At 33.8% G+C, this 144,179-nt stretch overlaps 4 protein-coding genes and 1 long non-coding RNA gene across 5 annotated transcripts; 3 read left to right on the top strand and 2 right to left on the bottom strand.

Moving 5' to 3' along the window:
- Positions 1-10,610: 10,610 nt before the first annotated feature.
- On the top strand, positions 10,611-17,631 carry LOC145557962 (uncharacterized). The gene is made up of 3 exons (XM_081619130.1): positions 10,611-10,788; positions 15,943-16,148; positions 17,099-17,631. The coding sequence occupies exons 1-3, from the start codon at positions 10,687-10,689 to the stop codon at positions 17,367-17,369; spliced, it is 579 nt and encodes a 192-aa protein (XP_081475256.1). The 5' UTR covers positions 10,611-10,686; the 3' UTR covers positions 17,370-17,631.
- Positions 17,632-24,715: 7,084 nt separating this feature from the next.
- Positions 24,716-25,309, top strand: LOC145635802 (uncharacterized). Its single transcript, XM_081687164.1, has one exon. It carries the CDS (start codon positions 24,716-24,718, stop codon positions 25,307-25,309), a length of 594 nt encoding a protein of 197 aa, XP_081543290.1.
- Positions 25,310-54,227: 28,918 nt separating this feature from the next.
- On the bottom strand, positions 54,228-57,058 carry LOC145557952 (uncharacterized). Its single transcript, XM_081619126.1, has 4 exons — positions 56,902-57,058; positions 56,280-56,602; positions 56,077-56,137; positions 54,228-55,076 (listed from the first exon to the last, which is right to left on the bottom strand). Exons 2-4 carry the CDS (start codon positions 56,465-56,467, stop codon positions 54,753-54,755), a joined length of 573 nt encoding a protein of 190 aa, XP_081475252.1. The 5' UTR covers positions 56,468-56,602; positions 56,902-57,058; the 3' UTR covers positions 54,228-54,752.
- A 37,763-nt stretch (positions 57,059-94,821) lies between these two features.
- Positions 94,822-95,697, bottom strand: LOC145635768 (uncharacterized). The gene has a single exon (XM_081687123.1). It carries the CDS (start codon positions 95,695-95,697, stop codon positions 94,822-94,824), a length of 876 nt encoding a protein of 291 aa, XP_081543249.1.
- A 19,703-nt stretch (positions 95,698-115,400) lies between these two features.
- Positions 115,401-118,334, top strand: LOC145604135 (uncharacterized). Its single transcript, XR_014104927.1, has 4 exons — positions 115,401-115,540; positions 115,871-115,991; positions 116,260-116,338; positions 118,087-118,334. It is a non-coding gene; the product is annotated as an uncharacterized LOC145604135 (long non-coding RNA).
- The last annotated feature ends 25,845 nt before the right edge of the window (positions 118,335-144,179 follow it).

Here is a 144,179-nt window from a genome sequence, read left to right as displayed (position 1 = left end):
ATAGAAAAAGCACCTCAGGTATGGTACAGTTTTTAGGTCCTTGTTTGGTTTCTTGGGGTTCCAAGAAGCAAAACACAGTTACATTATCCATAGCGGAAGCTGAATATGTGGCAGCAGCAGCATGTTGTTTACAAATCCTATGGATAAAGCAACAGGTTAGAGATTTTGGTATTATTTTTGAATGTGTTCCTATTTACTGTGATAATACAAGTGCTATTTGTATTTCTAAGGATCCAGCTCAACACTCAAAGGTAAAACACATCCACATTAGGCATCACTTTCTAAAATATAATGTGGAGCAAGGGAATATTAAGTTGGAATTTTGTTATACTGAAAATCAAATTGCAGAGACCAAACCCTTGAGCAAAGAAAGATTTGAGAAATTGAGACTGGAACTTGGGATGATCAAGTTGAATTGATTGCTTCTGAAGTTCCAAGATTTGGAAAAATAAAAAATTATGTAAATAGAGCAAAAGGAGCATTTAGCACAATTTTGGTGTGCTAAACATAGCTGAAGTGTCACCGTTGTTGATCACTGAAGGTAAGTTCTCTACACACTTAATTTTGTAAGCAATTAATAATGTACATTGCATACGTATAGAAAGCGTGTTCCAATTACGTGTTTATTTTCATAATTCTTTTTGGAAATTAAATGAATTTGGAAAGAAAAGAGATTTGGTAAAAATATATCCTACTTAATTGAATTTGGAAAATTAATTGAATTTGTTCAATTAATGACTGAACAGTGAAAACTCCTTAAATCCCACACACCGTATCATTTATTATAAAAAGCATCTCCACCCACCTTACATCATCACTGTCAAATCAAAATTACTTACTGTGAAAAATTTCTACAACCTTCCTCAAACCCTCAAGAAATCACCATGGTCATCATCACTTCCACTAGCTCTTCCAAAAGCTCTCAAAACACCCATAACTCTGAACAGAAAGAGATTTCTTCACTTCCAATTGTATCCTTCAAAGAAACACAAGCCGAACACCCTTCATCCTCTACCTCTCAAAACCCTAAGTCCGCTGAAACAGAGGACATAACATTTGAATCAATTCTTCAAAAATTGAAAAAGTGGATAAAGATGAAAGAGAAGAGAAAGATTGTTGAAGAACACATCAAGGAGATTGAGGATTTTGCTGAAAAAATGGAGGACTCTTAGAGAGAGAATTCTGAGAAGGAGTGAAGAAATCGTTGATCAAGCAAAGCTTGAGTCACAAGCGGGAAGGTATGTTGTTGGTCATCGCATTGATTTATCTTGGTGTAGAAAAGATAGGTTCCTAGAATTTCTTGATTTAATTAAGTTCCAAGGATGGGAATATCTGTTGTCTATAGCTTTTAATAATTACATGTATCCAATTGCCATGACTGAGTTTTGTCAAAATTTTTAAGCAAAATTGGGAGTTATTTCTAGTGAAATTGATGGGGTAAAAGTTGAGTTTAATGTTAAAACCCTAGGTAGAATTTTGAAAACTCCGATTGAAGGGTATGAGACTTACATTTAAGGGAAGTCAAGTGTGAAGGTTGGAAATTACTTGAGTGGTGACATTGTTGAAGCCCTAGGAGGTAAAAGGGGGAAGAACATAATGAGCCACAATTATCTAAGTCCATTGAACAAGCTGTTGTTCAACCTTGTCAAGAAAACTATTCTGCCTAGAACATCAAAGAAAGGTGAAGCATGTCTGATGGACATGGCTGTGATTTTCTGTCTGTCTAAGAAGATGAAGGTCAATTTTCCTTCACTTATGTATCAGCATTTAGCGCATTGTGTCCCTGGTAAAACTAAGGTGGGGTATGGAGTTATCCTGTCTACAGTTTTTGAGAGCCTTGGAGTGGTTTTGAAAGGGAAATATGGTGGTTTAGATGAGAAGCCAAAGAATGTGATAAATGAAGAAACTCTTAGTGGTCTTAGTTTGGAGGTGGTTAAAGGGAAAATTCAGAAAATGGAGAAGGGAGAGGAAAAGAAAGAAAAGGGAACAGGAAAAAGAAAAGAAAAGGAAGAGGCTGAGCAGCCTATAAGAAAGAGTAGGAGGCTATCAGCAAGCTCCATCCCTCAAACCAATATCGAGCAACCTCTTAAGTTGGATACTGATGAACACTACACTACAAGAAAAATCACTTTTCGTAGCGATTGTACATTCGCTACAATATGCAAGTATGTTTGTGAAATAACTAAGGATGTCGTATCATTTTTACAATCGCCATGGTTTTCCCATATAAAATCGATACGGAAAACATAATATTACATATCCACACTATTTTTACACATTTATATAATTTTGAGAAATCGTATCATTTACTATCGCCACTAAATCCTAAAAATCGATACGAAAAGCCTTTTCAACACTAGATATATAAATATTATTTTGACAAAGTGTACATAAAATATGTCATAGCTTATTGGTGAAACATTTAATATAAGAGTTTGAGGTTGCATGTTCGAATAATGTAAAGATCATACGCATGTTTTTTTTTGAAGAAAATGAGTTAAACATTTATAGCGATTGTAATCGCTACAATAATCACCACGATTGGATGTAGTTTTTCGTATCGATTATTGAGGCCAACCCCAGCGATATTGAAAACCACTACTATTTTTTTTTTTTTTGACAATAGCAAAACATACATCTAGGTTACATATAGTTCGAAAGGGAGGTACGACATTTCCTAGCGATCTCATCCGCCCTTTGTATTTGATCCCTTTGGACTTTTAGAATTGTGCACCGTTGAAACAATGCGCCCACTTCTCTAATTTCTTTGGTTATCCAAGAGATCAATATATCCTTACCTGATTGGTCCTGGAGATTTTTAATAAGCATAATGGAGTCTGAAAGGATAAGAATCCCTTGCCTACCTTTCGCTTTAGCCCATTTCATTGCTTCTAAACATGCCCAAGCTTCACAATGTAAAGCCGAGGTCGCCACCCCATATTTACCCCCCTCACTAACCTCGTTTTCATCACTTCCTCCCATTGCCACCCAACCGATACCAGCTCTTGTCGTCCTCTTCTCCCATGAGCCATCCACTCCCACAATGAAGTCGTCAAAACCACTTCGATCTTTTCCCAACTGCGCAGCATTGAACCCCGGGGGGGGGGGGGAGGGGAAAGAGAGTATTCCCTCGAATTGTCCCTATTATCCATACTCTCCCCCCTATTTTGGCAAAAGGTATCCTGCTCTCTTATTGCCAACTTAACAAATTCCAAGGCAAGGCCAATTCCCCCATTGGCTCCATTGAAGCTTCTCGCATTTCTCATTTTCCAAAGGCCCCATAAGGTAGCTATAAACTCAGTGCTACGGGTACCATGCTTACCATCCTCGCTATAAAACAGCAGGATATAGTACTGGATCCACTCCCTTAAAGAGTCGAACCCTGTAGAGTCAGAGCAAATTGCCAGGGAGCCATTCTCCCAAACCTCCTTTGCTAGATTACATAGCCTAAACAAGTGTTGAAAACCACTACTAAAGGCTAAGGAAACGGGGGATATTGTATCGAATGACCATTCGTTGGGAAAGCTTTTTGTTGCAATTACAATCGATACTAAATGTTAAAATAATCGCTACGAAAAGGTTATTTTCTTGTAGTGACTACTAGAAAACAGGCAAATTCCGACGGACTGGTTCCGACGGACATGTAATTCCGTCGGAAAATTTGAAATTTTCGACGGATTTTTTCCGTCGTATATTTCCGACGAGTTTAAGTAATCCGTCGCAAAGTTCCGACGGAATATAAATCCGTCGGAATATTTGTACTTTCCGACGGAATATTTCGTCGAAAATGGTCATTTTCGACGGATAAATATTCCGTCGGAAATTTCCGACGGATTTTCCGTCGGAATATAAATAAAAAAAATAAAATTATTTAAACCCTAACCCTAACCCCCTTTTCTCTTCCGCCCCATTTTTCTTTCCCTCTCTTCTTTCCAGTTTTTCTCTCTCCTCCTGGTCCGCCTTTTCTTCTCCTTCCTCTCTTCTCTTTCTCTCTCCTCTTCTTTCCCCTCTTTCCTCTGTTCTCTCTGTCCGCCTCTTTCTTCTCTCCTCTTCTTTCCCCTCTTTCTTCTATCCTTGACCAACAACAACCAACACCACCGTACCGCCACCACCAACAACCAACAACAACGGAGACCACAACACCACAATCACCGTGCAACAACAACGACGACCACAACAACATCGGCTACGCGCAACAACGTCAATTGCGAGAATCGTCAATCGCACAATTGCACAAGTATTGTAGATCTTGTTTAATTCAGAATAGGTTGTAGATCTAGTTTTATTTTTTGATTAATTTCTGATTGTGTTAAAATTTTGAAGTAATTGTAATATTAGGTTATAAATTTTATGGATAATTTTATATTTATTTACTTAATTTACTGTAATTCGTTTTCCCCTGTTTCGATTTTTTTTTACTTAATTTCGGAATTAGATCTACTGGTTTCGATTTGGTTTGGTGCTAATTTCGTATTATTTGTGGTATATGTCGATTTATTTTTTGTGGACGGAGGTTAGGGGCTGGTGTGAAGTGAGGCCGTGGGGCTGGTGGAGGTTGGGGCTGGTGTGAGGTGAGGCCGTGGGGCTGGTGGAGGTTGGGGCTGGTGTGAGGTTGGGGCTGGTGTGAGGTGAGTCCGTGGGGCTTATGCTGGTGTGGGCTGGTGGTACGGGGTAGGGGGCTAGTGGTGTGAGCTGATGCTGGTGTGGGCTGGTGGTACGGGTTAGGGGGCTAGTTGTGTGGGCTGGTGGTGGGGGTGGTGGGAGGCATTTTTTTTTTTAAAACCATTTTCCGACGGAATTTCCGTCGAAGGTTTCCGGCGGAATACAGTCCATCGGAAATTTCCGACGGACTTCCCGAACCAGGAATTCTCTTCCGGCGGACAGAATTCCGTCGGAAACGTGCAACATGTATTTCGACAACCAGTTCCAACGGAATTCCGTCATAAACCGGTTTTTCGACGGAAAACAAGGTGTTTCTGACGGAAATTTTCCGTCGTAATTCGCCTGTTTTCTAGTAGTGGAAAGGGAACTTGATGGGCAAGTTGCAGAGCTCGCTGTGAGGTTGGAGTTGGCTGAAAAGCAGTTAAAGGAAACTGATGGGAAGATTCAGAAGTTAGAGAAGTCTGTGCAGGGGCAAGACAAACTTTTGAAGGACCAAAAGATGGAGTTTCAGCAGAAGATCAAGAGTCTTGAGGAAAGACTGGATACTTTTGCTGCACAACAGATAGAAGACAGCAAACAGATTCTGGTGTTCCTGAAGAGTTGATTCAGCAACCTTGTTTTACCAGCCTTCCTCATTAGCCTAGCCCTTTCTTATTTTCAGTCATGAACAATTTCAGTTTAAGTTTTTAGTGTTTTTTATCAATATTTTGGTCTGCAACAATTTTAAACTAGCAGGATATTACTCTTTTGGTTTTTTGAATGAATATTTGGAACTTTTCCTATATATGTGTGTATTTGTATATTATGAAAGCTTATGCAGGCAAAATGAACTTACTTAGGGAAGTTAGCAGCGCTGCCTTCACTTTCCCACACTCGATGAATTGCTTGTGGGGCTGTGGCTAGATGCTTAATAGCTTGAAAAAGCAAGACTTTTTTATGATGCCAAAAGGGGGAAAAGAAGAAGCAAACTTGGAGGCTAAAGTTCTGGGTTCCAATTGATAAAGTATCAGAAATTTCTTCTGATAAGATGCTATTTCTGTTTTGTTTATTTTTGTTTTCTTGTTTGTTCTTACTTTCAGTTGTGTGTTTACTTTTTGTCAATAAATAAAAATACAAAAATACGCCCTTCTTTTTTCTTTAACTTTTCATAACTATAAGAGTTTGCTTAAGTTTGTCATTATCAAAAGGGGGAAATTGTTGAAGCTTAAAGGTTTTGATGATGGACTTAAACTAAAGCAAACTCAACTAATAAAGGTTGATAAGTGTTTGATTAGTATAGGTGAAATAGATCTTGGTGATAGAAGAGTTACTCAAACTAAGAAGACATGAAGAAGCCTTTAAAGAAAAGTTAAGCAAAGAAGAAGAAGAGTTCTCTAACAAGAACTAAGTTCCCTAACAGGAACATTCCCTAACAGGAACTTGGAGACAGCAAGCTGAGGTGTCAGTTTGGTCTGCGATTGAAGACAGAAAGTTCTTGAAAGAATTTAGCCTGCGTGAAGCCCAAGTAATCTATCGATACAGAAGAACGGTCTAGGTGGCTTATACTTTGTATTGGTTGGGTTATTTGGGTGTTTGTGTATTTTTATTATTGCATACAGTTGTGTAAGCTTCTTGTGTGAAGCTGTGAGTAGTACTTTGGAAGTACGAGAGAATCTAAGTGTGGGACTTAGATTGGGTTGAATAGGGTCCTACTGTGTAGCAAGTTTGTTCTAGAACTTGTGAATAAAGGTCTGTTTATAATAGGTTGTAACTTGGTGTTTGCCGTATTATAGCTAGTGAAGTGGTTTTGGTATTTGAAATCCCTTAGATAGGGTCGAGGTTTTACTTCCAGTTGGGCCCTGGAAGGTTTCCTCGTAAAATTCTGTGTGCCTTTGCAAGTTCCTGTATGCATTGTTTTATATTCCGCAAAAGTAGTCACTAGGAACTCATATACAATTCACCCCCTCTCTTGTAGTGTTCGTCTCAACTAACAGTTTCCCTTTAAACATTGTTATTCAATCGGGTTGTAGGCATAATTAAATTTTTTTTTGTTATGGCTTAGTAAACGTTTGTTTGTATTGTTTGTTGGTATTCGTTTTCTCCTTTCAACAAATTTTATTCAATTTATTTGCTAATATTTTAATTGTCAATCTAACTAAAATATAGTTAGGTTATCTATGGAGTTGTTTTGTATTGTGATTTTATTTTTTAAAATAGAAATTAGGTCATTTCTTTCTTATTATTTTTTTTTTGTTATCAATTTTGTTGATTAACAAGGTGAATTTACAATTCTTTAATAAATGGTAAATGCAATGGAGTATCGTGGTAAGTGGCCGAGTGAATCGGCTAATAACAAGCTTATGAATTCCTTGAAACAACACATGTAAACTATCCATCCCAACAGGTCTAAGTTGCATCCTTGTGCAGAAATGTTGTTTGCATCCTTGTGCAGCCATCTTAGCTGCAACAAGCCCAAAACGTGTGTCCAACTCGGCCTAGTAATATTTTTCCCATTAAAGTGCAACCCACCCCACAAGTCATCTTTGTTCAACTACCATATTAATATTTTTTAAAAAAAAATAAAACATCACTTCACATTCAAACTTCTGAAAATTATTTCTACACTCAAATACAATTGATTCTCTCTTCTCTCTATGATTTTCTCTTACTAAAAAATATGAAAAAACCACCATGGATGTTTGAGAAGAATTGGAAAATCAAACGAGTTCTCCCAATAAAAGGTAAATTTATGTGAATATTACTTACTTTTGAATTGTTAGATATATACTTTGTTTCATTGAAATTTCTTGAAAATCCATGAATAAAATCTATCCTAAAGAAGATGAAATTATGAAAATTATTTAGGTTAGTTTAAATTTACAAGTAGTCGAATATTTAATTTTTGTGGTTCTATTCATAATTTGACGCACACATTTCACCCACCTCCCCCCCCCCCCCCGAAAAAAATACTTCAACAACTACAGGAAATCAAGATGAGATGTAAGTATAAATGATAATTGTCACATAATTGATGTTAGAATATTAAAATTTTAAATTTATTGTTACATTGTTGATCAACATTTTTGTTATGTTCATAATCTTTGAAATTCTTTTTGTTCATTCTTTTTTATCTTTAAGTTTCATTTTATTAAGTATTATAACAAGTATCACGTCCATTCATTTTTTTCTAATGCTTATTATTCTTTTTTAAAACATCCTAGGATATTGACAAGTATCAAGTCTATTCAATTTTTAATGCGTATTATTTATTATTCAACATCCTATGTTCATTTTTTTTAAATGTGTAAGTTCATTTTTAAAACATCCGTTCTATGTTCATATTTTTTTTACAAGTATAGTAACAAGTATGTTCATTTTTTAAGGCTTATATGTTCTTTTTATTAATGCATATAGATTTGTTTTCTGTATACTTGATGTGCATAATCACTTAACTTGATGTGCGTAATCACTTAACTTTATGTTCATACTTATTTAGCTTTAGGTTAGTAGATCTTTTAATTAATTACTTATAGCTCATAAAAATTATGGTATTTATTTGATGAAGCATATGAAAAAATACACTTTAGATTCTTTACAATAGTGAGTTTGTGACTTAAAAGCTAATGATGCAAGTTTTTTAAATTTTAAATATAAACGTGTGTTTATTTTTGAAACTTATATGTTCAAATAATTTATTCGCTTGTTCAATTTTTTTAGGTAGTTCAAATTTGGAAGCTAAGGATGAATTTTGTGCTAAAATTATACTAAGTAAGATAAACAAAGGACGTAAAGTAAAGATGACTACAAAAATTATACTAAGTAACGCAATCAAAGAAGGACGTAGAGTAAGATGGCTACAAGAAGAAGGAATGATTGAGATTGATTTTATATATGCTATAATTGAAACATTAATTATGTTGCAAAACAAGTGTGGATTATTTTTAAAAAAATATATATATAAATTTGGAATTGAAGTAGGACAAGTGTGGTTTTTATCTTTATATAAACAAGTGTGGTTTGCAAGCGGCTACCTTAATATATTTGGGGAGTTTGTTCATTTATATCTTACTAGTTGTTCATTCTTTCTCGTCTATTATGTTCATATATTAGTATATTACTTGTTCATTTTCATAGTTTATGCTAAAATCTAAATAATGTAAATAAAAACATAAATATTAAAAATTTAAATGAATTATAATGTGGATATCTTGTATACTTTTACAATTTTTTGCCAAATGAAAATTTATAATCAATTAAAAAATGTAAATTAATGTCTTGTCGGACATCATTGCAGTAGTAGAAAAAAACAATTGTCACGTGGTTCAAAACCCCTAATGGGAAGCGGGTTTGAACTGCTGGGGCTAAGGGGGTCGACTATTGCCCCCTTGTAATGGGTAGCGGTTTTGGAAGGAAATGGGCAGCGGTTCACACTCGAAACCTCTTCCCATTTGTTGTTTATAGGTGGATGGTAAGGCGTAATGGACAGTTGTTCAGTGGGCCAAGGTGTTGCACTTTAGTACAAAAAAAAACAAAACAAAAGAAAAAAAAAATTACTTGTCTTGTCAGACATCATTGCACTAATAGAATACTACTCCAAAATTATGGAATTGGAGATATTGTGCACTAGCAAAATTGTGGGTGATGAATGTGCATCACAAAATGTTGTTAAATTTTACAAGAAACATGTCAAATGATTGGAAGAAAGAATTATATATTATAATTACAATAAAAGTAATTTCCATTGATATTAAACGTGAAGATTAGATAGTCATTGTGACTCAATTTGAATCAAGGGGATGTGTTGAAATATTTGCTTCAAATTGTTATTAGTGGCTAATTAACTCCTAAGGAATATACCTCGGAAGAGTTTAGTGGGTCGTAATAGTAATAGATTGAGTCAAGCATGATCTAATAATCATGGGATCATATTCTTTACTTTTAGCTTAATTTTACACTACATATATGCTGCAATGTAATTTGTATTTTAATGGATCAAATACATTGCATTAAAAGTTCATCTTTCCTCTAAAGATGGCTTTGGGTAAGGCTATGGGCTAAACCTATGAGCTTTAGAATTGCACAGGCCCAATCCATCACCAATGCTAGAGTGGGTGGCCTACTACAAATTTTTGCCTACACCCCTATGTAGGTAGCATTACATGCACTCCCTTTTCATCATAATGACATCATCTTATAATTTTTCGATTTTCGAATCATATGTAAAATGTTCATTTTGGTATATATAAATGTTCATTTTTGTAGATATAAATGTCCAGTTTTATATCTAAGAGTGATTGATTTTTTTTTTTTTTTTTTTTTTTTTTTTTTTTTTTTTTTTTTTTTGTTTGTAAGACAAATTTGGGAGATGTTGATAGCTTAGAAGTGAGAAAATGAAGAGAGAAAGAGATAAAATTATGAGGAGAGAGAAATTTAAAATATTGGTAAAATTATAGGAAAATTGATTTATAAGAGGAGAGAGAAAAGGTGAAAATACCTACACTAGGATGTAGGTTTAGGTTATATAGTGTATGTGTGGAGGGGGGTGTAGGTACTAATACCTACACTAGAATGTAGGTATTAATAACTACTCAAATTCAATTAGCATTTTTTTTTTTTTTTTTTTTTGCTTTTGTTTTTTTGGATAACTTTATCGTTTCTTAGCCCCCATACATTTTTATTCCTGGCTTCACCCTTGCCTACAATGAGTGTAGGCATTAACTATTAATGGACCGGTGTAGGCTTACTATGTGCCCGAGCTGGGCTAGGTAGCATACCGGCCCAACCCAAAGCCATTTTCACTTCCCTTTACGGAGTATAATTTCAACACAAACTAGCACGGGAGCTTACTTAGTTTATGATTATTACTAGAGCTACTCCTACTCTAGTGCTCTGCTCTCTAAGTATTTGTTCACACTTCACTTCACTTGACACCAAAAAGCACATGCATTAAAGCACCTTTACTCTCCACTTTCACACTCCTTAATCTCACTCTCTCTCTCTTTACAAATTCGAATTTCTCAAAAAAAAAAAAAAAAAAAAATCAAAATGAGAGAAGGAAGAGGTTCGAGCTTGGTGTATCTACTTGTGGTTGTTCTCTGTTTAGTTGCCTTTACTTTCGCCATCGCCGCCGAACGCCGCCGTAGCCGTGTACTTTCTCTCTCCTCTTTTTCTTTTCTATTCTTTTTTATTTTCTATTTTTATTTTTAATTTTTTTTTATTCAATTCATTATTATATTGTGCTTGTTTATTTGTATTTATTGAAGCATTGTTTGTGCAATTATTATTGATGTGAATTTGTAATATTCAATATTTTGATTGCGGTTAATTGCTTAATTGTTTTCAGTTTTGATTGAATTTCAGGGTTTAAGGTGAATTATTAATGGATCAGTATCAAATGTTTGTTTTAACTGTAGTAATTTTCTGATTTTAGGTGATTTAATTGTTAATAAGGGAAATTAATGTAGTGTTGATTAGGTTGAAGATAGAGGGTACAATTATGTAGGGTTGGAAATTTGGGATAATTATAGGCAATTTACTGAGTAAGTTCAATGGATTAGTAAATGAACCATTTGCACGAATCGAGGGTGAAAACTGTGAAGATATTCAACCCTCCTTGCCTTCTTGGCCCGTCGGGCTGTTAGTTACTTGGAAATAATTCAGAGAAAAATAAGATTATAAGTTTAAGTCATTCGCAACCACGGATGATGGATAAAGTTAAGATTAGTACTCTTTTTTAGAAATTGAACCAATTAGGCTAGGGAGAAGGTAGTGTCCACCCGGGTGTAGTAAGTTGTGACTTGATAAGCTGCTCTACCGGATTATCAGTTTCATCTTTTGCAAACATGGCTCATTTGGTTCATCTGTGATGTTGTAATGAATATTAAATATAAGCTTCTAAGGTACTGTAATGCATCTTTATTTGCAAACATGTGGTTTTCTCTTTAGGTGGTAGATGGTAACGATAACGAGTGTGATTTGAGTTTGTGAAGAGTGTGTTTGGAAATGGATGTACGCGTTTTGGGTATCCATGTGGGACATCTTTATCAAGTTGCACACAAAAATTCATTATCATTCACTTACTTTTATCATATTTTAACTAGGTTCTTTTGGTGTGCCATTAATGATTTCATCCCTCTTCCTGTACATAGCTTGAGAGTTCGATACCAAACCTGTGCCCTGAAGAAAATATCTTTAATATTCCTCTTATTGAAGTAAAGAGCTTTGCCAGCTACCCAATTCCGTTATAGAAAATGGTTGTTGAGATAAATTGGTCAATTTGAGTATCGTAACCAAGACATTGAAATTTGAGAATTGCTGCTTTTTATTTTGTTTCCAAGACCCCCTAAAAAGCGCTAAATCTCTACCATTGCCTTAACGTTGGTGGATTAATTACAGGTTCCAATTTTTCCCACATAGAAATTGAGTGTGCATTGTACTCTCTCCATTTCCAAATGATTGCCTATGATCAAATTGTTCACTTCTCATCAGAAGACGTCGTAATTGCATTAGCAATCAAAATTAACGGCAAAATTTAAGTAGGGTTTATGCTGACATGTTATAGTGAATTGAGAACTTTAAGTGACAAATTATATGGAATATTAGAAGTTAGTAAAGTTGATGCTAATTTTAGACTGGAGTGAGTGCCACAAAGGACGTTTGCAACAATAGAATGTTTTTAATGATTTATACTCATGAAGCATTTAGTAATGTAAATTACTTTGCCATCAATGATTCTTTTGTGCATTTTTGATGAACAGCACTAATTATTTTAATGCAGATCGTTGGTGTTTTTTCTGATATTCTCAGAAATTATACTTCGCGTCTTTTTCTTATATTGATATTGAAACTAGTGTGAGTTTTGATAAAATTTACTAGGAAAAATTATTATCATTTCTCGTTTTACCTTACATGGTGAACTTTAGTCTCTGAATAAAGTATTTTAAGGCCATAATGTAGGATGTTTTGATAAATAAAAATTCCTGTGTACAGAAAGTGAATTTGATAAAGCTTCAATCAATCAATCAATCAATCAATCAAAGCCTTAATCCCAAAAGTGGGGTCGGCTAACATGAACCAAATTTGATTATTCCGTGTAGTCATCAACATAAATCTTTCTCCTCCATCCCTTACGATCCAAAACTTCATCCTCACGTAAATCCATGCACTTCATATCCTTCCTCACTCCTTCCAACCAAGTCATTTTTGGTCTCCCTCTTCCTCGTTTAATCCCTCCATGGTCCCACTCTTCCACTCTTCGCACCGGTGCACCCTCGGGTCTCCGTCTTACATGTCCAAACCAACGCAGACGATTTTCCCTTAATTTATCTACAATGCCCGCCACACCTACTTTCTTGCGAATTTGATAAAGCTTATGAGCATTAAATAAATGACAGCTGACGTAATTTTTTTTATTGCACTTTCCTTTCTGAGTATTATCAATAACTTCAGAGTCAAATGGAGTTTCTGGATATTTTAGCTTTTAAACAATGCTAACATGTAGGACCTGGGAAGGAGAGTTAAGAGAAGGGACATAAGGGTATATCTGAGGATAGGTGGAGACAAAAACGATGCATATAACTTTTTAGTTTATTCTAATTGGAAAATTTGGCGCTGTGATTATCTGGATAAGATTAAAATTTGCTTAAATAATCAAGGAGTAACTTTATCAATTTATGAGCCTGTAGACATCTGTGAAATTGGTAGCCTGTTTGAGATGTCCCCCATTCCCTTATATCCATTATACTTGCTTCTGTCATCTGATCCCTAATTTGTTGAGGTCTCTTCTATATTATGCCAAACCTTGATTGTGGAAACCGCTGCTTAAGTGTTTATTTCCAGAAGGCTGACTGCAAAATAAGTGGATCACTGTTGCACTCCGCCGACGTTTAAGTGTTTATTTCCAGAAGGCTTACTGCAAAATAAGTTAATCACTGTTGCACTCCACTTGCTTGACTTGGTTATGATGTAAATTTTTTAATTATGTTACTTTATGTTCTTTATGATATTGACTTAATGTAACGAGGCTTGAATGTTGAAGCAATATCATGGTTTCCTTTCTCTATTCTAGATTATAAAAGGTGGTCTCTCTTAACTGTCACGTCGGTTCGTTTTAGGTTTTACATTTTTTTTCCTTTTTTTTCCCTTTCTCTATTCTAGATTATAAGAGGTGGTCTCTCTTAACTGTCACGTTGGTTAGTTTTAGGTTTTACAGTTTTTTTTTGTTGGGGGGTGGCGGCTCCTATACCTGAAAAACAGGGGTAGTGACTGCAAATATAGATGGCTTAGCTGTTGAAAGATGCTATATGATCTAGACTGCTTTATAATATCTTGTCTATACTATTTTCTTGCTGTGGATTTGTGGAATGAGTCAAATTAATAGTTTCATTTAAATGTACATTATTAAAAGCACTAGTTAACTTTCAACATTTGTGAATGAGTATTGTCTAAGAACCTTGTTCCAATGCTTTTAATGAACTTTTGTTAACTGTGAAATTTTCTATGTTGAACTTTTCCCGTTAAATCTTCTTAAAAAAATTATAAAACCTTCGTTGCTCCTTTTTTTTCTTAATGTTTCATAAAGTTATGAAGTAACACTATTACTTTATTCAATTTTTGGCAAGTCCCTTTTACTACCTCTCACCCTACTATATTTACACATTTTCACTCACTTTCTCTTACTTGTCTACCTATAGCTTTTTACAGTCTCTCCTATCTTATACACTTTTTTCTTACACCTACTCACCACTTTATCATATTGTCTCTCCAGTTGCCTTATGTGCACATAGTAAATGTTAAGGACTTTTGGAGTTTTGGGAAAGGATGCAGTAGTTAAATAGATGAGAGAACATGAATATGAGGCTATGGCCTACTACTGAAGTGGAGTTAGGCAGTGAGCGTTTCCTGTCAACTATTGATTCTCAAAACATATGTTGGACTAAATAGATTTTCTCTTGCTCACAAACAAGGCTTTCTAAATTAGGATTTTCTTGTTAAACCTTATTATCTGTATGCTTGTTATTGATGCACATTCTAGATATGTGACTATCATTTTTGTATATACATTTATTTGGCTTGTTTGTATAAATATGATGGGGTAGTGTGATCTTTCAAATTATGAGAGAATACATGAGTTTTTCTAGTAGAAAAACACTTAAACTTTGCTAATGTACGCTTAAGCTTTGAACATTTTATGATGGAGGTTTAAAACTCTTGAAAGCATTGCTATACTTATGAGCAGTGTGGATATAACTACATAATAATTTAGGTCTAAGAAAACTTCACATTACATTCTTTTGCTTGCTCCACTTGGACTTTAATTCCTTTTTTACTTCTACTTATTCTGTCCTTGACATGTAGTTCCTTTGCATTGACTTTGGTTTTCCTTCAAACCTTGTCCTGATATTTTCGTTATGGTACTCCCTTCTTCCTTTTAAGATTTCACCATTGGGGTGTTGTTACTTTTTAAGGTTTTGTTGGGTGGCATTGATGAGAGATTGAGAGTGATAATTGGTGGGACCAGAAGTACTGTATGTGAGAGTGAATATGTTGTCCCTCATGGCTATTTATGATATCGGGTGAACTTAAAGGAACAAACCAAATAGGAACCTTATCTGCTCAAGCTTTCTATAAGCTCCCACCAGGTGACTTGGTTGCTTCATGACAATTTTGTGTACTGCTTCATTTGGAGAAATGGAGATTGAACCATTTTTCTGTGTGCTTCTCATGTTGAGAGAATTAAGGTGCAAGCGGAGAAGTTGTTGTTAGTTCTCCCTCCTTTTAATTGACATTTTCACTTGCAAGATGTTAGAAATTAGCATTCATTATGAGTAGCCTAACCTTGCTTCTGGAAATCCCAAACATAAATCAATTTTTGAAAAAATTGAAATTAAAGAACTCGAAGGTATGGAAAGTATATTGCAATGCCTGGAGAGACTAAATCTCTTCATCTGGAGTAGCTTTTCTTCCTATCTCTTTGCCTGCTAGTTGGTACAGAATGAACCAGAATTCTTGTTGAATTAATTATTAATGCTTTTTTAAGCCTGTGGACTGCCTAAAGCCAAATGAACAAGTGTCCAAAAATGCATAGAATCGATTAACTTAGGTACTTCAGAAGGTTTGAGAAGCACTTAACATTAATATTTTACCTGCCTGTGAAATTAAGATTTTCATGCTTTAACTGAGTGTCCTACTTGAGCATAATGATAATGATATTTGTTTGTGAGTGCAAAAAGGGCCTTGAAATCACTTGATTGACGGTAGTTTAAGGAATCTTCTCTATACTAATATGTTTTTCTGTGACAGGGTAATATAATTAAGGATGAAGTAACCAATACAACATACTGTGCTTACAGTTCTGATGTTGCTACTGGATATGGAGTTGGGGGATTCCTGTTTCTTCTTTCAAGTGAATCAGTGCTTATGGGTATGACAAGGTGCATGTGCTTTGGTAGACCCTTGGCACCTGGTAATGAACGAGCATGGACTATCATTTACTTTTTCTCGTCATGGTGAGAATCTCTCTATTCTTAAGAATATTGGTCTTGTCAACAAGAAACAGTAATGCCAGCCACCATTATTTATGCACATTATACGAATGGACGAATGGTAAATTATTGTCCATTGCGACAAATTTCTGCTAAATTTTGGAAACTAGGGAACATATTCTGCTCTTCATCAAAAACAACCCCCTATCTGCTCACCATTGGAATTTAACTGGACCCTCTTGTCATACACATCAGCTGATTTTTCCATAGAAACCTACCTTAAGATCCTTGTAAATGTAGCTTACTTGCTATTCTTGAAAACCGGACTGAACTTGTTACAGATACAAATAACTGCTTTTTACTTGTTTTAGAACCTCGGTTCTGAAACTCTTAAACTAATTCTTGCCTGACTTTTTGTAAATTTATTTTATTTTTTTTTAAATTTTTTTTATATATCAAATTTTCAAACTATTGTACTGCATATCTGTTTTTTACAAAAAAGTACATATCATTTTGTAAATGTGTACTATTTGCGAAGAATCTATCTATTTAATCATTTCCTCTGTATACTAGTATAGGTTTAAAAGAAAAAAAAAAAAAAAAAAAATCAGCTTTCACAATTACTGTCAGTTGTACTGTAATTGTGTGAAATGCATTTGATGCAAAGTGAAAGCTTTATTTCATGCATATATAGAAATGGAATGGATTTATTTTTCTTCATATTAACACTCACCTTTCATGCTCCCAAGTCCCAACTTACTAGTAAAAAAGGGCATAGCTCAACATTTTTCATTTGCCTATCAAGGATTCAATCTGAACTCCAAACCTCCTATAATTTTTCTTTGTTTATCTTGCGGCTTGCATTATTGCTCATATGTTTGATCTTTCACTTTCTTTCTGCTCTGCCTGAAAAATTCTGGCCCGATTATTTCTGTAAAGATGGCAGCTGATATTTTATTTGTGTCTATGTGCAGGCTAACATTTCTGGTTGCGGAGGCATGTCTACTTGCCGGTGCAACTAAGAATGCTTACCATACCAAGTACCGTCATGTACTCTATGCACAGAACTTCTCATGTGAGACTCTGCGCAAAGGTGTTTTTATTGCTGGAGCTGTATTTGTGATTTTCAACATGGTCTTAAATGTGTACTACTACTTATACTTTTCCAAAGCTACAAGCTCACAGACAGCATCTCACAAGACAAATCGCTCCAGCTCTACTGTCGGAATGGCCGGTTACAAGTAGTTATGCTATAGATTTGAAGCGACTAAAAGTCACTTTGAAGAGTTGTGCATTTCCTCCATTCTTGAAGTGAAAACTATATAGATCATTTCGGTGAACGATGGCATGTGTATAATATGGGGTAAGATACAAATCAGTTTTAGAACTTAGATAACAAAACTAGTAAGTTCGAACTTTTTGGCTGCTCATGTTTCTCGTGTTTTTCATGTTTTTTTGTTTTTGTGAAAAAAAGAAGTAAAGAAAAGCAGGGCGAATGGTTCGATCATTTTCTGTATTTTCTTTTTGCCGAGGCTGTAGTGGTCTTCTCTTTATGCTATTAAGTTATGCACGAAAAAGTAAAACCTTCCCAAAAAAAAAAAAATAATTTGAGTTTAATATTGAAGGGAATAAAATTGAAAACTACATATATAGATTATATATACTCCACAATCCCGTTATCCATAATTTTATTAACATTTTTTATATACACCAGGTGCACATAGAGTTAGCTACACTTACCACTTTAGGGTGGTTTTTGTTCATTTGATATTAAAGAGCAAAGATGTTCAATGAGCGGAAATAACGAAGTATAGAACTCAAAACAATATTTATCCTCGAAGTCTGACCAGAGACAAAAATAAAAGGGAAATCAAAATGTACTCCTTTCTACTTTGAACATATTTATTCTCGTTTTTTTTTTTTTTTTTTTTTAACCGATGATTTCATAAATAAGAACAAAGACTATTATGTACTTCGTATAACCTTGTTAAATTTATTTTAATACTACTATATATATTCTTATATCAATTTTTACACTAATATGAGATACAATATGTTAATGATCAAAGGTGTATAACACAAAGTGAGCTAAAAAATAAAAACAAAATTATGTAGGATAAACATTAATTCTTGGTTGTTTTAAAAAAAAAAAAAAAATAATAAATAAAAATTTAATTCTTGGTTTCAAGACTTTTAAGTTATATATAATTTTTATTTGGAAATTTGGTTATTTTCAACTTTATCCTATTTTTGAGTCCATGCTTTATGAGTGTGGTTAGTTTGTTCAGGTTAAACCATGTTCTCTTTACATTAAGAAATAGTACTTTTAATACTCAATGGATGCATTGGTTTAATTTTTTACCTTATACATTAACTTTAAATATTAATATCTTTTATTTTCTAAACATTAATATCTTTTATTTTATTAAAAGATAGAGCATGTTCATAGTTACTGAACTGAGCCGAAATGAACTGAACTGATTAGAACTGAACTAAACTGAATTAATTGAAATTGAACTGAACTGAACTGAGCTGAAATGAATATTTTGTAAGAGAAGGAAATTAGGAGCTGAACTGAACTGAAATGATTGGAGCTGAACTGTACTGAAATTAAGCTGAAGTGAACATGCCCATAGTTGTGTAAAAGTGAACTAAACATGGTCTTAGTTGATAGGAGTTTTGATTTCATTTTCTTATTACTACTTATTTGACTTTTTTAATTGAGATTTATGTAATTTCTAACTATTGTTTTTTTTTTAAATGTAATTTCTAACTAGATGTTACGAGTAGTTTTTTCTGTACTCCGTATCATTAATTAAATCTGATCATACAAAAAATAAGGGGTATGTTCTCATTGACTGAAATGAGCTGAACTAAATTGAAATGAACTTATTAAAGCTGAACTGAATATTTTATAAGAGATGGAAATTAGAAGGTGAATAGAACTGTACTGAACATATTCGTATGAGAACATGCCCTGGAGCAAGATTAGCGCAGTCTCATCTTAAGACTTTAATTCATTGCCGCAACAGCTTTTTAGATTAAATTAATTTTTTTTTTCTAATTTATAATTATGTAAGACTCCTTACGACTCAATAAAATTTATCTCTTCAATCGCTCAGACTCATTTTTTACATATAAATTAAATTATTAAAGTTTTTTAAAAATAAAAAAAATAAAATAATAATTGAGTGCTAAATTGAGTCTGAAGTTGAGTATTGAATTTTCACGACTCCATTTCAGATTTAATTAAGACTAAACTTCATAAATGCTTTAAAATAATAAAGTCTTGTCTTAAGACCACAAAATTAGAAAATGATGATATCATCTAGAATCTTAAGACCTAGGGCTAATCTTGCTAAAGGCTGTAAAAGGTTCGGAAAAAAAAAAAAAATATATTTTTAAATCTGATGAAAGGGGCTTTAAGATTGAAGAAGTGTCAAATTTCATCCGTAGCCTTAGCTTTGTAGATTTTATATTAGGGATTTTTATTTTATCCAATCTGATATAAGAAGCAAGTAATTTTTTGGTTTTGATTTTTACTCTAGGTGTAAGATGTTGTATAATCTTCCACTAAATTAATTAATTTTTTGTCACACTAGTATATATTTATTCGCTTTTACCTTCTTATTTCTTAATACTCCGTACGTAAAATCCATAAATATTATACGGAGTAAATACTAAGAAAGAATTCTTGGATACAATATAAAGAAATTGAATATAAATTATAAATTCTTCGAAAATGAAACATCATACAAATGGTATTTAATATCATCATCTCAGAGTAGTTGTTAAACAAGTAGCTAGGGATGTGGGAAGAATTGGGATGATAAACAACAAGTCAATTCCATATACACCACAACACACGCATACTGTTAGAGATAATATCGGAAGATATATGTGTGATATATTTTTCGTATTGATCTTATTAGGAGAATAATATATTTAGGATATTTATGTTAAGATATTATTTAGAGAATATATCTTTAGGGTTTATGATTATGGTAGTATATCTTTTAGGAATATTGTTTCCTATCTTATGTTCGTAGGTTTTGTATAAATACTCTACCTATTGATGAATAATAATCAAGCTGACAAGTTAAGCTATTCTCTCATAATTAATTTGTCATGGTATCAAGAGCAGGTTAAATCTTGGGACCGTTCACAAAAATTTCCCCCCTGCCGGTGGGTTAGAATGTTAAACCCACCGGTGGGATTCATATAATTTGCTTCCGCAATATTAATACTCTTTGAAATTTCTATTCTTTAATTTGAATTTTTTTTTTAATTAGTGGAGTATGTAATACATCTCCATGGAGATGAAGAAAAGCCATGTTTGGCGTACTTTTTATTTTTAAAAAAAAAAGAAAAAAAAACCATGGATTCTAGCAAAGGGGCGTGGGAGAAGATCACGGACACCAGCAAAGGGCCGTAGCAAAAGATCACGGACACCAGCAAAGGGCCGTGGCAGAAGATCACGGACACCAGCAAAGGGCCGTGGCAGAAGACTACGGACACCAGCAAAGGGCCGTGACAAAAGACTGCGGACACCAGCAAAGGGCCGTGACAGAAGATCACGGACACCAGCAAAGGGCCGTGAGAAAAGACTACGGACACCAGCAAAGGGCCGTGACAGAAAACCACGGATACCAAGAAAGAAACATGGCTGCAAAAGTTTTTTTTAAAAAAATAATAATAATAATAATAAAAATTTGAAGGCGACATCACAAGAGTGTGCATCTCGACTTCAACAATTTGAAGAATTTCCAATCGCAATGTTCGTGTTATTGCCGTTACGATTGCGGGAGGGTGTTAGAGATAATATCGGAAGATATATGTGTGATATATTTTCCGTATTGATCTTATTAGGAGAATAATATATTTAGGATATTTATGTTAAGATATTATTTAGAGAATATATCTTTAGGGTTTATGATTATGGTAGTATATCTTTTAGGAATATTGTTTCCTATCTTATGTTCGTAGGTTTTGTATAAATACTCTACCTATTGATGAATAATAATCAAGCTGACAAGTTAAGCTATTCTCTCATAATTAATTTGTCACATACCTTATACCATACTTGCCCCAACCGGCCAGAAATGAACAAACATGGTATTATGGTAAAATAATCGTAATTATTACTTTAGTTTGTACCATATACAACGCCCAAACATCTTTTCACATACTTGTAAGCGTACAGAGAGTCGCAAGGACAATACTTTTCACATGCTTGACAAGCGTAGAGAGAGTCGCAAGGACAATGATATCCCATATTTTATACTAGTATAAGTTGTCAAAGCATATAAAAACAGAGGAAATAATCCAATCCGACCTACTAGTATATATAACATAAATCAAGATCTTCTCATTGAGGAGTATGTTTGATACTTCTCAAATCCCAGAGATCATCTTCCATAACATCACTATAAAATGCATCACTATTACAATTAGCATCAACATCCCAAAATGAAAACCAAATTGAACCCCATGACATTTGTTCATCCACTAACATCCCTGGCTTCAACCACATCCTCCAATCTTCACCATCTTGTTGATCATCACAACCTATAACGTTTGCTTCTATGTTATTACAATTGTTATAATTACTAGCATCATACCTTCTCTTCTCCTCTGTCGCCGCCACCACGACCGCCTCACCTACCGTGTTCTTGTTATTGATCTCACCTTCCTTCTTCGGCTTCTTTTTCCTTGACACACTCATTTTATTATGTTCCATCATCATTTTCTTTTGGCACTCCATTTTCATAGAACAAACAAGTTTGCTCTTTTTAAGCTTTTTTTTGTTGGTATGTTAGGCATTTATTTGCAACTAACCTTATGTGCGATATTCCTTTATATATAGTACTCATTGTAACAAAAGAAAAGTATTACCCTTTTCGCCTCTATATTTATTCTTTCTAATATTCTAACTACTTATAATATAATTTCGAGACCATAAAAAGGTCAAAATAGGAAGAACAAATAGAGACGAAGAGAGTAATAAAACCCGAAAGAGATCTTATCCATGAATCAATCTGGTATATTGGAGGAATGGAGGGATAGAATTTAGGAGTTTGGACAGCGTAGGGCTGACTACTACTGCCTTATTTTTGGTTGGATCACATGGCATGACTTTACTTTGTTCTTTAATGGGTTTAAATCTCAATGTTATCCTTGAAATGGGTGATAAATGCAAGGGTAATTTAGTCATTTCAAATGGGGGTTAACGTGAGTCACAACACTAGTAGATAACGGCATATACCCACTGAGCTAACTACCATATTGACATGGTACAAGTGGCTAATTAGGGTCCAATAAAATGGGCCCTTACATGTCGGCTCATGACAGTTATGATACAACTATCAACCCAACTTGTCCTCTAACAAGGACAAGCCCAAGATGTCGGCAATTCTCCAACTTTTTAAAATTTTCGTCTAATTTAAATATTTGCTCATCTACTTGTATTGTATTCTCCGTATTTAGTAGGACAACCAAGTTTTAACTTTGTGATTGAAGAAGAAAAGTTCATTGAAGAATAAAAGGTCTAAATTGTAGATAGGAAAATTTGTATCTACATAAACAATAATAAATTCTGAGAGTGATGTAAATGTCCATTCTCAACATGTTACATAGATTGTGGGTTGTTTATATTATTTTGGCTAATTTTTAAACAATATACTCAATTAGTTAATTACCAGTGAAAGAGTCCCTCGCGTAGGGTGAAAATACTCGCTCTGCTAGGGTTCTAAGTTTTCGATCGAGTTTTAATTTTCTGCGATTTTTCTTTGCTAATTCTCCCCCAATTAATCAATAATCCTGTTTCTGTATTCCTGTGCGCAATGGATGAGCAATTAGTGAAGGCATGGGACAACTTGAAACTAACTGATGAAGAAAATTATGTTTTCGAAGGGTCGAAGGATATGGAAGACGATGATGTACCAAACCAAAAGACTGCCCTGTCTTTGGTGGGAAAATTTCTCACAAAGAAATCTTTCAATGTTGAGGCTATGAAAAGGGTGCTGAAAAACCTCTGGAGAATTGACGATAATGTTGCAATTAGGGTGGTGGACACAAACTTGTTCGTGTTCCAATTCTGTAATGTTGAAGACAGGAAGAAGGTATTGGATGGGAGGTCGTGGGCTTTTGATAACCAGACACTGTTGTTGAAAGAAATTTGCGCGGATGAACAACCTTCTGACATAATGTTCGATTCTTGCCCTTTCTGGATTCGTATCCTAGACGTTCCTTTTGGTAGATGATCCTCTTGGTTTGCTAGGGAGGTGGGTAATTGTATTAGTGAATGCTTGTAGGTGGATGAATCTGATCCTCTTGGATGGGAGGAGTATATGAGGGTTAAAGTTTTGGTGAACATAAACAAACCTTTGCGTAGGGGGATGAAAATTGACGTGGAGTCGGGGCAAACTAAGTGGGTTGGATTCAAATACGAGCGGCTTGGGGATTTTTGCTATTATTGTGGTCGAATTGGCCACAATGATAAGGACTGTGAGGAAAAGGATAAGTGTGATGTGGAATCTCCCATGGTGTTTCAATATGGCCCCTTTTTGTCTGCGTCCCCTCACCGCTCTAAGGTGTCTGCTGCTGAAAGAGAGAAAGAGAAGAAATGGGTAGAAAGTCTGTTAAGAAAGGGGAGAGTGCAGCGGTCAGATTATAACGACCCTCTGCTATTCGCCTTGGGCCACCAGGGGCTGAAGGAAGCTCTTATTCTCTTCACCACCTGTGAACTCCATAACTACCCTAAAACCTCGCTCTATCGCTTGTGTTGTGACCTGTTGCTGTACAAAGGGTGGAGGTGATGGCAGCTTGTTATATGCTGCAAGGATGGAGGGTGTGATGGAAAAGATTGATAATAGGAATGTGACCCCAGGTGGTAAGCTAAGCAATGAAATTTCAGTAGCAAAATGTGTTCAAAAGGGGTCCCAAAATGATGGTGCTAGTGTTATGGACACGTCAAAAAGTGGGGATGGTCTTAAGGTGTCGAAAAAGAGGAGTGCAGAATCTACTTTTTGACACAAATCAGAATGTTCCTGTCTCTGGTTCCGAGAAGAAGTTGAAGCTAAGTGTGAGTGGTATTTCTCCTAATTTTTCTATATCTAAAGTAGAGGGTCTTGGGGATGTCCAAGCCCTCGAAAAACCTTGAAAATATTAAGCTGGAACTGCCACAGGATTGGAAACCCGTGGACAGTTAGGGCCCTCCAAGACCATTATTGTTGGAGGGATAGGCCGAATATTGTGTTTGTTATGGAAACTATGATTGATTGCAAACGTATTAATAAAATAAAAAATAAATGTGGCTATGTTGATGATGTTTGTATTAGTAGTATTAGGAAGTCGGGGGGAATGGGTATGTGGTGGAAGGATGTTAGAGTTAATGTTGTCTCCTATTCTGTGCATCATTGCTGTCGATATTTTGGATAATAATCATTGTGCAATGTGGAGAGCTATTGGTGTGTATGGTTGGTCGGAACAAGCCAATAAACATATGTCTTGGTCCCTTCTGTCCTCTTTGAAAGCTAATTGTACCTTGCCATGTATTATGTTCGGTGACTTCAATAAAATTATGAGTATGAATGAGTAGGAAGGTGGAGTTCCGAGAAGTGATAGACTTATATATGGATGCTTTTAGAGAGGCTATGAACAACTGTGCTCTCCGTGACTTGGGTTTTAAAGGTAGCATCTATACTTGGGAACGGGGTAATATGATTCAGACTTATGTGCGGGAAAGATTAGATAGATTTGTGGTAGATGAGGAGTGGTGTACTCTATTCCCTGATTTCGAGGTCCGGAACATGTCAATATTCAAGTCCATTTCTGACCATGCTCAAATAATATTATCCACCGAGAAGAAATGGGATAGGAACAGTGGGGGTTCGGCCTTCAAATTTGAATCTCTATGGCTCTCTCGTGAAGAATGTGGGAAGGTGTTGGCTAAAAGGTGGAATGACAGTGCAGGGCTCGATATGGATAGAAGAGTGGCGTTTTGTGGGGAGAACTTGGCATCTTGGGCTGCTCTCACTTTTGGGTCTGTAAAGAAAAAAATAAAAGAAGGTAAGGAGAAATTGCGTGGCTTAAAATCTGGAACGATGGATGGCACTAAATTGGAGTTGTGTAATTCTTTGTCCTTGGAGCTAGAAGCTTTATATAGATTAGAGGAGTCATATTAGTATAGAGCTAGAGCTAATGAGCTTTGGGATGGGGATAAAAACACAAAATATTTTCATCAGAAAGCGAGTCAGAGGAAAGCACAGAACAGAATAAAGGGTCTTTTTGATGATGCCGGAGAGTGGTTTAAGAAGCGGGTGGACTTAGAAAGGTTGATTTCGGCCTACTTATCCAATCTTTTTGCTACTAGCTCTCCGACTGGATGCGTTAGGGGGGATTAAAAGGGTGGTTTCGGATGAAATGAACACAATGCTTGACTGTGAGCCGACTACAGAGGAGATCAGATATGCTCTTTTCCAGATGCACCCGAACAAAGCTCCCGACCCTGACGGTATGCATGCTCTTTTTTTCCAAAAATTCTGGCATATAGTTGGTCCTGATATTATAGCTTTTGTGAAAGGCTGGTGGAGGGGTGACGTGATTTTATCGAATGTTAGTAATACTTGTATTGTTCTTATTCCGAAGTGTGAGTCCCCATCTCATCTTTCGGAATTCCGACCCAATAGTTGCTGCAATGTGATTTATAAAATTGTGTCGAAAACGGTGGCTAATAAATTGAAGGGTACTTTGGATAAGGTGATTTCTATTAATCAGAGTGCTTTTATTCCGGGTCGGTTAATTTCTGACAATGCTCTTGTTGCATTCGAAATTTTTCATGCTATGAAACGTGGTGGTGAAGGGAAGGATGGTAGTATTTCTTTAAAGCTTGATATGAGTAAGGCTTATGACCGGGTGGAGTGGGTGTTTTTGGAAAATGTTATGTGCAAGATGGGATTTTCGACGGCTTGGATTGGAAGAATTATGAGCTGCTTACAAAGTGTTCAGTTTGCGTTTAAGATTAATGGGCAGATTTCGGGTTTAGTGTCTCCGACAAGGGGACTCTGACAAGGTGATCCAATTTCCCCGTACTTATTTTTATTATGTGCTAACGCTTTTTCGTGTCTGTTGAATAAGGCGGCTAGAGATGGTCTTATCCATGGTGCCAGGATTTGCAGAGATGCCCCTCGTGTATCCCGTTTATTCTTTACCGATGACAGTATTATTTTTGCTAGAGCTAATACTCAAGAGTGCTCTGTGATAGCTAATATAATTAGCAAGTATAAAAGAGCTTCGGGCTAGAAAATTAATTTAAACAAAACTGAAGTTGGGTTTAGCAAAAGAGTTTGCTCTATCCGTCGGAAAGAGATTGTCGATACTTTGGAGGTTTGGGAAGTAGAGAAACATGAGAAGTATCTTGGTTTACCAACGATCATAGGCAAATCAAAGCGTGCTATTTTTGCCGGGTTGAAGGAACGATTATGGAATAAGTTGCAGGGTTGGAAAAAGAAGCTTTTGTCTATGCCCGGGAAGGAAGTTTTGATTAAAGCGGTGGCTCAAGCAATTCCAACATATATGATGAGTATCCTAAGGATCCCATATGGTATTATCGATGAAATACATTCTCTCCTTGCTCGATTTTGGTGGGGTTCTACGGCATCGAGGAAAAAGCTCCATTGGCAAAAATGGGAGGATTTATGTGAACCGAAGAGTCTTGGTGGTATGGGTTTTCGTGATTTAAGATGTTTCAACCAAGCTCTTTTGGCGAAACAATGTTGGCAACTCCACCATAATCAAGGTACTCTCTTACATTCTATCTTGAAAGCAAAGTATTTTAAAAATTGTGATGTTTTGGAGGCTTGTAGGGGTTTTGACCCGAATTATACTTGGAGGAGCATGTGGGGTGCTAAGTCTTTGATTCTTGATGGTTTGAAATGGAAAGTCGGGAATGGCAGTAGTATTTCGGTATGGGACTCGGCATGGCTGCCATGGAGCTCGTTCGTTTGTGTGCCAACTCCATTGCCTCATAGTAATTTGGGGCTCCGTGTGAGTGATTTAATTTATTATGGAGCAATCGTTTGGCGGGATGATGTGATCAGGGAGAACTTTAATAATGCTGTGGAACAGTCGCTAGTCCTATCAATCCCACTATCCTTTAGAGCTACGAAGGATACAATGTATTGGTGGCCAGCAAAAGGAGGGGAATACTCGGTGAATTCTGGGTATTGGTTGGCAAAGCAGGGTCCTCCAAATGTGCAATACCAGGCACTCAATGATGTTTGGAGATTAATTTGGGGAATTAAGGGCCTTCCAAAGCTGGCTCATTTTCTATGGAGAGCTTGCAAAGGCTTCCTTGCAGTCCGGGAACGTCTACATTTTCGACATTTGGTTGAAAGCAAGTTATGTTCTGTATGTGGATGTGGAGATGAAACCGTGATCCACACTCTATTTGAGTGTACTGCTGCGAGGAGCATTTGGGCAGCCAGCAACTTTCCCTCTCTAATTTCCCAAGCCCCTGCTTCTGAATTTATTGACAGACTCCTTTGGTTAGCCTCTCAAGTCAGCAGCGATGAATTGAGAAAAATGGTCGCGCTTGCCTAGGATGCGTGGTGGTGTCGAAACATGGTGATATTTGAAAATGCAACTGTATGCCCGGTTAGTGTAGCGTCTAATTTGCTGAAATCCGTCTCTGAGTATAGTGAGTATGTAAAAAATGTATTTATGGGGCAGGGCATTCTGAGACAGCAATCCGCTAGCTCTTGGTCGAGGCCTTGTAGTGGCATGGTGAAGATAAATTATGATGCTCATGTAGGAGGCGTGACAGGCTTGGGGGTGGTAATTAGGGACGATTTGGGCAACTTATTGGTGGTTGCGGTGCGTCATGAGAAGGTTGGTTGGCTGTCTGACTGTGCTGAAGCAGCGGCATGCCGATATGGGTTACAGTTGCCTGCTAGATTGGGATATAACTCGGTTATTTTGGAGAGTGACTCAGCTATGGTCGTGGATGGAGTGAAGAAATCTGTTGCCTGTTTCACTCCTTTTTCTCTACTTGTGGATGATACTTGTGTTCTTTCTCATAATTTTGTTGCTTTTTCGATTTTACATGTAAAACGTGCGGGTAATACCTTAGCTCATAACGTAGAAATGTGGAACTCTAATGGTTGTATCGAACGTGTTTGCGGGTCCTTTCCCTCAAAGCCTCTTAACTTTGGCGAAAATTGACCTCTATTAATATTACTATCCGCAGGTGGTTTTTTTTTTTTTTTTTTTTTAAAAAGTACCAGTGAAACAATGAGATTCCTTTTTTTTTTTTTTCTAGTATCAATCTTGTCAATCTTTAATCGCCTATAATTTCACTATTCCAGGTATCGACTTACAATCAAACCCAACTTGCAAAACAAAACAGCTAAATTTATCATACTTTGAGTCTTTTTTTCTCTCCAGAAAAAGAAGTTTTTAATTGTCATTCAAAGAAACATTCACAAAATCAGTCAGATTTAATTCTCTCCCATTCTCCCTTCATATCTAGCTACTTGAGAATCTCACCTCATTGCTCAATTGGTTTAGGCCCAAAGTTTTAGCCATTATATATGTAACCCTTAACGTAATTTCCTTATTTAGTTGGCCCAACTTCCATTACCTTGAGCCAAAAGCGAGGCCACTTTCACAAGTTTTGATTTATATACGAGACTTATATGGTCAATTAGACATTGAAATAAGCTGACTGGTAACCTAATATATGCCCGTTCTAATTTTAAATGTAGACGATGGCCAAAACACTTAAACAATATTTAAACAGACACCTTTATTCACTTTTTACCGGGTTGTATAATTTATGAATTATATTGGGATGGTAATTAGACTTTCGTATCTTTCTAGCAGTGTGTTGTGCTTTTTTTCAAGTTTGGGATATATTAAAAAAAAAAAAAAAAAAAAAAAAAAAAAAAAAAAAAAAAAAATTATTAGTTGCGGACTTTAGTCCGTACATATTAAAGAAGTCGGGATTCAAATACCTAACCTTTCACTCTAAACTAATCACTAAGGCTAAACATTTAATAAGTAAAATGGGGTAATTTAAATTTCATGAGGGTAATTCTACATTGTAGCCTTTAGATTTGGATTTTCTATTTGTGGTTTTTTTTTTTTTTTTTTTTTTTACCATAGTTTCTGATGGCCCCCTATATTTGATTAACTCTATGTTGTGCACCAATTCATATTAAATTGGCTAATCAATGCTTCAATTGCTCATTACCTAACCTTAACGATCATAAAGTCTAATCTAGGTGAACAAAAAATCGGGCCAGACCTTTACATCAAATGTTATGCTCAAACTTGTAAAAAAGTACCAGGCTTGTCAAGCTAAAGTAATCTTTTCGGGCTTTTTTTGGGCCAGGTTCTAGTTTCTAACTAATAATAATGCTTTTTTACTTGCCTAAATCCGCTCTATTATCAGGCCGGGACTATGTGATCACCTCTAGTCTGACCGTTACATCAAATGTTGTGCTCACTGATGTGAGTGCTCTAAGGGATCCTTACAAGTCAGACACTTTAAGAGTAGGGGTGGAGAAATGTAAGGGATCCTTACCATCAAAGTTTGTCTAGTGAGATTTGAACCTAGCCTCAACCTTAAAGGTTGAAAGCTGTAATTTTTTCCACTAAACTAAACTTAATTTAATGTGCATTTGACAAATATGTTGTACTACCTCCGTTTCATATTTTTTTGCAACTTTGGAATATTTTATGTCTCACAAATAATACATCAAAGTTGCAAAAAACATGAAACGGAGATAGTATATAAAGTGTTCCGTAAAACTTTGAGTTAATGAAATAAACTACTCCGTATATTTTTTTTCTACAAATAGGTCATCAGCATGAGTCCTTGTGAAGTTGTGAGTTTGCAAAGTGAAGAACTCAATTGTATAATTTTTCATTTGTTATTTTTAACTCTAAGACGATGTTCAATGGAACATTAGATGAAATTCTTGGGCCCAAAAAATACCAATACACCGTAAAAATTAGCAAAGTCAAGCCCACAAAATTCAACAGTTACAGTTCTACTACTCATAAATTCTTAATTGGGATGTCTTGGATTTGATTGACTCCATTCTTGAATTACTTTTAGCCCACCAAAAAATCTTCCATACGGTAACACGGTGTGGTCACTCACATATAAGAATTTGTGTTCCACAAAATATATTGAAATTTTTTTTTTCACTGTTATATAAGTGAAGAAATAAAAATCATAATCTAAATTCACTCCTAAATCTAATTTTCGATTTTAAAACGAAAGTTCAACACAAAAAAATTTAATTCAAAATTGTGTTGCTTTCAAATGGTTTGGATCTCTTTAATTATAACTAATACTATACTTGCTCCTTACTCCAACTATAATTAAGAAACAACTATATTTAGGAAATTAGCTCAACTTGGAGCCCTTTAACCAATTTGCTTTACAAATTAGAATCCTAAAAGCCTACAAACGAAAGTATCAGCTTACTAAAACCTGCTAATACTATTATTAGTAACAAGTCCGTTCATTTGGTCCTTCATGACATGTAAAATAAACTTGTCATTAGCATTAAACCAAATTCCAAGGCATTTTTCGTTATTCAAATAAAGGTTCATATTGTTAAAGGATCAATTTAACCAAAAAATTAAGTTGATGGTTGAACTTCATGATCAATTTATGTACTGTATCACGTCCCTCCATCTTTGTGTCACGTTGGCTCTTAATTCATGTTGAAGGACCAACTCAATCAAAAGATTAAGCTGATGGTTGAAACCCAAATCGATTTATATACTCTTATCACACACTTCGTATGATATACTACTACTCTACTAGTCTAGTACATCAACCACCATAATCACATACTCTTAAACCTATGTAGTATTTGTTAAAGACTCGTCAGTTGAACGCCCTATCAAGCATTTCATCATTTCATGTACTTGAGCGAATACAAGCTTGATCAAAGAATATGCTGCACAAAAGTTGAACTTCTTTAGGGTGTTTAGGTTGCAATCTAATTATTATTTTTCAACAATTTCTCAAAAAAAAGGTTGCAATCTAATTAAATTATTACTGCACCAAACCATCATGCAAATTAATTTTTTCAACAGTTTTGGTTTGACTGATGATTTGCTTTAAGATATTACTAAAAGTTGAGCTTATGGCTAGACTTTGTATCACTTATATTTAAAACCGATTCAAATATTAGAGTTAAGATTTTTGTTTGATGCCCAAATTGTAATTATATATTTTCTAGAAAATTAAATTTTTGTCAATTGGAATAATTAGCCTTTTTGACATGATTTAGTTATATTTTTTTTTTTTAGGAGAAACATGTCAAATAAACCTAAACTTTTAAATGTGGATAAAGTAAGAGAAATGGGTAGATGAAAGTAAGAATATTGTGAAGAAAGTAAATGGTGGCTGGAAAAGTGGATATTAAGTAAATTGAATGCGGTAAGATGGTATAAGGTGTTTGTTAATAGATTTAATACTCCGTTGAAGTCGAGGGGAAAAAATCATATACTTGTAAATGAAAAGTGGGTAGAGAAAAAATAAAATAAAAAGGAGTACATGATTCTTTTTTGTAATACTCCATACAATACTATTACAGAGTACGTTTCAAACATTGCGTGGTTGCTGCATAGTGCACTCGTAATGAACATTAGACATACTACCTCCGTTAACTTTTATTTGCAACTTTTGGGTATTATTTGTGAGACAAAATATTCCAAAGTTGCAAATAAAAGTTAACGGAGGTAGTATATTAATGAAGGAAAAATTGCTCCCATTAATCTGAATTTTGCCTCGTCCGCCCAAATTAATCCGAACTTTCGATTATTATCTATCACTCCCAACTTTAGGGGGTATTAATTTCTATTGCATCCAAATGACTTGCAACCGGTAAATCAGGTAAACATTTGTGATTTTTTTTTTAACACGTGTCAATATGTAATTGGTTAAAAAAAACGAAAAATTGACAGGAATATTATGACCTTTGTTCGGTCCGCCATAAATAAAATAACCTTTTGATAATCCCTCAATAAAATGACCTTTGCATATCAAAAACCGGCAACTTGTTTAATAGGTTAATGAAGGATACGTGTCACATTACGATTGGTTAGAATTTTTCATTTTTTATACTTTGATAAAAGAATTTTTTTAATTTTAACATATTTCTTTTTAAAAAAAAAAATTTAAAAAAATCTTGTGAAAAAAAAAACCCTCCTCCCTTCCCCGTTCAGCACCACCACCGCCACCAGGGCTCCAGTCCCCCATCAGCCACCTCAGCTTGCATCGCCACCAGCCCAACGCAACAACCCCACCCACTGCAGCCCCGCATCTCCCTCTCACGCACTACTGACTCCACTCGCTGCTCCCTCACTCCCCCCCACATCACCAGCCTCACCAACGGTAACTGCCAGTCCGCATCAATCACTGCCCATCCGCAATAATCCACGCCCTCATCACCAATCACCGTTCACACCACCTACCTCCACCGGCCGCACTTGTATTGAGATATTATCGTATATTAGGAGATTTGATAGAATATTTCCTTATATTTATCTTTTATATTTTAGTTAATTCCTGATATCTTTGTAACTCTATATATTCCCAATGTTTTTCAATGAGAAGGCAAGCAATTCTATTCCAATTATTTTCTATTCTTCTCTATTTTATCATGGTATCAAGAGCAGGTTAGATCTTGGGATACTTCACAAAAATTCCCCCCTGCCGGTGGGTTAGAAAATTAAACTCACCGGCGGGATTCATAAATTTTACCTAAAAATTGCAATTTTTTTTTCTTTTTTGTGAGTTGATTCGAGCATGATTTTGCTCCTTTGGATATGAATTTGATTTACTCTGAAAAACCAATAAAAGATTTGAGTATGGTTTACTCTGATAGACCAATAAGAGATTTGAGTGTGGTTTACTCTGAAAGACCAATAAGAAATTTGAGTGTGGTTTACTCTGAAAGACCAATAAGAAATTTGAGTGTGGTTTACTCTGAAAGACCAATAAGAAATTTGAGTGTGGTTTACTCTGACAAACCAATATTTGATTGGAGCTCGGTTTTGCTCTGGAAAAACCAAAAATTGTTATATTTGCAGGTTCGAAAAGAATGACGTTCCTGTTTGATTGATGACCGATGAGTTCGAAAAGATGAACGTTCTCATCGTTGAAAAGAAGAGACAAAAATTGAAGGCGACATCACAAGAGTGTGCATCTCGGCTTCAACAAAGTGAAGAATTTCCAATCGTAACGTTCGTGTTACTGCCGTTACGATTGCGGGAGGGTGTTAGAGATATCGGAAAATATATGTGTGATATATTTTCCGTATATATTATTTAAGAGAATAATATATTTAGGATATTTATGTTAAGATATTATTTAGAGAATATATCATTAGGATATATGGTATATCTTTTAGGAATATTGTTTCTTATCTTATGAGGTTAGGTTTTGTATAAATACTCAACCTATTGATGAATAATAAACAAGCAATACAAAAACCATTCTATTTTATCAACTTGCAAGCCCAATTGCCACAAACAAAGCAGCCCCGCAACGCCACCAAGAGCAGCCCTTGCACAACAACACCGACCATCAACTCCACAACATCGTAACATCTCGCACAAGAAGCATCAATTTGGGCCTAAATATAGAACAAAAATCAGTGCAAAGCAACTAAAAATCAGGCCACCGCCCATACCAAACCACCAGGTTCAGAGAATGGGTTTTTTTTTTTTTGGTAATTTAAAATCATTTTTTTTAAAAAAAAAATAAGAAAATTGTAAAAAACAAAACAAGACAAAACAATTAAGCAATTACAAAGTGACACGTGTCATATCAACCCATTAATCAGGTTACCAACCGGTTTCGCCCCATTTATGGAATATCATATACAAAGGTCGTTTTATTGGGGGATTATCAAAAGGTGATTTTATTTATGGCGGACCGGACAAAGGTCATAATATTCATGTCAATTTTTCCTAAAAAAACATAGAGAAAATAAAAAAATAATAAAAAAAACCAACCCAGCAGCTGCCCCACCACACGAACACCACCGACGCAACCACCATCCCAGTACCCTAATACGCCGACGACGCCCCAGACCAAATCCAAACCCCATCTCTCATCGCCGCGAACCAGCCCACAACACCCAAACGCTAACGCCGGCCAAACTCTAACGCTAGCGCTGGCCAAACCAGCAAGAAACAAAGGTGTTGCGGCGGGGTTAGGGTTTAGAGTAGGGATGGGGGTTGCGACGGCCGAGGAACACCACATCCACCGTTTGTGACCGATTTGTGGCCGATTTCGTGGCTAGGATGCTGGGGAGGGGTTTTCGAGGGTGGCTGGCTGCTGGGGAGGGGTTTTCGAGGGGGAGGAGAGGTTTTCGCAGGTGGATGGGCTGCTGGGGAGGGGTTTTCGAGGGGGAGGAGGGGTTTTCGCAGGTAACTGGGCTGCTGGGGAGAGGTTTTCGGGGGTGGGGGGAAGGGAAGGGGTGGCTGGACGGCGGTTTTCGACATCGGGGGAGGGTTTTTCAGGGGTGGGGGTGGTGATGGAGTGTTTTCCGGGACAGAGGTGGGGGGCTGGGTTTGGTAGTTTTTTTTAAATTTTGTCTTTATTTTTTTTTCTTTTTTTTAAATTTTTTTTTTTGACCTATCACGTGTTTACACGTGTCTAGGTAACCTGCTATATCATGTTGGATGACCTGTTGGGTGCAATAGAAATTACTACCCCCTAAAGTTTGGAGTGATAGATAATAATCGAAATTTCGGATTAATTTGGGTGGACGAGGCAAAGTTCAGATTAATAGGAGCAATTTTTCCTTGAATATGAGCGAAAAATAGAAGATTAGACATATTTTAAGGAACATTAGGCATATTTTAAAGAACATTGGCATAAACACAAACATGTTCTTTTATTAAACATAGGGTTCTTTTCCAAACACATTCAATTACCTGAGTAACCATATAGAAATGAGCATGTTCTTTAATGTATTATCATGTTCTTTTTGTAAGGATTTTATGTTCTTTGTAATGTCATATTCTTTTATCAAACTTATGTATCTTTTTCAAACACTAGTATGTTCTTATTTTTGCTTATGTTCTTTAAAATATGCCTAATATTTTTTCGATTGCACCACACTCATAGTATACCCGGGTGCACTATACTATTTTCACTCTTCAAAATATATTGAAAATACTTTGTATTCAAATATATTAGTAATTATCAACAGCCTTTTTAAATTACTCCTTTTTGCAAAGAATTAAAAATAAACATTTCCAACCAAAAAAGAAAATTAAAAATACTCCCTCCGTGTTTTTTTAAGTGTTACATTTACCAAATCCGGCCGTGTTTGAATAAGTGTTACACTTCCTTTTTTGGCAAAAACCTACATTAAAATATTATATCTCTATCCATCCTCTCATGGTCCCCACCCAAACCCACTACTATTTTTTTATTATTATATCTCTCATCTCACATTCATTACTTTTCAATAAACTATTAACTTCACTATTTTTCTTTTACAATTTTTTAATACTCCAACTACCCCACTTACCTCTTATTTTATTTAAGTCAATTAAATTGCCTACAACTATGTGCCGGTCAAACTGTAACACTTAAAAAAACACGGAGGGAGTAACCACAAACCAAAAAATGCCAAATTGTTTCTATGTGATGCGATTTGGTTTGGTTTATTTTCTCTTAAAAGTCTAAATACATCACAGTTTGTTAGAACTCATGTACCACATAAAACCTGAATAGGCTAATACTTTCTCCATTCTATAAATATTGCAACAATTACTACTTTTAAAAATATTACAAATATTACAACATTTCCTTATTTGCACAAATTTTTTCTCTCTCTTCTCAAGTTCTCATCATATAAGTCTTTTATCTTTACAGAAATTCTTGGCCTCAAGTAGGTAGAGTCCAAGTTGGTCTCTAGTAAGGTTATTTTCGTAATTTTTTTAAAAAAGAGTACCTTATATGTAAGTACCAACGAGATATATAGTCAATATCATTCTTAGTAGTATCATATATACCATCATACAACACGTTTGTATCATCATAGAACTACGGTTGGTATCACAATTAACAAATAATATTGTTGGTATCAAATTATGTTTAGTTAGTATCTAGCTGCGTTCGATTGGTATAAGAGCCATACGGTTAAAAGCTAAACTAAGTTGTTAATTTAATTAATAATTAAGTAAAACTGGAGAATACTAGGCCTTCTTCTGAGTGTAAGAAACCTGATTTTAAGCATTATTATCATATTCCTGAAAATACTAGTAATTTTGGCCCATCCCTTAATTATATAGTAGATCAAATTGGCGAATTAAGATAAGAAGTTGATAACATACATGCTTGTTGTATAAATATCGAAAATAAGATATCAATAACCACAACCGATATTAATAAAAAAGTTAAACGAACAAGTTAAACAAGTTCAACTTGCTTTAACAAACGAAGTTAGGCATCAATTTGGAAAACAAATATCACCTAATAAAGAGAAAATCATTCCATATAAATATAAATATCCTTTTCAAAATCTAGGTAAAAATAAAAGGTTTACTGTATCACTCCCTAAAAGACCTACTAGTAACCAAGAAATGAATAAAGAAACTAAAAATGAGTCCTCATCTTTAGGTTAAAACGCTAAATGAATTACAAGTCCTATTCGATAAAGTAGAAGACCCTAATAAGCTTAACAAAATCATGAACTTAATTTCCGAAAAAGGGATTGCTTTTGATAATGAAATAGAGGAAAATAATTATGTTACTTTAGAGGAAGATTTATATCAACAAATGGGATTAATGAAGTTAGATGATCTAGACTTTCTACCCATAGAATTTGTTCAACAAAAGATTGAAAACAAAACTAGGTCAAAGAGTAATGGATAATAATGATATTGGAAAAGAAATTATTCATGAAAATATTAATGTAAACAATGTTATCCAAAGACCCAGGTACCAAGGAGAAGGAAGTTGCACACGACCAAGATAGATACCAGAGAAGACTACCCGGTTTAGTGTCAAGGTTATGCCTACTCATATACCTAAACAAGAAGAAGTGACTATTGAACCTATAAGTCAAACTGGTTATAAGCTCAAATTAGATGGTGTAAGGGATAGACAAGATGTTTTAGATCAGTGAAAAAGAGTATGAGTAGTGTCCTTAATTTAAATACTGAATGGACTTTAGAAAATTTCTTAAATTATATCGAACATAGTCTCTATGGTTGTGTAAGACTGGTACGATGGAATAGATGAAGAAGTTAAAACAGCACTAAGAGCTAGTGAATCACCTACTAGAATGTTTAGACAGTTAAGTAAGTTAAGTAATACATTGAATTAGAATTCATTGGACCTAGAGCTAATCCTAATGAGAAAGGAATGGAATATCAAAGAAAGTTAAGTAACTTGTCCATCTGTAATATGAAATATGTTGATAATTACATTATGGAATTTGAAACATATTATTATAAAATTGGTGAAAATGAAACAAATCTTGTGTTCTATGACAATTACCTAGTCCCCTTAATGAAGAAATTAGTGAAAAATATCAAGAATGGAGAGAGAGGGTTGCCCTAGGTAACAGAATTGCTTTCCTTAGAAAGTGGATTGAAAAGAAATGTGGAGATGTTGCAGGAACTCAACAAATGAAGAGACAATTTTTCACTTGTTGGGATTTCCCAAATAACTATGGATGTGAAAGAAAAAACTATAATAAAAGAAGGAATTATAAGAAAAATAAATTTGACCGATCAAGAGGAAAAACTTATAAGAATAAATATAAACATAAATATAGAAAACCAAGTATGTTTTTCAGAAAGGCAACATATTCTCTTGAGAAAAAAAAGACATGCAAGGTCTTGTGGAGAATTAGGACATTATGCTAATGAATGTAATAAAACTAATCGTAAACTAATGGAAGCCTTAGGAAGTTGGGATTACATAGATATATCAGAAGACGAGGCTTTAGAATTGGCTTTAAGTAATAATAAAGGAATAGTAGAAATCATAAAAGAGGAAAATGAGTATAATGAAGAGCATGAAGTTAGTGATGAGTTTCAAGATGAAAATTATGAAGAAATAAATAATATGGTGGAAGGAGAAGAGTTAGAAAATTCAGAGTCATTAGATAAAAGCAAGATGACAATAGGTCAACTAAAAAGAACTGAGTATTCATTTGAAGATAATGACCTAGATCAAGTAAACAAAGAAAACTGGAATTTTCCCCAGACTACTAAAGATAAAATATTTAAAACTTTTTTCTTTAAAACTAGAACTAAATATGTATGTAAAGAAATGGAAGGAAGCATAGTAATCGAAGATTGTAAATAAAAGGCAGCCGAAATTAATATCATAAACTGGAAAAGTATTAAAAAAAAGATAAAGAAAAAAGAAATCATAGCTATATTTGTATTGGTGCAGTACAAGTATACATAAATCCTTTGCAAGATTTTGGCAAGGATGTTAAATGCTGCAATTTTATTTGTGATATTAGACGTAAAGAATTTTATGATAAAATAATTAGTGGTATCACATGTAACTTAAGTCAAGGAACGGTAAGCTATATATGTGAACCTAGATATTATGTGAGCTTAGAGGATTCCTTTGCGTCAAAGTTTTTAGCTATTAAGTTATTAACAGAAGGAGTGAAAATGCATAAAGAAACACAACTCATACAATTAAGATGGAAGGTGGTTTATAAGTTGGTAAACACTATAACTCATCTTTTAAGAAATAAATAGTTGATGCTCAGAAATATGAACAAGGAGGAGGTCCTAAGAAGAAAATTACACCTATAAAAGTAAATCCTAATGAAATTAAAATTGAAAAAACTTGAGAGGAATTCTTTATGAACCTTGCAGTTAGTAATAGATCAAGTAAGATGCTAATTGATGAATCAGAATTACTTCATATTGGAATGAATACAAAACCTAAAATATAAAGAAATTCGAGTCTTAGAGCACCAAGTTTAAGTAGACAAAATTCAACAATAATAAGAATGAAAAAACAAGGTGAGGAAAAGCCAGAAGAGGATGAAGAAGAAATATTAGTCCTACTAAAGAAACTAAATGAAAAATATGAAAGTAAAAAAGCCTTAAAGCAACTGGCAAGGCATAGCATTGCTACGGGATCATATTCTAATTTAGAGTTAAATGAAGATCCAAATAATCCTATTGATAAAAAAAAGGTAATTGGATATAAAACTAAAACTGTGAGTGAACCAGTATATGAGGATGAAGTTAATATGAAAATGGAAGCTTGTAATGAAATATCCAGTACTAATCCTAATAGCATTTATATTCCAATTGATATATGCATTGAGGATTATAATAAATATAAATTATGCGCATATATCGACAGTGGTTGTTCTACATGTTTTGGAAAGAGGTCATTATTTCCAGATTTCTTGTGGAAAAAGGCTAAAAATCCTATGCTAGTAAGAATTGCTAATAATAGTGTCATGATGCATACGGAGATAATTAAAGATTTAAAAATAGAAATTGGAGGAGTTCAATGTGGTATTCCTATTTTATGGGCAACTGATCAGCCTAGTCATGATATGATAATAAATTTCAAAAGTTATGCTCTCCATGCACTCAAACTATAGATCAAATAATCTTTACTATTAATGGTCATTCTGTTCCTATACAGAAAATTACAAAGGCTTATACTCATCAGACAATGGAATTTACACGTAGCCAGCGTGGTGATAGGGTTACTCCTACACAACGAGAGGTTGCACTTAGAATTTCTGAATGTGATTCATCATTAATAAATCAGATAAATAAGCAAGAAGAAAAATTATGCAAAAAATTATATTCAACAAATCCTTTAGAACATTGGGAAAAGGATAAGGCATTTGCTAAGATAACTCTAACAAATCCTAATAAGATTATTAGAGTGAGACAAATGGTTTATACCTACCAAGATATTCAGGAGTTTGATGAACAAATAAAAGAATTGCTTAATAAAAAAACTAATTAGGAATAGCAAAAGTCTCCATAATAGTCCGGCATTCATGGTAAGAAATCATGCAGAAGAAAAAGGAGGTAAAGCTAGAATGGTCATTAATTATAAACAGCTAAATGACAATACTGTTTTTTTATGGCTATTACATTCGTAATAAAACTGTGTTATTTAAAAGAATACAAGGAACCACATGATTTTCTAAAATGGATTGTAAGAGTGGCTATTGACAAATTTAAATGTAAGAAGAAACCATTCCATTAACTGCATTTAGTGCCCCTCAAAGGCATTATGAATGGTTAGTAATGCTTTTTGGATTAAAATATGCTCCACAAATATTTCAGAGAAGAATGGATTATATTTTTAGAGAACTTAATCATTGTTGTTTAGTCTATATAGATGATATTCTAATATTCTCAAAAGATTTAGAACAACATAAGAATGATTTTAAAGCAGTAACTCAAAAACGTGCAGAGCATGGTATAATCCTTGGCAAAGATAAATGTGTTTATGCTAAACAATAAATTGAGTTTCTAGGATTAGAAATTAAAGCAGGACGAATAATACTGCAAAAACATATTCTAGAAAAGATTGAAAAATTTCCAGATAAAATTGAAGATAGAAAACAACTATAAAGGTTTCTAGCATGTTTAACCTATGCTTCTGATTTCATAGAAAATAATCTTGCTTTATTAAGAAAGTCATTACAACAAAAACTCAAGAAAGAAATAACTTGAAACTGGAAGGAAAGTGATTCCAAAATTGTTTAAAATTTAAAATCTATGTGTAAAGATCTTTCTGTACTAACACTACTTACTAGTGAAGATGATTTAATCCTTGAAACAGATGCTAGTAATGAGCACTGGAGTGCTGTGTTAAAAATAAAAGAAGGAGAAAGAATTTGCAGATATAGCAGTGAAAGTTTTAATATAATAAAGCTGAGTTAAATTATCCTACAATGCAAAAGGAAATCCTTGCAGTTATTAGAGAGATCGAGAAGTTTTTAATCTTCTTAGCCCCTAAACATTTCTTAATAAGAACAGATTGCAAAGGCATACTCAGTTTTGTTAAAAAAAATTTGTCTAATATGCAAGCGCAAGGGAGACTCCTGCGTTGGCAATTATGCCTTAACCAATTCTCTTTTACTGTTGAACATATATAGGGAACAAAGAATTCTTTGACAGACAGCTTGACCAGAGAATTAGCTAATGTCGTCCAAGAAGCTCAAGACTACACAAAAACCTCCTTCATACCAACTTCAAAAGATGGATGTAGAGAGGAAAACTCTCATTGATGAGACCGAAAAGGCAATGGAGCGTGTTTCACCCTCCAGTTAGGCCTTAATGCAAGGCTTTATCATATCAGCGAAACAACGTTCACGAGATGGTTTAATTAAGGATTGCCTTCGAGCAGTCCAAATGTTATTGATGTTTGAAGTAACAATTATGTTATTTCAGCTCATTCTTGATTTACGAAATATAATATTAAACAAAATAAGAGATAAATATTTTAGAACTGGTACGAGTTGGTGGCAACAAGGTCCAGTAAATTCTTTGATCTTCGAGATCCACGGGGAGAAAGAATAGAGTTTCCCAAAAACTCTAAAGTTGCATCATTGCGAATCTACCCATATCCTCTTAATCAAAATGCTCCATTCATTAGTATACATTATGTTGACTCGAATGAACAATACAAGAGGGGGGGTGAATTGTATTGTAGAGGAACTAGGGTAATTTTTGCGGAATTTATAAAGAAACTCGAATAAAAACTAAAAGTGCAAAGAGAGATTTTACGTGGAAAACTTCTTGGCCCTAATCAAGAAGAAAAACTACGACCACAAGGGATTTTAAACTCAATTCTTAATAATAATAGGGCAAACCACCTATTACAAATTAAGACTCTAAACTCAAGTTCCTCTATGAACTTAAGCTCCCTTCAACTGATCCCTCAATCAGTCGAACTCTCAACTCTCTCTTTTTCTCCTTGCTTCACTCAAAGCAATAAAACACTCTTAGAGTTCCCCCAAACTCTAACCCAATACAACTCAAAGATTAAACTCTAAATTGCTAGGTACAAAGACACTCAAGGACTTAAGTGGATTATGACTCTTTTTCAAAAGCTAAAAGACTGTAATGCTCAAGTGTGTTTTTTCAACAGAAAACTGATCCTATTTATAGGAGAAAAGGGAAGTTAAAGACCTTTCCGTTTGCCTCAACTTCCACTAAGCCACAACCTCCATGAAACTAGGAAGTGCAGTTCGTGGGAGCTTGGGCAGCAAGTCAATCGATTTATCAGGAAGTGTTTTACTGGCTTCCTAATTTTTCTCAACTTCCTTTGACAAATTAAACCACACTTTTGAAAGATTATTCTCCAAGTCAGATTTTCCAAATAATGAGATAGAATTAAAACAGAAAATCTTTTTAACAAAAAAAAAGATAATTTAACTCAAAAAGATATTTTTCGAAAATAACTGAGTTAAAATATGGAAAATAAAATCTTTAATAAATGAAATCAAATCCACTTAAACCCTATCAACTAGCCATGTACTTAACATATATACAAGAAGCCTAAAATAAACAGTAAAGATACATTAGACTCCTTGACCCACTGTGAAGCTTCAACTCTGGAGCTTCAGTTCCTCACTCAAGGAACTTGGCTTCTGATTGTCTTCTATGCTCATCCATAGCTCATCCTTAGACCTTGTTCCATGCTCCATTCTGACTCTAGAACTTCGTTGCATATAAAACCTGTCAATACATCAAAGATAATAGACAAAAGTTAAAGCTCCTATGGGTTTGCTTAGGTTCCTTGATTCATCATCAAAACTTAAGATCAACAATATTCCCCCTTTTTGATGAATGACAAACCTAAGCAAACTCACAAAATTAAATTAAAAGACAATCAAAAAAAGGAAAGAGAAAAAAAACTTAAAACGAAAACGAAACAAGGAACTGAAGTTCAATTTTATACCTTATATACCTTAGTTACAGATGGATGGAGAAGCTTATCAACAATTGAGTTTGCCTGTCTTTTCCCCCTTTTGGCTTTCATCAAAATTAATGCACATATATATCTAAACACAGCACCATTTTAACGGTTTGTGTCCAAAGCATAGAACAAAGCACATATAGGCAGAAATAGTATGCAAATAGTCATAAAGCAAGCAAGCAATATTCATAGAAACAAACTGATGTTCCTCCAGAACATCAAAAACAAAATAAAATACCCAGTTAAATTGTTTACAGATCAAAAGAAGCAAAGTAAACCAAGTTTAATACATACCAAAATCAAAAGATAGTTTGATAGATAAGATAGACAGAAAATAGGATTAGACTGTAGTGGCTGGGGTCTTGTGTTCTTCTCTTGTTTCCTCAGCAATTTCTTCTTCAACAACAATCTCTTCCAGCTTCTTCAACAACTCAGTCTGGCCTTGAGAAAGAGTTGAAGTGATTTCCTTCATGGCTGAGGTGAGTTCCTTAAAAGCATGCACCAGGTCTCCTACCAGCTTCTCAAGAGCCCCAATTCTCAGGAGCAGAGTTGGTTGAGCATCAGACAACATCTTTGAGTGCCTTCAGTTCCAAGGTGGAACTCACAGAACTAAAGGCAGCAAATCCTGTACCTGCACTTACTGGAGCAGAACGAGTGACAGTTTCTTCCATAAATATGCCCTGTTCCCCCTGAACAAAGGCTTTCTCCTCACTGAGATCCACAAAAGCAGCTGGAGCCTCAGCTTTCGCTTTTGGCTTAACAGCCAACCTAATGCTCTTCCTTTTCCTAGTACCAGTAGCACTACTTTTCTTGCCCTTCTTTTCAGAACTTTCTTCTTTTTATCTCTTTTCTTCCTCTCCTTCACTTTCCTCTTCTTCCAGCCATTTATCCAACTCCTCTTCCTCGGTCAGAACATTAACTCCTTCCTTAGCCTTAGGGGTTTATTTTGGAAGGAATTGGGTAACACCATCAACAACATGCAAGTTTCTGCTTTCAAGGGTTTTGGGTTGAACAAAATGATTGGTTTGTAGTTTGATATGTTCACAGTTCTCCACAGAAATACCAAAACTCTCGATGAGAGTAATGATCAGATTTGCATATCTAACTTTCAAATGGTTTGCAAGACAGTGGGTGAGGTGTTTTATCATGATGGAGGGGAAATTGATTTGTATTTTGTTTTCAAGGCAGTACATCAGCATAGCATCAAGGTGGTTAGCCTCATGCCTGTGCTGAGTTCTTGGAACAATGGCTAAATGCACAAAGATAAACAACAATTTTTGAATGGGAGAGAACAAATTATGATTAGTTTGGACTTTCGACACCTTTCCACCAATTGATTCCACAATATCTTTTATGGGCACATCTCCTACACTTTTATCAGTAGCTCCTTTAAAATATTCATCAAACCCCTCATTTGGAGTTCCAGAGATAGCACATAGATAATCAGCATCAAAACTAATTTTCTTATTTTTAACTCTTGACACACAAACACCATCATAATTCCTAAAATTTGCACAAAATTCTTTCAAAGGAGCATGAGCAAGCACGTTATTGTAACTTTCACTAAACAATTGCACCCAATTTTGAGCCTCTAAGATTTCAAGTAGTTCAGAATACTTACTTACTTCACACCATGGCAAGTTGATGCAGAAACCATGAATGAAGCGTTCAGAGCTTGCTTCGATTTTCTTTTGAGATGGAGACTTTTCCAACTGAATTTTTTCTCCTAATTCCTCCCAGCCCTGATCCTCGAGTTCCTCCAGCTTTCGTTTATTTGACTCAGCAGGCAAGTTCTTTGGTTTTTCAACAGAGGGTTTTGTTTGATTTTCTTGCTCGATATCCATGGGTGAATCTTTTTGAGGGGTAACTTGAGGTTTTGGTGAGACATCCATGGGTGAATTTGCTGAATCGGTAAAATGTAGGGTGTATTTTACGGAGTGAGGAGGTGAGGAACAGTGTGTAGGGTTTGGTGTCATTTTATAGGGGTGGAATTTCAAGGGGTAAAAGGGTCGGTGGAAGAGTGTGGAAGGTTAATTGAATAGTGAAGGTGTCGTTTGATGAAGGATAGAGAAATTACTTTTAACTTGGTCAGTTTAAAGAATTAATGTGATTAGACAAGAAGGGTCTAGGTTAATTTATCAGAAACTTTGAATTGAATGCAAAAAGTCACGGGTATTTAATCAACAATATTGAGAGATGAATTTGAATTTTAAAAGATAAGCAATGAAGGATAATTCAAAGAAAAAGATAAGATTTTAAGTAGATAAAATTAATCAACTGACTAGTTAATTAATTCACAAAAAGATAGAGCAAAATCTTATAGATTATTTCGGAGGAACTAGGAACAAATCAACATAGTTTGTTATAATACGGACATGCCTAATGCAATTTGATTTCTTCACATACAACCACAATCCCATATGCAATGCCATACATTCTAATGCTTAGGACTATGTTTTCACATATTCATATTGTGTAAGACATACATTGCATACATAGTTGACTTATACCTTTGGGGGAACTTGAGGTCTTCTTAACTCAATTGTATCATTCCAAGTTCCATGCACATCTTTTCAAATTTATCCCTGCTCAAAGGCTTAGTAAGAATGTCAGCAATTTGATTTTCAGTATCACAAAAATCTAACTTAATTAAGCCTTTTTCCACATTATCCTTAAGAAAATGATGCCTTATGTGAATATGCTTCACACGAGAATGATGAACTGGATCTTTTGAAATACATATAGCACTCGTATTATCACAATAAATAGGAATGCAATCATACTTCATACCATAGTCTCTTAACTGTTGTTTAATCCAAAGAACTTGGGAACAACAAGCTGCGGCAGCCACATACTCAGCTTCAGCAGTTGATAGGGCCACTATATTTTGTTTCTTGGAGCCCCAAGAAACTAGACATGGTCCGAGGAACTGAATCATTCCTGAAGTACTTTTCCTGTTCACTAAATCTCCTGCATAGTCAGCACCTTCAAATCCTTTTAAATCAAAAGTATCACTTCTAGGATAGAAGAGACAGAGATTGTCAGTTCCTTTGAGGTATCTTAGAATCCTTTTAACTGCTGTAAGATGAGATTCTTTAGGATTCGATTGAAACCTAGCACATAGGCCAACACTAAATGCAATGTCAGGTCTACTAGCAGTTAAATAAAGAAGGGATCCGATCATACCTCTATATCTGGTTTGATCTACACTGGTTCCTTGTAGATCTTCATCTAACCTTGTGCCTATTCCCATTGGTGTATGGTTGGTCTTTGCTTGGTCAAGGTTATATTTCTTCAGTAGTTCCTTGACATACTTTTGTTGGTGAATTGCAATACCTCTTTCCGTTTGTTTGATTTGTAGTCCAAGAAAGAAGTTGAGTTCCCCCATCATGCTCATCTCAAATTCACCACTCATTAGCTCAGCAAAGTACTTGCACAAGTTTTCGTTAGTTGCTCCAAAAATAATATCATCAACATATATTTGAACAACTAGTAAGTCAGTTCCTTCAGATTTTAAAAACAAAGTTTTATCTACTTTACCTCTTTTAAAATCATTTTGAAGGAGGAACTTAGAGAGCCTTTCATACCAAGCTCTAGGTGCTTGTTTTAGCCCATAAAGAGCTTTATCAAGCTTAAAGACATGATTAGGAAATTGGGGATTTTCAAAACCAGGAGGTTGTTCCACGAACACCTCTTCTTCAAGAAAACCATTTAAGAAAGCACACTTTACATCCATTTGATATAGTTTGAAACCCATAAAAGAGGCAAAAGCAATTAAAATTCTAATAGCTTCTAATCTAGCAACAGGAGAAAAAGTTTCTTCAAAGTCAATACCTTCTTGCTGATTGTAGCCCTTCACAACAAGTCTTGCCTTGTTTCTTACAATTGTTCCATATTCATCCAGTTTGTTCCTGAATACCCACTTGAGCCCTATAACCTTTTTGTGTTCAGGTTTCTCTTCAAGATGCCAGACCTTGTTCCTCTCGAACTCATTAAGTTCATCTTGCATGGCAATTATCTAGTCAGCATCCTTCAGTGCTTCATCATGATTTCTTGGCTCAATAATGGATAGGAAGGCTTGAAAGGCACAAAAGTTCCTCATCTGAGATCTGGTCTGAGTTCCTCTACCAATATCACTTATAATAAGGTCTGCAGGATGAGAGCCTTGATATTTGAATGGCTTTGGTTGAAACTCTCTGGCAGGAACTCCTATTTGAGGCACTTCTTCTTCAGTTTCTTCTGCATTTTACTCGTTGCCAGATTCTCCATGATCTTGTTCCTCCGGGGTTTCTTGATTAGGAACTTCCGCATTTTCTTGATGTTCTTGCTCTGGTTCCTCTCTTACTTCCTTGGTTTTCTTGGAGGTTTCTTCCTCTTCTTCCCTGTCTCTAATCATACCAATTTCATAATCATTATTGTCTAGTTCCTGCACATTCATAAACATATTAGATTCATCAAATATCACATGAATGCTTTCTTCTACACACAATGTATTTTTATTGTAAACTTTGTAAGCTTTGCTATTTGATGCATAGCCAAGGAACACAGCTTCATCACTTCTTTCATCAAATTTTCCTATATTCCTTTTTCCATTATTATGAACAAAGCATCTGCATCCAAAAGCTCGAAAGTGAGAAATATTGGGTTTCCTGCCCTTAAACAGTTCATAAGGAGTCTTATTGATGATTGGTCTCATCATAACTCTATTAATAATATAACAAGCAGTTGTAATAGCTTCAGCCCAGAAGTTCCTTGGAAGACCACTTGCTATGAGCATAGTTCTTGCCATGTCTTCTAGAGTCCTGTTCTTCCTTTCAACAACTCTGTTCTGTTGAGGAGTTCTTGGGGCTGAAAAGTTATGATCCATGCCATTCTCTTTGCAAAAGTCATCGAATCTTGAATTCTCAAACTCAGTTCCATGATCTGATCGAATGTGGATAATTTGATTTCCACTTGACTTTTGTACTCTTTTGGCAAAGGACACAAATTCATCAAAAGTTTCATCTTTGCTAGACAAAAAAATCACCCATGTAAATCTAGAAAAATCATCAATAATAACTAAAACATATTTCTTTCCACTTCTACTTTGAACACGCATGGGACCACACAAATCCATATGAATTAGCTCCAATGGCTTTGTGGTGCTAACCATGTTTTTGCTTTTAAAAGAAGACCTGACTTGCTTGCCTCTCACACATGCATCACAGATATGTTGTATGAGGAACTTGACTGAGGGAAGCCCTATAACCAAGTTCCTTGCTCTAAGCTTATCCATGAGTGAGAAGCTAGCATGTCCAAAACGTCTATGCCATAATAAAGGATCATCATTAATGGCACTTAGGCAGGTAAGGTTGTTCCTTGGAACAGAATTTAGATCCACAATGTCTGTGTTCCCTTTTCTAGTTCCTTCAAGAACAACCCTTCATGTTTTATCATTAATGATGTTGCATGAATTCGAGGTAAAACTTACAGAGTTTCCTTTATCACAAAATTGTGATATGCTCAGCAAATTGTGCATCAAACCCTCGACCAAAAGTACATTTTCTATCGAATGAGAACTGGACCTTCCTACTTTTCCTTTAGCAATTACTTCACCCTTTTTGTTGTCTCCAAAGGTCACAGTTCCTCCTGGATAGGCCTCTAGTGAGAGAAACTTTGATTTATCTCCTGTCATATGCTTTGAACAACCACTGTCGAGGTACCACGTGTTGTTCCCCCTCACTAGGACCTGCAAAAGAACTTATTGGTTAGATTCAGGAACCCAGGTTTCCTTGGGTTCCTTGGAAGTTGAAGAAATATCAGATTTCTTTACCCAAACTTGCCTAACATTCTTGCTAATAGACTGTTCCTTCTTGTTACAAGTAGCAACAAGTTGACCAGTTTTACCACAGAAAGTACATACTTTATAGCTAGGCAGGTCTACATATTTTTTCTTGCCCTTATGCTTAGAACGTATGAATCCTAGACCTTCAGTTCTTTTGGTTTGAGCATTTTCAATCCACTTAGGAATTCCAAACTGACTAATGCTTCTTTCTTTTCGAAGCTCTAGTTCCTTCTCCAATTTTGCCTTTTCAATTATTAACTCGTCAAGATCATATTTTAGTTTTTCAAAATCCTCATTAAATTTTGGCAAAGATTCAGAGGAGGAACTTGGAGACACTTCAACATTAGCAAGTTTGTATTGAGTCAGTTCTACATTAACCATGATATTTTCAAACTTGAGTTTCTCATTCATTTATTTTAAGAGAAGATTCTTGTCAAAAAGTTCAAAAAATCTACTTTGAACATCAGTTCGTTGATTTTCAATCCACGTACTGTGTTCCTTGCAGACTTTGAGAGCTCTTTGACATTCACCTAGACGAATACTAGTGTGAGTCCACTCATCTTCCATTTCAAACACTAAATCAATGAGAGTATCTTTAGTATAAGTCTTAAGCACATTAGGATCAAGGAATACCTCTTTAGCAAGCTCATCATTGTAAGCCTTTTCATCACGTTTGGCCATCAGACACAGATGAGCTGTTTCTTCTTCAGGTTGTTCCTCTTCATCCTCACTTTCCGAATCTCCCCAGGCAGCAATCATAGCCTTCCTAATGTCTGTTTTGTTGAAAGGAGTTTTGTTGTAGTTGCTCTTAACTTGTTCCTTTGCCTTCCCTTTACCTTTCTCTGTATCCCAAAGTGGACACTCACAAATGAAGTGCGCTAGAGATCCACATTTGTGACAACCAGAGTCAGTCTTTGAAGTAGAGGGTTTCTTAGTGAAGTTCCTTGACCTGTTGTTTCGGTTAAACATTCTTTTGAACCTTCTCACCAGCATAGCAGCCTCTTCTTCATCGACTTCAGAGTCTTCTTGATCTCCAGCTTTGAGAGCCAAGCCTTTTCCTCGGTTTCCTTCACTGTTGCTTGTTCCTAGGTGCAACTCATGAGTCATGAGGGAACCAGCAAGTTGCTCAATGTTGAACTTTGTGAAGTCCTTTGTTTCTTGTAAGGCTGTTACCTTAGCTCTCCATCTCTCATCTTGAGGGAGGCTTCTTAGAACTTTTCTGACCTGCTCATCAATAGGGATTTGCTTTCCAAGAGAAACAAGCTCATTAATAATGTTAGTAAATCTAGTTAACATTTCCTGAATTGATTCTTTTGGTTGCATTTCAAACCGTTCATATTTTGACATAAGCAAGTCAATTTTAGAGCGTTTCACTTCGTTAGTTCCTTCATGAGTAACTTGAAGTAAATCCCAAATTTCTTTAGCATTTTTACAACCCATAACACGGTTGTGTTCATGGGGTCCAAGACCACAATAAAGTAATTTAACAGCAAGTGCATTAATTTCCATTTTCTCAAAATCTTCCTTATCAAACTCAGACATAGGTTTAGGTACTACCTCATTTTCACCAGCAGTTTTGGTGATTTCGAAATCACCAACTTCAATCACTCTCCAAACCTGGTAGTAGTTGTCGGCTTTGATAAAAATCTCCATCCTGTTCTTCCAATAGGTGTAGAATTTCCCATTGAACATAGGAGGACGTTGCGTAGAGTAACCTTCTTCCAGTTTCTCGTGATTGTTCATCTTGATTCCAGGAACTTAACTCGTCAGGGTTTCCTGATTTCTTTGAGGAACAAGCTCTGATACCAATTGTTGACTCGAATGAACAATACAAGAGGGGGGGTGAATTGTATTGTAGAGGAACTAGGGTAATTTTTGCGGAATTTATAAAGAAACTCGAATAAAAACTAAAAGTGCAAAGAGAGATTTTACGTGGAAAACTTCTTGGCCCTAATCAAGAAGAAAAACTACGACCACAAGGGATTTTAAACTCAATTCTTAATAATAATAGGGCAAACCACCTATTACAAATTAAGACTCTAAACTCAAGTTCCTCTATGAACTTAAGCTCCCTTCAACTGATCCCTCAATCAGTCGAACTCTCAACTCTCTCTTTTTCTCCTTGCTTCACTCAAAGCAATAAAACACTCTTAGAGTTCCCCCAAACTCTAACCCAATACAACTCAAAGATTAAACTCTAAATTGCTAAGTACAAAGACGCTCAAGGACTTAAGTGGATTATGACTCTTTTTCAAAAGCTAAAAGACTGTAATGCTCAAGTGTGTTTTTTCAACAGAAAATTGATCCTATTTATAGGAGAAAAGGGAAGTTAAAAACCTTTCCGTTTGCCTCAACTTCCACTAAGCCACAACCTCCATGAAACTAGGAAGTGCAGTTCGTGGGAGCTTGGGCAGCAAGTCAATCGATTTATCAGGAAGTGTTTTACTGGCTTCCTAATTTTTCTCAACTTCCTTTGACAAATTAAACCACACTTTTGAAAGATTATTCTCCAAGTCAGATTTTCCAAATAATGAGATAGAATTAAAACAGAAAATCTTTTTAACAAAAAAAAAAGATAATTTAACTCAAAAAGATATTTTTCGAAAATAAGTGAGTTAAAATATGGAAAATAAAATCTTTAATAAATGAAATCAAATCCACTTAAACCCTATCAACTAGCCATGTACTTAACATATATACAAGAAGCCTAAAATAAACAGTAAAGATACATTAGACTCCTTGACCCACTGTGAAGCTTCAACTCTGGAGCTTCAGTTCCTCACTCAAGGAACTTGGCTTCTGATTGTCTTCTATGCTCATCCATAGCTCATCCTTAGACCTTGTTCCATGCTCCATTCTGACTCTAGAACTTCGTTGCATATAAAACCTGTCAATACATCAAAGCTAATAGACAAAAGTTAAAGCTCCTATGGGTTTGCTTAGGTTCCTTGATTCATCATCAAAACTTAAGATCAACACATTACAAGGCTTGGGATTATGGAATGGTACATGATTTCTATGAATTCCCTACTCCTAATGATTCTTTCTTTCTAAAACTTACAAAGTTCCAATAGTACGCATTCAACAAGGTTCAGAAATATTGTGAAGATAAAAAATAAGACTTTCAACTAGGAGCAAGGGTGCAATGTGCTAATATCGAAGTTAAAGAAGGAAAAGTTAGTCCACCGCATTACTTGATAATGTTTGGGAAAGTGAGGTGTTGCAAAAATCCCATACTAATTCGTCAAAAGACTGTTAGAAATCCAACTGAAGCCAGAGCACTGGGATTTTTCTACATTTCACAATATCTTAACAATTTTATAAAAAGGAAAGAAAATCCTCCTGTCATATTTCATGTTGGTAACACGACAATTGTGGTGCCTAACGAGATGAAAGAATATTTAGTAGATGGCATAAACAACACCGAGTTAATCTACAAATATTTAGAAGATATTGAAAGTGGGAAGTTTCTGTCATTTGAAGGCCATGAGTATATGTTTGAAGCATTCATGAGTTGGGATGAAGAATACGCAGCCAAATGTGTTGTAGACCTTGGCATAGAAGAAGAGAATCCTATGTATGAAGACAGAAAAGATAGTGAGGGGAGCCTATAAGAAATTATGATGGATGAAATTATGAATGCTTGAGAGCCACACCAGCAATAATTCAAGGAATCTTCACTGTAGCCACGTTTTATTAAATGTTTCTGTCTTAAAGTATCTTTGTAAGAAGCAATGGTGTAGAATTGCTTGCCGAGTCAGGATAAGGATCCTATGTAACTTTGCTTCCCTATATAAAGGGACTTAGGCCAAGAAGTGAAGGCAGAGTTGGAAGAGTTAGCTAGAGAATTACTCTGAAAGATTTAGAGTGTCCTCTAGAGAAAAATACTCACCTTAAGAGAAAGATTGGTTCTCCATCTCTCTTAAAGCAGAGAAAAATCTAGTTCAGCTTATGTCTGTTTAACCTTTCAGTTTGTTTGTTTTGTAATATATGAATGATGTAATCTTTTCAAATTAAATACAAGTTTCGTTCAAGAAGGGAATGTTATCCCCGAATGGAACGTTATCCCCTTGAACCTTATATATCAAATGAGTTATCTTTCTGTTTAAAAAGTTCCATCATAAACACAGTAAGGATTGTTTAATTAGAGATTATGGTCTAAGGTAGGAAACGAATTAGATCTGTGTTGAGCCTGATCTAAGGAAGACACGGTTGGGGTTAGCTACCTTGGTAAAGCCGGAAGCTCAGAGCGCCAGAGGTTCTATTGTCGACTAAATTCAAGTATTGGTCAAAACTCTCTAGTTAAAGAATTATTATTGCAGAGCATGGTGGGCTGTTAAACTGTTAAAATAATTTATTTTGATGTATAAGTAGTAGAGTTGTGATAACTAGTACCATTAAAAGTCATTAATCAAGAAACAAGTAAACAACAATTGATATTAATATATAAATAGGTTCATTGGTATCAAAAAGGTGTTCGATAATATCAAAAGAAATACCATCTAAGAGTTCGTTGATATCAAAGAAGAGTACCATCTAAGCTTAACTTGGTTATTGTTGGTATGTCATCAACATTAAAATCATTTTAGCACACCACCAACGAAAAAAGTGTCGGTTATAGTACAAGTGGTCCCCACTTGATAGAGACCAAAGTGGTCTCAAGTAGGTAGAGACCAAGAAAAACTCTTATCTTTATTCTTCTCAATCTCTCACTTCTGATTTTAAAATCATGTCTCATCCCCATATAGTAATACGGAGTATTAATGATTTCTTTTGAAAGAATCTAAGTATTCTAATAGTAAGAAACAAATACTCCCTTATTTACATGCCTATTTCTTTTTATTATATGAGTATAAATATTAGAAATAGACATATAAATGAAAGACGAAAAGATCGAGTACTAATTTTAAAGACAATAGATAACATTATCGTAAACTAGAGGGTTATCTAACCTAGAGGAAACACGACGCTCTATAGAATTAAAGAAAATCCACATAATTAGCCCCATCTTAAGACTAATTTGTAAGTTTATCTACCACTTAAACCCATCAACCATAAGTCCATAATACATCAAATTCGGATTTGCTAATAAATAACAAGGCAAGTTAATTTTTACACGTTAAAATATTTGCAAGAGATTTTTTCTAAAACTATGGTATCTCCTCGTGACAATTGTACGATAAAACAGTCTTTTAGCAAAACACATGTGGTTAGGCAGAAACCCACGTCGTCCATATTTCAAAAATCTAAGTACAATCAATAAAAAAATGGACCACAAAAACACTTCAAAAAAAAAAAAAAACCCTGAAAATGGGCTTCATCTTCGTATATACATTGACCTATCACTTCTACAAACCAAACGACTTTCAATAACCAAATGCAGCTTTTTTTTATACAACTTCTTCTTCCCACAGAAATTCAGCCGCATTTTATACAAAAAACAAGTACCAGAAATAATTTCCCCTCCCTCGTATTCACATTAGACTCCAACAACTAAGAAAAAAAAAAACTAGACTCTAAATTCCCACACTTTTTATTTTAGTCAAAACTAATTACATGGGATTTTTTTTTTTGGTTGTACTTACAAAAAAAGGAACCCTCAACTGCATATTTACACTGCAAAATAAACAACTCTTCCATATCTCTTTCTTTTGCTCTGAGAAATTTACCAAAATTCTTCTCATGCTGCTGCTATTGTAGTTTTTAATTTTTTTTTTATCCCTCGCTAAAATGTTATATTTGCCTTTCAGGCTTTTCTGTTTTGATGATCACTATATGTACTTGGTTTGAGTTTGGATGTCGATGGGGTTCGTTCCTAAGCCAAGGCAGGGATACTGCAGTTCCTGCGGTCCCTGTCGAGGCAATCGAACCCCTCAACTCTAACTGCCGGGTTGTTACCAAAATTCGCCCTCACACATCCCCCTTTCCTTGTGGAAGAGTTTGGTGAGGATGCAGACCCTGATGCAGTAGCCTGTATCGGCGATGATGGAACTGGTGAAAATGGAGGAATCAACTGTTTTTCCTCCCTGAATCGAGCGTCCTGAATTAATGGGTTAGAGACTCTACTTGGTGGTGAACCACAGAAAAACGGGGGCGACGATGCTGCCGGTGTGCTTGGCCTCTCGGCACCATGAGCACCCTGTCCAAACAATTCATCCCATTTAGATCCCATCCAGAATAAGCCTAAAATATTCATTATATTCCACAAGTAATTTTACACTACAGGTCAATTTACTGTTAAAATGAATCACTTCCTAGTTTAGTTTAATCAGTCAAAGACAAATCACATTAAATTAGTCGCAAATTTGGACACAAAACGAATAAAGAAAGAAAGAAAGCATTTTCATAAGTTGCGTAATCACATATCAAGAAAGGTACTATCATCTTTGTCTTATTACACTAATTTAAATTTAAAATTTGAAATTAATAACTTTAATTTATAATTTACACTGACAAAGACAAGTTGGTTGGCCATAGACAGTTTGCCCTTTGGTTCATTAAAAATTTGATTTACAACACAAGCTCAGATCAGATCTCTTTTCCCCCTTTTTTAAAATTAATTATGGGATTTTCTCTACCCACCATATATCAACCACACATTACACATCATTCAATCATGAACTTTATCCCAATTTAAGTGCCCAATTCAAGGAAACAAAATACCGCAACATTTTTTTTCATATATATATCATTAATTTCCATTTAATTCATGGAGAATAAGTGAATAATCAAGGAAAGTGTTTGAAGCAATTCTAAATTCAAGATAAATCGTTTAATCAAAACCCACTAATTTCTAAAAAACACCCAAAACAAGGAATCAAAACATATTGAAACAAATAGTATCAAATAAAAAATAAAAAAAAAAATCAAGCTAATATCTTGTAAATTTAAGTTCATTTTATATTACGAGTAATTTCATAAAATATCAAATCAAACTAATATCTTACTCCGTATAATTTAATATTAATTTATGATATTGTAAAATATACCACGTTACACAAAGGAACATACAAAAACGAAAGCTTTTCAATTAATCGTTTATCACTGAATTAAATTGACTACTGTAACCAAATTAAATCAATTAATTACAGTACTAAATTAAAAAAAAAAAAAAGAAAATATATTGTAGATATATATACCTTACTAAGAATTATGTCTAACAGCTCTGACCCGGCCCTGGAATCAGTGAGCTCTGAATGCCTGCAATAAAATCCCAAAAAATCAGATTAATAAACAAACAATATAAATTAAATTAATTTAAATTAAATTAATTTAAATTAAATCAGACCAAAAATAAAATAGAATAAAAAAAGGGAAGAAAATAGAAAATAAATAAAATTACCCAAAGTGCCAACGAAGAGGAGGTCTAGAAGGGTCGTTGACGGTGGAATTAAGGGCGCCGACACGGCGAGGTTTAGGGCAAACGACGGAGTCTTTCCGATCAGTATTCCGACCACCAGAAATCGACACAAAACTCATCATCTCTTCACGAGATGCGACGCCGTTTTGCTGGATCCCACAATAATTCATCCTTCTTCAGATCAATATCAATAGATCTTCCAATTTTCTCTTTACCTCTATTTTCTAATCTCTTGATTAATTCTATGTATTTACGCTGTATTTACACGATTTGCGAAACACTAAAATTATCAAAAATTGTAACGCCTGCAAAAAAATCATCGAAACGTTGCGTTTGTTAATTTCGTAACATGCAGATCTCTAATTCAGGAAAGTCAAAGCTTTTTTAAAGCATAAATCTCAATTATTTTCGTTAAATTCAATGATAAACCCTAATTTTGAAGGATTTCACCTAAGCATTAAAATAATTTCAGCTCAAATTCATGAAATAGGAAATCAAAATCATAAATTAGGTTTGGAAAGCAATTAATCATGTTTGAAATTCATGAAATAAATCGAATAAAGCATGAATTAAAGAAAAAAAAAAAAAAAAAAGAGAAAAATACCTGGAGATGGAAATTAGAGGGAAAGAAGAAGGTAGTTGGGAGCAAAAATAGAGAGAAGAGAAGACATGAAAATGAGGCCAAAAAGGAGTAGGCGAGAAAGAAAGAAGGGAGATAAAGTGGGGGGTAGATGAGTTATATAGAGATGGGGAAATTAAATAAAAATGGAAAAATAATTTAGGAGAGAGAAAATTATGGAAATTATATTTTATAATAATAAATTTAAAATTAATTAGCCTATGGGAATCAATAAAAGAGAGGAAAGCGAAAGAGAGAGAAAAAAAAGGGGGTGGAGCTGCAATTACCACCTGCAACTCTTTGGGAGTTGTGCTTTTTTTTTAAATTTTTTATTTCCTTTTTATCCTTGATTACGGAGGGTATTCGTATAATCCATGTATTGTATTATAAAGTTTGAGATTTTTTTTTATGCGTATGAATTTGGTATTCTTTTCGTTCCTTTTTGTTAGCTTTGTTAGACCACTCTTACTCATGGGCAAAAAAATAAAAATGCCACTTTCTCTCTACTCACTTTCTCACTCCTCTTTTTCATTTTTTCTTATGGGCATTTTTATTTAAGAACTCTTCCCACACTCATGGGCTAAACAAAAAAAAAAAAAAAAAAAAAAAAAAAAAAAAAAAACACACCACCATCTCTCCTATATTTTCTCTCACAAACACTCATGGGCCCATAGGTACTGTAGCAATTTATTTTTGTCATTCCTATGGGCATTTGATAATCTCCTCATGGACATATTTTTTTTTGCTCATGAGTGGGATAACATTTTTAGCATTTTTACCATTAAATTCTCCTCATGGGCATTTTTTTGCCCATGAATGAGAGTGCTCTTAGGGCAATGTTACTAATCCGTATGTGTATCTTTTTAATTTTTGGTTGGGGAAAAAAATGAGAAATTGATGAAAGTTTGAGAAGGGTGGGATCAAAATAAATGTGTGTATAAAGTTATACCTCGTATAATTAAAGGATATAAGAGAGGTATGATCAAAATGAATGAGTGAATAAAGTTATGATCTCGTACACTTTAAAATTATAGATTATGCGATATATTTAAACAACGGTTATATAAATGGAGAAATGAGGTAAACGTTAAAAGAACCGGATAAGTAGATTTTCTAAATTAATGCAGTGCCAATTATTTTGTCGGTTGTTGTATCAATACTAGGACCGTATCTTATTTTATCTAATAATTTAAATTTAACTTTTATATGCAACACTAGGTCTCCAATAAATTGCATACTATATCATTTATGTTGATTTTTTAAATCAATTTTGATGAATCTATTTAAGTTTGTGTGCTAACCTTTGCATATGCATTTTTTAAATAATAAATTTTCCTCCATCTTTTATTAAAAGTAAGACATGAATAACTTTCAAACACAAGGTGAATAGTACCTTAGAGATCTAGATATTTTGTATGCAACTAAAAATATCATGTGTCCGCTTATAAAAGAAAAAAATGTAACCCCTATAAACACTAACAGAATAATTCTTGCAATTTCAATTGGGTAATTCCTATATAAGACTGAATATATAAACCCTACTCCGTATAAAACAAGTCACATAACACTATTGAAATAACCTTATGATGACTACAACAACATATAAAGAATTTTTGCTTAGAGATGCATTTAGCTACAAAAATTACTCATTAATTAGTATCGTAAATGATAAATCTATGACTAAGAGGCTTATTCCGATTGACTGAAATGAGCCAAACTGAATAGAACTGAACTGGACTTATTAGAGATAAACTGAACTGAACTGAATTTCTATATTTTTTTTTCCAAAAAAGAAATTTACATTTTAAATTATTATACTAAATAGTGAAATACGTAATATTTTTTTCGTTTTTCGGATTGGTATGAAAAAATGTCTTATTAGGCCGAAACCTCTCGCAAATACTCTTGGCATAGGTATAAAATACGTAATATGCGTATCATTAATTTTTCTGAAATGGCAAAAGCTAATGAGCGCCCCCGGGGCGTTAGATAAAAGAATTAAAGTGCAAATGTTAGAATAAAATTAACATTAATTACACCGAAAGACGCGTGATTTTGTCATGAATTCCTAACTTAATACCATTTCAACCAATACAATTTATCCTTATCTAACCCGCTGGGACGTTCGTTAGCAATATCCTTCTGAAATATGAAAGAAAATAGGTTAGATATTTTATGCGGGAGTGTGAATGTATTTTAAAATGAATCACGCTGGCGGTGCCTGCCCCCTCCACACCGAATGACAGGCGGTACCCAACCGTTAGTCACTTTTACTTTGTTTTTTTTTTTTTTTTTTCCTGTTAATTGGAGATTTTTTTTCAACGTTTTCTTGATTTTTGTACAAGTGATCCCAAAAAGACTTAAAGAGTAATGACTGATGCTAATTTTTTTTATTATTATTTTATTTCACGTTGTGCGGATTTTTTTAAAGGGGAAGCTCGAGACTACGTAGGGTTGTGTACTTGTGTGTATACTTATTGGCCCGAAGCCCGTGTATTATATGTGTCGTCCATTCGTGTATAAAATGAAAACTCCATTTGTTTTTAAATACTTGCTCCATTTCTATTTTTTGCACTATTTTTTTGTCCTACTTTGATTAATGTTTATGATTTATACTTATTGGTAATTAAAGATATTAGTGATAAAAAATTAGCATCGACATACGTGTCCAAGAAAAATTGAGCAACTATTTAAAAACGAAGAGAGTAATAGGTAAACTTTTTATTCATGTACTCGTAGAATTTTTAAATTAGTATATTTGAAAATTTGCAATATTTTAAATAATTACTTTTTATCGACATTTATTAATTTATATGGAAAATTTTGTCAGGAAAAACCTTTTAAAGTGACCTTTTTGCTCAGATTAACCTTTTAAAAAAAAATTTGCCAAGGAAAACCTGTATAAATATTTTTTTTTGTTCAAGACAACCTACACCCACTTTCCGACGTTGACTGACCATTCTCCGGCGTTGACCACGTGTTTTACTACATGTGCCACGCACATGACCCCTAATTTCCTAATGACACCCCATTTTGCCAAATTTCACACCCTTTTTCCCTCCAATTAAACACACACTCTCTCTCTCCTACTCTCTGTGAATACATCGAGGCCATTAATCTTCAATCAAGAATTCAACCATTCTCCTCGACCCATATTCGCTGCATAATTGAGAAAATTTTAATAGGGGAAAAAAAACCCTAATTTTCAATCAAGAATTGAAAGACTCAAAGTTAGACAAATTAATCACTTACCTGTAGTCGAAAATTGGTGAGAAAGCCTTCTACTGCTTCGATTTTGCTGCGCTCCAACAATGGCGTGAGAATTTGAGACCACGGAGCAGAGAAGGAGATGATGTATTCGCAGAAAGTAGGAGAAGGAGAGAGAGTAGAAGAGAGAGTGTATAATTGGAGGGAAAAGGGTGTGAAATTAGGCAAAATGGGGTGTCATTATGAAATTAGGGGTCATGTGCGTGACACATGTAGTAAAACATGTGGTCAAGGTCGGAAAAGTGGGTGTAGGCTGTCTTGAACAAAAAAAAAAAAAATCAAACAGATTTTCCTTAGCAAAAAAATTTTAAAAAGGTTTTTCTGAACAAAAAGGTCACTTTAAAAGGATTTCATGACAAATTTTCCATTTATATGTTTGGTAAATTAAAGTCATGTGAAATCTCTCGTAAAAAAAAAAAAAAAAAAAAAAAAAAAAAAAAAAAAAAAAAAAAAAAAACCCGTATGAAATCTTGTGATTCGTCTTAATTACTTTTTATTTATGCACGGTTATTTTAAATATTATGTATTTCTTTTGATAAATTACCTTATAAAATAAATTTTAAAATTGTTTAAATTTAGAAATTAAAGTATTTGATAGAATAATGAAATATATATATATATATATATATATATATATATATATATATATATATATATATATATATATATATATATATATATATATAGGGCCTGTTCATATTTACTTATTTTCAGTTCAGTTCAGTTTAGTTCAGCTCCAATCAGTTCAGTTCAGTTCAGCTCTTAATTTCCCTCTCTCATAAAATATTCATTTCAGCTTAGTTCAGTTCAGTTCAATTCAGCTCCAATCAGTTCAGTTCAGTTCAGTTCAGCTCAGTTCAGTAAATATGAACAGGCCGTAGCATGAGCATTTTATTTATATACATGAAGTTTGTGGAAATGGTTCAATACAAATATATTTGGGGTAGTTAATCATATCCGACCTAGCAACTAGTGAGCTACAATTTACAAATTCGTCTAGCATGAAAAAATGCACAATTATCAAAGACTAAACTATCCTAAGGCAGAAAAAAATCATGCTCACCTTAATAAATTCCAACTCTCTATATGAGTAGTACGTCCATAAAAACTCAATTGAATGTAGAGGAATTGATTCATTACATTACTCTACGGTTTACTAAAATTGTGAGAAGAACATATTATATTGGACTAATTATTTTATTAAAAAAAAAAATTGACTTAGAAGAGTGTAATAATAATAATAAAAAAAAGTCTAGTTGATTATGTAATGAATTACAAAGTATATTTTTGATAAAATTTCTCAATTTATACAGTATAGTGATTTCTAAAAAATAAATATATATATATCGAAAATTTTGTAAATGTTTATTTACATATAATCAAAATTGCATTCTTAAAATATATTCCACCAAAATTACATCTTCTTATAAAAGACTATTTGTTTCCTTATTCTCCATAGGTAATTGAATATCAACATAAAAAGGTAAATATTATTGCTAATTTATTTTGTTGACAAAAACAAACTTCCTTTTAAATAACTTCTTTTATATGAAGCAGCTTCCGGGCAGAAAATTAACTATGATAAGTCGGAGGTGTCTTTTAGTAGAGGAGTGACAGTTTCTAAGAGGGATGAAATTTTGGGGATTCTTAACATGAGACAAGTGGACCGACACGAGAAATATCTTGGGGTTCCTACTATTGCCGGAAGATCGAAAAAGGTAGTGTTTAGGGCCCTTCTTGATAGAATGTGGAAAAAGCTTCAAGGTTGGAAGGAGAAGCTTCTTTCTCGGGCCGGGAAAGAAATTCTCCTTAAATCGGTGATCCAGGCCATCCCAACATACCTTATGGGGGTGTATAAAATTCCCGCATCCATTATCCAAAGCATTCATTCGGCTATGGCTAGATTTTGGTGGGGTCACTCCACATCGCAACGGAGGATTCACTGGAAGAATTGGGAGAGTATGTGCTCTCCAAAGTGCTTAGGAGGTATGGGTTTTAAGGACTTATCTGTTTTCAATGAAGCTTTGCTAGGCCGACAAGCATGGAGGTTGATTTCAGTCCCGGATTCTCTGTTGTGCAAAGTGCTAAAGGCCAAATACTTTCCTAACGACTCCTTTCTCGATGCAGCTCTCGGCCCAAACAGTAGCTTTTTGTGGAAAAGCATTTGGGGGTCTAAAAGTTTAGTGAAAGAAGGCATCATTTGGAGGGTTGGGAATGGAGCTTCGATTGATTTGTGGCATGACCCATGGCTTGCAGACGAACAGGGCAGGTTTGTGTTGAGTGAAGAAGTGGAGGGTATTTCAAGGGTGCAGGACATTATTGATTTCGAAAGAGGGGAGTGGAATTTTGAATTAATGGATGGCACCTTTAATGACAGGGATTTGAGGTGTATTTTGTCGATTCCCTTGAATCTTCAGGGGCAGCAGGATAAAATTACATGGGCCTTCTCCAAGGACGGCCTTTATTCTGTGAAGACAGCGTATATGATTGGTAAAGGTTGCAATCTTGATGCTTTCCACCAAGCCTTTGTTGATATATGGAAGATGAATGTCTCACCGAAGGTTCGACACTTCTTTTGGAGGGTCTGCACTGGTACACTGCCAGTGAGGGAGCTGCTGAAATACAGGCCCCTGATTGAAGACAGCAGCTACCCGTGGTATCTGGTGGAAGATGAATCGGTGTGCCATGCCTTGTTTGATTGCTGGAGAGTCCGTGATCTATGGATTGAGTGTGGATGTGCTGCAATGCTTGATTGGCAAGCTGAAGAAAATCTGTGTGATCTAATTGTGAGTTGGAAAAGTCTGGACCCGAAAATTTTACAAAAAGGAGCATTTCTTGCGTGGTGTATTTGGGGTGTGCGCAATAGGAAAGTGTTTGAGGACAAAAGAACGCCAAATGACATTCTCATTGCAAGAGTTATTCGCCTGGTTGAGGAACACGACAAATATGCTGAGAAAATATACCGAAGTTTGGCTCCCAACTCTTGCAGCAGCTCGAAGACATGGCAAGCCCCTTCTATTGGCAGCATCGAGATCAATGTTGATGCGTCTTTGACAACAGAGGGGTGGGTTGGGCTGGGTGTCGTGGCTCGAAACCATGAGGGACGCGTCCTATTTGCTGCAACGAGGAGAGTCGGAGCTCTATGGTCTGTGGAAGTTGCCGAGGCTAAGGCACTTGTTATGGCTGCTAGGTTGAGGAGACGTTATGGCCTCACCAATGTTATACTTGAGACTGACTGCCAGCTTCTCACCACCAAATTGGAGAAGGGTGCTATCTTTTTGTCGGACTTAGCCTCCATCCTTGATGAAATTCTATCTTTATGTGTTTCTTTTGATTGTGTTAGTTGGTCTCATGTTAAAAGGGAGGGCAATTTTGTAGCCCATCACCTTGCTAGGCTAGTTCCGTTCGGAGTTGAACAAGTGCGGGAGAACTTTTACCCTCACGAAATCGCTCCGTATGTACTCATGGATAATGCTTTAATCTAATACTAGCCTTGCGTTTCTTCAAAAAAAAAAAAAAAAAAACTTCTTTAAATAAAATTTACTAATTATTTATTTTTATTCAAAATTATTACTAAAGACACCTAGAAATTGACACATGTTATTGCTGGTGTATCTTAGTATATAGTGATTGATTGATTTATTGATTGCATATTTTTATTTTTCAGGGACAAAACTATGCATTGAGAAAATATAAAAGTTAAAATGTTGTAACTTAAAAATGATGGAGGAAGTGCATAGCTACATTATTTTGTACTATTTCGTATAATATAGTTTATTTATTTTAATGGATACAATTATTGTGTACTTAAAAAAAAGTGCGTGAGTAAGAAGATGAGATTGTGATCAATAAAATAAGAGATATAGTAGAAACAATGTGTTTAAGAATTGATGAAAATAACATATTTTAATGTAAAGTGTAAATAATTTGTGGTAGAGTATGACTATAAAATATAGAGTAATGCTATATGCAGCTCTTAGGGTTGCATATATACATTTAATATACTTTCTTTTTTAGTATTAAGTTGGAAATTTATCGACAATTCATGAGTAAATCGGTGTTATAAATGTTTATTTATTGCCCACTCTTTCCATTTTTAGCTTTTTATATGCAGCTCTAAGTAGGGATAAGTGGGGCGGGTTAAGTAGGAGACCTGCTCCATTCCCGCCCCAATAGGGCAAGGATGAGTTTCAATTTGGCGGGTGGTGGGGCGGGGATGGGGATAAAAACCATGCCCACCACGGGTGATGGAGCGGAGATGGATTTTAGGTTGTACTCAGCCCATCCCCACCCCTCTACATACCCGCCCCATCCCCCACCCACCCCACCTCTTAGCCATTTAATCCTCACCCGGTCACCCAATACCCACATTTGTATACTTTTAAAAGCAAAATTATACACTTTTATACAATTTTATAAAAAAATAAGTAAAATAAAATACTAGTAGTAGATTTGTAATACGCTAATATTATATATAAAGAAGTGTGTAATATTAACAATTTTTTTGTAATTTATATTAATTATGTAGTATTGTGTTGATGAAAGGCGGGGATTTGACGGGTCTTGGGTGGGGATTAGGTGCGGCGGGGATGGTTTTGAAATTATACCCGTTGGGGCGGGGATGAGGGTTGATTTTGGACCCGCCACGGGGATGAGGATGAAAATTTTAGGTGGGGATGGGAAGGTCATCATCCGCCCTGTCCCACCCCATTGACATCCCTAGCTCTAAGGGCTACATATACCTTTTTCCTTAAAATATATCGTAAATAGAATAAAGTAAAAATAAACATATAGCTACTAAAAAAAACCTTAAGATGAAAAATGGATACATAAAAATAATAAAAATGATTTTTTTATTTTTTTATTTTTATTTTTACGGTAAGGAGAAGGACCCTGACCGAACCTCAACCCTCACGGTTTTTTTGGTCCGGTATTTGCGGGTCAGGCACTTTGAAAGTAAAGGAGGAGGGTAAGGGATCTCCACCTTTAAAGTATATCTAGTGGGGATCGAACTCCCAACCTCAAGGTTGGAAGGTACACTCCTTATCAATAAATCAAACTTAACTTGACATAATAAATAAAAATTATTAGGTTGCACAAAAATTAGGGGAATTGAAAATACATGTGAGTTTGGAAAAGAGGTTTGTCTGGTACTTTGGTTTACCATAAAAAATAAAAGAGTAAATTCATAGGCGTAAAAGTTTTGGATGGGGTTTATGCTTACTTATCATTTCCTTGTATCTTTTGAATAAGAGACTAATGTTCTATTCTATTAAGCTTTTGGATACAACAGAGTATATTTTAGCATAATAGATTTTAGTAGAGTAGAGAAGCTTAAAAAAAAAAAAAAAAAAAAAAAAAAAAAAAAAAAAAAAAAAGATCTACAGATATGTAATGAGATAATATCGGAATATCGTATAATATATTTTTGGGATAATTGTTAGGAGATATTATCTTGTATTTTAGTCAATTTCTATCTTCCTAGAATATTGTTAATTCTAGGGTTAGGAAGTTTGTAAACTATATATTCCTTTGCAAGTTAATGAGAAAGTTAAGCTGTGATCATAAGAATTTTTCATGGTATCAAGAGTAGGTTAAATACTACGTATTATATATTCCTTTGCTAGTTAATGAGAAAGTTAAGCCATGATCATAAGAATTCTTTAATATGTCTCTAGTTACCACACATGCGCGCACACTTAAGGCTGGGTCATGGGTAAAGATGTCAGTAGGAGACTCGGCCCATTCCCGTCCCAATGGGGCGGAGATGGGTCCTTGTTTAGCGGGTGGTGGGGTAGGTAATGGGGATAAAAACATACCCACCATGGGGGATGAGGTGTGGGTGACTTTTAGGTTGTACCCACCCCTTCGCACTTCATACCCGCCTCACACACACACACACACACATATATATATATTATTTCAAAAAAATAAAAAAAATATTATGTAAAATAATGTACTTCCTCTGTTCTTTTTTACTTGACCTGTTTCTTTTATCACGCTTGCCAATGCAAAACTTTAACGGTCAATAACTTTAATTCTGCATAATTAAAAAATATAAAAGTTATATATTATGATAATACTTATTTAGACGAATTCAAAATGATCCAACATGAATATTTTTTCCTTACATATTATTCACAAAACACGGTCAAAGGAGGGATGGTGAATAGTGTAAAAGTCAAAGCGGGTCAAGTAAAAAAGAACAGAGGAAGTAGTAAATACAATACACTATAGGTAAATTTGTCAGAAAAAACCTTTTAAAAGCACCATTTTGCGAAAAAAAACCTTTTTAAAAACTTTTTGGTTTAAAAAAACCACCACATCCATTATTTTTGCAAGAGGAAACCTATTTACTTAATTAGCCTCTAATTTACTTAATTAATCTCTAATTTCCTCTCATTTCTTCTAACTAACCTCTAATCCACCAAATTACTTAATAATTAGATTTAATTTATATATATAAATAAATCACCACCCCAACCACCAAGCAACTAAACTTCCCCTTCCCCTTCCCCCTCCCTTGGCAGCAACCCCCGCCCCCACTGAACCCGCTGTCCGGATCCCCCCACCACTAGCGACCTACCTCCACCACTGGCCGACCCTCCCTCCCTTATCCCCGTCGACGACCAACACCTCCCTTCAAATTTTTGGCTTTAGTTTACTCAAACATGCTCATATCAAGTCCAAATCAAATACAATTTGCTTTTAAATCACCCTAGCATCACATATATACATAATCAAAGCCAAAACAAGTATCAATTGCAAGTAAGAAGCATAAAATTAAAAACCCCCAAATTGATTGTCTAGGGCTTATTTTTCAAAATAAAAAGGTGATGGTCGCCGACGGGGATAAAAGTGAAAAAGAGGGTTGGACGGCGATGGAGGTAGGTCGCCGGAGGTGGGGAATTAGGGTGGCGGGTCTGATGGGGGGAGGGGTTGCTACCAAGGGAGGAGGAAGGGGAGGAGGTGGTTAGGGATAGTGGTTTGTTTTATATTAAATTAAATATAATTATTTAGTAAGTTAGTGGGTTAGAGCTTAATTAGAAGAAATAGGAGAAAATTAAAGATTAAGTAAATTAGAGGGTAATTAAGTAAATTGGTTTCCTCTTGCAAAAAAAAAAATAAACGTGGTGGTTTTTTTCTAACCAAAAAACTTTTAAAAGGTTTTTTTTTTTCTCAAAATGGTGCTTTTAAAAGGTTTTTTCTGACAAGTTTGCCTACATTATAATATACTTATATTATTAAAAAAAATTAAAAAGTGTAATATAACTATTTTTTTGTTGTAATCTATAGTATGTAGTGTTGTTGTATTTCGAAGGTGGGGATTCAGCGGGTCTTGGGCGGGGTTTAGGTGGGGATGGATAGCCAAATGGGGGTGGGCGAGGGAAGATGATTTTAGAATTGGACCCGACAAGCGGGGATGGGATGAGTTTTGAACCCGCCGCGGGGATGGAGATGAGAAAGGGAATGGAAAAGCCAATATCCGTCTTGCCCCGCCCCGTTGACATCCCTAGTCAAGGGCATGTACGATGCTTTTGTGGGTGTGTTGTTTACATAACACTCCTCAATTTATATATTACACACAATCAGTGGAAATTTATAGTCGTTGTAGATTATATCTCATTATAACCTACGTCAAACCTTGCCATATTCAACATGACTATTCAAACTTAATCATAATATTATAAGTTGATCTTCATTTTATTACTCTAATCTGTTATAACTTCTACACACAATATGTGGGATTTTGTACTGTTAAAGATTATGCCTTGTTGTAATCTTCGTAAATCTCCCTAGTAAAAAAAGCAATTGGGAATTGGTTTAAACCTCCTAATGGGAAGCGGTTTTGAACCGCTTGGGCTTGGGGGGCTTCCCATTTCCCTTTTAAATGAAAAGCGGTTTGAATCGCTTCCCATTATGCCGGTAACAATTTAATTTTTTTTTTGTTTTTTTTTTCAATTAAATTGATACACGAACACTTAACATACATATAATCATAAATATTTTCATTAATCAATTGCTATAATATTACATTTTCTGATTTTCATAATATAAATTGTTGTCGCTCTTGTTCCACCACCATCCACTAGCCACGCGCGCCACCAACCACGCGCAATTCATCCACAAAACACCAACATTCACCCACCAAAACCAGATCTTAACCCGTATCACCACCACCAGCCCCCTTATCCCGTCGCACCACCACCAGCCCCAAAACCATTTCACCTGCCACGACCCCCACCCAAACCAGATCCGCTTGAAACCAATACAACCACACATAACCATAATATAAAATAAAAACCGCAAAAAAAAAAAAGGAACATACATTGAGATCCACCAAAACCCCGAATTTAGCTTGAAATTTGGATTTTAAAGGTCAAATTCGATCTAGAGTTTTCATGGTCGAATTTGACGTAAAAATCACTAGTTTGTTTTTTAAATTAAAAGGCAAATTTGTCAAAAAAAAACTTTTACAAACACCACTTTGCGAAAAAAACCTCTAAAAAGCTTTATCGTTAAAAAAAACCCGAAATTAATAATTTTTTGTTGATAGAAACCTAGTATCACTAATTCACTTAATTAAAATCTAATTTCGTCTAATAACTCTCTAACTCTCACTTAACTATTTAATAATTAACTTAATTTATAAGTTTTTAAAAAAAAAACCACCAGCAAGCCACCACCCTCCCTTTCCCCCTCCCCTCGCAGCACGCAGCAGCTCCCTTCCCCAGCGATCTAACTCCATCGCCGGCCGACTCCCTTCCCTTACCCCCGTTGCAACCCTCCATAAACCCCGACAACCTACTTACCCACCACCTCAGCCACAAAAACCACCTCCAAACGGCCTGGACCAAAAGTGTAGGAAATGCCTTGGTAATCGCAAAGATTGTCAATCCAACTAGTTCGACCATAGATGAGGAAGTTGGAGGGTTTGGTGTCCGATGAATCATTTTCTTGGAAACCCATTTTTAGAGAGAGAAAATGAGAGAGAGATTTTGGTAAGAAAAAAGAGAGAGAATGAAATGGGTTTGGTGTTCCAAGCTGCCAGAGTTAATGGGGAAAAAGGAGGAGGTCGCCCCGCGGTGAGTGGTTCAAATTGAAGGCTCGATTGGGGGAGGGAGTTGCTGCCCATGGAAGGGGAAATGGAGGGCGGTGGCTGGCTGGTGGGTGAGGGTGGTGGGTTTTTTTAAAAAAATTAATTTAATTATTAAATACTTAAGTGAGCATTAGAGAGTAATTAGAGATTAATCAAGTGAATTAGTGGTACTAGGTTTCTATGAACAAAAAATTATTAATTTCGGGTTTTTTTTTTTACGATAAAGCTTTTAAAAGGTTTTTTTTTTTTTTCGCAAAATGGTGTATTTAAAAAGTTTTTTTTTGACAAATTTGTCGAATTAAAACCTAGAATTTCATGATCGAATATTAAAAAAAAAAAAATCCATCCACCAAACACCAACACCCAGATGCACCACCACCTGCTAGTATTTGCTCGATTTTGCTAGTATTCGCTCAAATTGGCTCATATTTGCTCGATTTTACTGGGGGTGTTTTGGGTTCGAATAAATTGGGGTTTTTGGTTTGTTTTTTAGCTCAAAAATGAGGGGATTTTGCTCGAATTTGTTGGAGAATTTAGTTGTTGCTCGGTGTTGTTGTGGCCAGTGATAGGCTTGAGATTGAGAGAGGAGAGGAGAGAGAAAATAGAGGGAGGCTTGAGAGAGGAGAGTGAGAAATGGAGAGAAATGGAAATAGATGGCGTGATGGGATTATAGTATTTTTAGGGTTTTTTGTTAAATAATGGGGAGCGGTTCAATGTTCAAACCGCTTTCCATTCCAATTTTGCAAGCGGTTCACCCAAAATCGCTCCCTATTTGCTTGTTTCATTTTTTTTTGTTGTTTTGGAAGCGGAATTCAATAACCGCTTCTCATTTAGGGCTGCCCATTTGCTTTTTTTTTTTTTTTTTTTTTTTTACTAGTGTCTTATTATAATTAATGTTATTGTTACAAATGCAATCGGAGTACATGATCAGTTATTCTTTACTCTTTTCATTTTTAAAAATGCTACATTTGAGGTTTTGCACTATTAATAAGTTACTTTGGCTTAATTTTTTGTTACTAATACATAAATATGATTTATAATTTGTTGTTGGATTTGTTACAATGTCTTTTTTTTAATAAACTAGGGCAGCTAACGCGCGCGTTGCGCGCGGAATGGCTAGCCATTTCGAGTTAGTTTTTTTCAGCTTGTGTTTAGGAATGGCAATATCCATTTATCACATGTATACGTATTATCACAAGTGTAGCTAAAACTTGGCAGTGTTTGGGTGGAACAACGATTACTTTAGTTGTGGACGATTACTGTTTTACATTATGTGTTTAAAATAAGTGTTTTTTTAATAAAGCCTTACGAATTTAGACCATAGTTTTAAGGTTTATTGGAACAACTAAAGCATCTAACCTAACGCATAATATTCTTAAACCATAACCTTGAAAATGTTACAAACAAAAGGTTTAAAAGCAACAATTACAACCAAACATTGAGCATAATATGTTGTATGTGGTAGTGTTCTTGTATGAAGAAACACTGTGTACTTATTCATGTTGTTGCTAAGTTGTTCTAGTAGAGTCTAGGAAAAGGAAATGGCTTTGATAGCCCACTTTAGAACCCGAAGTCTAGTTAGGGATGTTGTTGATGCAATCTAAACGTACAGTAGCTTGGTTGCCAAGGTGGTAGTGATTAAATTACTTCAAATTCTTGTTAGTCGCCCTGTGAAATAATGCATTGAACAGTACTAACTTTTTTTTTTTTTTAAAGATGAAGGAGATATTAAGATGAAGGAGAAATAGGAAAGCCAAGTATATAAATTGTTTGAATTATAAAAGAACTATCAGTTTCCTAAAAAAAATAGTTACAAACTCTAGCAATTCTTGAGCTTGGTTTTAATTAGAATTTAATTAGAATTGAATTGATAATAGGAAATGAATGCACGGAATTTGAAAAGAGTTACAATTATTGTTTATGGGAATAATTATTGCAAATTATTTTTAAGTACGGAGTACTATTTTAATCTTCCTATGACAGATTGATAACGTAAAATGTTGTGCAATAAATTAAAAATATAGCCTCCATTGAGCTAATGAAAATCTTATTCACATTCATCATCTTTATTGCCGGTCAATTATTACTTTTGGGTTGTGCTTCATCTTCTTTGGGTTTTCTTCAGGGATGGTGAATAAAGATTGAGGAGATAGAAATTAAAGCGCAAAACTCATTAATGGGTAGGGATTATAAAGGGGTAAGAATGTAAATAAACATTTTGAAGGGCAAAAAGGTCCGTGCACTATTCATAAGAACAACTTCCCACTTTTTATAAGGTAGGGATTAACTAGTGAGTGACCCCGGGCATTGCCCCGTGTTGCTATTGTTGTAGACGTACAATCAGTAACTTTTTTTAAAGGCTTTTTAAAACTGCAATTGTCACTCTCAAACCATAATTGAGTTATTCTTTGAATGCAACTTTTTTTTATTATTATTTTTTTAATTAAACCTTGTGGTTTGTAGTTATATGAATTTTTTTTCCATATAAACAACATAGTTGATATTAGCTTAGATGGTTAAATAGTCATATGTGTTATTAAATGTTGAGGGTTCGAACCTCCTTATCCTTATGTTTTTATATGGAGTAATAATGTTATCTGCTTGGGTGATGTGGCATTGTTTGATTGTGCTGTGGCATCATGAGATGGTGGGAAGATGACGTGGCACAACAAAATAGAAACTAAGTGGCATGTTGACATTTTTAGGAATGCCTTTTAATATATTAGTATAGATTTTTTTAAAAAATAATTTTATACGATTGAAGATATTGATGGTTAAAGTTGTACATAGACAAATGTGCAAGCCCAAATGTAGCATTTTAAAAAACACACACACACAGAGAGAGAGAGAGAGAGAGAGAGAGAGAGAGAGAGAGAGAGAGAGAGAGAGTAGTTTTCAAAGATTGATATACTGCCTTCCATCCGTTTTGAGTCTTCGAGGCTTTCTATATAATTTGAAGTTTTTCTTCAGAAAGAAACACATAGAAAAACATATTCGTGTTCCTTTTCATTACTAAAAAGGGTCAAATTATGACAGTTTGTCTATGAAATCCAGTAAGACCGTTACAGATTTTAAAAGTAATATACATATACAACAATTTATGAAACCGTTGCAATGGGTACATGAATATAATTTTTTTAAAAGTAGATGTCAAAAATAATTGAAAAAATTGAAATAGTTACGACGGTTAATCGTGTATCATGACGTTTTACTTATTATTAGCGATGGTTACAATCGTCGTAAAATAATTTTTATTTTTTTTAAAAAGCATTAGGCCTAATATAAAAACCTAGGGTTGAATTAAGTTTAATATAACTTTCATTTGTTGTTTTACGAATTTGGTATCCTCTTTCTCTCTCTACGCTAGCTTCCACTTCTCTCTCCACTTCCAACCTTCGACCACATTCACTGTATTTTTTTTTGGTTATTTGGCGAGTTTCACCATGAAATCGACCAATGTTTCGTAATTGTTTTCAATTAATGAACACATGGAAATTCAGGCATGAATTCAACAAAGCTTAGGTTTTTTTTTTGGTCAATTCAGATTCGGAGTTTTCATGATCAAATTTAACCAAGATTTCGAATCTGTAGTTTTTTTGGTCACTTTTTTTTTTAAAGGAGTCTAAGGACTATATTTCATTAAATAAAGTCATGAAATCTACAATTGGCAATTAACGATAATGAAAAACAATATAACAAAATCAAACAAGAATTTACCAGGGAAGGGCCAATTAAGAATCCTAATATACATAAATATAACTGTTCGGCACATTCTCAATTCGTTGACTAATTCAATTTTTTGAGTAGATCCATTGTTGCTTCATAATTTAGTGAGGAAGGAAAATCTTGCGATGCTTTCGTAATCCGAATTCAATCAATAATCAATCGTAGCCCTACAACTAACACTGGAGACCATATCAAACGCAAATAACACATTGTCTTTCAAAGGAGTTAGAAAAATTCTGTCTTTAAATAGAGATGGAAAAAACCTTGTCTTTCGAAGAGGCAAACCCCTTTTTTCGAGAGAAACATTATCATAACCTAAACAAAAAACTTAAAAGAAACAAAGATTAGTGCTTTTACCAGTAAATCAGATGAAAGCCCCTTCAAAGTCAACAAAGAACGCTAGAATTTAGGAGAAAGAATAGATAGAGAGGAGGCTAGGTTTTTTATGGTTATGAAATTTTTTGTGTAGTCATGCCTTTCAAAAAGGTAGGGAAGGATTATTATGTTTATAATGATATTTTGTTATAAGTGAAACTATTATGTGTGTCCGAATGTATAGTGAGATAGATTAAGTTATTTCACATTTCATATATTTTGTGAATTTTTAAACATCTTAATTATTGTTGAAATTCATATATGAATTTTTTGACGTTTCATATTATTTTATTTTTGGGTTTTTCTATGTTGTACACTTGTGTTTTTCACTTTTCTACTTTATACCACCTCTTTTTGAAAGTTACACACGATACCCTAATAATTTAGATTTCGTATATATTATACCCTTATTGTTAACCTGGCGTTAAAATTTTCATTAATTTACTTAATACTATGAATTTTTCTATGTTGTGCCCCTTTGATCTTTGTTTTTCGAATGTACCCTCTTTTCATTTTTAAATTGAAAAATGTTTGGGTACCTTGTCTTATAATTACTAAGTTCATTTTTGCAAAATAGTACTCCATCTTTTGCTAAAAGTTTGACTCACTTTGCATTTACACGGTCTAATAAGATCTTTGCTTAAAATGAATATCTTTGACCATTAATAACTTCGGCTATGTATAAGTTAATATTTTAAAAAGTTTATATTTGAAAAATTTATCATTAAGGGAATCTAATAAGATCAAACTTATTAATTCATTTTGATTGTATAAATTATACAAATGTGGCCAAAGTTATTTTATTTTGACAATATGAATAGCAAATGAGTCAAACTTTCATGAACAGAGGTAGTATAAATTAATTTGGTTGCTTACATATTCACAACTCTTACAACTCACAAGCCAACAAACTAACAATAATATATATCTAGCAAATTACCAATTGACTGTTGGTGTAGTGGTGATTGGGGCTACACTAGGTAAGGAGGACTGCATGATCGATCCCCTGTAACAACAATTGAAAGGGGATTAGTTGTACACACACACACACACACACACACACACACACACACACACACACACACACACACACACACACACACACACACACACACACACACACACATATATACTACCTCCGCTTCGAGTTACTTGCAACAAAGTACAAGTTTGCGGAGGCCGAGGTAAAAGATTGGAGTGTGTTTAATTAAGGGGTGGGGGTAGTATTAGGAGAGATAAATTGGAGGGAAAGGAAGTGGTCCCTTATTAACTTTTTCTTAGCATGTGGGGGGAATTTTTTTAGTGGGGTTTTTCCCCCCCTTTTATGTCTGATTTCCAGAGTAGTTTCCCACTACTTTTGGGAATTTTATTTTTCCCTCCCAAATTTTGCACGAAAAATTTAAAGGTCACCCAAATTCAAATTTTTCAATTTTTTCAATCAAAAGGACCTCTTTATAAAGAGGTCACCCCTCCTAATAAACCCATCTTTTTTCACATTCATTTCAGAGGGGTTTATTTGGGAGAGGGGGGGGGGGGTGATAAATTCAGTTTGACAAAATCCACAGAAACCACAAGTAATCAAGTTCACAAAATACAGGCAGCCCTACTAAATTACATTTGAACTAACATTAGTTGTTAAAAATCCTAATTCTAAGTGCTGAGTTAGTTGATGCAACATCCATATTTACTGAATTAGGCTCCACTGAAGACCGCAAAAAAAAAACCCACAGCCACCACTTCATCACCTTCACTCGCTCTGCAAAAAAACCAAGGGGACTCATGGAATTCTTTGAATCTGATTTTTTTGGCATGCATCAAATGTATGAAGATGAACAGCAACAATGGGACTACTACAGCATGGGACTTCATGACTCAGGGCAACATGAATCAGAAATGGAACAAGAGCAACAGAATGATGAACAAGCAGATGGTGGGTATGATGCAGATGTTGATGAGACACAAATAGAGACAGAGGGGACTCCAACTGAAGAAGGTCATGCCAGAAGGCCAAACAGAGAACTCACTTTGGAAGAAAAGAGATAACTAGTTGATGAAATTTTGGTGAACATGGAAGGGGACTCATTACCTTTTGGATTTTTATCCAAAATGGCCAGAAAACACAATGTTCACAGATCAACAACAACTAGATGGTTCCAGGTAATTAAAAAACATTTAGGGGAGGGGACTGCAATTGATGTGAGGACCAAAAAATTAGGACAGACTGGGCCTAAACCCAAACAATATTTTGATGAGTGGTTAGTGTCTGTTCCTCTGTATAAGAGGACCACTGAAAGAAGCTATGCTGCTGCCCTTCATGTTTCTTCCTCAGTGATACACAGATTAAAGAAACAAGGCAGACTTAGAACACACACATCAAGCAATCACCAAGCACCGACAGACAATCACAAAATAGCAAGACTAAAGTGGGTGTTAAGCTATGTTCACCCTGTTCCAGCTGTTGGGAACCCAACTTTCAGAGATATGAAGCACACAATTCATATTGATGAAAAGTGGTTCTACTTGAACCCAGAAACAGGAACATTTTATTTGCTACCAAACGAAGACAACCCATACAGAGCTCAACAGTCTAGGAGGTTTAAATTGAAGGCTATGTTCATGGGCATGGTTGGAAAGCCCCTATATGATGAAAACAAATATCTTTTGCATGATGGCAAGTTTGGGTTGTTTCCTTTTGTCAAGTATGACATAGCAAAGAAGACAAGCAAGAACAGAGCCAAGGGAACTTTGGAAACTAAGGCTGTCCAGTCTGTAAACAAGGATGCTATAAGAGACATGCTACTCAACCATGTCATTCCAGCTATACATGAGAAATGGTCCCCCCAGCTACCAAAGGATATCCTTATACAGTGGGATAATGCTAGGCCTCACCAAGTCCCTAAGGATACAGAATTCACAGAAGCATGTCATGCAAATGGGTTCAACATTGAGTTTGTTTACCAACCAGCACAAAGTCCAGACTTAAATGTGTTGGATTTAGGTCTGTTTAGGGTAATACAGTCCATTTAGTATCAGTCTTTCCCTAAAAATCTAGATGAATTATTAGAAAAGGTGAAAGAAGCTTGGGAGGCATTTGATCCAACAGTTAACTAGTATACATGGATTACCCTTCAGTCTGTCATGCTTGAAATACTAGAAAGGAAGGGCAACAAAAACTTTGTTCCACCACACATGAAAAAGAGACATTTGGACAATCTAGGCCAATTACCAGACTTGCTACAAGTAGACAGAGAGGTTCTAAACACAGTGGTGCAGTATTTGAACACAATAGAAGTGCCATCAAAAAGCAACCAACAGCAAGATGCCAACATGGAGGTAGATGCAGACTAAGTAAGCAAGGGACAATTAATATGCTTTTGAGACTCATAGACTGCCACACATAACCAGGGAAGCCTAAACTAAATTTTTTTTGTTTTTTTGTTTAAGTATTGGTTATGTGTATTTTGGTAAATACATAGTCCTCATTTTTAGGCAGTCATGTATTAGGGGTCAAAGGATTATTGTCCTAACTTTTGTAAGCTTCACATGTTTTTGATTGAATGAAAATGCAAAAGAATTCCATCAGATAGGGTGTTTTTCACTCAAAGCAATCTTGACAGTGGGCACCTCAACAGCAACCTCAAAAGAAGTCACTAGAGCCTCCACACTGAACAATGAGCTATCAGTTGAGTCCCTTCATCATTTGGAGAACTAAGTGTCACTGATGCAATACACAATTTGGGACTCATTGCATCTAAGGGGCCTAGTGGGGGACTCATATGCCAATACACATACATATACATATTAGGCATCAACAACAACACCAACTACAATCAACAACTATAGCACAGCCAAGTACAGATTCAACCAACATAGCCAACACAAGCAAGTTAGTGAATAACAAACAGAGGCAACTACTCCAATGATCCAACACAGTTAACAACCCCCAATGAGAAAACACATCCAACTACCCTAAGATCCAACACAGGAAACAATCCAAACTAACCAACACAACCAACAATCCAAGTTAACCAACACAGCCAACAATCCAAGTTAACCAACACAGCCAACAATCCAAATTAACCAACAACCCCAACAATCCAAATTAACCAACAAAGCCAAATATCAAAATTAACCAACACAGCCAACAATCCAAATTAACCAACAACCCCAACAATCCAAATTAACTAACAAAGCCAAATATCAAAATTAACCAACACAACGAACAATCAAAATTAACCAACACAGCCAAATTAATCAATAATCCAAACCAAATATTGTATTCAAACCAAGTAAAACAGGAGTATAAACAATTGAAGTCCAACCAACTATCATATCACAAAAAAGGACTCAAACAACATACATAACCAATTATCACCCACAAATTGATGCAATTAACTAAAACAAACAAATTAACTGGCAAAAAAAATTAAACTTTAGGGTTTAAGAGATTACGCTGCCCATTTAGTTATGGGGGTTGGAGAACTGGGGATAGTAGATCTGGTGATAAACCGAGTAGACATCATCAGGCTCCAAACCAGCAGGTAGCCCAGACCGTATGCGCTTAGCACCAGAAGTAGGGGCATCTTCCACCACAGCCAGCATGGGGTGGGACTCAGGTGGGCGGAGAACCTCCTCAGCAGTCAATTCAACGGGTTCAGACTCCCCAGTCTCAGATCCGGTGTCTGGAACCCCAGCAGCAGGTACAATGGCGACGGAGACAGCATCTCCGGCGGGTTTTTCTACAGGAAGTACCACGGAGATAGGTACAGGGTCCAGATCAACAACGGTGGAACTTGGAGCGGGCCTTTTAGATCCAGAAGCAAGCTTTACTTTCTCCTCCTTGTCGCTTAAAAACTCGGCCAATTTAGCACCCCTAATTTTCCGACGCGCAATAACAGAAGCGCGGCGAAGGGGTTTCATCACACCAGATCCCCGACGGGGGATGTAGGTGGTAGCAAAAGAAGGACGAGGGTTGGATCTTTTAGTAGCAGCAGAAAGGGACTCGTAGCCCATCAGATCTGGGTTCTCTTCATCAGAGGAAGCCATTTTTACAGAGAAAAAGAGATAGAGAGTTGGGAGAGAGAGAGAGAAAGGAGATAACAGAGTAGAATTAGAGAGAGAGATAGAGAGTTGGGAGAGAGAGAGAAAGATAGAGAAAGAGAGAGATAGATGGGTATATGAAGAACTAGGGTTGGGTTTGATTTCTGGAACATCAATTCCAGAATTGAATTCATTCAACCACACCCAACTTCAATTGAATGCTGATTCATTGAAGGAAGTAGTTGGGAATTTGTAAAGTTTTAAATAAATTGGGTAAATATGGTGGGAATGGTTAAATAAATTAATCTAAGGTTAATTATAAATAAAACAGATTAGTAGTAATAAGTTGGTTTTAAAAAAATAAAGTAAGGGTAAATATGTCAATTTGTAGGGTAAAACTTACTAAAATAGGAAAGAAAAAATTTTGTTGTGAGTAATGTGAAGCATCCATTTTTGGAAAGTGTTGCAAGTAACTCGAAGCGGAGGTAGTATGTATATATATATATATATATATATATATATATATATATATATATATATATATATATATATATATATATATATATATATATATATATATATATATATATATATATATATATATATATATATATATATATATTATTTTTTATTTTTTAAGATTAGGCTTAAATTGATGTATGATTTGGGTTAAGTGGTGGGATTTAATTTATCAGGTACTTGTCCCGATTTTGACTGCCAACATTGAAATATACATTGACCAGGTACCCTAGAGGGTTCGGTTTGGAAAAATTGAGAACCTGAAACGAGACTTGTTGCAATAGGTACTTAATTTTACCAACTTAGAAGTGGAAGCTTTTGTCTAGGCCGTCTCGATTCCAGAATCTACGAAATCTTATCAAGTTCTGATTTTGGGTATCCTAATTTTTATCCTGATTTGTGTGATGGAGAACACCCTGGAATTAATGCAAATGGTGGATGGGTGAAATATGTTGTACACACCCAGGTGTAATGTGCACCCAACTAACCCAAAATTAGTTTTTTATTCTTACTACGATGATTAAATGAAAAACAATCATCAAAATGAGAACAAAATGCTCATAGATGTACGGTGCACCCGAATATATATAACAATATCTCGCGGAAGAGAGAAAAAATTAAATAATATCAGTTTTATGTCAAAATAAGAAGTGTCACATGAATTCAAAAATGAATTAAATATTTAATTTGAATCTTTTTAGTTGACATGTTTAACTTTCGCAACTATCTACATAGATTATATTAAATTACTTTTGTGATTTTTTCTTAAGAAAAAAGTAATATATAGTCTTGTTGAGTTATGTTTGAGTCATCTCAACATCTATCTCCAAATATTATCAAGAACATATTAGTATATAAAGTTAATATACTTCGTATATTAATGTGTGTCTCAATAAAAAGAAGTTATTGCGTGCGTATGGACGCACTAACTGCTTGGTGCGAGAGGCTTGGCTGATATATTTTACTCATTGGCTTGTATGTTTCATGTGTTGGCTGATATTTTTCATTTGTTGGTTAATATGGTTTTTGTGTTGGCTAATATATTCTTTTTGTTGGCTGATATATTTTATTTTTAATTTTTAATAGGTTCCTTTTGTTGGCTGATATCGTACATCATTTGGCTTATATGGTTCTTTAATTGGCTTATATATTTATTTTGTTGGCTGATGATACGTATAATTTAATTTTTGGCTTATATGTATCATTTTGTTGGCTAATATGTTTATTTTGTTGATTTACCTATTGCTTTCGTTTGCTGATTTCATCCGTTTATTGGATGATATGCAACTTTTGTTGGCTGATATATTCCTTGTGTTGGTTGGTATACTCCTCTTGTTGGCTGATATGCATATTTTGTTGGCTGATATATATATATTTTTTGTTGGCTTACATGTTGCTTTTATTTGCTGATTTTATCGTTGATATGCTTCATTTGTTGGCTGATATGTTCCATCTCTTGGCTAATATCAGACATTTATTTGCTTATATATTAATTATTTTGGCTTATATCCTTCATTTGTTTGCTGATATCATCCTTTTGTTGGATGATATGTTTCGTCTCTTGGCTGTTAAGTACATGTTATTGACTGATATATTACTCTTGTTGGCTGATATATATCTTTTGTTGGCTGATAGATTCTTTTTGTTAGATGATACACTTTTATTAATGTTTGATATATTTCTAATGTTGATTGATATCGTACATGATTGGCTGATATAGTCATTTTATTGGCCGATGTAAATCTTTTATTGGCTAATATTAAATACATACCCACAATCATTTTTTTCTCTATCCTCTTTCCTCCTCTTCCTCTCTTTAATTTCTTTCTCAAAGAAACCCACAATGGCCACACATCCACGCCACTGATCTCATCACACCCATCAACCATAAACCACCAAACACCTAACCACCGAACCCACCCACCAATCCCCACCATATCACCATTTTTTATTCTCTCTCATCGAAAATAAAACAACACACAATCACACTTTCAAAGGAGAGAGAAAGAGAGAGAAGCTTTGACCTTCAAGAAGCCCGTCAATGGCGGGCAACGCGGATGATGATGATGATGATGCTTTTCTCAAAATGTTGATGTTGGAAGTTCTTGATATAAAACAAGAGAGTTGGGAAAAACAAAGAGAGAGAGAAAAATAAATAAATGAAAGGAAAAAGTCCCACATTGGTTAGGGAAGAGTGTTTTACCTTGTTTTTATATTATAGTGCTTTAGCACTACTTAGTTGAGTGAGTGGGAGGTGGGTGTTATACCACACACACGCACGCGCGCCGAGTCGGACTGGGTCGGGTTAGGCACAGGCCTCGGGTCTTGGGTAAGGATGGAAATACCCAACGGATGATACGACCACCCGGTCCATCCGCTTTATTAAACGGTGAAAAACCCGGTTTATATGGATGAGAGGCGGGTGACAGGTGAATCGGGTGATGGATCGGGTCGGATTCGGGTGGTGGTTAATCCCATCCGTCACCCATCCATCCATCCGTTTAGTATAATAAATATTCTTATTTTTAAAAAATACATATAAATATCTTATACATATATAATATTTGCATATTAGAAGTTGTATGGTACGATTATATTTTATTTTTTATGTTAATATTTGACATATCACAATTATTTTACAATAACTATTTTAATATTAAAGGGTCAAAATAGTTTTCTCAAGTTTTTTTTTTATCAAAAAATAATTTTTATTCACCCACCCGTTTACCACCCGGCCCATCTGTTTCACCCGCGGATGATGGACGGATGGATTTCGGGTGATGTATTATGCGGGTAACGAATGGATCGGGTAAAACGGATGGATGCGGGTGGAGCTCCACCCGATCCGAACCCGATCCATTTCCATCCCTAGTCTTGGGGAATGCGATGCGCGGGCGTGGGTCCCTCTTACTATTTTGGAGCTGAGAAATTTTATTTAATTTCGTTGTTGACATAATATTCCTTTTTGACTGTTGGGATATTTTTACAGTTACAGAATTTAATCAGCCATTAATCCTTTGATTATAGCTGACTGTTTCTTGACTAACCGAGTTCATTTGGACAATTTTTTTGCTAGGTTCTTCCCTCGTTTTATGCTGGCCGTTTTCCATTTGCTGGCTATATATACTCGGTTTTTCATCAGCCAAAATACACAACAATTCCAATCTTCTCTCTTCTCTAAAAATCATCTAACCATGATTTCTGTTCTTCTGTTTTCCGGGCAAGTATTCTGAATTTCAGTCTGGTTTGTGAGTGCACATAAACTCCGGCGCTTATCATGGAGGGCGACCGCTTCTAATCTACTACACCTGGAGGTAGCGCAAAATCGTCTTTTAGGTCAGTGATTCTCCACGACACGGATACTATCAGTTTGGTTCACGCATCATGATATAAGTAATTTATGTTTTATTGCTTAATTAGAATAACACTTGCGCCATCTCCCATTCTTCCTACGACCGTGATCGACATTGAAGCTGGTCCTTCTAAACAAATGTAATGAATTAAATTTTGGATCTTTTTTTTTTCCTGATTTTTCTGAAAAGTTCACCTCCTTTGGATTAATTATAATTGTTTTTGCAATTGATGTGAATTTCTCTTTAATTTAGATCTAGAAATATGATGAGTAGAGGAGAGAGATGGAGAAGGCAAAATAGTACGGGACGCACGAAGTGTTGGGTATGAGTGTATGAGTGGACGCACCCAATATTTTACATTCAGTAAAATGTGTTAACAAATACAAAATAGAGGGAGTAAACAAATGTGCCAATTGTATTTCCTCGATCTCGCCCTTTCTCCAATAAGCTTTTCTCATTTTATTTCCACGAGTAAGAAAATTTAAGGAGCAATTAGAAGACAATTAAAAGATCATAAATGAGTAATCACCGTCTAATTAAGATGAAAAAAAAAGATGAGCATTTAGGGAGCCAAGTGGTACCCAAGTGAGGCTGCATACTTCATGAAGTGGGGCACCATTACACCATACAAATCTCTCTTCCGGATCTTTATCATATCTTTCTGTCCTTTATCATACTAGTTGTGGTGCACGCGCGCGATGCGCACGCAGCACTTTGGTTATCGGGATAAATAAATCAAATATAAATCAACAAGTCGAATAAATTGACAACATTATAGAACGATATTTTTATTTAGCATCAACAAGCTAAATGTGTAAATTTATTATTGGAATGCATTTAAGATGTAAGGGTGATAGATATATCAAACAATGACAATATGTTAATTAATAGGATTTGGTATATAAAATCATAAACAATAATCCATGTAAAATGTGGGAGGTCCAAATTCAATGTTGTTGGTTACTGAATTCACTGGAAAAACTATCGTTGAGTAAATGAATCAGATCTATTTTCTGATCCTCTAAGAAAGCCTTGATATTCAATTTATAATAAAATAAATATATTATTATATTTAATATTAATGTAACATCATTTTGATTTTATTGTCGTAGTAAATCTGCCTCGTAAGGAGGCCTTGCAAATTTTCATCACATTATTGCCATTTTTAATGCTCCGTTTGGCCAATCGGCAGGATTCCGTTTAGTGTTTAATGTAAATGCATAATTAATTTGTCGAAGCATTTGTTTTATCTATAAATACAATGGTATCGATGTTTATAGATTAGTAATGTTTTTGTTATCTATGTAGTAATACTTTATAATGTTGTATCAAATTAAGAAAATATGATTGCATGACTCAATTATAGAATGATAAGTTAAATTGGGCGTACCATAGTCTAGCTTTAAATCTATACAATGGGCTTATATTACGAAAAGGTAGCTAATAAGATATTTTTTGTCTTTTATAGGGGCAAGGTTGCAAGAGCTTGGCTTTGTGGGCTTAATTCAATAACTAAGAAATAAAACAACTTAAATAGGCCAATCAATAATGAAATGTAGGTGATGTCAATAAACCTTGGTAGAAAAAGGCTTGAAGGGTAACATTTGAGTAAAATATAAATAAGAAATGACACTTTAAAAATTAAAATTTATATTTTAATAATTTACTACATGTGAGTTTTAGTACTCATTAATTTTTTAAAATGGAACAACGCGTATTTAATTTACACTCGTCTAAGTTTTTGCTCGACACTATTTTGTTAATTGGGTATAAGCTAAAAACTATCGTTTTAATGTATGAGGTTAATTGGGTTGAAATTAAAACAATCCTTTTATAATGTAGTAAACGTTTTGTATTAAACAAAAATTCCGGGAAAAATTTATTATATGAGTGTGTAAGTTGGTTTGGTATTAAACAAATGTGAAAGAAACTTGCTTTCTATTTTTGGATACTCTTAGTAGTAGTTATATATAACAAGCTTATTGCTCCAAAAAAAATTATAGAGTATTAGTTTTAAAACTGTAGCGTTTCCTCGATCATTGTGCATTTTCTGAAACAAGGCGACCTTTCTTCTTCTGCATACTATGAAGACATTCGAAAAGACGTCAAGTGACGGCTTGGGGTGTATTAAAAAGGGAGAGTGATCAGTCACATATCTCCAAAAACCCTCTCTTTTCTTTTGATGCAAATTGAAAGAGCTTTTCGTATTCGGCATTTCTAATCTTCCATTAAACTTCGAAACTTAAGCTCTTTCATGGCAGAAAGCGATGAAGACACTCCATTTACAGAATGGTATCATAAATTCTTAGAAAGAAGGAAAGAAAACCTTTGGGGTCGATATTACGCAGCGGATGAGGCTCGTCTTGATGCAACCCAAAAATTAACAGAGCTGGCGAAGGAAATGCAAGATATCGATGAACAACTTGCAAAGTGCGCTGAGGTTGCTCGGGAAAAGGAGAAGAATAAGGGGCTTAAAATTGGCAGCAGCTCTGCTCCTTCGATCCCAGTTGCCGAGGATAAGAACAAGAATAAGGGGATTAGAATTGGTAGTAACTTTGCTTCTCCGATTCAGGTTGACAGCGATAGCGACAGCGACGAAGAACCTCGGAAAGAGGAGCTATGTGGGTTTCAAAGGGGAATCATCCAAAAGCAGGGGTCAGTGTAGCAAGGGTAATGAGGTTTTAGGTGTTGGTGTCGAGGGAGGGGAAGCGGACATGGAAATCAGTGATGAAGAGCTTGTTGTGAAACAGGTAATCTCTTCAACCGTTGTTGTTCATGCTGAAGGAGTGCAGGAGCAGTCTGCAATTGGTGAGGTAAACGTTGGTGTGGCGCAGCAAGAGCAACAACAACCACAGATTAATCAGGAGAGGGGCTCAGAGGAAGAAGAAGAAAACGAAGAGGAGGAAGATGGGTTGCAGGCAGAATATGATTCGTGGTATGATGGAGAATCTGAAGAAGACATTGGCTACCCATACCATCATAGTGTCTGGTGATGAGCTTTTGGGTTTGACTCTGATTAAGCTAAGCAAGTAGTTTATGCAGTATAGATTTTGGTTAAGTAGATAGTCATTCTAGGGCCAGCTAGCTGTCTAAATGGTTTAATGTAATTTTTTTGTTGGAAATACTGGCCTCTATATATATTATGTAGGTGTAATGACTCTGATATTCTTATTTTATATATATATTATGTTTGGAATATTTAATATTGAAGGTTTTATAAATATGTTTGTCTAAATTTTTATTTATTCAGCTATATATAATCAGAGGTATTTCGTATGAAGTGAATGTTGGTTAATTAGTTGTTGGTTTAATTGATAGTTTTTGAACTCAATTTTAGTTGGGCTAGCATTTTCTTGTTACTTCTGGTTTGGAATGCACATGGGAAGCAAAATACAGTTAATTGTCCAAAAATTAGATCCTTCATTAGTTGCCATTAAAATCATGAACTATAAGTATGTTTGGCTTACAGGACTGTTAAGACTTCATGTGAGCTAGTTAAGGTTGTTACAGATACATATCCTTCTAGCCTTCTAGGTTTTGAAAGGGAAGAAGGATCAGGACAATAGAGAGTTAAGCTGCATAGCTCATGTATTTATTTGATTAAGGAGGAAAGGTGTTTAGAAGGTGAAGATTATATGGATTGGTTGTTCAGTAGCGATTATATTCATTATATGTCTAACTTTATCGGGAGGATGTGTAGTATTAGTAGCTTTGATTTAAAGAATAACAGTGTTACCAATATATTTAGTTAGCTTAGCTTTGTGGGTTATGGTTTCTTTGACAGTGTTTTGTAATTTGACCGATTTCTGAAATGACCTTGAATGATATTGAGCATAATAGTTGGAAGAATTGGAAACGATTTTCAAAATGACCGATGTTCACAAAGATTAAGTATTGTGTTGCAAACTGAAAGATTGAATTAATGCAAGGATCACTCTTTGAGTTTCTGAAACTATGTGATATCATGAGGCTATCAGAGTCTTGTGATTTGAAAAAAGTGATCACTTCATTAGGCATGTGAAACAACATGTTAATAGCATTGAATTAAGCAAAAGTAGCAGGTATAGATATGCAGGTCAATAGTTAAGTGCATTAATTTAAGCCTGGAGCACAAGTGTTAAACTAATTACATCAAAAGCACACATAGCCATAGCAAATCAGTTCTAGCAAAAGTTACAGGAATAAGGCGCTGATTGCGACAGTAAGTCAAAGTTTTCAAAAGACAGGGAAATTAACATGTATGGCTGGCATAACTATAGTGTGCACTAAGAGCAGATCAGGCAAGGGAAATCAAATGGGCTAAGTAATCTTGCATTGTGAAAAGGTGTCGAATAGGAACACATGCAAAAGGATAAGCATAGCTTATCTTAGGGGAGTGTGTTCCTATTAGAAGCCCAATTAGCTTGATTATGTTGCAAAACTTGCAATCATTGCTCGAGTGAAATAGCCTTCATGTACCACTAAGCATTAAAAATTTTTGCAAGTACTTTTAATGATCAAACGGAGCATTAAAATTTTTTGCTTGAAATATGTTTGCTGCAATTTTGAGTTGATCTGCATGATATATGTTGGGTGAAATTTAATGTATAATGTGCAATTTAACAAAGAAATATGTTGTGTAACATTAGCTAAATAACTATACAAAATTTGGGCAATCAAGTCTGAGTGATATATTTTTGTGGAATTTGTAACACTTATATGGTCGAAATCGAAAAAGGCAAAGGGTTCTAAATGTTTCATTAACTTTTCTAAGGGAAATAAAATGCATCCTAAGGAGCACTAAATTTGTGGAGCACTAAAATGCATCCTAAGAAACAAAAATAAGGCCAATAATGTAATCAGAAAGCATCACATAAACCAACAGTACTTAAGCAAAATGTAATTAGATTTTCTATGCAAATTGATTCCTAACCTGGAAAAAAATTGATGAATTAATTTAAAACCATGGTATCATTCAGCATTTCTTGAATATCTTAATTAGAACATGGTTGAACTATTTCAAGGTCATATCAATACCAAATAAGCCATCACCAAGGAATACAGAACATAAAATAAATAAATGCTTGACTTGAGATTTGTTGGTCATCATGTTTGCATAACAAAAGTGTAGCCATAAGATATTAGTTTTGAAGCTAGGTATGATAACCATACATAAGTTGCTACTTAAGTACACAAATTATATAAAAGTTCACATGGCAGAGCATTTAAGGAGTACAGAATCATCACCAGTGACTTTTGCAAAAGGAACTTACTATTGTTTCAAAAGGTGTCCAGCAAGAACACGTTCAAAATGACAAGCTACTCTTGTTCGATATAACGTGTTCTTACAAGAAGCCTTAGTTCTTGGCATTCATGACTTCTTTTGGAGCAACTGATTTGGTTTTCTTGACTTCTTTTGGAGCAGCTGTTTTGGCAGGCATGACTTCCTTTGCGGCAGCTGATTTGGCATCTTCAGCTTCTTTTGCACCAACTGATTTGACATTCATGGGTTCTTCCATAACAACTGATTTGATAACCCACTTGAGGTAGCCAACCCTCTTGATTGCACCTGTTGGCCCAACTTCAACTTGCACTGGTTTTCCTTTAAGTGCAGCATCTAATTCGTCAAAGCCATCTTAGCCTGATATCTGCATAACAAAGGAAAAGAGTTGTTTAAGGTGTGGTCTGGTTTACTTTAAAGTGTAGACAATAAATAATTAACTTAGAGCAGCATATTGAATGCTTTTACCTTCTTTTCAATTAGTTCTGCTTCTTTCAGGCCTAGTAACTTTTCACACTGCTTCCCATATGCAGTTAACCGAATAGTTGCAGTATCATCGGCTGCATAGAAGGTGATACTGACCCTGTAAGAGGTCAGGTATAGTTAGCAGTTGAACAGGATACAACTCATGATGTTAGTGAAAGGATATTCTACCTCTTTTCTGTAGTGCAAGTATCATTGCACTTATCACAGTAAAATTTAGTCGCGTCAACATTGTCACAATGGTTACCACAAACGCTGCACCCAACATAAGCTATAATATCCTCTTTCCGTGCAGTTGATATTGTGATTTTGAGCCAGTGTCGCTCATGTGCAGTCGTTGTTAGAGGCTGCAAATGCATAAATTAACATCAGAATAATTCATTGAATGTAATATTTATACGATGTAATCTTCATGTGTATAAATAATGAAAATTTCATTACAGTTTTCTTCTTAAGTTCTATAACTGAAGTCAGGACATTTGAGCTGCTAGCTTCCTTGGACTGCAGTTGATGCGCCACATGATCAGCAAGACAATCTTCATTTTCCAGCACCCTGTCCCATACAAAGTTGCAACCATTACCCAAGCATTTTGAAAACATAAAAGTTTTAAAAATTATGCTCAAGTATCTTGAAAGCAAAATAGCTTTAAAAATTATATGAACTTACCAAGCTTTAAGTGCACTAACTTCAGGACCTGCTGGATCGAGATAAATTATTGTGGTCATAGAAGATGCCAAGGAAAATCCTATGCAATGAAAACAAAAATAAGTCATAATATAGTTAAGGTACACGATTCTAGCATTTTGAGTAGGAATTAACCTCCGTGGGTGGCTGCCTTCAAGTGTCGGAAACTGACCACCAGGAAAGATTCATACCAAGAAGCTAATTTGGCACACTCTTTAGTAGCTAACTCTCTATACACAGAAATAACAAGAGCATCAACCATCTGGCATATATATCAAATTACTATTAAAAGAAAACACATAAATAAGTTCATTTGCTTAAGTGTATCTGTTAGTGTGTAATAACCTTTGCACACTGGCATCCACAACAACGATGTCTCGTACATCAAATTCATAATCATTGCTTATTTTCTTCTTGCGTGTGTCTTCCAGATGCACAATGACTCCAAGAATATCTACACATGAGCCACATAATAAGGGTTAAAGAGTAAGCTGCAATAGAAAGAAAAATACCAAAGCACATAATATATATTACCATAGCGATCATCCTCACTGCTTGTAGGTGGGACTTCAGCAATGGGAGTGTATTTTGGCACAATAGGACTAGAATTAGGATTCAGTGATTGAATTGTTGTTGTGCCTCCAAAAGACAGGTAGTAGTCACCTTCTTTGTGACGAAACATGGGATTAGTATTTCTGATTAGTGCATCTGATATGATGTATTCTTTCTGGTGCTCCAAAACAGTCTTAAAGTTCTCAATGTCATCTTCAAACAAAGTTCCTCTCATTTCATTCCCCTAACAGCACACCATTAAAACGGATCAGAACGTGTCTAATTTCTTTAGTTAACTACACAACAAAATTCAAAGCACTATATATACCTCATCATCTTCAAATACAAGCTTTTGGAAAGCTTTCTTGCCTTCTAGATATTTAGCAGGAGACTTCTCCTTCACCTTAACCTTGATCTTGTACCTCTTGTTTTTAGGAGTTATCTTATCAAGAGGCACATATTAAGGTTTCATCTAGTTCATTTACATACAAGAAAAGGTTATTCCATATCATTTAACAATCTTATAGGTTGTATAGAATTACTTAACTTGAGATTATTGGTGAACATTGTTCCAAAATGTTGATATATTTTGTTCACAAATCAAGGTATATAAGTTATATTGTGCAATTTAACAAAGAAACATATTCTTTAACATTAGCCAAATAATTATACAAAATTTGGGTAATCAACTCTGAATGACATATTTTTGTGAAATGTGTAACACATATAAAATCAGAATTAAAAAAGCAAAGGGTTCTAGATGTATTAGTAATTTTTCTTAGGCAAGTAAAATGCATCCTAAGAAGCACTTAATTTCTGAATTAGCAGTAATAATTAAGCTTTTGTTTCACAAATAAGCCGAATAATGTAATCAGAAAGTATTACATAAACTAACAGTGAAGTTGATGTTTTTTACATAAATAAAATACACCCTAAGCAGCACTAAATTTGTTGAATGTAGCAGTAATAATTAAGTGTCATTTTTTAAAATAAGTGTAGCAATTTTATTAGTCAATATCAAATAAATTGACAGTAAAGGTGTTGGAAACACTATTAGAAAGATAGAAATGTGGTTTGTAATAAGAACCATATGAACTATGTATTAGCAAGTTAGGAATCTTAGATATAGGCTTGTAACACAACATCAAATGAAAGAAAACATGCTTAAAGCTGAAAACAGAATAAGGCTAGCAACTTAACCAAATTATGGTCAAAAAACATCTCTTGACACTAAATATAGAAGTCCTATAATAACAAGAAGTGCAGCAAAGATACTCATAAAGTAATAACAGTTACCACCATTATTGAAGGCATGCTATTTATTGAAGACATGTAAGAAGTAAATTCTGTAAAGAAATGAAAACAAGAACATTAATGCACATACCTTAACAGTCGAAAAGTATGAGCTGCCAGCTGCAGAGATACTATTTTTTAAGAGAGAAATGAGATAAGCATGTTGAAGGAAGAAGGTTCTTTTAAATAGAACAAGGACAACACATGAACTCACATTTTTTTAAAGAGGAAAAGGCTCCTGATTGGCTGAGAATTCATAATGTGTATTGTCCATTGGAAATAAACTTACCATGATGATACTTGGTTAACCAATAGATATTTCACTGCTGAAATTTTATTGGGACTTATGAATATTGCAAAACTTTTTGGATAACTTCTCTATTAATTCTTGGAAGTGTAACAATAGTTTTTTTTTTTTTTTTAAAACTGAACCTTTTTAGTTTAATATTTGTTTAATATAATTTACACAAGGCATTTTTTAAAGATGCTTTTTAGGAGATCATCAAATATATCTCTTTTAAAAATTAGTCTCCTATCATTAAATATATGTAGTCTTATATTGCACATTATATGCTAAGCAAATAATATATGTAATATGAAGATGAAAATTGATTTATAAATATCAAAATAGTCAGGCCATATATAGACTAATTACAAACAATATATTGTTGTGCATACAAAAAAGGCTACAAAATATAACAACATGTTCATAGTACATCCTGTGGTAAAGAACAGGGGAAAAAAAAAGTGCTGTTATAAAATGACTACCAAAGGAAGAAATCAAAAAAAACTTGTCTGACCAATGTGTGTTCATGCCAAAAAGAACTACTGCTATAACACATAGTCTGCAAGTGTTTTACAATGTGCCAAATGAGAAGCATGCATCACCAATGCCTAGAACAACTGCAGAACAAAGACACAAATATAAAGCTCTAATAATATGGTTATTCATAGACAAATTGCCCTAGATATATATATAAAAGATTGCATACCAGAAATTCAACCTTATTTAGAATCACTCCAGTTAGATGATATTGGCTAGCCTCAAAACCTCATTGGACACGATGTTTCAAAGAGCTGATGATGAGACAGAATCAGATTGCTGAGTTGTATACACTGTCACTTCTTTAGACTTTTTTTGCACGTGAGAGAGCAACATACAGCTGACCATGCGAGAAGCATGGCTTTGGGAGGTATACTAAAACACAACTGAGAGTCTGGCCCTGAGACTTGTTTATAGTCATAGCAAAGCTGAGCTTAAGAGGAAATTGTATCCGTTCAAACTGAAAAGGATACTTGGAAGAAGTTGAAGGCCTTAAGTTCACACGTGGAACAAAATAAAATGTTCCTTTATAATGGCCATTGTCTATTTCACAAATAATTGAATTAGGAAGAAAGTGCCTACAAATAAGGCGAGTACCATTACACATCCCCTTAGATGGTGCCAGATTACGCAACAAAATTACATGACTGTTAACCTTAAGCACAAGTTGATGCGGGCTCATCCCTCCTAGGCAAAGTGTGTTCATAAATTCTGTTGGATAGAGGCTACAATTATCATCAAGGATTGAATCGTAGCTTAGATAAACAGTAGATGTGCTAGGAAACTGTTCAATTAAGTAGTCATTTATGGAATCAACTTCCTCATTCATTGGTGTGAGGATTGCTCTTTCATTGAATATGCCACTATCAAATGTTGGATTCGAAATTTCTGGGAAAATCATTGCAGTTAGCACAGAAACTGAATCCTCATTTGCAACTATATTCTGAACTATGTGTTCAGGTAGCTGTACATTAGCACTTTCATCTGATTGTAATTGGCCATTGCCCAAGGCTAAGAGAAAAGCTGAATAGACTAAGTCTTCCTTAGCTTTGATGTTCTCTGTTAACCAAAATTTGACTAAAAGGGGCCAAATGTAAGAGTTGACAACACTAACACCAACAGCTTCTCTTTGTGAACGACGGGGCAAAATAGGCAAAACTTGTCTAAAATCTCCCCCAAAGACAATTACTTTGCCACCAAATTGCTGATCAGGATGGTAGAGATCGCGCAACAACAAATCCAATGATTATATATTCTCTTTACGAGCCATAGACGCTTCATCCCAAATTATCAGGGCATCAGCTTTGATTAGAGCAGCTAAGCTTCCCTGCTTTGGGACATCACAAGCAAGTGATACCTCTGAATCAAGTGGAATTTTAAACCTCGAGTGAGTTGTTCTGCCAGAGGGAATATTAGAAGCAGCGATGCCTGATGTCCCTGTTGGCAGCAGAATCTTACCTGCCAAACGTACTTCGGCATATAAAGCATTATAGAGAAATGTCTTGCCTGTCCCACCTGGCCCATCAACAAAAAAATAACCAGGTTTCTCTTCATTGACATAAGCCATTATGTTATTGAATGCATTTGCTTGAGCTTCGTTGAGTTTCTCTCGACAATCAATGCATTCTAGAGGAATTGGTGCTTCAAGTGCATCTTCGATATCCTTTGTGATGCGTATTTCGTTACTGTCTTATTCAATCAAATGGCCTAGGCCAAAATCCTCCAATGACTTTCCCATGGCTTCTAAGTTTTTCTCAATGTCTCTTACAGTTAGCCTCATCACGTTTTCTTGCTGGTTGGGATTTTGATATGCAAAATCTTCAGAGAGTGAAGTATAAAACTGCAACCAGAGAGCATTTGGGTTACTTGGTTGGCAAAAGATCAACAAAGTTGCAAACAGCTGCCTCAGTGCAGAAGGCATTTGTGCTTCTGATGCTTCCTGCAAACATAATGTAACTGCACTGTCTTGTTGAAATAACCCGAGCTTGATTGCAGCTTCCTGGAAGGTAGGGTAAAGCACACCATCTATAGTTCTAAGATGATCAAATGAGACAGGACTAATAACTTTACCAAGCAATAAACGTAAGAAGAAGCGTTCTCCTTCTGCTGGGCTCACAAAAGCCATTCGCCCAACATTTTTTTTTTGTAACTTCTTCTAATCCATATTTTCTTGCTAGCTTCCCACCTATAATGTGCTATTATTTCAGTGTATCGATACCCTGTGCCTCCAGGGATGCTTGCATTTAGCCTAAAGAATTCTAGCAAAGCAGTAGTACTTCTCTTTTCATCTTGCACAACAGAACCAAGCTGCTCATGAGACCTCATATAAATAGTTGGAAAATTTGTCAAAAATAAGCCAACCTTTGTCCGGTTTGCTTAAAATAAGTCAACCTTTCGATTAACTCAGAATAATCCAACCTTTATAGGGTATTAACTTTAAATGAGTCAAAACCTGTTGTAACCGGTTATTAAGGTTAATTGTGACACGTGTTAGAATATGATTCGTCATTTTACTATTAATAATTAATTAGGATATATTATATGATTAATTATAAAAAAAACTAATAATTATAAAATTTAAAAAAAAATTAAAAAAAAAGGAAAAAACCCCAACCCCCTCACCCTCCCCTGCCAGCTCACCCCCCTCCCCTACCAGGCCGCCGGTAGCCGGCAACCACAAATTCCCCGGCGCCGGCACCAACGGCCTCTCCACCCACCCACGACGCCCCCACCCTTCCCCTTCCCTTTCCTTTCCCCTTTCCCTATCCCCCTTTCCCCACCCCGTTACCCCCGTCCTTCCCCTTCCCCACCGTCAATCGACACCCCAAAACCCTTGAACCCCGATTCCGATTTTGTTAGGGTTTCGTTAGGGTGGGTTAAAGGGTTTGGGGGGTCGACAGATGGTAAGGAAGGGGAGGGAGGGGTCGACTTCTACAGGGAGACGGGGGAGGGGGGTTGTTTCCGGCAGGGGGTGAAGGGGAGGGGGTGGTGTCGTGTCGGGGTGGGGAAAGGTGAATGGGGAAGGGGAAGGAGTGGGGCTGGGTGGGAGCATCGTGGGTGGGCGGTAGAGGCCGTCGGTGTCGGCGCCGGGGAATTTTGTGGTCGTCGGCCACCGGCGGCCTGGCAGGGGAGGGTGGGTGAGCTGGGGTTGGGGTTTTTTTCTTTTCTTTTTTTTTTAAATTTATAATTATTAGATTTATTAATAATTAATTATATGATAATTCCTAATTATTGATTATAAGAAAAATGACGAACCACATGCTGACACGTGTCACAATTAACATTAATAACCGGTTAATAAACGGTTGCAGGTCACTTGACTCATTTAAAGTGGATACCCTATAAAGGTTGGATTATTCTGAGTTAATCGAAAGGTTGGCTTATTTTGAGCAAACCGGACAAAGGTTGGCTTATTCTTGACAAATTTTCCTAAATAGTTTGCATATTTGGTAGGCGCACTGGAAGGAGCTGTACAGAAGGAGTCATCTCAAAGAGATCAAATCCAAATATTCGCCAAGCCGCCTCACATGGTGAAACCCATCTACTAGCTTGGAAAGCATCAATTTCATCAACTACTTGATTTTGTTCACCAACAACATTAAAAGATACACGATCATGACCTTTGTACACATATTTGTACAGGTATTTGACTGCTTGAATAGTTGAACAGACTTCTACATTTAGATGGCAGTCAAATAGCATAGATAAATATGGATTATAAGGTATAACCCAACGGTTATAAAGATTATCACCGCGAATTCTTACATGCTCACCAGTGTTCCTTCTTCTGTACATGGGAAAACCTTCTTCATTTGTGGTAGTCTCCTCTAAATACGGCTTAGGGTAGCTATACTTACAAAGAACTTCATTGCCATGATTTTTTTTCATACATGCACATCTAGGATTTAAACTACCACATGGACCATGCATCATGTGGCCAAGAACAATTTTGCGTAACTGAGGACATTCAGTTGAAGGGATTTCTGCAGCTACAAATTTGTCATAATCAGAAGGCCCCTTTAGCTTGTATGCATCTTCCAATATAATTAAAAAGTGAGCATGAGGTAGACCTCTCTTTTGAAATTCCACAACATAGACCATAGCTGCAAATTTTCCAAAAACTATGTCTTCCATTATTTTTTTCTTCAGAGCTATTAGCTTTGCTCTGAAAATCCGAGCAACAATGTCTGGCCGATCACATGCAACTTCTCCAGGAGCTAGCTCAGCAGTGATTTTAGGCCATTTGGCATTACACGTCATCGTTACAAACAAATCAGGCTTGCCAAAGCGCTGCACAAGAGCCATTGCATTTAAGTACCTTCGCTTCATATCTCGTGGACCACCAATGAAGGTTGGAGGCAATATCACTCGACGACCAATGTTGTTGGCACTTGTTTCTCCATCTTAAACTGTATCCAAAATACCTTGGTACAAATCAGCTCTTATTGTCTGCTGATTTCGCCTAAAAAAGTCAAGCCTTGTGTTCTCAATTTTAACATACATATCCACAATGTACTGTTGAAAACATCGTCCTCCCCGAAGTAGCATGTTCCCTGGCCTTATCTGTATCTTGTAGGCATAGTATTCCCGAGGGGATATATGCCTTTTAGAGGTGCTTGAATTTTCTGCCGCACCTGTATGCAGACAACAAAATGGCAATTAATTTAGCTATTTAGACATGCAAGAGTACGAGACAACATAATTTGAAGTAGCTATAATTGAGCACGTACGTTTTGCTTCCTCTGCCAACAGGTCCTCTTCAGTATGAACAACACAGGAAGAAACAGGGTTAACATCCATCGTAGCCTTTTTCTGTGCACTGACATAATCCTTCCTAAGACCCTGTGTCCAACCACAATCGCCACTTGGAAATCAAAGAGGATACTGCAATGGATCATAACATCCATAATAGTGATATATCCGATGAGGCAGAGTGGATCTCCCTGATATAACTATGTATTGGCTGTTAGATTCACTGGAAGACGCGTTCTCTGGCCATATAGCAGCCACTTCATCAGTTGAAGGTGCATTATACACACGCTGATCTAGAACTGTGCTCTGGTTGATGATTATTTGTGTAGTCTCAGTTACTGTGAGTTCTCGTAAGGATCTAAAAAAGCGAGCATATGGATTTACACTCATGACACGCATTAGAATGTTTACTATGTCTTCCCTCACTTCAGGGAAAATTTCTGTCCTTCGCGTAGCTTCATAATGTGCATCATAAAAATAAAGCTTCTGGTATTTAGGCACTTCATTGTCAGGCAATAAATCTGGCAAGTGATGATAAATTTGGCCATGTAATAAGAAAACAAAGATCCCTTTCACAGAGCTAGCATTTGTTTTGCCTCCAAGCGAGCAAAATGCAAACAAGTTACTATACATACGAGCATATTTTTTGAAATGCAATGAGTCTTCATCTTGAGATGTGAAAAGCCGATGCAGTTCAGGAGGAATGTTATTCGTAGCAATTTTAATACTCCCATTGCCACAACAAAAGTGAAGCCATTCATACTGAAATTTCTTAGCACCACATTTAAGACATTAACGAGGTGCTTCCAACTGTAAAGTGGTCAATGGAAGGGGCTGACCAATAGCAGTAGCTGGTTCATCTAGAAAATAGGATACTAAAATCATATTCCTACTAACACTGAGAAATTTCAGGCAAAAGAACTGAAGATATACTTACTAATTTTTTTTTTGCTTAGGCTTGTTTTGGTTGCCTTTAACCCCCCCCCCTTTTTTTTTTTACAGTGTTTCACCATATTCACTATATACACACAGATCGGCAAAGAAGTTAGTGTAAGCACGACTATAAAATAAAAATAAGTGCACTCCAATATTTAAGGTTTCACAACCTTACTGAATAATCTACTGAAAGATTTGATGTTGTCTGTAAAGTACCACAAGTAGTAGTTCCTGCTTCTATTAAGAAACCCAAAAGAAGATTGTTAGCCAGTGTTTGCAAACCTTAAAACATAAGAAAATGCTACCTGGTTACCTTTGTTTTTCCCCTTAGTTTGTTTTGTATTTTTTTTGGAAGATTTTGCTTTGGGGCCTCTATTTTGTAAAGCTCCCTGTGCACTGATTTCGGCAAGCTCACTAAATGTACAAATGCAAGGACAAATCCTCTTAGCAAAATAAATTCATAGCACATAATACTGATGATAAGTTTAGAACACAAATTCTAACCTAGCTGAAACTGGGTCAGAAAGAGCATCAATTGCTCGTGAACGCTTGCTAGAACGTTTCCTAATGTAGTCTGCATATCCAGGTTCCTTACCTGGAAGCCCAAGCAGTTAAATATCAGTGACAATTGCACTGGCCATAATATTGTTAAGCGCAAATCAATCCTAATATAAAATATGCTCCAATGTGAACAGTTTCTTTTTTTGTAAAAAAAGCCAAAATAGTTCTCCAACCCCCTAGCTGAACTGCACATACTCATTTAAATTATCACGTCTGTCTAAAATCTTTCTTGTAGCAATAACATATATGAGCAAGGCCTGCAAATAAAATGTTGGTTCATGCTTAGTAAATCTAATTAAGCATGAATAGAAAACAACTAATAACTGATAGTTCAGAAGCAGCAACAAGCCAACCAAAATATATACCAAACATAACACCGAGAATTTCATTTAATTAAAACAAACATAATGTAGTACATAGAACATTGCTGCTGAAAACGAAACTATTACACCCCATAGTGTAATAAACTAAAACATAGAGAAGACAATAAAAGCTACTTAAACATCAGAAACCCTATAAACGCAAAATATTTAAGCAGCAGCATAACCCTAGTAGTCTAGATAAGTCAGGGATACAAGAACTCCTATTTAAAACTTCCTACGCTTAAAAACTGTTTCTAAGTCAGCTGGGATTGGAACAGATATAACACTTGGGATCGAAGCAAGATGTGCTCTAGGCCGGTTACTAAAAGAAGATGAAGCCTTTGGCTTGCGAGGGGCAGCTGGAGGCAATGTAGGACTTGGGATCTTGTTTCCACCAGACTTGGGTGTCACACAGTCAGCTTCACCAAGGAAAGGAGCTAGATGCAGGTCTCCTTGCTTGCCTAGAACGCGTTCCCTTATAGTCATGTAGCTTTCTCTAGCTAATGAGCATTTGATGCCAGAGTAAACACCATTGCCATAGTTCAGGTCCACTATGTCCACATTGTAAAAAGCACGTAGAAACTTCACGCCTCTTCTTGCAGCATCTTGCTTCGCACCCTTACAAGTCCCATTCAAAGAGCTACAAATGCACTCCATTCCAACACTGGAAGGAGTATATATTGTCAGCCAGGACACCCATTTATTCGTAGCAAGCTCAACTGCTTCTATGCCAGAAACCCTAGCCTTAGTTGCCACTGCAACGACACGGAGAACATCAATGTAGTCAATGGTGACGCAGTTGGCACTTTGTTTTTTGACTGGGATCGCAGGCCATTTAGTTCGACCATTCACTGTGGGATTATTTAGTGATTCCAACAAAATGCGCTTCATTTCATACAAGAAGGCACATTGATCCAACTTGTAGATATTCTCTTAAGTGATGTCAATGATATGCAGCCCATACTGAGCTCCATGAAGCGAATAGTTTGCTCTGCAGCATTTTCACGAGAAGCATCCAGTGTAGCAGCAACACCACCTTCAAAGATGTAAGGTGACAGGATACAATTCGTGACCAACTTTAGGTTCACATCATTCCCATCATCACCTGCAAGGGAGTAGGTCGGAGCAGGCAACCTCAAGAACCCGACAACCTGGTTGAGCAAGCTCTGGAAAGAAATGGCTACTTTGAGTGATTCTGACCCCATAACCTCTGCGAACGATTAATGTATCACATCAGAAGGCAGTCTACAACAGGAGCCAGGTAGAGCCAATGATAACCTTACATTGCAGCTCCAACATCTCAGCTAATCTAAAAATAAACTACATCCCTAACCAACAAAAACCTCCTAATAACCATAAGACACAAGGGTATACACTAGAGGGTAAGGCAAGCAGTTTAGGGATACATGCCTTGACAACTAACAGATTCAACTAACAACAACAAGCACATGTATATTAAGACAACAATAAATAATCGTCTAACACAAAACCATCACCACAAATAACAAAATATGTGCCTAGACAACTAACAACTAAAGAAAACAACATATAGTATTGCAGGACTCAACAACAATAGCCAAACACAATAACATCAAGCTATTCACATGCACAGACATAAAAATGCATATATAAATAACAAAAAGCAAACACAAAAACACCAGGTTCTATAAGTATAGACAACAATTAACAGTAAGCAAGCAGAAGATGCAGACTTACAGCAACCTATGCAGCACAAGGAATGCAGCACACCTAGTTCAGATCACCTACCAACACAACAGAAACCAAGCATCACTAATCTATGATCCAATAACAAAATTTCAACCTCAATAACATCTGCTCGAATTGAGTATTCATATAAACAAAAATGACAACTCTATAAGGTTAAAAAATTAATCATTTTAGACCAAAATGTTAGAAAGTGCAAACCTCAAAAACACCATTGCTTGACTTGATTTTTTAAAAAACAGCACCACAAAAGGGCACATTTAAACAGCCAAAATCCACAAAAACTTAGAAATCCCAAATTATGTAAGTTGCAAAAACTTTGTAATTATCAAGCACCCCATTTTTGCAAAGAAATTTTCAGAATAACCCAAAATATAAACCTTTGTTGCCATTACTATGACAACAAATCCAATTCTTTTGCTAGAAACCCAACCAAAATACCCATCTAACCGAACAAAAACTATTTACATGATCATTAGTTATGGCTGGAGGTGGCCAATGCATTTTTCTTATACAAACTAAGATAAGCAACAGTCCATATTATACATTCAATTTGGTACGAATATATGTGTACAATGTCCAAAGCATCAATCCAAGTTTAATACAATAGTCATACACTTAAGTTTAATATAATGTAAATGGGGCTAAATTGATCCAATATTCAAAGCAATAGAAACATAAAGCAATTGAACACTACCTCAACTGGAGGTTTTGTTTGTTATTTTGCTTTCTTTCTGTATTGTTGAAACCCTTACCTCTACTGAGCAACGCCAAGAGAAGCAGCTCCCTTTATATAGAAAGTAACATGTAACTTTTGCACCCAACAACCACTTGCTAAGCATGATTACACATATGTAATACAATAACACATATACCCTCAAATGCATTTTTGCATAGGTAATCTAAAGCATGCGCATAAGGGTGCAGAAGTACACATATGAAACCAGCAGACAGCCCTATTACCCAGCAGGTAACAAGGTATATCTACATCAACAAGCAATTCAAATTCAACTAATATCCAACAATGATAGTAGTCTAAATTCAGATTAAGCAAATAATAATAAGGCAGATGGAACATATATCTTGACACAAATTAGATTAGATTTTCCTTAAGATTGAAATCTAAATGTACATAGAACACTAATCTGAACAAATCTAATATTCATGAAATTTTTAAATACAATAATACATCATTAAGTAAACACACCACAGTAACATGCAAGTTAAGCTAAACAAACAAAATAATTCTAAACCCAAAAATTTCTAGCTTTTAACCAACAGGTAATAAGATGATGCTCCATCATTAGGGATACTCAATCCTTGTGCTTAAGAAAAGTAGCAAAGCTATCAACTGTGACATAAAGCAAGCAATTGCTTATTTCCAAGATTTGTAAACATTTCCATAGTTCAAATTAGTAAAATTACCAAGACCAACAAACTAATAAATCCTAAGGGAACCCAAAATAACGAACAATTTTTACAATCCAACTATCAAAACATTGAAAATAAACCAATCACAAGCTTAGTACTCCAAAATAAGTGAAAATTTGCTCTGTTTTTGTACAAACTAATCTTAAAACCGAATCACCACTCAACGGATAAACCTAAACTTACAAGCAATAATTGTACAATGAAATTTGTAACTTAAAATTCAAACTACCAAAAAATACAAATTTTACAAATTTAAGATAAACAACTACAAAAGTACAATCATTATTAGTAATCCAACGCCTACAAAAAATAAGAACTTTTGCCTAAAAAATTACAATTTAGTAGTTGAAGGATGAACAACTTTGAGCAATTCCAGCAGCTATCCACCATAAAAGAAGAGTGTACACAGCGTGGCTTGCAATGGAGCTATCAGCACGCACGTGGCAAAAAAAAAGAGGAAAAGCTTGAGCATGCAAGTGGCAACTGTACAAGGAACACCCACAGTAAGGACAAAAGAGTAATTAAACTTTTTGAAGGGACTTTTGTAAGGGTAAAAAGGGAAGGACACTGTTCATAAGCATAGGAAAGTAGAAACCATTTTCTCACCAATTTGGCTTTTAAGGGTTATAGTGTTATAGTATATATATATATATATATATATATATATATATATATACTTTCTCTGTTCTTTTTTACTTGACCTGTTTCTTTTATCACGCTTGCCAATGCAAAACTTTAGCTATTAATGACTTTAATTCTTCATAAGTAAAAATTATAAAAGTTGTATATTACAATAGTACTTATTGAGACGAATTAAAAGAGATATCATATGAATATATTTTTTCTTACATATCATTCACAAAAGACGGTCAAAGGAGAGGTGGTGAATAGTGTAAAAGTCAAAGCGGGTCAAGTAAAAAAGAAAGGAGGAAGTATAATATATATATATATATATATATATATATATATATATATATATATATATATATATATATATATATATATATATATATATATATATATTCGAAACATTCTTTACTATATTTTTCTAATTCAATTAAATTTTACTAAAAGGAAATTATTTTTTGGGTAATTTTATATGTAGTGTGAAGGGCTTGTATAAACATTAGATACATTTTTAAATTTTGTATAAAATTTGGAATTCATAACAAAAACATGAGTAATTCAGTGTAATTAGTGTTTATATTTTCAAGATTTCATAACTTTATACGATTTTCTAGTGTGTATTTAATGCTTATATGTGGCCATAAGGGTTTTGTATAGTATTTTTTTTTGTTAAATTCTATTTTATTTTTTCTTTGCTCAAAAAATAGATGTTATTTTTCCGCTCTTTATTTTTACTTAAAATATACTTGATAAACCCGTACAATGCACAGTTAATTTGTTTGTATCTTTTCAAATAAAATATTTTACTAAATATATATTTATCTAATAAACTTTGTGATATTCGCTTTCTTACTACTTGAATTTTTTTATTATAAAATGAATTATTAATTATGTTTCTCATATTTAGATAAATTTCGTAATATAAAAAAGATAATATAATTTCACAAAGTTTATATGTGGCTGGTCTCACCATGTGATTGGGTTGACGTGGTCAGGGGTTACTTGGTTGGTCAAGGGTTACTCAATAAATTAGGGGTTACTTTGTCTGTATTTGGTGTGTCTTAGCCAGCACACGATATGGCCAGCGCTAATTTCATTTTTATAATTAATATAAAATTTTAAATCTAAAATAAATTGCAATTCTTTTTCTCATTTGCTGGATTTTTTTTATAATCCTATGTAGCACTTTTAAGAAAATTAATCTTATGTATCATAATCTTATTGTAGCATTTTAAAATATTAATCCTGTGGCGTTTTTATTATTAAAATCTAATATATATATATATATATATGTGTGTGTGTGTGTGTGTGTGTGTGTGTGTGTGTGTGTGTGTGTGTGTGTGTGTGTGTATAATTATATATATATATATGTGTGTGTGTGTGTGTGTGTGTGTGTATAATTGTTATTTAATTCACCTGGTTTTCATTTATTTAAAATTGTTTTTTTAGGCGAAATTGGACTTGGAAACACAAACTTTTGATAAAGTGTATGGGATTTTATTTTTATTTTTTTGCTATTTTTTTTTTTTGCACTCCTTATTTTACTTAGATTACTCCGTATGTTCTATTCACCCAATTTCATCTGTTTAAAACTTCTTAACAGCAAGAATTTTTAACAAGGTGCACATGGCAGCATGAATTTTGACTAATAGTTGTGGCAGCACACACTTATTCATTTAGTGCACGGAATGTCATAATTAAAATCCAGCACCGGAGATTATGCCAGAGCAAAATCTTTATATATTATATTACTAAATTTGCTAATTATAACCACAAATTTGGCCGTTAAGGTCCAAATTGACCTCAAAACCTTAACAATGACTTTTTATTACACAAAATCGATGCAATTTTGGTAACTTTTTGCTAAATTTGATTTCAAAATTTTCTCTTTATAAGGATTAAAATAATCCCCAAAATTCTAATTAATCATTTTTCCGCATGCAAATCAAAGCACGCTATCCAAGGCAATTTTTGTAATGATAAGTATTAAATAGGAATCTTAGTTGTCGGGTTTTATTTATGATATATATTATGCACCTAATAAAAAAATTTGTGCTACTATAGCTATTAGCGTACTACAAAGAAAGTGAAAATAGGCAACACTTAAGATTGCAACACTTACAAAAATGTTATACTTAATAATCTAACGCAACAATATTTATTTGTAACCTTGGAATAAAATAACAAAAAAAAAGTGTTGATCTAGATTATGGCCTTGTTTGGCAAATGGCTGTTGGCTGGTTCACTTGGCTTGTTTGACCAACTGGAATGTTTGGTTGTTTATAATGGCTTTTGAAATTGGCTGTTTAAGCTGGCTGTTTATAAAAGTGTTTGGTAAATTAATTGTTGGTTGTTGGCTGTTTATTAGATAATTTGTGGGCCAACAAGCCAAAAGCCAACAAAAAAGCTACTCAAAGCAGCTTTTTTTATTTTGGCTTAAAAGCCAGCTTTTTCGCTGACTAAAAAGCCAATTACTGTAGACACCCATTTGTGTCTCCCCAAAACCAAACCCGGTGATGAGTACCTTTCATGTCGAATCATAATCGAATGAAGTGAAAGTGTGGAAAGTTTAGTGTTGCGGATAGTTTTAATTTCTTTTCTCTTCTCTCTGTTATTGAAAACTTATTTTAAGAAAAATAGCCAATCCAGTTTGGTTGGTCCATGATATAGGTCCAATAGTAGTGTAGTTGGATAGGGCTTGAAAAGACCTTTTCAACGATACATTATAAGCCCAATTTCGATGAATATTGAGGAAGTTATGGCCAAATTACTGAACTGGGCCCGGTTTGAGCCTTATATGCGGCCCAATGATCTAGAGGAGGGCCTAATATAGATTTATCATTCCTAATGCAATTAGGAATGGTTTTAGTCTTCTAGAAGGTTCTTTTCATTCCTAATTTAATTAGCATTGATAAATTGACTTTTGTTGACTTTTCAGAGTTTTTGTTAGAATCAAAGAGCATTTTTGAGGAAAAATACGATTTTATCCTCCTGTACGGCAATTTTTATCTGATTTTAAGAAAACGCGTGAATTTCTGAATCAGCGCCAAATGCCAGCTGTAGCGCCTGGCGCTAGCATTGGCGCCTGGCGCTAGCATTGGCGCCTGGCGCTAGCATTGGCGCCTGGCGCTAATGTTGGCGTCTGGCGCCAATGGCCAGCGTTGGCGCTAATTAATTCTTATCTGCGCCAGAACTCTTTTTTGATATTTTATCTTTTTGGCTGATTTTCTTTATAAATAACGTCGTAAAAACTCCGTTTTGAATCATCAATTTTCATCAGTTTTTCACCTACAATCATCAATTCTTATTCTTTCTAATTCTCACCAATTCTAATCTACAATCTCTCTTTCTCTCTCTCTTTTCTAAACTAGCTTCTCTCAAAGACAAAATTCCGCATTCATTAGATCTAGATACACCTAGCCATATTCGAAGTTGCCTTCGCCCTAGACGTGAAAGGTTTAATTTCTAAGGGTTTGGTCCCAAATCTCTCTTTCAATTATTTGATTTAATTGTTTTAATTATTATTTTCCTTGAAGTTACTAATGTGTGTATTTTGTTATTAGAAAGAGATACGAGGCATCCAAGTAAGTGCTTTAATTGTTTAATTGATATTATGATAGAAATCATGCTTATGATGTTATTATGATATTCCTAGTATCATGTCTAGGGTAACTTTAATATTAAGTATGATTAAAAGTGTGATGTCTTTTATGTTCTTCCTAATATTTATGATTGTTAATATCATGTTAGGGTTAAAGCTTTGATTTTTATTGTTTAGTGACCTGCTAGGGTTTGTTATTAATCTTGTTAGTATCATGCCTAGGATCTTGCTATTAATATTATGCTTTAACATGATTATGTTAATTATGATTATAATTTTATGATGGTTATTATCATGATTATTGTTATGTTGCTTGATATATTTATTGTTATTGTTTGATCACGCCTTTTATGCATGTTTAAAGGGAATTTGTACTTGTAATCACGCTTAATAAGATAATTAATAATCTTGTTTAGGGTAAATACGATTATAATTCAAGTTATCGCCAATAATAGTTTATTTGTGCATTAAATTCAACCAACATAGATAAACAGGTTTAGGGATAATCCTATTGATTGCATGTTAGTCAGAAAGCGCACATGAATGCGATCAGAATAAAGTAGAGGCCTATTATTAGGGCAGGTTCAATCTCTTTTAGGTTGGATTTGTACCTTCATCCCCGAACCCTATTTGGTTCAAGACCTTATGGAGTTGACGATCTCATGGATCGTTAAGGGGTGTAACATTCACCTCGTGAACGGTTTACAAGTTCCTAAAAAACTTGTTGGCGACTCTTTTGCTCTAGCTTCCTTCCCTTTGGACGCCACCGTACTTTAGTGTATGATCACAGTGGGGTTCAAGCTAGGGATTAACGCTTGAACTATTCCCTACAATTACCAAACACATTTTTTGGCTGTTTGACCACCTAAAAAAGCCAAAAGTCAAAAGCTAACCAAAAAGCCATTAAAAAGCCAATTACCAAACATGGCCATATAAGGCAATAGTTGCTTAAAGAACCTTTTCTTGTCTAAGACAACAAACATAATAATTGTTGCATGAAAAGATAACAATTACAAAACTATTATTTGAAAATGTAACATTAATGATGGCAACATTTATATTAAAAAGAAAACATAATTTAAGATGTTGCTTTTATGGCGATATAATAGGAGTCATATAGGATTTTATTTTCTTTGCACGCCATGTAGGATTATTAACTTAAGTTGTAACCAATTCAATTAAATAAGAGATTAATTTCTTTTAGAATTAAATAATTCAAATGATACGTAAGAAAAATTGGCGTATGTGATTAATAAATTTAAATTAATTATATATAAATATTATCTTTTGATGTTAGGAAATTTATCTAAATATATAACAAATTTTAGCACATAAATACAAACAAAAAAAATGTTTTAAATAATTGAAACAAATCGTGCATCGCACGGGTTTCATCTAGTTTATTAAGGGCCTGTTCATATTTACTTAATTTCAGTTCAGTTCAGTTCAGCTCCAATCAGTTCAGTTCAGTTCAGTCCAACTCCAATCACTTCAGTTCAGTTAAACTCCTAATTTCCCTCTCACATAAAATATTCATTTCAGCTCATTCAGTTCAGTTCAACTCCAATTAGTTCAATTTAGTTAAGCTCTAATCATTTTAGTTTAATTCAGTTCAGTTCAGTTCAGTAAATGTGAACATGCTCTAAATGTATAGCTAAAAATTTATGGTTTTACAAAACATTATCATTATGCAAAGTAAAATATAAGATTATCATTTTTTTTACTAAAATATATATTGTCAAATAATAGTCAAAATACAACCAACAAAAGTCATTTCTTTAACATACAAATCATATTAGTATAATGCAATGATGCATAAATTTATAAAATTTGGTTGTTATAGATGTTTTTGTTTGGAAACGTTATGAATAAATTTTAACTGAATATTACGAATAGGATATACATACTTCAATTATTCAAACTCAAAATTTCTTTGAAATTATAATTGTCATACAAAATGTCACATAAAGAGTAATATTTAAGGTTTCAAAAAAAAATATTTAATACATATATAAGTAGATATTTTTTTCTTAACCCGAATAAAGATGATAGGAAAAATATTATGGAGTATAAGACTATATCTTTTGAGAATTTTAAGGGATCTACATATTTTCATAATGAATACGGAATAACAATTAAGTGATGGTAAAAATAATATTTTGTTAGTCATATTTACTTCATGATGATAGCTTATTTTAATTGAAATCCAATTTATGTAAGGCTCCATTAACTTCACCTTATTTTTGTTTAACTAAAATTATTTTTACTGAATTAAAATTTTTTTTTATGAATAAAATTTTTTTTACTGAACTGAAATTAATTTTACTGAACTGAAATTATTTTTGTTGAACTAAAATTATTTTTGTTGAATTAAAATTATTTTTACTGAATTTCTATTATATTTTCTCTTTATAGTTACTGGTTTTTATTAAACCGGAATTATATTTACTAAACTGAAACTAATTTTACTAGACTAAACTTATTTTACTGAATAAAACTTAGGTTTTTTACTAAACTTAAATTATTTTTAAAACATATTTTTTTTTAAGATAAAGTGAACAGGGCCTAAGTTTGACAAATTAGTACTGTACTTCGTATTTATATTTGGACGGTCATGTAGTTTACATTAAAGTAGTATAATAAATGTTACTTCGTATATGATAAAAAAAATGATAAAATACATTGTATAATAATTAAAATTATATTGTATTTCAAATAGTGATATTTATCATACTTATTTATGTGATATTTAAGTAGGTTGCATATTACCATGAAGAAAAAAAAGGTTACAAATTACCAAAAAATTAAAAATAATAAAGACACTTTTCATTTACGAATTATGTAACATACATATAAAAGAATTTGAAATTATATTTTACTTGAATATTTATGATAGATATATTATGGATAAACGGAAAAGAAGTCTTATTATAATACTAGATATTCTTTAATGATTTGATAAAGTAGACAATAAAATTAAAAAGAAAAATGAGTTTGAAGGGAAAATAACAGGAATGACACCTTTCTACTATTAGTATTATGTTATTGATTAAGGAGCCTCTAAAAGGACAAATGTAACCCTCTTTTTAAAAATGAGGAAGTATTTCCAATTTGATTTTGTACGTTTTTCAATGCATTGCTTTAACTTATTAATAAAAACATTGTTTGCATACAAAGTGTGCATACCTTTGTAACACCCTAGAAATTCCTTTCCTTTAAATACCCATTCTACTCTTTAAAATACGATTTAGGAATATCTAAGACATTACCGCCACCGTGAAAACGGCTAAGGCAATTATCAAAGATACACAGCGGAAGACTCAAAATTAAAACCGTTTAAACAAGTCAACTCAAAAGTCAACCAAACGAAAGTAAAGTTTAAAACCAAACAAACAAAGTCAAATAAAATCAAACTACAACTTGGAACCATTAAAGGCCCTTATTCAAAACCGTTCCAAAACCAAACCTTTGTGTTATTCCACATAAAATATGTCATAAATAAATAAAGCATAAAACACATCGTAACCTAATGAAAGCTAGCAAGATTCACTCTTCTCTCATGCCCCATCATGATTATGCTTCAATACCTGAAAAGTTTATCTCTACTTGTTTCAACTACTCTCCATTTAAAATGGGTCATCATAAGGCCAAGGTATAGACATGGTCAAACACACAAACACACACAATCAGCAAAGTTGAGTACATAAGCGTAAATTAAGCACACTAACATGCTTTCACCTATCAACACACTTACCTCATTGCACCTGTTTACAAGCACACACATCAATCAACAAAACACAATGACTAGACACTAAGGGTTCGTTTGGCATCGCTGTGGTTTTTTGTTTTTTGGTTTTTTGTTTTTTAAAAGTGTATTATATATGTCACATAATGAATCAAAAAATATATAGACTTATTAAAATCTTGATAATTTTGAAAACTGACAACAGAAAAGTGGTAACACCTTTTTCTTGTTTCCAGTTTTTGGTTTTTGGTTTTCAAAAAAACAGAAAACTGAAAACCAAAAATGATGCCAAACAAGCCCTAAATAATTCATTTAGCGTTGATTACGCATCGAATGGGTTTCCAACTATCCTCCCTCAATAAATTGAGGTTAACTGACACGGGAGCTAACCGTGCCAGCGACAAAACCACTCAAAGGTGGCGGAATTCCTACGCATAATAATAAATAAAAAGGAATGTACAGCGTCCTGTACTCCATTAGAAGTTATGGTTAAATATAAAACCCCATAACTCCCCCCATTGTTCATACTCAAGGTATATACGTTCCAAGAGTTTTGGTGCGTAATCTCTTTCACTTTACGTTATTTACATTTTATTGAACTTGGTGATGACTCTCAAAGCATAATAAAACAATCAAAAATAATTATTCAATCAACCAAACATACCAATTTAATTCTTGAATAATTAGTGACCACATATTATTTAATGTTGAACCCTTTTTAATTCTACCTCAGTGTCAAAGACACCTTAAACGCAAAATGCGCCAAAAATCCTATCCCTCGGTGTTAAAAACACCTTAAGTGCACAAAGGCACCAACATACAATTTATTCCTTGTGCACATAGACACTTATATAGCTACTTCCTCATGCTTACAGCATCAATAAAAATTATTTGAACCATAATAAAATTCCTTTTCAATAAAACTAACATAATTAAACATGTAGTTTAATTGATCATGCATTCTAATATGCCATAAATAAAAGTGTGGTTCAAACACAACATGCCAAACATTAATTTTCCAACCATTAATCCATCTCAAATAAATCATACTTTCTAATTTAATCACCAATATAAAAAAAAAATCCACGATTCCAATCATAAATCTTAGCATGATACTAATTGGGATTAATTGAGTCAAGTCTAGCATGATACTACATCACCAAAAATATGCTAAGTATGCGTACGTACCTTGAGTACGATTTTAAAATTGCCACGACTAGTAGAAATTGCTTACTTCAAAGTCTCCTACACATTAAATTCATAATAGAGTATTAATATCCACTCTAAAAAAATTTCCAGCAATATATACTATTTAAAAACCCCTCATAATTTAATTAAAGTAAGCTGAAATTATATTTAAAACACCATAATTAAGTCCCAATTAATGGGTAATTAAAATTTCTTCAAGAAACATAATATTAAGTGTTCTACATAAAATTCCAGCACTTTATTATAATTAAAACTTGCTGTAATTAAGCTTTAAAACACTTAAAACAAAGGTCTACCCCATTATACATCATAATCCTTCAATAACTCATGAATCGAGAACCTAGGGTTTCAAAAATTGGGGCTTTTTAATTAAAAACCAAATCTGAAAATTAATTAACATAATTACAATAACCAAACATCAAAATTAAATCTCCAAACTCATAATTTACAATTAGATTAAAGCCTAGATTAGATTTGGGTAAGAAAGATTTGATTTTTAAAACTTTTTTTTTCGAAGGCCGGCGCCACTGCCGGCTGCTGCCAGCGCCGGTGGTCGTCGCTGCTGCCGGCTGGTGCTGGTGGTCGGCGGCCCACCGGTGGTGGTGGTTGCCGGTGGTGGTGCGCAACAAGAAGGGGAAGGGAAGGAGAGAGAAAAAGAAAAAGAAAAAGAAAGAAAAAAAAAATAAAGAGAAAAGGGAGAGAAGTTTACCTTGGGTTTTCTCCACTCTGGGCAAAGTTGAATTGCCTCATAAGAGCGATATTTATACCCCTTCTCTATCACCCCTTTTACCCTAAACTTTCCTCCTTTAGTTTTTCCTAATCCCTTCCCTACTAAAACTTGTTAAAAATCATAATTTCTTAAAATAAAACCCCAACTTCTATTAAATAATTAATTAAACAAACTTTCCTTTAGTAAAATATTCCCAACTTACATGGGATAAATAATTAAAACATCATAATTAAAATACTAAAATTATTTAAATACCCTATAAAATACATATTTTAAATAAAATACGTATAAAAATACGGGGTATTACATAATCTTTATTATATACGCAAAGAGGGAGGGAGGAAGGGAGAGTGAAAAATTGGTGTCCAATTTTTGAATTACCCAACCGCCCTTAAAAGATAAAAAAAAAAAAAAAAAAAAAAAAAAAAAAAAGAGATTTTGCATAATAACGGGAGTTTTGAAAATTTAAAATAACAATTATATTAATAAGAAATCAAAAAATCATTTACCTAATTAAGTAAATCAATACAACCTATAAGTCATAATAAGTTGAATATAAATTCATTTATATTCAGATTAATTTGATTTTTTTTTCATAATCTTTATTATTATAAGGCAAAGTTGGCCTGAACAACGAACACGAACTTTTAACAAGGTGTATATAACAACATGAACTTTGACTACTAGCCGTAACAAACACCAACTTCTTCATCAGGTGCTTAAAATAACATAAATGAAACCTAACACTAGAGATTTTATCGAAGACGCCGAATCTTTAATATTTTAGTAATTATTTTTATAAATTTTGACATCGTTAGTCCTTAAGGTCCATATTGACCCAAGAGGCCAAGACCTTAACCGAATCATTTTATAGAACACAACTCATTGTTTTTTTGGTAAAATTTTGGCTAAATTTAATTAAAAATTTGCCAATTGTAGCCATTTAATGTTTGGTTTTTGTAAATTGCAGTCATTTTAATTGCACATTGCAACCCAAAAGTAATAAAAAATTGTAAGTTGCAACCCAATTAAATTTTTTCATAGAATTGCATGCTAAAAAATGTTTCGTTAAGGTTTTAGGGGACTTTTTAGTTCTTAAGAATCCGAATTGTGCTAGGAATTTGCAATAAAATTAACATAAGTGCCTCGTTTTGCGTATAAAAAATGTATTGATTAGTGTCCAACTATTTTTTACCGTGAAAACGAGGCACTTATGTTAATTTTTTTTTGTCAATTTCGAGCAATTCGGACCCTTAAGAGCTAAAATGGTCCATAAAACCGTAACGAGATTTTTTTGACACGCAAATCTATGAAAAAATTGAATTGGGTTGTAATTTATAATTTTTTAGTACTTTTGGGATGCAATTTGCAATCGTTTTTAAATGGATGCAATTTGCGAAAAACAAACTTTTAATGGTTGCAATTGACAAAATTTCCAACTTTAATTTTAAATTAACCCTTATTATAGACACCTAATTAAAAATGTCTTCTCAAAATCAAACCCGATGATGAACAACCTTTCACCGCCATTATTGGTCGGGTTAAGTATCTATTCTCGGAAGTGCTTAAAATCCTTATTCAGTTAAACATATTCAATCCACAAATCAGTCCAAACATGTAGTCAAACACCGTCCAACCAATATTTTGACCCAAACCATTTTAATTCATTTCGTTTTATTTATTAATTAAGCTCAATTAATAAATATTAAAACCCTAAAACTGAAGTAAGCCCTGAACATTGAAACGACGCCTAATTTATCACGTGCTTAACGCTTAATAAAAGATAAAAATAGACGTAATTATATTCTAGAAAAGGAAATGGTTGTGTCACGACAAATTCCGCCGCAACACGACAATTTTCTAGGTTTTTGTTTCGTGACATCTTCAATTCTAGGGTTCTGTACCTCACCCATCGTATTTTCTCTATAAATACGAAGCTGATTTCACCAGTTTTAGGGAACCAAATAACTCTCTCTTCCTCTCTTATGCACCAATACACATTCTCATTTCTCTCTCACATATTCTAAGCCTTAAACCTATTCTCCTAATTACACCATTCCATCTTTAAGCACTCTAAGGAGTCCATACCCCACCCGAAATTCTATGCTTAAACCAAGGCGTGAAAGGTAGAACCGATTGAGGGTTTGGACCAAATCAACCCTATGTTTATTTAATTTAATTTCAATTTAATTTATTATTCCTTGAAGTTACTAATGTTTTATTTATGATGTAGAAATTTAAAGGAGCGCGCGTAACGTGAGTAATTAATTAATTTAGTTACTTACTTCTATTTTATATTGCTAGTTCATGATCATTAGGTTTATTATTATGCTTTGATTTGACTAACGTTATTATGGTTAAATTGTCTCCAATGTTGATGTTGATTTTATTATATTGTTGATCACAGTATTTCATTTTTAAAGAGAATATGTAGTTGAATATACGATAATAAGATAATTTGGACAACCGGTTTAGGTTTCTTTTTAATCTTGTTGTTTAATTAAAGTGATCACGCTATTTAGAATTATATGTTGCATTAACATTCAACCAATTAAGCCTAATATTAGTTTAGAACAAATTGAATCTTTGTTTGTATGACTTTGGGATCGCAAAAAAACTTTTCACAATAAGAATTGAGTATAGGCGAATACGGGCGAAATTTGACTCCAAGACTCACTTCGTGCGCGTACCATCATCCCCGATCCTCCTTTCATGGTTCCGAACCATATGGAGTTAGTAATATCATGGATTATTAATGAGGTGTAACCTTCACGGGTCAATTGTTGTTGCCTATCGTTGTCCACTTGTCTCTTTATCGTGGTTGCCTTAAATAATCTGTGAACGGTTTACAAGTTCCTTAAAAATTTGTTGGCAGCTCCCTACTTTGCTTTGTCCCTAATCATGCCCCTAATCATATGTCGATTCCCGCTTCCTATGAGTGTCAAGAATATTCACAACATTCTTATGTAGACGCACTTCAAATGACGCCTACAATTACAAACTAAAATGACCCCCAAAACCTTGTATGATCATTTTTCCCGAGTGAAAATTGAGGCACACAATCCAAGATAATTTTTTATCATAAGAAAATGTTAAAGGTATCATGTCTTCTATGAAATATCTACTGCCAAGTTACATTTATAATATTTGTGCACTCGTAAAAAAGTTTGTGTTGTTATAACTAGTATTCAAAGTTCATGCTACTATGTCCACCTTGTTAAAAGTTCATGCTGCCGAGGACAATTTTGCCTTATTATGATAAAAAATCTAATCATAAATAAGTAGGTAAACATTCTAATGATGTAAATCAATATAAAAACCAATTCACAAGTACATACATAACACCTCAAAACTAATTACATCGTAGATTCAATCAATTATCATCTTAATAAATAACTTCATCAAAAACAATACAACCAGTGAGTTAGCCTTATTTCGAGCTGAAATCCACTTATGCATAATCATTTGGGTGAAGATACTCATGCGGTTTTCTAGATAATTACAATAATCTACAATCCTCGTTAGACAAATAAATAAATAAAATAAACACAATAGGAAGAACCATCTCAAGGATGAGATCTAATACTTAAAGCAGTTAAAGTTTTTGGGGTTTACCACTGATAGAACACTAGTGGAATCCTTTAAAAAAATACACAACTAAGACCAGAAAGAAAAAAAGATGAAAGAGAAGGAGAGAAAAGGGAGAATAGTGGAGGAAATAAACCTTCTCAAAAAAAAAAAAAAAACGATAAAAGCTAGAATTCCCTCCTGAGGGAGAAATCTTGTAGGGAAAGGTACAATTAAAAACCTCTAAGGGACAAACCCTAGAGGGCCTTTTTTTTCATCTACTAAACATTCTTCATTAAAACTTTATGTAATGCATAAGTGACATAGGTGGACTTATGTTAAACAGAGTTACTCAATACTTTGTACTCTTTTCGTCTCAAAATAATTGATACGTTAGACTTTTTTTCACTATTTACATTTTAACTTTGACAATTGTTTTTACTAACATAATCAAAATATATTTATTCATTAAATATATTGTTAGATAGGGGATATGTATTAAAATAAGTTTTATACTATAACTTTTTTTTATATATAGAATTTTCTTCAATATTTAAATATATAAAAATAATGTTAAAATAATACATCGACATGTCTGTAAAGTTTAATTGTGTCAATTATCTTAAACAGAGAAAGTAAATAAGGTAAAATAAATTAAATAAGTTAAAAAAAAATTAATAAGAAGGAAGAGAAGGATTTTTTGTGCAACTTTTATACTAAATGTGCATATTTTTTGAATATATATACACATACGTAATATCTTCCTCCCCTATTTTCTCTCTCCTACTTTTTCTCTCTTACTTTCTCAATTCTTCTACCAATTTCATGCTACTTTTTCAAATCTAGCTAGCTTCAATTACTTTGAGTTTCAGCAAATTCTCAGCTCTACAATCTATCATCAAGTAAGTTATTCGTGTTAATTTCGCTATTTTTGCTTGATTTGAGGTACTTAGGTTTCAGTAATTTTGTTTGCCTGAATATCATGCGTATTTTTTTGTAGATTCAACTGGAAATTTAATATGTCCACTGTGTTTTCGTTTATGGTTTTTGTTTAATTTTGAAATTTTGTAAGTTTTTTTTTTATTGATTTTTTCTTGATTTGAATTTTTGAGTTTTTACTTAAGTTTCGTTTTCGTAATTTTTGTTTCACTTTTTCAACCTAATTTACTCGTTTTTGCTGGATTTTGATTCATTTCATTGATTTTGAGTTTTTTTTTGGATTGAAATTGCAGTAAATCGTTGATTAAGCATACGAGAACTCGAATTGAAGTTGTCCAACAAAAATGAAATGTGACGCAGAAGTTTTTGAGGAAAGACATTGCTGATGGCCTCGAGAAGAACACTTATGAAAGAGTGAGTTTGTTTTTCCCTTGTTTATTGGGAAAAATTATTGAGGAAAATTCGTAATTTTGTTGGATTTTTATTGCTTAATTGTTGCTTATAAGTTGGAATTTGTATGTGTTTTGTATTTTTTATTTATATGTTTTTGACATATTGTATTGTGGGAATGTTGGTGTTGAGCTTGTTGAAGTGATTTTATAATCTATGAATATTGATTTACTTTTGATTTTTCTTAATTTAATGGTGATTTTTAAAATTTACTAATATTGATTTACATTAGAGTTTATTCTAGATTAGTGCGTTCAAAGCCTATTAGCTGAAGTGGTCGAGCAATGCGTAATTACCGGTACACATGGGATGTAAGTTCAAATCCTACATAGGCTTACATATAGTAATTCTTTTTTGACATGTAATGATATCTTTGTTTTAATATATACTCCGTAGTAAACTCAATTTGTATATAGTTATCAATAATATAGATACTTTATTTTTATATATACTGACTTTTGTTTACATTTTTGCATATATGCACCATTAATATAGTTATCGATTATATGGTTACCTCTATTTGTATATAGTTATCAATGTTATAATTACTTTATTATTATATAAAGTGACCTTTGTGTAATGTCGTCAAAATTGATAAAGTTACCTTATTTTTTTATATAGTGACCTCTATGCAAGTGTCATCAAAATAGATATTGTTACCTTATTTTTATATATAGTGACCTCTGTGTAAATGTTGACAAAATTAATATAACTTGATATAATTACCTTATTTTTGTATATAGTGACCTCTAGGTAAATGGGGTCAAATTGATATAATTACCCTAAGTTTATATACAGTGACCTCTATATAATTATTTTAAAATTGATATAGTTACATTATTTTTATATATAGTGACTCTATGTAAATGTCATCAATTTAGATAAGTTACCTTATTTTAGTATGTAGTGACCTTTAAAAGGTTAAATTGATTATATGTAAGGTTGGAAAGATCTTAGGGCGTTTGAACCATCTGATCTTTTGTGATAATAATGAATAGTTAAGATTTGTTGTTTTCAGCAGAACCATCCCGTATATATATATATATATATATATATATATATATATATATATATATATATATATATATATAATACCTCCTCGTTCTATTAATATTGCGACAAGAATGGAATTATGCACCCCAAAGCACATTTTATAAGTTAAATATCTATAATTGTATAAGAGTAAAAATCATTAAAAAAAAAATTGATATTGTGAAAGTATTCTATGAGACGAATCCAACAAGATCCCACATGATTATATTTTGCTTAACATATAAATCATATTATATGGTCAAACAAGAGTGATAAATGGTGCAAAAAGTCCATTTTTACAATATTAATAGAACGAAGAAGTATATATTTTGTTTACAAAAATCTAACTTTGTTATGAAATATCGTGAGAATGACCATTATGCTCCTTATATCATTCCGGAATATTCTAGATATATGGTTTATCCTTATCTAAACATATTTGTGGATGTCCATCTTGTATCACTCTAGAACTTTCTAGAGTTTAGGGTTTATTATTCTCCAAGCAAACTATATCAATTGTACTATATACACATTTCAATTCCCTCTCAATCTTTTATATTTCTCCTTATTTTACAACACGTTATCAGCACCAAAGCTCTAATCAATATGTAAATTTTATTGTTTAATTCTTAGATTAATGATTAATTCGTTGTATATTGAATGTGCTAAATTATACTCATTATTATCTTGTTGTGTCGCATCTTGGGAAGAAATTAGAAGGAGATTAATCTTGATCATGGGTTTTGATCTTTTAATAATGAAATCACACGTTTCAAGAATGTCATATCATTCCCAATCCTCATTAATTAATTTGGGATTAGTCCAAGGAGTTTCACGGTATTAATAATTTGGAATGTTAATGGTAGTGCCGCTTTATTTAATTACAAAGAACTACTCGTATTATTTTTTGGTTGCATTGGTTTTTTTTAACTTGAATTATCTTTCTCATCTATCCATAATATAATAGATTAGCCTTAATCAAGGATATACTTTATTTTCTTTTCATTGACGTTTTCATGAGTTACAGGCTAGCAGATGACGTTGACAACATGAAGTTGACGATAAGGCTGGTTTTTATAGTGGGAAAGGTTTTGATATCAAGAAAGTTCATTCTCAACTATATATCCTATTATTGTTAATTTTAAACCTTTACATAATATGTTTATATTGTTTCCCAAATTTTCGTATTTTTATTATTCCTGGAGTTTAATGAGCAATTTGGGAATAGTTGGATTTGATGCAGAAAATAACTAATTAGTAGTTTTGTTTTGACTATGAGTTTTGTTTAGTTTGAATCTAAATGGGTATTTAGAATTATTATTGGTGTTAATTTTATGAACGTATGGTTTTCATGAACTTGTATACATATATTTGCTAGATTTTGGTATTGCTTTTCCTATCCGTAAATGAGTTTGGTTATTTCTCTATGCTTGATAGTAAATATGAATGGTTTGATTTAGCAATTATTTACCCATATAATTTGTTTGTGAAATCCTATGTCTAATGCCTTGAATGTTTGTAAATTGTACGAAGTAAGCCTAAGGCACATGTGAAACTATTTATAATTTATGTATTGAATTATGTTTTTATATTTCAAGTATGATATGAAACATGTGGTTTTCCACTAACATGAACGTGTTAATGTTGATTGCTTATGTGCTTGTTTCTAATTTCTAATTAAGCTTTATCAGGCAATATATTGGTATAATTGATCCGACAGTATAGTTGATTCAATCGATTCAGGTATGTTTTTATTAATGCGTGAAGTAGTAGGTTCTCATATTGTTTTTACCTTCTCATTCTAAAAGGTGTAGATAAATTGACTAAATAATTTGAATTAAGTTAAGTACGAAAGATTAAGTTTATTTATTTGAAGAGGTGAAGTTTTCATATTTGTAAATATATATGTTTATTAATATTATGATCAATTTAGTTTTGTTGTATAATAATATAATACGTATGAAATCTGAAGTCCTAAATTTGTGACATACTCATATTTAACTAGTTATAAATTACATGACCAAATAAACTACATGACTACTAAATAAGGAAACAATCAATATAAATTTATGGCATACTTTAAAGTATTTGTTACCTATGAAAGCCTCATAATTTTATGTTATTTACAGTTATTACTATTAACTTATACTACGTATTAATCTAAACTTGGTATGTACTATGGTCATGTTATTAATTAAATTTATATTATTATGAATTATTGGAAAGAGGCATATATTGAACCTGGAGTAATACTTGTACATATGGACCCGGAGTTCCTTTACAACAATATATTTATGCCCTTAAAATATCTAATTGTTTTGAAAGTATGTTAACTAAATTATTATTATCCTTATAAATTGATAAAATTATGAAGCATACTATATACATTATATTGATTGATGTGTGATTAAATTCAATTATAGTATTATGTACCTACTTGAAGTTAGATTATTGGAATGAATGTAAATTGAATATGATGTGCGGACCTTAAGTTCCTTATATTTATAAAGAGTATTCACACACATAGACTTAAAATTCCTAGCTTGAACATATAAAGGGCTCAAAACCCTTAAGGATAATACAAAGAAATGCGCATGATCTACAAAGCTAAAAACATGTTGCTTAGATATCCACTATATATTAACGTGATTCTATAAACACAATGTCATGAAATAATATTATACAAAAGATATTGAATAGTATTCAAGTTATTGAACTTTGGGTGAGAATTTGAATGATTAAAAAGGTAACAAGCATGTTTGCATGAAATTATTATTGATTATAAAGTTCATAAAAATTGCAAACATGATTATATATATCATCTATTTTGACCTAGTGTTATGAGTTCAAGTAATTAAACATGACATTGTGAGCAACTTGCATTGCTTGGAAAAATATATTTATTATGCCCATACTTAAAAGAAATTAATATAATTGGGCAAGAGTTACGAGTAAGAGCAAGTTTGTAAGAATAACTTTATTATGTTTTATACATGTATTGCTAAAAGAATTTATGCCTTGTGGATGAGATTTAAATGTTGTTGGATTCATTTCATGTCCCACGTGCAAGAATTAGGGGGAAACTGTATTAATTATTCCATTATTTTATACTTGCACATAAATTATAAAATATATAGATGGTCAGCTTGGAACATACATTAACTCAAATATTAACTATTTACTTAATAGAAGTGGCCACATGCATATTATTTAAATATTTTTAAATGATACCATCTTAAAGATGGATATAAATGATTGATCATATACTAATTATAAATGCTCCAATTAAATTATTGTCCCAGAAGGACAATATCGGTTACTAATGAACCTAAAGCACGTCTGAAGCGTTGCAGTCCAATAGAGTTAAAATGTAAGAACTTTTGGAAAAGGAATGGAGCATCTATTGACAGTGATGACAAATTTGAGAAAATGATAAATCTCATTACATTTCTAGAATAAAACACTTTTAGTAAGATTCATATGTTCCATGATTATGTAAAAGACTCCAAAAGAGTATGAAATATCCAACAAGATTAACATGTATCAAGATTATAGTCAAAACTCCAGTAGAGTATATATAAGTAATTATTAGATAAAATATTAATTAGTTGATTGTCTTGCAAATTGTATAAAGAAACATATGTTGGTGTTCTAATATCACATCACATTCATGGCCATGCATATAGTAAGCTTAATAAAGTGATCACTAGTAGTGTTGAAAACTGACCAGAGTTCAAATTTAGAGAAGTGATTGGATGTGATAATTAAATTAGGTCATCCAGGTTTAATAATAATTACCCGTAATGGAAACCTGAAGTTTCATTAGATAATGTGCTGACGCTTTCTCAGTGTTAAATATATAAAATGAATTGAATGGCAAGACGTAACATTGAGATTGAGTTATATTTGGATTGTGAGTTATAATAATTTGTATTGATGAAAATTTCAAGATTTAATATGTTTTGATTTTTTTATATAAAGGAGTAATGCTGACTAGAAGTTCACCAAAATAACTTATATATTATTGTCAACTATCAAGTGATCAGAAGCTCACCAAATACACTATTTAAGTTTTTAAAGATCCAGAAGATCATCACCTACTAGAATTACGAGCAAGTGATTTATGCTTGTATAACAATTCTTTTGATTGGGGCTATTATATGTCAACACATATGAAATAGGAGAAGAAAGAAAAACATACAACTGCACAACATATGTCTCCCCATTGAAATTGATCTCCAGAAGAGAAAATATCATTGAAAATTTAATAATAAATACAACACATGAAATATAAAGTTAATGAATAAATGATTCTTCATTGAAATTGTTTCTCCAAAAGAGATAAATTTTGATTGTGATCCTCCCAATAAAATGAATTTTAATGCAAATTTATATACTAAGTTGGTGTAGAATTAGACGCCCCTATAAAAGAGATATTTTACCAACTTAGGGGGAGAAGAAATAACAAAAGTCGGGAAAATCGAAAAAAAAAATTAAATAAATAAAGAATATTTATGATCCCTATAATGGTAGTTTGAAAAGTTATATATATGCCAACTTTTGTATATAAATTATCAAGATATGTTGCACATTTATGATTTGATTTGTATTCAGTTATGACTCATGTTGTATAACGTTGAAGATACATTTTGGTCATATTAATTATGTGTATACATTGAGATAAAATCTTGCCAATTGTACTTGAATCACTACACCTGAAGTGTAGGTTGTATATGATCGGTTCCAAAATAAATATATGCTTAATAGATATGATATTTGGCAAGATAGTGCAGTTAACACTAATAGTGTAATAGTATATAAATACCATAGTGAATGAAATACCCTAAAAGTTGTATAGATTTCTGAATTATTATAATAGATGGCATATGATGTAAGAAAGTTATGATGGTACCAATAAGAAATGTATTCAGATATCATAATAAAATAGCATGCGAAATGTACGTTAAAGGAATTTTAAAATACTGGTACACAATGGAACCGATGAATAATATGCATATGCATAATAGAGTGGACTAGTAAATAAGGGATCTGAAATATATGTCCATTTTGATGTTGACATAATGATAATAATCATAAGTTTATCATGGACCAGAAGTCTAATGAAATATGGATTTTTAAATCCACACTGTACAATGTCTTGTATTATTTAGTCTTATGTATGTTTATATACATGTGTGAGTCATAGGTTAATGGATTATTCATTGCGTATATTGAAAGTTGTTAGATGCATTACTCATTGTGTATTTTGTTTTCTATATCTCATATTGATGCATTAGTTCTATACAATAATTGTGGTAAATGTGAATGTTTGTTCAAAATATATATAGTATGGCGTATTTGTAGCTTTGAAGGAAATTACAAAGAAATATTTATATTCCAATGGGCTTATAGTTGTGGTGAAATTATTGGAAACGTCGATTTAATAACTTGTTATGAATCATGTAAGAAGAGATCTGGAAGAACTTATATACGACGTACCCAACCCTACAAATTTTTGAATATTACAATTATCAAACTCTTGAAACTTTTATGTGACTATATCATTGACATCTCAACCTGAAGTTTGAGTATATAAGAGTTAGTGAGATTTACTATTTGTATTCGAAGAAAAATTATCGTGTAGTTAATTACGAAACTTCTAAAGAAACGGGATACTTATGTGTGACACTGTTTTCTTATGGTCCATAAGAACCATGATCAATGTATATAATTACATATGTTATATTATAATTCATATGAGATTGAAGAATGACATTAATAATGTCAAGTTTTGTCATCAAATGATTATTAATGAATGTTTGATCAAATAGTGATCAATTATTAACAACTTCCGAAATAAGTCATAATCGCATAAGTTTAATTTTTAAATCAACTATTAAACAGAGATTTGAAATAATGATATTAGAGATAAACACAGGTATGGTGAAATGAAGACACTTCACATGTTCACGTGAAGACTTAAAGAATTTAAGATGCAACTTCAGCTTAGGAGATTCAAAGATCAACGTATGATATTTTACTTACTACATATGAGAAGATATCCAAACATATTGGATTCATTGTTGCGACACTAGAAGATCTCAAGTTATGTATTCATCAGGGGGAGAAAATACGCGCCGCTGCACTCTTTTTCCCTTGACCATGGTTTTGTCCCACATTGGGTTTTCCTAGTAAGGTTTATAATGAGGCAGCATCTCAAGCGTATTACGAAGAATGTTGTACTCTTTTTCCTTCATTAGGTTTTTATCCCACAGGGTTTTTCCTAATAAGGTTTTAACGAGGCACAGTCTTCGATAATGGACATCCAAGGGGGAGTATTATGAAATATCGTGTGGATGACCATTATGCTCCTTATATCATTCCGGAATATTCTAGATATATGGTTTATTCTTATTTAAACATATTTGTGGATGTCCATCTTGTATCACTATATATAGAACTTTCTAGAGTTTAGGATTTATTATTCTCCAAGCAAACTCTATCAATTGTACTATATATATATATATATATATTCCTCCATCATATAAAAATATCAAAAACTTTTACATGTCCCCGGTTGTTTACAATAATTTTATTGTACATCGAACATTTTTGTGAAAAGTGACCCTTTTTCTTAACAAAAGTGACCCTTTTTATTACAAAAGTGACCCATATTTTAAAAAAAGTGACCCTTTTTTTCACGTAAGTGACCCTATTTTTTTCCACAAAAGCGACCCTTTTTATCACAAAAGTAATTATGTTACATATGCAAATTGCAAAACAAAGTATCAAAATCTCACTAGTTTTTTGTTTTTTTTTTTCAAAAGTAAACCATACAAGTATTATTTTACTTTGATTCCAAAATTTCCGCTACTGCTTCCAATTACCATACAAGCATAGTCACCATCATTACCTTAGCAAGGAACGAAGAGCTTGATGCCGCGATTGAAGGAATGGACGGCCAAACACTTAACAACCGTCAGATCACTGTTGACGAGGCTCAAGCTCGCGACAGTGGTGGCGGCGATGGTGGCTTCCCGTAGTGGGTGAAAAATAAGTGAGGAGAGAGAGAGGCTCAAGCTTGTGGCAGTGGTGGCGGCGGCGGTGGCTTCCGTAGTGAGTGAAAAATAAGTGAGGAGAGAAAGAGAAACTGATAAAAGAAAGTAATGAAGAGGCTCACTGCTATTGATTTACAATAGAATTATTGTACATCAGATTTTTTTGAACATTTGTGTAAAAATATAAGTAAAATACACATTTCAATTACCTCTCAATATTTTATATTTCTCCTAATTTTACAACAAATTTGTATTTGTTTGTTTGTTTGTTTGTTTTTTATTTTTTTAGGAACGGATCTAACTTGTATGTTTAAAAGACTTTATATTCGATTTTTCACGTATGTGTGGTCCGTACAAAAAACAACCAAAATGTATTCTAGCTCATGATTTCAATCCAACAAGTCGTGCAAATTTAACATGATATTCCCTAAAAGATGAAGGGGAATGAAGATTTTTTTATTTTATTGTTATTTATTTTCATTCTTAAAATTATCTTTTTGCGGCAAGGTTAGGATCCACTAGTTTCCCAATATAGGTTTTGAACCTTATAATTGCTTTAGGTCCACCATTACCTATTCATTTTAATATTTTATCCATCACCTTGTTAATTGCTTTGCGTATTATGGAGTATATCAACTTTTTGTTAGGCTTGTTTTCGTACATGCTCCGTTCTATTAATATTGTAATTATAGTAATGGATTTTTTACACTATTTATCGCCCTCATTTGATAATATAATATGATTTATATGTTAAGAAAAATATAGTCATGTGAAATTTTGTTGGATTTGTCTCGTAAAATACTTTCACGGTATTAATTTTTTTTATATATATAATTTTTACTCTTTTAATAGATATTTAGCATCTGAAATGTGTTTTGAGATGCATAATTTCATTCTTGTCGCAATATTATTAGAAATGAGAAAGTATATAGTAGTGATGAAATAAAAACTTTGTTTAATGTAAAAAAAAAAAAAAAAAAAAAAAAAAACCACTTTTCATAAATTGTAACTTTTGATGATTATGTAATTCTCATATGCTATCAAACAAACTTGAGCAAAATGTGATAAAATAGGGTGCATAAACTGATTTTGGATTTCAACCATGAGCTAAAATTTTGACTGCTTGGTCATTTGACATTATATTGAAAGCCAACGTGACATAAAGGTTAAAGGTGTCAACGACATCCACCTTATTCTCAAGTGGAATATTTCATGCTGGGCATGAAGAAACTCATGCTGCATCCACACTTCAACCCCAAATGCTCTCATGTTAGTTAGGGGCGTAAATCCATGATAGGGTGTATAAATGATCTTGGGCTTCAACCATGAACTTAACAAGAACTTATGAGTTGTTATTTTCATGTGAAATAAGTGATGCAGCCAGATTTGATCTATAATGTAATAAACTAATAATTTGACTAAATTGTGTTTGCATTTTTAGTTTTTTTACACTAATCTATAAAACAAAAATTATCAAATTGGATCCTATTAGATTCGATTTCCCGTGTTCTTTTGAAAAATGTTATTTTTATAAATTTTATGATATACAAGCAAAGATATAATCATAAATAACAAAATTAAAAGGTTTTGATCTGGTATGATCTGAATATTCTTGCAATTGCTATAGTCTAATCTGATTTTAATTTAGTAATAATACTACATAAGTAAAAAGTATATGAATTTCGATTGCAATAACTTAAAGAAAATCATTAGGCATTAGCTATATACACATAACAAGTCTATATCAACACTCCTGGTATAATTTTATATCACGGTATAAATATTCATTCAAAATATGATAATTTTTACTACAATGTTGGTCTAAAAGTATAACATAGAATAGTACTCCCTCCGTCCCTTAATACAATGCCTCTTTCTCTTTATTATGTGATGAATAAATACTCAAAAGAGGCATTGTATTAAGGGACGGAGGGAGTATATATCATCCCATGGTAAACATTTGCTTTGATCCCCGTGTAACATAAACCAACCAGGTCACGCCATGTGGCCCGGTTATCATGTATCTTTTATATATATATTTTCAATTGCATTTTAAGAAAAAATTATACAGTAAATAATTATGAAAAAATTACCACTGTTCATAATTTTTCAAGACCTACACATAGACATTCATATTGATATAGATTTATATTTTTTTTCAAATTTTCTTTTTACTACCTAAATTGCTTATTTTATTAACTTTACAAACATTAATTAGTTATTTCCAATAATAAAATAAAATATAATTATAATTATAGTTAAATTAATTGTATAATTAATACATATAGAAGAGAGAAAGTGTGGTGGTAAACTTTTTTTTAATACCATGGATGGGGTGATTTTTTGGATAAAGTATATTGTATTGTGGTATAAATGATGTGGAGGAGTGAGAAAGTGGTAGAAAGAGGGATGGTATAAATTTTTATATCATGAGTAATGATGGTCTGATAGGTACCATTTTGATAAGGCCATTCTCGAGTAAAGCATAAATACAGTCCCTGAAGTTCCGTATAAAAGCCGTTTTAGTCCCTCTTTAACTTTTTTCACCAATTTAGTCCCTCAACCACCCACTTTAGTGTTTTTTAGCCAAAAGTTGAGGGACTTTGCTGACTAAGCAAAAGTTGAGGGACCTTGACTCATCAAAAAAGTTGAGGGATGTTGAGTCACCAAAAAGTTTAGGGACTTTGACATGGCAAAAAGTTGAGGGACTTCAACCCTATTAATATTTCAATAAAAAAAAAGCTAATATTGTTCTTTCCAAAAAAAAAAAAAAAAAGGTAATATCGAATTTTTTTTTCTGAATTAATAAACTAGCCGTTATCAGAAATGAAGGCTATAAATATTCGAGTTCCATGAACAAACAGCAGCTCTTGAACATCCAAAAAAAAATATTGACCACGAAGAAGCTTGCACTGCATCAAAATCTCAGTCCTAGGTACCTGTGAACATGAATTGTAAATGTTTGTAATTTTTGTACAATGTGTAGAATTTACGAGAAACTAACAATCTGTTAATTAGGTGACATCAGAGATTGTAATGCTAAAAATGAAAAAACCTAGGCTGTCTGTATGTGTTAAGTGTGAAGTGTGGGTTTTTTTTGCATTTGCAACTTGTGTAATTGCCTGGTTTGTTCTTAGGAACATGGCAAACTAAATGTATTTGACTAAGTAATGGTGGAATGTAAGAGTATGCACTGATGTTATGAATAAAGTGAAAGAATGTAGTACCTCATTTGTTTTGCTCTCTAATTTGCTTTTGCTTTCCCTTTGCCAAATCTTGCAGTGCTTGTGATGATATAGTTTGTGATGCTGCCTCTGGTTGTGATTGGGGGAAGGTATACTCCTGAGAGAATGAATATACAGTCTGCTGCCCTTCATTATCAGAGTAAAATGCAGCACCTCTGGACTGTCTAGGCATTTGTGTAGTAATTGGCTGCAACCATTGAAAGAGTAAAAAGAGTATCCCACTGAGAGTTATAAAATAACAAGTAAGTTTGATAATAGATGGAAAACTTACAATTGCTTGTCTTTGGAAGCCATTAGGGTAGGTGTACACACCAACCCCTCTGTTGTGCATAGGAATTGAAGGGGCAGGGTCAGTTTGGGCTTGACTAGATGTGTTTGGAGCTGTGTGCCTTTCCCTTGGTGCATTTCTGCATGTGACCTTGTTGTGCCCCTGCAACCCACACAAGCTGCAAGTGATCCTAGCCCCAGTCTTTCTAACCTTCCCCTGTGTAATCACCTCACCAGCAGAAGGCCTTCTCTTGGTTTTTGGCCTGTTGTGCACCTTTTTCAGCTCAGGAGGGGTGACAGTACAGGTACCAACAGGCCATTCTTGTGGACCATTTAATGGCTCAAGTTGGTGGTCATAGGCTTTTGCATGGTAGTGTGTCTTGAAGTAGTCATTGACATACTGCTCTGGTTGCTCCACTTTATTCCAAATGGCAACCACCCCATGTTTGCAGGGAATGCCACTCACCTGCCATGCATTACATGAGCATGTTCTGTCCACCAAGTTCACAACATACTTGGTTTGGGTAGCCCCATCCCTAACTCCATAGCAGAAACCACCATCCCAAAATGCATTCCAGCCCCTAGCCCAGACCTTGTGTTTCTCAAGCTGCTGCTGAATCCTAGGGCATAAACTCATATCCCTTGCTTTGATCAGGCCCCTCTTTTGTGTAATCTTTCCATTAGGCTCTCTCTAATGTTCTCTAGCATACTGATGATAGGCTTGTATTGAAAACTTCAGACATGTTGTTGTCTACACTGTCACATGAAGCCATTGGAGTGTAGAAAGCCCTACACCATTTTTTGTAATTTCTGTTCAACAAATCCTCTGCAGCATCATGTGACAGCTCTCTCATCACTTGTAACTTCTCAAGAAATGCATTCTCAGTGGTGGATTTGGCAATAATCCAAAATTGCTTTTTTAATTCCAAGCTGCCTCCAAAAACCCCCCCTGAAATTGCTGTAAACATGTCTAGCACATACCCTGCTCTCAGCTTGAGGAAAAACCTCTTGGATTGCTGCAATTAACCCCTTCTGCTGATCTGACATGAAAGTGTAGCCTGCCCCTTCACTTGTTCCTAAGTCAGAGCTTAGTAGGTGCAGGAACCAGCTCCAGGTGTCAGTGCTCTCAACACCAACAACAGCCCAAGCTAATGGGAACATCTGGTTGTTCCCATCCCTACCAACAGCTACCAATAACTGCCCCCCAAAAGGACCCTTGAGGAAACAACCATCCAAAGAGATGAAAGGTCTGCAGCCCTCTAAAAAACCTTTTCTCAAAGCCTCAAAACAGATGTATATCCTATCAAATACATTCCCATTCAGCTTGAGTTTCACTGTGTTGCCCTTGTTGCTTCTTAATATCTCAGCTGCATACCCAGGGAGCAATGTATATTGCTCCTTGTACTCCCCAACAATAAGAGCCTGCCCTCTTCTCCTTGCCTTATAAGCCAAGTACTTGTTGATCCTGATTCCCCACTCTAACCACACTGTCTCCATCAGGTCATGTAGCCTCATGTATGGGTTGACTTTAAATTGATTGTGGTAATGATGTGCAATCCAAGTTGGTGTCATTTTCCTAACCTTACATGATCTTCCACAAGTATGCTCACTTACATGTGATTTGACACTGAACTTAGTTTTTTTGGTATCCCAGGAAGCCCAAATTCTCCATGGACACCCTTTTTCCTTGTGCTCACAAACTGCTCCCACTCTAACCTTATCATTCTTAAAGAAATTGAAATTTCTGCCCTGTGTAATGGCCATGTTCCTAAGAGCTTGTTTGAAAGTTGTTTGGTTCTCAAAAGTCTGTCCAGGGTAAAAGGCATGAATTTTGTCAATGTCCAGTTCTTTCTTTTTGGATTTGTCATACCTATGGGATGGTGGTGCAGCCAAATACCCACAATCATTATCATCTTCATCCTCATCAGGGTTGTCTAGATCATCAAACCCCTCAAAGTCACTCCCTATTTCACTCAACCCCCTGTCCTGAGCTACCCTCCTTAACATATTTAGCTCATCATCATATGCTATCACAGTGTCCTTGTCTTTAGCAATTTCAGACCTAGCCTGCATAACCTCTTCATCATCAACATCAGTACCCTCACTATCATAGTCTATGTCTCCCTTTTTCTCCTTCCTAGGAATAGTGTCATAAACTCCATCCAAATTGTTACCTGCACCTGCCTGCACTTCCTCAGGTTGTTCATCATCAGCCTCATAATCTTCTCCATCCTCTCTAGTTAGGTAACTAAAAAAAAACCCCTTCTCCCTAAATTGCCAAACAATGGCCTCTCAGGTTCTTGGTGCTCTGTGTATATTCTTATGAGTTTGTACTGTAAAAGTAAACTAAGGAATGGATCAACAATTTTCTTTTCAAATGACAGGTACCTAATTCCAGAGTTGAAATCCTTCTTAGGATCTAAGTAATGAATCTTAAAAATGTCTGTGTACCCCAACCCATCAATTAAACCCTTTACAAAATCAGCATCAACATTTTCAGGAATGTCCTCATATACATTAATTTTACCACCAATGTAAAAAGATTCTTCACCAATTTGCCATTCACCACCATGGTGCACAACCAAACATGGTTTCAAGTCCATAATCTGGCATTACCAACACATGAACACATTCTTTAACATGCATGATATATTATCAACAAAGCAAAATAAATAAGGATAAATAGCAAAAACATCAATGTAAGAGTAACAACATCATTCATTTCATTCATTACTCCAAAATATTTCTTTACATTAGATTAATCACTAGGCTTCATTTCATTACATACACTAACATCATCCAATATCCCTACATGAAGCCTAGTGAAACTGATTCAACACTACATACATTGTCATAGCAGTGACATACCCAAAAAAAAACCATAATGTATGTCACATTCACCCACCCTTCATACATTTCAAGCTATGACAATGGCAAAAACCTACCTTAACCTTAAACCTAAAAAATCATAAAAAAAACCTTAACAAAGCAGCTCCTAAAACCAAAAACCAACTAGCTGCACAGAGCCCACCCCCAACCCCCCAACAACAGCCTACTCCTCCTCCTTCCCAAAGAGGAGTGGAAAGCCGTCGAAGTAGACGGTCATGTCGTTGTGGATCCAGGCGTGGAAGTCCCTCCCATCGTTGTAGATGAGATCATTCAGAATCCACTCATTGACAGACGCCCTGGGTCCGTAGAAGGGTTCGAGTCGGGCAAGGTGGCGTGTCATCCACCACAGACGCCACTTACTGCAAACCTTCTTGACAGTGTCCCGACTCTCCCAATCAAGCTTGGGGAAGACATGGAGGACGAGCAAGTCGGGGTTGCTGAAAATTGGGTGCGCATCGAAAAGGGCGTCCATACCTAAACAAATTAAGGGAGTTAGACACCGGCTTTCTCAGGTTTACAACTTACTCTGTATCACAAACACCAAAACCCTAACCATCGACAACAATTTCTACCCACAAAAACCCCAATTTTGATAATCAACCACAATCAACACCAAACACAAGCAAATACAAGACGATGACAACAAAAAAAACCAGAAAAAATCACAACAAAAAATTCACCCAAAAAAGGAAAAACCCAGAATATACTCTGTAAAACACACCATTACAGACAAATTTAAGACGAAAAAGACAAAAACAAAGAATATACCTGCTGGTGATGCAAGCTGGTCCAATTTCGCTTTCTTGGCTGAAGATTCGCAAGCACACTCCCACATTAATGGCGTCGAGGAAGGACGAATTTTTTTTTAGATGAAAATGGAAATGATGATGACAGGGAATCTAGTGAGATGTGGAGTGTATAAAAAGGCAGAAACCTTTAGATTTCTCGCGCCAATTGAGAGTAATGATGATTTACGTTTCCCAAAGTACAGCTGCTTAATTTTTTAATTTTTTTTGTTCAATTGTAACTGATTTGCAAAACGCAGCGTTTCCCTTATATGCTCATCGATTGGGCCACGTGTCGTCAATCATCTCCTTAAAAAAATGAAGCTTGCAGAAGAAGATTCATGAAAAAAAAAAAATTACAAATTCTGACATCAAGACCCTAAACTTTTCGGTGACTCAACATCCCTCAACTTTTTTGATGAGTCAAGGTCCCTCAACTTTTGCTTAGTCAGCAAAGTCCCTCAACTTTTGGCTGCAAAACACTAAAGTGGGTGGTTGAGGGACTAAATTGGTGAAAAAAGTTAAAGAGGGACTAAAACGGCTTTTATACGAAACTTCAGGGACTGTATTTATGCTTTACTCGGTCATTCTCCTTAGAATACAAAAAATGATAAAATAAAAAAAATAATAAAAAGCTATACAAACGTTAGATTAAATTTATATTTTAATGGCTTTTGAAATACATAGGGAGCCAAAATATCTCACTATCACAATGAAGAGGAAAAGAAGTGATAAAATAAAAGATTGAGGGGCAGCAGATCTTAAATACAGATTGTGAAAAAGAAAGGCATGTTTTCCGCTGTACGGCCTCAGTTTCCGAAGAAAATGACGCCACATGCCCACGTTCTTCTCCTCTTCTATCTTCTTTCTTTCTTTCTTTCTTTCTTTTTTAATCAGTCAATCTATAACCTAACTCCATCATCCACGTGTCACTCTCACGTGATTTTTCTTATTTTTATTACGGAGCACCATTTTTTTTAAGGAACGCAATAAGTATTTCTATGTTGTTACTCATCCAGTCATCCTATTATAATTGATTGATACAAGTTTCAAGTTGATTTTCCACTTATATATGATATTTTATCCGTTTTGTAATAATCGTAATAGTAGATGTTACATAAAATTTTAGGAAAATTTCGAGTACTCTCTCCGCTTTTTAAGTGTGCCATAGTGACATTTTATGCATGATGATGCAAAATTTTAACCAATAATATCTTTAATTATGATCAACTATAAATTGTAACAATTGAATATATCAATTTGATGTTAGTGTAGTGGTGATTGAGACTACACTTGATAGAGAGGACTCGTGTTTGATCCCCCGCAACAACAATCGGTGGGGGGGGGGTGGGGAGGACTGAAACCTAATCACCCAAAACTGACCCCAAATCCAGATTAGTTCAAAGGGTGAATCGGGTGGAACACAAAAAAAAAATAAAAAAAAAAAACAATTGAATATTACTCCCTCTGTTTTTAAATACTTGCTCCACTTTTCTTCTCCAATCAATTTTAAATACTGGTTTCATTTCCTTATTGGAAATTTTTTACAATATTTAATTAATTTTTCTCACCTAATGGACCCACCATAAATCATATACGTAATATATTAATTTCATGTTCTCTCTCCTCTAATTCTTTCCACTAATTTATTCAATTTTCCCACTATTCTTCCACTTGTCCCACTACCTCTATATTTTATTACTTTATTCAATTTCTCTTAAAACTCCGCACATGGAGAAATAGAGCAAGGATTTAAAAACGAAGGGAGTAATAATTTACTCATTGAGACGATTCTAACAAGTACCAATAAGACTAAATTTATTCCTATGTATAATTCACAAAAATTGGTCTAAGTATGTTTCATGAATAGTGCCAAAATTCTCAATGGGGCACTTAAAAAAACGGAGGTGGAGAATATAAGATGTCACACAGAATTTTAGAAAGTTTATAGAGCGGAGACTAAAGGTAAATTTTCTACTTCCCGTAATTTATTATTTGCTCCACTTTCCTCTGCGGCTATACTATATAATTACTTGTTTCATTTTTTTTTTATCAAAACCCATTTCTATCATAAAGTAATACTTTGTATATTCTAATATTCCTTCTAAAATTCTTTGTACAGAGAAATGAGACAAGTAATAAAATACGGAGTAATAAAAAGTACTCCCTCCATATTTAAATAACCGAAATATTTTGACATTTTACACTATTTAGCTAATTCACTTTGACTAATGTTGGGATTATTAATACATAATATAATATTGTAGGTATTTGCATTGTAGTTTATTAATATTTAATTGTTATAATTTTTACTTATTGATAATTGATAGTAAAAGATATTATCATTTAAAATTTGCATGGACATACGAGCACAATAAAAACGTTCAGTTATTTAAATACCGAGGGAGTGTTATGTTGAGAATTGGAGTATAGAGATAAGAGTTTTTAATCGTTAAATAGTTTTTGGCCCGGACAATGCCCCAGGTCATTATATGCATATTATAAATGAGGTTTTATAATTAAAATAATGTGATAAAATACAAATATAGATTAAATTAGTTACATTTATTGTAAATAAAGGAGTAGTCTTGTCATAAAAAAAAATAGTCTAGTACAAATAGTATAGAAAAAATAAAGTAAGATAAAAAAGATAATCTCACAAACAATGGAACAATATCGGTGCGTTGTGAAGTGATGCAAATTACTGACTTGAAAACGAATTTCCGGCGGTGCTTAATTGTATTCGCTGGCATGAACCCTAAGGTTAACACACCACTTCCACACAAAGACACTTTTGGGTGAAAAGTTTGAGTCAAGTAACTTATGCCCAATAGAGAATGTGTTTAGACTATTGTGCTTGATGTATTTTTTTAAGTGTAAAAATCAGAACAAAAAATAGGTTTCTTCTATATATTTATAGGGAAACATGAAACAACATAGAAGAAGAATCCAAAGCATCAAGGGAGGTGAATAATCATCTTAAACATCCTTTTAAATGGGATTATGAGAGTTACTTATCAAGAGAATAATGGTGCTGATTAATCACATTAAACATCCTCTTAAATTGGGGTTATAAAAATTATTCAAGAAATGACATAGTTTCTCCTGCCTAGTCATGATGACACGTGGCGAGCTCATGACTTCCCATCGAGTTTTGATATATATAGATAGGATTTAGGAAAAAAAAATAGGGGTTTGTAAATGAGAGAAATAATACTCCGTAAAATATTAGTGAATCCTTACTAAATAAAGAAATATTGCAATAATTATTATAAACTTTTCATTTTCAAGCTCATGACTGCCTCTTTCATTAATGATGAATTCAAAATTTCGGCAACAAAGTTATTTTGTACGAAGTATAAAATACTACTCCATTTAAAAAAAAATTGTTTACATTTACTCGTAAAGTACTTCGTATAAACTACTCGAGATTGTTCTGAATCCTTTTGCCCGTTCTCTTTCATTTACTTCAATTACTACATCCGTTAATTTTTATGTGCAACTTTGAAATATTTTATATCTCACAAATAATACCTCAAAGTTGCACATAAAAATTAACAGAGGTAGTATTAATTTTTGTTAAAAATAATAATACATAAGACCCTTGTAGCTTACCATTAGATCGAGATGTTCTTAGAATAAACTTTTTGGATGGAAGGTTAAATGAGGTTATATAATCTGTTTTGATAATGCATGATATTATGCGATATCAGATCGCTTATTTATATAATAGTGTACTTTTGTTGTTTTGTTTGTAAATTAGATATTTATGTTATTTTTGCCTTGAAATTATTTTTATTAAACTAAAATTATTTTTGCAAAACTAATTTTTTTTTCTTATTAAAACTTTTTTTTTTTTTTTACTAATTCTCTATTATTTTTTTTATATTGATTTTATAAATTATAAATGAATCTTATTATAAAGAACTTTTAAAAACGAATTTTATGATTGAATTAGAACCGAGTTATACGATACTAGGTTTGTGCCCCGTGCGATGCCCGGGTGGTTTATGAACTCTATTTAAATCTATCCAACGTGGCGCGACACTCAAATTTTATTTTATCAAAAATAAAACTCTAAACTAACAATTTTATCCTAAAATTCTATCAAATTTTGATTCAAAATAGAATTATAAACTAACTTTTTTATCTTATGAAGTCTATTTGAACCTATCCAACGTGGCGCGACACTTGGCGAAAAGTTAGAATGCCAAGTGTCGCTGCCTCGTGACCTGACTAAAAGTTTAGCTTTATATATTAGTTATATGATTTTATAAAATTTATGATTTTTTTGTATGTATGAAATATTAGCAGTGTATCGATAATAAAACTCTGGTACAACATTTTATTTTTTCTTCAAAAATCTATCCAAAGTTCGATTATTTAGCATCATATATGTGTGACAATAATATCTATTTGTCACCTACGTGGTTCAACACTTGATGAAAATTGGAATGCCAAGTGTCGTTGTCTCGTGGCCTGACAGTAAGACCGAATTTATTTATTAGTTTTGATCTCGGGTGATGTCCTAATTGTTGATTAAAGTTTTGTGCCTGGGCGATTCCCAGATTGTTGAATAAAGTTTTGGAAATACTTTTTGGCATGAATGTTAAATACAGTCTTATAATCTCTTTTGATAATGCAAATATTTAGACATAACATATCATATTGTTACTTTTCGTAGTTTTGTTTATAAATAGATATCTATGTTATTATTAATTTGAAATGATTTTTTTTATTGAACTTAAATTTGTGTTACTGAACTGAAAGTATTTTTATCAAACTAAATTTAGTTTTACAAATTTCCAATTAATTTTTAAAATAAATAAATTTATATATTATTATAAATGGATCTTATTTTAAAGAACTTTTTAATCAAATTTTATGGTGGAAATAGAACCAAGTTAAAGGATATTTATTAAAAGTTGTGATAATTTTTAATTTGTATATATGAAATATTAGAAGTAGATCAATAATAAAACTCTATGCAACAATTTTTATTTAAAAAAAAAAATCTATCCAAAGATTACTTACTTAGCAATTAGCATCATATGTACATGTCACAATAATACCTACTTTTTCGCCTACGTAGCGCGTCAGTTGGCGAAAATCTGGAATGTCAAGTGTTGATGTCTCATGACCTGAATCTGAATGGTAGATCGGCTTTACTTATTAGTGATATGATTACATTGTTATTTGTATAGGAGTAAAATTCTATTGTTAATTGGATATTCATATTAATTATAATATGTGGTATGTTGCTATAAGTAAAATTTTATGGTCAATAAACAGATAAGTTTTATTCAAAAGAATTATAAATTATTTTATGTATACTTTTTTTTAATCCTAAACAAATCTATCCAATATAATCTAACTTTACATCCAATCTAATCACAATAATAGCTATTCTTAATAGTTGCAAGACCAAAAGTGAGTGAAAAGAACCAAAAGCCCCTTTTTACTTTGAAGTTCTTTCATATGCATAACTTACATACTCAGCTCAACCAACATTCGTGGAAAACAATCGAATCGAAGGTCAAGAGGATATCAGAATTGCCCATTCAATCTCGTGAATTAATCGAGACCACAATTGGAAAAAGAGATATGAACAAAGAAAAATAACCAAATCGATGAAAGAACATGAAACCATTATGTTTCAAAAGAGGTAAGAAAAACGGTTGAGGGCAATGAAGTAGGTGAAATACATGGTTAAATTTTGTGAGCTGGTCCAACCACTGCAAGATATGATTCCAAGAGCCAAACTAGAATGAATACCACAGAGAAGAGTCGAGATTAGGCTCCTTAATAGAATGTTTAACCGATCCATTCCGGATTGACCGAATCGGTACAAAAGTTGTAACATGGGAAAACTACATGATACACGACGTATTTGAATAACCCGGTGACCTACCAATTGGCACACTAGTATTGTGCCCGGACTATGCCTCAGATTGTTGATGAATAAAAAGTTAAACCGCAAGTGCACATTGTCTGTTGTTAGCAGAGACTTAGCAAATAAGGGTCGAATCCCACAAGAAGACAGTTTCTATTAGTTTTTTGCTTAATTATATAAACTATTTCAATAAATGAATAGTGATTTTATGATCAATTAACTAAAATATGACAATAATTAATATAAGGTTGTTCTCTGATAAATTAAAATCTAGGGCATACGTTCGGTCCACCATGCTTATACTAATCCAAGAAATGCAAGCAATCCATTAATAAACAAACTAGGTCGAATATTTAAAGCACTTGTTAATCCTACGGTCGGGAACTAACACTTGCGAATCAACATATGTAGTTCGGTCGCTAACACAATCAAATCCGACAATTGTAATTAAGCCTCTAAAAATATGATATTTCAATTCTAATTTTTATTAGCTAAATAAGCAACTCATGATATTGGCCAATTACATGAATCAAACAATAAAGCACAAATCAATTGGAAAAATTCAAACCCTAATTCATAAATTTATAAATAATTAAGCGCAAATAATCAAGGTATAAACATGGCTTCAGATCCCTCGGTTAGCCCTAGAAAACGACTACTCACTCAATAATTGAAATAAAAAATAAAAAAAAAACAAAAGAGATAAAATAAACTTGAATTCATAATTGGTCAATAAATAAAGAACAAAAAGTATAAATGAAATACCTCGATGATTGAATTAATGGAGAATAAAACTAGGGTTCAACAACGGAGAGAAAATAAAGAAGCGTTATTTCTAGAAAATAAAGCATAAGAGAAGAAAATAAAATACTCTCAAGTATTTATATTAAAACTAATTCTAAATAAAATAAATAAATAAAATAAGGAAATAAAAATAACAAAATTTGTCTTGTGATTGGTTGCTTGGAGAATCAAAGTCGATGGAGGCCGAATGAATAGCCCAACGTTCCGCACGCCAGACCCATCGCCCGATGGGTGGCTGATGATTGAGCGGAGGTGGGATGCAAAATGACCTCCACTCAACCATCAGCCGATGATGGATTTCCATCGGGCTAGGTAGATTCAAGGCTCGTGTCTGCAGCTAAGCCATTGCCCGATGGCTGGGCGCTTGACTAGCAGATTTGCAGGCCCGTTTTCGGAAGGCTGTAACTCACGATCTAAGAATTGTATGAAGAAATTAAACCTATCATTAGAAATCTCTTCAAGTCTAGTTTCCAACCCAAATTGAATCACCTCAATCCGATCTGTAGAACTTGAGTTATGGCTAAAACAGTGCACAAGGGTCCTTTTTGATACTTTGTAAACCTTCGTTTTCCTTTGTTTCTAACTCAAATTCAATTCCGAAAAGTGCTTATAGATCCTTGTGGATGCTATATTCATTTCCCATGCATAAAATCCTTAGAGACAACATCCAGGAGCATTAATCCCTAGATCAATGAACTCGATCCATCGATTTCCATTCAAATATCATCTGAATAATCTCCAAACACTTCGAAAGTGTCCAAATGACTATGAAATCACATGAAACATGAAGAAAACACAAATGAAGTGTGATAGAGCAATATATGATGAATTATGCATGTGACCCTAAAATTGACCAAAAAGACTAAGAAAAAGGTATAAAAACTAACATAAACGTGCCTAAGAACCCTATATACATATGATTCATCAATTGTCCATAAAATTTTAGGATAAAATTTTTTGACTTGATTTTTGAATACAATCATACAATCGCTTTTGATAAAGTAGAATAATTAGGCATATGATATCATATCACTTATTCATATAATAATATACTTTTCATAGTTTTGTTTTGTAAATTAATATCTATTTGTATGTTATTATTGTTGAACTTAAATTATTTAAAGCGAACTGAAAGTATATTTACCAAACTAAAAGTAATTTTAATGGTCAAACTTATTTTTAGTAATTTTTTAATAAATTAAATATATTATAAATGGATTTTATTTTAGGAAAAATTGCTCCCATTAATCTGAACTTTGCCTCGTCCGCCGAAAATAATCCCAACTTTCGTTTATTATCTATTGCACCGAACTTTGGGGGGTATTAATTTTTGTTGCACCCAACAGGTCATCTAACCTGATGTAGCAAGTTACCTAGACACGTGTCAGTGTATGATCGGCTTAATTTTTTAAAAAAACAAAAAACAAAAAAATAAAATATTAGAATTCTATCGATAATAAAACTTTATACAACAATTTTATCTTAAAAATTTCATCCAAATTACTTAGTATCACGTGTCACAATAACCTACGTGGCGCGAAACTTGGCAAAAAAACTGAAATGTCAAGTCGTTGTCTCGTGGTTTGGCTACGAGACCGGCTTTATATAGGATGATGATATGATATATATGACATGCCTCTTTGATTTTATTATGTTTTTTTTTTCCTTTTATACCTCTCTAGATCAATCATTAATTGCATAGAAATATTGGTATTTCATTGAAAATAAAATTCTAAACAAAATTTTTTATTGAAAATAAAACTCTAAATAACTTTTTTATCCTACTAAATCATCCAAATTTTATTAAAAATTAAACACTTAAATTGTCACCTACGTGACATGACACTAAGCGAAAAGTGAAATGTCAAATGTCGTCATCTCGTGGCCTGGCTTAAAGTTTAGCTTTATATATTAGTTATATGATTTTTGTTAAAAGTTAGATCAAACTAGGTCAAACTTTAATTCTCATTCATTAAATTACTAACTATCTTTAACAAAAAAATACGGAGTACATAAAAATTGATAGACAAATTTAACAGTCTAATTTGATATTGTTTTTTTTTTTTCTTTTTTTCCCCCCCTTAGATTAGTGTAATATTACAGTTGGAATTCAGTCAAATTAGTACATCAAATCAGACCAAACATGACCCAAAAAAAAAAAATCAAATCAGCTTAGACCATAATAAAATTAGACCAGATTATCTTACTTTAGGTGAAGAAAACAAGTCATAAATACTTTGTATGGAGTATATGAGCAATATGAGTATTTCTTTTGTTTTTGTTTCTCTCTCTCTATTTTTTTTTTTTTTTTTTATAGTTTTCTAGATATGTGCATACCTTAATCTAAATTAATTATTCAAAGATATAATATCATATCATACCACTAATAAATAAAGCAGGTTCTCGCATTTAGGCTTTGATACAACGACACTTGACATTTCATTTTTTTGATCGTTAAGTCTCGCGCCATGTAGGCGACAAATAAATATTATTATGACACATATGATGCTAAGTAAGCGAATTTTAGACTGATTTTTTAAAATAAAATGTTGTACAAATTTTTATTATTGAAATACTTCTAATATTTCTAATATTTTATTGATACAAAAGTAATCATAACTTTTAATAAATATCCTATAACTCGGTTTTATTTCCACCTTAAAATTCGTTTATAAAGAGTTCTTTAAAATAAGATCCATTTATGATACATTTAATTTACTTAAAAATAATAGAGAATTAGTAAAAAAATAATTTTAGTTTGTTTAATTTAAAATAATTTCATGTAAGTAAAAATAATTTAGGTTCAATAGAAATAATTTCAAGTTAATAATATATATCTACTAGTTTAGGTCTTGTGCTATGCACAGTAATTTTCCGTTTTATTATCAATCAATAAATTTTTTTTTTACCAAAAATTAGTGTGAATTAAAATACCGAAACATTTACTAAAATAAAACATAGTCATGAAAAACCAATTAGTTAAATATGTACTTTAAAGTTAAGCATTTAAGCATATGATTATTTTTTTGTATTTCGGTGTGGTATTGTTAAAGTGTTATTTTTCTTGTTAACTAAATAAAATTTTTTAAAGTTATGTACTAACCTTGTGAATACATTTTCTTTGTACACACTATAAAAATCACTCTATTATTTCAACCAAACTGTGCAACCTAAATTAATATTATTACATATCATTCCGACAATATATTATTTCTTATTAAACTTTTCTCCTTATATGAAATCTAAGGGTCTGCTCTCTTCAGCTTATTTTCAGTTCAGCTCTAATAAGTTAAGTTTATTTCAGTTCATTTCAGTTCTTATCTTAATTTCCTTCTCTCATAAAATATCCAGTTCAGTCAATCAGATTAGGCCCTAATTAGATATCAATATATTTTAAATTATATTTTGATAATATTTTATATAATAAATAATAGTTATCAATCAATAAATTATATAGTTATTGATTGATGTTCTTACGTAAATATTGGTCATCAAGGAAATTTACTTAACAAAAATAAGTAATAAAAATCTTATGTTGATAAGCTACTACGTACATGACATTTTTGCTAAAGAAGTTATTGTATTTTATTCTTTCTATAATTAAAGATCTAAATAATAAATTTTTTTTTTATAGTTAAGGTTATTTACATTTTAGTCAACTTTTTTTTTTTTTTTTTTTTTTTTTTTTTTACCTTATTAAACATTACTTAAAATAATATTTTCTCAAAGGAAATAAAAGAAAATAAAAAAATTATTTAAGGACACACTAGACGATGACACGTGTCATTAATGATGTGTCTTTTAGTATATAGTTATTATTGATTTACAAACAAAACTACAAAATATACAATACTATATAAAAAAGCGTTATGAAATTGTATGTCTAAATATTCTGCATTATCAAAAGAGATTAAATGACGTATTTAACAATCAAGCCAAAAAGAATTCCTAAATTTTTATCAACAATCCGGTCATCATCGGGCACAAAACTAGTCACTAATAAATAAAGTCGGATCTCGCAGCTAGGCCACAAGATAGCGATACATGGCATTTAAGTTTTTTGGCAAGTTTCGCACCACATAAGCAACAAATAGGTATTTTTGTGACACATGTGATGCTAAGTAAGCAAATTTTGAATAGAAATTGTGAGATAAAAATATTGTATAATATTTTATTATTGGTCGACATACTTCCAATATTTCATATATACAAAATTAGTCATAATTTTTAATAAATATACTATAACTCAGTTCTATTTCCATCATATATTTCATATATACAAAATTAGTCATAATTTTTAATAAATATACTATAACTCAGTTCTATTTCCATCATAACATTCATTGAATTTCTATAAAATAAGATCCATTTATACTATATATAATATATTTTTAAAAAAAAATAGAGAATCAGTTAAAATAAGTTTAAATCTATAAAAATAAATTTAGTTTGGTAAAAATACTTTTAGTTCAATAAAAATAATTTAAGTTTAATAAAAATATTTTTTGTCAATAATATAATAGATATCTATTTACAAACAAAACTATAAAAGTACACTATTATATAAACAAACGATATTATATCATATATCTAAGGGCATGTTCTCTTCAGCTTAATTTCAGTTCAGCTCCAATATAATCAATTCAGTTCATTTCATTTCATTTCAGTTCCTAATTTCCTTCTCTCATAAACAATTTAGTTTAGCTATGTTCATTATATTCATTAAATCAGAATAGGCATTAAGTATCTTGCATTACTAAAAGGGATTATATGACTAATGTATTGAACAAACATTCAAGCCAAAAGTTTATCCTAAAATTTTATCAACCATATGGGGATGCGATTAAATCTAGTTTTATACGAGTAGGAAATAAAAGATATTACTCCTCCGTTTTAATACTTGCCTCATTTCTCCGTGTGCGGAGTTTTATGAGAAATGGGATAAAGTAATAACATATGGAGGTAGTGGGGTTGGTGGAAGAATAAAAAAATTGTAAAAAACCAAAAATAGTGGAGAGAATTGAAGGAGAGAGAATATGGAATTAATATTGTTGGGTCCACTTGGTGAACGAAATTAATTAAATATTGTAAAGCTTTCCAAATAAGGAAATAGAGCAAGTATTTAAAAACGGCCGAAAAAGGAAAGTGGAGCAAGTATTTAAAAATGGAGGGAGTATAACAAGTGGGGAGAATACAAGAGAGAGAAAAGCAAAGAGCCCATAATGAGGCTCCATCCTAAAATTAATTGGCAATGGGAGGAGTAGCCCGACCGCTTGGGTTATAATTATAAATTGAAAGCCCTTGGCTTTCTTTTTTAATATGGGACAAACGACACTACTCATACTTGCACCTAACAATCTGCTCCTCAAATGTGAGCCGATACACTCCCACTTGAACAGATTTACACCCACAACCTATAGTGCATAACTCTAAGGCAAGGCAACATCTCATAGACGATCCTTAAAGCCATAAGACCTAACACAGATGGTGCCCCTATTAGATCGTTCGATTGATCAAATCCAACTTTGATACTAATTTGTTTTAATTGGATGGGGAGGAACACAAGGGCGATAAGCCCAGAAGCCCACAAACCAGATACCTAGCTCACTTGGGCTGTAAACTGAAAGCCCTTTACTTTCTTTTCAATGTGGGACAAGCACTATTTATACTTGCACCTAACAACTTTAGAAAATTATATCATATTCTTTGCTATCATTAAAATTCATTTGTAATGAAATCTTTGAACATTCCAAACAAAAGGAAACAGAATATTACGTGCCAAGAAAAGTTTTGATACAAGTGTAGTTACTACTCATACCTTTATTGCACTGATGAATTTTAGGGAGACTGAATTGAACTGAATTGAGTAAAGCTGAATTGAATTGTTTATGAGAGAAGGAAATTAGGAGATGAACTGAGCTGATTTGAATTGATTGAACTGAAATTGAGCCGAAGAGAATAGACCCTTAGTTTCTACTTGAAATTCAACAGACCCTCTATTTTCTTCTTTTTTTTTCCTCCGAAATAACGGATATGAGCTAATCAAGAATTCCCTTAAGTTATCGTTCTTTTTTACTCTTTTTTCCAGAACCTGACGTCTTCCTTCTACAATCAATCATCTAACATTCCAATTCCTTTCCGATACCTCCCAAGGAAAATCCCGAATTGTATCATCCCAA

This window comes from Chenopodium album, chromosome 1 (genome assembly GCF_948465745.1).
Source record: "Chenopodium album chromosome 1, dcCheAlbu1.1, whole genome shotgun sequence".
NCBI lineage: Eukaryota > Viridiplantae > Streptophyta > Magnoliopsida > Caryophyllales > Amaranthaceae > Chenopodium > Chenopodium album.
The sequence above is the reverse complement of the archived record's forward strand: the minus strand, read 5'-3'. Positions and strand labels throughout refer to the sequence as shown.

Coding starts and splice junctions, on each gene's coding strand:
- LOC145557952 (XM_081619126.1), bottom strand. CDS start 56,467: ATGAATTATTGTGGGATCCAGCAAAACGGCGTCGCATCTCGTGAAGAG. Junction 56,138..56,279: donor CCTCTTCGTTGGCACTTTGG/GTAATTTTATTT, acceptor ATTTTATTGCAG/GCATTCAGAGCTCACTGATT. Junction 55,077..56,076: donor TAGACATAATTCTTAGTAAG/GTATATATATCT, acceptor TTGTTTGGACAG/GGTGCTCATGGTGCCGAGAG.
- LOC145635768 (XM_081687123.1), bottom strand. CDS start 95,697: ATGGCTCTTGTGCAGCGCTTTGGCAAGCCTGATTTGTTTGTAACGATG.
- LOC145557962 (XM_081619130.1), top strand. CDS start 10,687: ATGAGAGAAGGAAGAGGTTCGAGCTTGGTGTATCTACTTGTGGTTGTT. Junction 10,789..15,942: donor CCGAACGCCGCCGTAGCCGT/GTACTTTCTCTC, acceptor TTTCTGTGACAG/GGTAATATAATTAAGGATGA. Junction 16,149..17,098: donor ATTTACTTTTTCTCGTCATG/GTGAGAATCTCT, acceptor GTCTATGTGCAG/GCTAACATTTCTGGTTGCGG.
- LOC145635802 (XM_081687164.1), top strand. CDS start 24,716: ATGAGTAGGAAGGTGGAGTTCCGAGAAGTGATAGACTTATATATGGAT.